At 30.1% G+C, this 141,710-nt stretch overlaps 17 protein-coding genes and 1 pseudogene across 21 annotated transcripts; 14 read left to right on the top strand and 4 right to left on the bottom strand.

Moving 5' to 3' along the window:
• The first annotated feature begins 4,317 nt into the window (after positions 1 to 4,317).
• LOC113853843 (peroxidase P7-like) lies at positions 4,318 to 6,808 on the top strand. The gene is made up of 3 exons (XM_027484511.1): positions 4,318 to 4,533; positions 5,129 to 5,320; positions 6,257 to 6,808. The coding sequence occupies exons 1-3, from the start codon at positions 4,318 to 4,320 to the stop codon at positions 6,806 to 6,808; spliced, it is 960 nt and encodes a 319-aa protein (XP_027340312.1).
• Positions 6,809 to 15,515: 8,707 nt separating this feature from the next.
• Positions 15,516 to 20,602, top strand: LOC113856305 (shaggy-related protein kinase zeta). Of its 3 annotated transcripts, none has more exons than XM_027488075.1 (12): positions 15,516 to 15,771; positions 17,267 to 17,359; positions 17,744 to 17,803; positions 17,919 to 18,191; positions 18,295 to 18,369; positions 18,447 to 18,503; positions 18,844 to 18,984; positions 19,100 to 19,150; positions 19,230 to 19,325; positions 19,431 to 19,514; positions 19,805 to 19,906; positions 20,296 to 20,602. In XM_027488075.1, exons 1-12 carry the CDS (start codon positions 15,625 to 15,627, stop codon positions 20,395 to 20,397), a joined length of 1,281 nt encoding a protein of 426 aa, XP_027343876.1. In that variant the 5' UTR covers positions 15,516 to 15,624; the 3' UTR covers positions 20,398 to 20,602. The 3 variants fall into 3 exon arrangements, with proteins under 3 accessions (XP_027343876.1, XP_027343878.1, XP_027343877.1); XM_027488077.1 differs by lacking the exon at positions 15,516 to 15,771 and adding an exon at positions 16,246 to 16,260; XM_027488076.1 differs by lacking the exon at positions 15,516 to 15,771 and adding an exon at positions 16,304 to 16,550.
• A 2,215-nt stretch (positions 20,603 to 22,817) lies between these two features.
• Positions 22,818 to 24,328, top strand: LOC113855876 (annotated as a pseudogene).
• Positions 24,329 to 28,087: 3,759 nt separating this feature from the next.
• On the top strand, positions 28,088 to 33,189 carry LOC113854165 (chaperone protein dnaJ C76, chloroplastic-like). Of its 2 annotated transcripts, XM_027485048.1 has the most exons (10): positions 28,088 to 28,207; positions 28,370 to 28,607; positions 28,843 to 28,974; positions 29,072 to 29,201; positions 29,582 to 29,702; positions 30,692 to 30,773; positions 31,260 to 31,313; positions 31,638 to 31,676; positions 32,396 to 32,495; positions 32,786 to 33,189. In XM_027485048.1, exons 2-10 carry the CDS (start codon positions 28,374 to 28,376, stop codon positions 32,914 to 32,916), a joined length of 1,023 nt encoding a protein of 340 aa, XP_027340849.1. In that variant the 5' UTR covers positions 28,088 to 28,207; positions 28,370 to 28,373; the 3' UTR covers positions 32,917 to 33,189. The 2 variants fall into 2 exon arrangements, with proteins under 2 accessions (XP_027340849.1, XP_027340850.1); XM_027485049.1 differs by lacking the exon at positions 28,088 to 28,207 and having other exon boundaries at positions 28,313 to 28,607.
• A 3,155-nt stretch (positions 33,190 to 36,344) lies between these two features.
• LOC113856527 lies at positions 36,345 to 37,082 on the bottom strand. Its single transcript, XM_027488371.1, has one exon. It carries the CDS (start codon positions 37,080 to 37,082, stop codon positions 36,345 to 36,347), a length of 738 nt encoding a protein of 245 aa, XP_027344172.1.
• Positions 37,083 to 45,383: 8,301 nt separating this feature from the next.
• LOC113856655 (probable WRKY transcription factor 69) lies at positions 45,384 to 47,778 on the top strand. The gene is made up of 3 exons (XM_027488597.1): positions 45,384 to 45,785; positions 45,891 to 46,034; positions 47,075 to 47,778. Exons 1-3 carry the CDS (start codon positions 45,649 to 45,651, stop codon positions 47,574 to 47,576), a joined length of 783 nt encoding a protein of 260 aa, XP_027344398.1. The 5' UTR covers positions 45,384 to 45,648; the 3' UTR covers positions 47,577 to 47,778.
• Positions 47,779 to 49,267: 1,489 nt separating this feature from the next.
• LOC113856656 (ras-related protein Rab11D) lies at positions 49,268 to 54,435 on the bottom strand. 2 transcript variants are annotated; one of them, XM_027488599.1, is made up of 3 exons: positions 54,138 to 54,296; positions 53,809 to 54,101; positions 49,268 to 50,054 (listed from the first exon to the last, which is right to left on the bottom strand). In XM_027488599.1, exons 2-3 carry the CDS (start codon positions 54,027 to 54,029, stop codon positions 49,619 to 49,621), a joined length of 657 nt encoding a protein of 218 aa, XP_027344400.1. In that variant the 5' UTR covers positions 54,030 to 54,101; positions 54,138 to 54,296; the 3' UTR covers positions 49,268 to 49,618. The 2 variants fall into 2 exon arrangements, with proteins under 2 accessions (XP_027344400.1, XP_027344399.1); XM_027488598.1 differs by having other exon boundaries at positions 53,809 to 54,435.
• A 1,139-nt stretch (positions 54,436 to 55,574) lies between these two features.
• LOC113855875 (TMV resistance protein N-like) lies at positions 55,575 to 60,650 on the top strand. The gene is made up of 5 exons (XM_027487506.1): positions 55,575 to 56,161; positions 56,424 to 57,522; positions 57,715 to 57,996; positions 58,837 to 59,724; positions 59,967 to 60,650. Exons 1-5 carry the CDS (start codon positions 55,575 to 55,577, stop codon positions 60,648 to 60,650), a joined length of 3,540 nt encoding a protein of 1,179 aa, XP_027343307.1.
• A 3,780-nt stretch (positions 60,651 to 64,430) lies between these two features.
• LOC113855874 (TMV resistance protein N-like) lies at positions 64,431 to 69,942 on the top strand. Its single transcript, XM_027487505.1, has 5 exons — positions 64,431 to 64,888; positions 65,199 to 66,294; positions 66,430 to 66,702; positions 67,704 to 68,636; positions 69,247 to 69,942. Exons 1-5 carry the CDS (start codon positions 64,431 to 64,433, stop codon positions 69,940 to 69,942), a joined length of 3,456 nt encoding a protein of 1,151 aa, XP_027343306.1.
• Positions 69,943 to 72,428: 2,486 nt separating this feature from the next.
• On the top strand, positions 72,429 to 74,009 carry LOC113853877 (UDP-glycosyltransferase 79B30-like). Its single transcript, XM_027484562.1, has one exon. The coding sequence runs from the start codon at positions 72,481 to 72,483 to the stop codon at positions 73,858 to 73,860; it is 1,380 nt and encodes a 459-aa protein (XP_027340363.1). The 5' UTR covers positions 72,429 to 72,480; the 3' UTR covers positions 73,861 to 74,009.
• A 2,520-nt stretch (positions 74,010 to 76,529) lies between these two features.
• On the top strand, positions 76,530 to 77,920 carry LOC113853878 (UDP-glycosyltransferase 79B30-like). The gene has a single exon (XM_027484563.1). The coding sequence runs from the start codon at positions 76,543 to 76,545 to the stop codon at positions 77,917 to 77,919; it is 1,377 nt and encodes a 458-aa protein (XP_027340364.1). The 5' UTR covers positions 76,530 to 76,542; the 3' UTR covers position 77,920.
• Positions 77,921 to 79,931: 2,011 nt separating this feature from the next.
• LOC113853874 (TMV resistance protein N-like) lies at positions 79,932 to 87,190 on the top strand. Its single transcript, XM_027484560.1, has 7 exons — positions 79,932 to 80,571; positions 80,860 to 81,955; positions 82,186 to 82,464; positions 83,332 to 84,231; positions 84,877 to 85,041; positions 85,421 to 85,598; positions 86,907 to 87,190. Exons 1-7 carry the CDS (start codon positions 79,985 to 79,987, stop codon positions 86,927 to 86,929), a joined length of 3,228 nt encoding a protein of 1,075 aa, XP_027340361.1. The 5' UTR covers positions 79,932 to 79,984; the 3' UTR covers positions 86,930 to 87,190.
• Positions 87,191 to 88,518: 1,328 nt separating this feature from the next.
• Positions 88,519 to 91,213, top strand: LOC113853875 (anthocyanidin 3-O-glucoside 2''-O-glucosyltransferase-like). Its single transcript, XM_027484561.1, has one exon. It carries the CDS (start codon positions 89,755 to 89,757, stop codon positions 91,153 to 91,155), a length of 1,401 nt encoding a protein of 466 aa, XP_027340362.1. The 5' UTR covers positions 88,519 to 89,754; the 3' UTR covers positions 91,156 to 91,213.
• Positions 91,214 to 94,470: 3,257 nt separating this feature from the next.
• On the top strand, positions 94,471 to 95,850 carry LOC113856368 (anthocyanidin 3-O-glucoside 2''-O-glucosyltransferase-like). Its single transcript, XM_027488160.1, has one exon. The coding sequence runs from the start codon at positions 94,477 to 94,479 to the stop codon at positions 95,848 to 95,850; it is 1,374 nt and encodes a 457-aa protein (XP_027343961.1). The 5' UTR covers positions 94,471 to 94,476.
• Positions 95,851 to 97,364: 1,514 nt separating this feature from the next.
• LOC113854136 (UDP-glycosyltransferase 79B30-like) lies at positions 97,365 to 99,120 on the bottom strand. The gene has a single exon (XM_027485004.1). It carries the CDS (start codon positions 98,907 to 98,909, stop codon positions 97,530 to 97,532), a length of 1,380 nt encoding a protein of 459 aa, XP_027340805.1. The 5' UTR covers positions 98,910 to 99,120; the 3' UTR covers positions 97,365 to 97,529.
• Positions 99,121 to 102,231: 3,111 nt separating this feature from the next.
• Positions 102,232 to 103,712, top strand: LOC113854681 (UDP-glycosyltransferase 79B30-like). Its single transcript, XM_027485830.1, has one exon. It carries the CDS (start codon positions 102,233 to 102,235, stop codon positions 103,619 to 103,621), a length of 1,389 nt encoding a protein of 462 aa, XP_027341631.1. The 5' UTR covers position 102,232; the 3' UTR covers positions 103,622 to 103,712.
• Positions 103,713 to 124,129: 20,417 nt separating this feature from the next.
• Positions 124,130 to 125,646, top strand: LOC113854472 (UDP-glycosyltransferase 79B30-like). The gene has a single exon (XM_027485470.1). The coding sequence runs from the start codon at positions 124,178 to 124,180 to the stop codon at positions 125,549 to 125,551; it is 1,374 nt and encodes a 457-aa protein (XP_027341271.1). The 5' UTR covers positions 124,130 to 124,177; the 3' UTR covers positions 125,552 to 125,646.
• Positions 125,647 to 134,316: 8,670 nt separating this feature from the next.
• LOC113855873 (homeobox-leucine zipper protein MERISTEM L1-like) lies at positions 134,317 to 139,328 on the bottom strand. Its single transcript, XM_027487504.1, has 7 exons — positions 138,930 to 139,328; positions 138,554 to 138,655; positions 136,419 to 136,619; positions 136,131 to 136,302; positions 135,498 to 135,772; positions 134,885 to 134,980; positions 134,317 to 134,673 (listed from the first exon to the last, which is right to left on the bottom strand). Exons 1-7 carry the CDS (start codon positions 139,326 to 139,328, stop codon positions 134,317 to 134,319), a joined length of 1,602 nt encoding a protein of 533 aa, XP_027343305.1.
• Between the last annotated feature and the right edge of the window lie 2,382 nt (positions 139,329 to 141,710).

Raw genomic sequence — 141,710 nt, 5'->3', positions numbered from 1 at the left:
ATTTCGTTCGCATGTCGCTTTTACAAATGCAATCTATACAATATTGTTTATCTATTCACGAAAAAAGAAGAAAAGAAAAAAGGTTTGCTAAAAGAATAAGCGATGATACACTTTCAGGTGAGGACCGTAGGGTATATCTAAAGTTTAAAGGACAATCTATTACAGTACAATTAATTACCTTAACACTAGCGTGATAAATGGGAAAATAAAAAAGATATAATAAATTAAAATAAATAAATATTAATAGCTTTAGAAACCTTGTATCGTTGTAAAAGATTTATCTATCTTACAATCATGTACATCGTTCTTAAATTTATTTTTATATGAAGTTCAGAAAATTTTACTGTTAGGTGTATATTTCCCTCAATAATATCATAGTATGACCTATCAGTCCTGTCAGAAGTAGATTTGAGGAAACAATTATTATTATTATATGAAATAATATATGAATTTAATTGAAATGCAATAAAAATTGTCATTTATTAACGATGTATTATACTAATAAAAATTATCAATTTTTTCATAATTGATTTAAAAGTCATATCTACTATATTTTTGAATTGATTGATAGAATAAAATGTTTTATATTGATAATGCATTAAAATTAAATTCATAATATATTATTTTTTTAATATATCACAAATTAAGATATTTGTAATTACTAACATAATGAGGAAAGGAACTCACACAAAAAGAGCATTTTTTAATTTGAATTATGATTTTATTAAACATTTATAGATTTTTTTTAGATGAATATTGATTTGCATGTTATATACAAAACAATTTGTGTACCTCATTTTTGCCATACTATTCACCCCTATAATATAGCATGCCAATTTTGAATTTTAAAAAATAAAGTAATCAATAGACTTGTATTAAAAGAAATGTAAAGGAAAGACTATATTAATTCGAATTTGAATTTATATTGTCAAGAGAAAAAAATATATTCAAAGAAATATTTTATCACTTATGTTATGTGAAATCTACTATTAAATGAAAACTTAATTAAATACTTATTCTCTTTTTTGTTCAAACTCAATATATGGTAATTATAATATATATATATAGAAATACAGTAGGAAAGTAAATGATTGATTGAAATATATAGTAATTATAATGGATGTTTGAATAAATTTGATAAAAATTTGAAAAGTGAGACCGCTTAATATTCTAATTAAAATAAGAGATATTTGTTATTTAAAATTAAAGTAGGTGTTAAAAAGTAAAAGATTATTTTAGTTTGATTTGTAATTTTAAATTTTAATTCCAATAAATATAATTTTTTAAAATATTGAAAATGAAAAATTTGTTATTGATGAATCAATCCAGATTGAATCATGTAAAGGATACATGTAACTTAAAAAAAGATAAGCCCAAAATATTGAAATAAAATTTATTTTAAAATAAAAATACATTAAAAAAACAAAGCTATATTAAGTTCGATTATAATTAAAAGAAAACTAAAATACCTGACATATTATAGTATCTCAGCAATATTTAACTTTTCTTATTTTTATAATTTAGAAAAATTACTAAGTATATTGTGGATTACATGAGTATTTATAAAGTTACATAAAATCTGAAAAACTTAATCTTAAAGTATTTTAGAAAATATTTTTATAAATTAGAAAACATAAATTAAAATATAAAAATACAAACAAGTGAAAATTTTTAATTTATATATAGATTTTTTTATAAATTACATTATTATGACTTATTAATACAATATTTTATGTCAAAGTTTATGAATAAAAAATATTTTATATCGAGAGAAGTTAGTCCAGTTAGCAAACAACTTAAGTTCAAGTTTTTATATATATAAAATAAATTTTAATAATAAATTCACTCATACATTCGAGTGCGTAATACAGATTAGATCTGGATTAAAATGAATTAAAATAGATGAAAATTAAATAAAAAAATCATATTTTTTTTCTTCAAAATTACGCCACTGATCAATTTGGTCACTAATATTAAAATAAAGAATTGGTTACGACTTTGACAATCGTAAAACTGGTGTGAACGATTAATTTGCTTCCTTATACGCATTAATATGGGGACTATCTTGATTTACATGCATTAATGTTAAGGATTAAAATGATTTATCACAGGATACTTTTATATTAATTTTGGAGATCAAATCAATAGTAAACCCTGAAATTTATTCACTTTTAGCCTTTTCATACTTTCTTTGGTTTGGTTTCTGAATACATCCATGCTCAGAGACGTGTGTTGTAAAGCGAAAATGAAAATTTGAATTCATAATTTAAGGATTTTAAAATCAAATTATAATTCAAACTCACATTAATAACGAAAATTATATGCCTTATTCGACTGTCTACAACCTAAAACTCAGTTGACTATTTAGGTGATATCTCTTTAATTTCACGATAACACATAGTTCTGACTTTGAGATGGTTTTTTAGTTCTTATGAAGCTAAGTTTTCAAAGGTCTTAATTGCAATTGAACACACCCCCTGGCCGAACCATCACAACTAGCATGAGATGTGAGTTTCGATCATTATCTATCCTTATCCAATTAAGACATTTCTGTATAATTATTGACCACTAAATGTGGACTAAGATTTATTTGTCAAATCAAATAGATGATGTATAAATTAAATAATTGAATTTTCATCCATGTATACCTTTGTCAACCTTTTTTAAACGTTTTAAAAAATATTTTCCATATGAATGACACACTTGAAAAGTGGTGGCAACAAACTCTTTATTTTTAAGAAAAGTGGAAGCTACTCAAGTTTTTAATTTCATTTATCTTGTTAATTTTGATTTGACAAAATAACTGATTAAGACAAAGATGTGTTTGACTTAACCAAATCTAATTCAAGTTAGATCCAGAGCTGCTTTATAAACTAGTAAAAACTGGTCAAACTGATCACTGCTTTTTTTCATCTAAAAAGGATATGGTTATGATTAGAATCACTTTTATGCAGAGGGGATGATTGGAGTTCCCTTTTGCTACATTATTTGCGTTCAGTAGAATATGTGTTTTCATTATTTTGAATAGTACTGACGTGTAAAGCAACAGCAATCATCTCCTTCCATTAAGAAAAAAAAAAATAAATGAATATAAAGATAGAAAAGTAGGTAGAGGCACAAATTATATGTACAAAAAAGTTATCCAATTTGTATTAAAATATTGTTAATCAGCAAAATTAATAGTTAAAGTTTTTTTATTAAAAATTGCTCTATAAAATTATAATTTATCAATAATTTAATGTAAATTATTCTTTGTTAATAATTTTTTAACAAAAACTAAACCATTAATATAGATATTATGAATATATACTAACAAAATGATATCATGCCAACAAATAATCTTGTTAATAAAAATGTTAAATATATATTATCAATACATTAAATATTAGTATAAGGTATTGTTTATTGGTATAAATTAAAATTTCTACTATTAACTTATTTTATGTTAAACAAATATTCTACTAAGAAAAATTATTCTTAATAACCTAATTTTTTTCATTTATATATTAATAAATGACATTTTTTTTATCGTGTCATAATAAAAGTATATCAATAATACTTAAAAGATATTCATCAGTATTTTATTATTATTATTATTATTAACATTTAAACATTGATCACCTCTGGCCATGAAAGAATTACGTTGTATAGTAGATCTTTGTGACATCTTCACCCATATTCTTCAAAATTCAAAACTATGGAATTGAAAAAAATAAAATCATATACATTTCAAAGTATAGTACTCTTGGTTAATTGCTACAAGAGGTGGGTAATAAACAAGATTAAATTAAAACCTGGTTAGGCTAACAGAATAAATTAAATTAATTATCACAAAATAGCTGGGCACATTCTCCAAGTCGTCTCAAGCTGAAATCTAGCACTGTGAAATATGTTTTTCCACTTGAAATATGATCCAGCCAGAAGGACTATATAGTTTCATACTTAACCTTTTTTTTCTCCCTTTGTTTGTGTTTCACCATCTTCAATAATGCAATTTTTTCCTTTGGAATTAAGTCAAACTTCTCTAATGGTGAACCATCTTCATCTTTTATCTCACAAGTTCTCTTCCCACTGTAGTTCCCAAGAACTTTAATAAGTAAAACGCGTATGGAGCAGTCAAGTTTGAAAGTTGGGGACACTATTTTCCACATTTCTTAGATTTATCTCCATCATCACTACCTTGCTCTTTTTGCATGCACTACAATTCCTCTATATATATTGCATACCCTCTTCCATACCCTTCTTCATCATTTCAACACACAAGACAAAGGGCTGGCTTCTTCACTATTTGTGGTTGAAAGCTTTATAGCTACGTAGATGACACCCTTATTACGTACCCACTTCTTTGTTGCACTCTCCATTCTTTCTCTTCTTACTTGTTCTAACAATGCACAACTTTCTACCAATTTCTATGATAAAACTTGTCCTGATCTTCAAACCATTGTGAGAAATGCAATGACACAAGCCATCAACGGAGAAGTCCGGCTTGGGGCCTCTCTACTTCGCTTGTTCTTTCATGACTGCTTCGTAAATGTAAGATCACATTCTCTTTCCCACTTCTATATCTATATTTATATGGAGTGTTTATGAATATAAATAAGATTATATTTAAGTAAAATCAATAAGTATTCATATATGATTTTTGGTGATCATGATTAGTTCTTCTAAAGTTCTTGCTTTAAAACATAAATGACACATTTTAGGTTTAAGTTTGATAATCTCTTAGTAATTTTGAAATTATGTTTAAAGGGGTATGAATTCGCATTTATTTAAATGTTACAAATTTTAATTTTTACTTATAATTTTTTTAATGTTTTAGATTTGTTAAAAAATATGTATATAATTCTGAAACTACTTGAGGAGAATGTTCTATTTTTGTTTGTTTTTTAAAAGCACAGGACTTGCACATAATGAATAATTTGTAATTTTGTATATGAATTGGACCCCAGTCAATTGATGCACACCGTACAAAAGAGAAAGAAAGTAATAAGTAGCATGAAAGTATCATTTCTTTTTCCTTTTTTTAATGGAGTGTCACGTGCTAGAATATAGTTAGAACTTGACATTATGGAGATGGAGATGGAGATAGGTAACATTAACATAGTTTTATTTCTTTGTAAATTTTCAGGGTTGTGATGCATCGATATTATTGGATGACACTGCCAATTTTGTCGGTGAGAAAAATGCATTACCTAACCAAAATTCAGCCAGGGGTTACGAAGTGATTGATACCATTAAAACCAATGTTGAAGCTGTTTGCAATGGCACAGTTTCTTGTGCAGATATTCTTGCACTTGCAGCAAGAGATGGAGTAGCTCTTGTAAGTCATTTCTATATTTCTTTTTTTTTTTCTTTTGCATGACCCATTTCTTTTTTTATTTGTTGGCACTAAATCTATTATTATGTTGTGCAGGCATGTTTGTAAATTTTTATTTTGAATACAAAACTCAACAAATTTACTTTCTTATCACAAACAGTTTAAACAATATATTAAAAAATAAATAAAATTCCTTGACTGGGAAATATGACTTCAGGCCTGAAATTAAAGGAGACGGGCCAAAAATTGTAAAATAATATAATTTACACGTGTTTACCTTTAATGTTCAATTTTTACATCAATTTTCAAATAATGAACTTAGTTTTTTTTAATAAACAATCTATAATGTTTTCACGCTCAATGTAAAGTACCAATTATATTTATATGTGCAAAAAGGTAAATGTATAAGGAATTATTTAAGAAAAAAATTGCGAATGTAGTAATTTTAGGTTTTTCCTGTTGCTATTGATAATGCATTGAAATCTTACGAGATTCCAACTGCAGTCATTCTCACAAGTTGCTAGCTAAGTTGATGTTTGTTTTTATCCTAACATTGCCTTTTGGCATGGGCTTATTTTCAAACCATGTTCCCCACTTTCGGGTTTTACTTTTCCTCCCACACCTAATTGATCACCATGTCAACTCTAGGTAATTTAGTGGGGTCATCCAAATATATATCTTGCATAAAATTACATCACAAAAGATAAATTATAATCAAGAGAGAAAATAAAAACTATGGTTCATTTAATCAAAGTCTTGTGTCAACCTTGTCTCATTCTCAAGAAAAATCACTAATTATTATCCCTTTCAAAAACCTGAAAAATACAAGTACCAATAAACTTTGTCTTGTGGTGCATGTTTTTTCCAATTTTATTTTGAACTCATTGATCCCTTGCTGACCCAATAATTCATTATGATCATTGATCAATTGCTACATAGCTTGGAGGACCCTCATGGGAAGTAGCTCTTGGTAGAAGAGATGCAAGAACAGCGAGCCAGAGTGATGCCAACAACCAAATCCCTTCACCATTCTCTGACCTTGCAACACTCACTTTCATGTTCGCCGCCAAAGGCCTAAGTGCACGTGACCTCACTGTGCTCTCTGGTAGCCACACAATAGGCAAAGCACAGTGCCAATTTTTCAGAACCCGCATATACAATGAGACCAATATTGACACAAACTTTGCCACATCCAAAAGGGCCACTTGCCCTGCATCTGGTGGGGACACCAATTTGTCCCCTCTTGAGTCCCTCACTCCTAATAGTTTTGACAACAATTACTACACAGAGCTTGTGGCTAACCGTGGCCTTCTCCACTCAGATCAAGTGCTTTTCAATGGTGGGTCTCAAGATGCTTTGGTTAGGACTTACAGTACCAATAATGCTGCTTTTTTCAGTGACTTTGCAGCTGCTATGGTTAAGATGAGCAATATCAGTCCTCTCACTGGGACTAGTGGAGAAATCAGAAAGAATTGCAGGGTTGTGAATTGATCATTGGATTTTTTTTAAAAATAAATTAGTTATATTAATTAATAATTAGTTTCATCTTTTTGGGTTGGGGCTAACAAGAGAGCATATTTATTAGCAATTGAATAAATGAAGTGTATGAGGATCGAAAACTTTTTTTAATCTTAATTATCAGTATAAAATTGTACGATTTAAATTTGTTTGGTTTATTCGTGTATTAAAAAATCATTCTCATTACATAGATCCCCTGTCTGAGTGGTTGATTTAATTACAGAGTCTTACTCATAAAGCATAATCTTGGACACTTTGGCAATCATGTAATGTAGTTAGTGCTTTATTCCTTTTGGTAATTTGAATGTTCTTAATCACCGTTCATAAAATGTTCATACGAGTTGCGACTTGCTTGTCTTAGTTTAAATGATTATAATGAATGAATCGAAATAATTTTGAATTGGATTCGAAATCTCTGTCACCCTCAGATTAAAGGTAAAAAGGAAAGGATATGAGCAATGATTTGGCTTGCTACAAGTTTATGCTTTGCAAGGTCGTTATCTAGTATGGTACTGCTGCAGTATTTTATACCGCAGAGCAATTTTAAAATATTGATACGACAAAAGTTGTAACTTACAAATACTTTCCAATTCGTACTTTGTTAACTTCATATCATTTCAATGCGAATTGTATTTCTTTTCTGTTGTCGTCCTGTGCTAAGTAAAAAAAAATCATTTGTTACTTATAATTTTACTTTTCTTAATTTTAATTGTTTAAAAGTTCTGAAAATTGAAAAATTTTGAGTACAAATGAAGGTCTTAATTATATAATAATTAGCAAATTAATAAACCAAAATTGTAAATTGACAAGTGGCAAAAAAAAATATAATTAAGTTAAAATTATAAAATTTTGAGGCAACAGAAAAAAAAACAAAAATAAAAACAAAAACAAAAACAAAAACAAAGGTCTTTTTAAGTGGATTTAAAGGGCACGTGATATTATTTTATTTTATAATTTTTTTAAAATATATATACTAGTAGTTTGATTGTTCAATATTCATTTTTACATAGGTTAGTTTAGATGTTCATCATTTTTATTTTTTTTATCAAATTTTATAATTTGGTTCATGAGAGATGTACTTGAGGAAGAAAAAGAAAACAAAGTGATGAAATTAACTATTATAGTAAATAATAGTGTGTGGACACTAATAAATTGTTGTGCCCACACTATAGTAGAGCCAGTTTATAGTTGTAGCCTCTATCATACTACTAAATACACAATGTTTACTTGTGTACATGCTCTAAGTAATCAAATGTAATTTGATATTTTCATATATTCACCGTTTTCTTTATATGTCACATCAGTCATTAATTAAGAGTTTTAGTTAATGTTAAATTTTTTTCGATTCTTTCTATAAAAAAATAAAATAGAGAATTTTCTTAATCTTTATTATAAAAAAATAAATAATAAATTCAAGATGTATTTTTAAATTTCTTTCTATATTTTTATTATTATAATTAAATATATAAATTATTAACTACATCATTTAATATTATAGATATTTTAGAATAAAATTTATATTTATGAAAAATATAATTATTTTTCTTAATCTGATAATTTACTCTTTTACTTTTTATAAAAAAAATCAGAGAAAGTATTACACAGCCAATTTTCATCATGTACCCACCAATAGTTTAAAAATAAGTGTTTTAATTAATATTTTTAAAAGATTCAATATATTTTTTGAGTTGCTATGAAAATAAGATATTTTATCTTAATCTTATAATATTTTTTTTCTCCTCCTTTTATTATGATTTGTTGAATTCTCAACTTAGAACAAGATTTCTAATTTGAACTCACGTGATTCAATCTGTACAATCTTAATTCACAATTTTTTAAATCTAATTTGATTGCCTGCTTTGTTTTTCAATGCCTCTATTATTGATCATTCATACAGTAGCTTTATGATTGGTCTTGTAATTGAAAAATTAGTGAATAATCCAAGCGTAAAATAAGTAACATAATAATTGATTGCTCAAGAATAAGAATTGATTATGTGTAACCTTGAATTCTTAAACTCAACACATTTCTCAAGTTAAGTCTCCTGCTAGAAATCGAGTTTAATTAATTACTAAGGAATGGAAATTGAACTAATTTTGTGAATTTGATCATTGATTTGATTTTAAAACCTAAATTGGGAGATTTACCTTATTTACCTAACCTTACTCTAATTGTTAATCATACTCACATTTTAGTGGATACTTGTCCATGTTTTTCTAATTTTGTAGCTCAAATAACAGTTGGACTGTAAATTTGGTGAATGGAGAATGGAGAATGAATCGATGGATGAGAACATTGACCTATGTGTAAGACTTTAATACACTTTTTCATTTTTAAAATTGAATTATTAGTAGGAAAATATTTTAAAATATAATATGCGTGGATAATTATTCAGAATAAATGTGTGATTTGTATTATACGGGCATACATTATAAGAATAGAATCCTCATCTTGAACATGATTCAAGAGATCTTTCTTTCTTTCATTCTCGTCCTCAAATGGAGCTGCAGGTATCTTAAAACATATAGGATATCATCCTTACCTAGACCTCATTTTTGTCGGGACTGCCATTGATGTTTTCCTTTGTTGAGTTTTTTGGGGTTTGTTTAAAGTTACCCATTTCTAGTTTGCAAATGTGTTGAAGTATCTGTTCAACAAATTCGGAAAGAACTTTGTTTGGAAGCAAACCAATGTACTTTATTTTCATTCCATAAACTAGAGTGAAAATTCGTTGTGTTTTTTTTTTGCAAGATTTATTGTGAACTCAAGGCAAGGGATGAGTTATTGAATCAAATGCGTTGTGTCTATCTTTTTTCCCTTTTCAGTCTCTGATGAATGCCAAATCATGTGGAACCAAATCCCTTAAAGTATAATTCAACATCTCTATTTGTTGATATATCTTTTTCATTTTCGATCTATGTTGGTATATCATTTTCATTCTTATGAATTTGTACATTTTGAATGAGAGGGCTTTTGTATATTGATACTGAATCTTTGACTATTAATACAAATGCTTTTCTTTTAGCTATATGCCTGAAATAGCATAATAAATAATAAATGATAAATATGTAACTATGAGATATGGTTGAATTAGCGTTAAGATATATGTGAACAAACTTCATTTTAAAAAATAATTAAAATGAGACACTTTCAGAGGCAGGCCAAGACTATGAGGGGCCAATTTTAATATATGAATTTTATTAAAATTATATTTATTGTTATATTTAATTTATTTTCTATTTTTATATTTTTAATAAATTTTTAAATCACAAATATCGTCTACAAAATAAAATCTTTTGCAGACAGTTATGTTGAAAGGTTTTAAATTCTTAATGTATTTTAATCTCTTGAAATAATAATGTTCGTAATTTTTATTTATTTTTAATTAATACAATGCTATTTATTAGTTATAAAAGCCGTGAATTTTCTGGTTTTAGGTCATCAAGAGACTTGCAGGTTCTGGTAAATTATTAAAGTTAAAATTTTTCTTTTAAAAATAATATAAATAAAATTTAATGAATGTCTAATTCATTTAAAATTTAATAAATATAATCAACATGTTAATATTATATTATTCAACAGCTAAATTAATTAAAGTTTACTATTTTTAAAAAATTATTGAATTGAGTAATTTTAACAATAGTTACTTTAAAAAACATTGATCTCTATATTAATATCATGCGTCAAATTTAAATACTTATATAATTTAATAATTTTTTAATATGAAATTATTTAATTTAATCATTAATTTAAAAATTCTTCTCAAATATATCAGTCTTACAAAATTTTATATAAAATAAAATAAATAAATACTTAATTGTATTACTTTATTTTAATGTATAATATATTTTTAAAATATAAAAAAATTATTGAATTTTTAAATTACTTACAAATGTGCAGATTATATAAAATTTAATATAAATTACAATAAAGATAATTTAACAGTTTAATTTGTCAATTTTACATGTTATGAAAAGTTAATAATGATGTAACTCTAGAGAAAAATTAATTAAACAATTTTAGAATATAAAATTATTTTTTTAATTTCAAGATTTTTAATTCTTTTTTACTTATAAAGAGGACTAAAAGTCCAAAAACTATCAAAGAACTACGTTACAATTTAGGCACTAGAAAATTTAAACAATCTAGATTTAAAAAAGACAATAAAGAAGAATGTGCTTCCTCAAAATAAGTATAAGGTAACCTATAGTCAGACCTAATTTTTGTCGGCTAGTTGATTAACTTTTTTAAAAATATGACAAAAATGGATAAACTTAATCCCTCTAAGTAATCTTCTAATTTTATTAATAATAAAAAATAGAAAGTGATTACAGTTCTAAAGATTAACTATAAGAGAAATAACCTTATTAGAGTCACATTCAACTCATATAAGTTGAATCTTTTTTGTCACAACAAGTTATAGTCCTCAAAACACGCCCTAGAGCTCAGCAATAATGGAGAACAATGGTCTAAAAAATTGTGAAAAACTACAATGAGCCTATTTTGAGTCCATCATATCCGGTAATTCCATCAGCTTGGGATGAAGTTTAATCAATGTTTAACTTAAGTTGCATTTTTTATAGGAGGTTGCTATTTGGTTAAAGCTTCAATTCCTACCAATTAGATCTCACCTTATAGTTATTCCTGCCACAGAAGATAAGGAAATCAAAATCAAATTTAAGTTTCTAGAGAAAAAATTTATTATTAAAGAAAAATCTCTTTGTTTCTGTTATTCCACAAATTTCAAATAATAAATTTCAACTAGAATATGAAGGAAAAGTGGATTTCAAAATTATAAATGATTATAAATTTATATATAATATTTAGAGTCTTTTTTATATATTAAATGAGAGATTAAATTTATCTTTTTTGTAGTATAAATTATTATATTTTAAATAAAATATAAGTACAGTCATTAATTAAAAAATAATTAAAATTATGATAAATTATTTATACATTTATAAAAAATTATAAAATTATTATAATTTTAATTAATAACTATAATTAAACTAAGTACAAACTCATTTTATTATTATTATTATTATTATAACCTCTTTATTTTAAAGAAATCAAATTTAAGAAATCAATCACTTGAGATTTTGAAGTGTTTTAAAGTGAGACCCTTTCAATACGATTCTTCTAAAATTTTATAAAGATTAAATATAATAAAATCACATTACTACTAAATAAATATATATTTATTAAGAAGAAAATAATAAACACATCAACTTAATAAAATAAATAAATCAGATAAAAATAAAATAAATAATTTTATAATATCATTAATTAACTTTTAAAATAAATAATTAAAATATATTATATAAGTATTTCTAGATTTTATAAAATTTTAAAGAGTTAATGTTGTAAATATTAATAATAAATATTTAATAAAGAAATAAAAAGATTATTTTGTAAAAATATGTATTTTGATCTTTCTCGAATATGTAAGAGATTAGATGTGAGTGTAAAAGAGGTGCAACATTGTAGTGGCTATAGACAACATAAGTAAAAAAAGATAAAATATGATGTGAGATTGAAAGGTGTCATTCTCTGTCAGATTGGACACTGACAACATAAATTTTTAAAACTCATTTTTAATTAAATTTAATTATTTTAAATTGTTTTTTTTTATCAAATAATCTCGATAATCGATCTAACTCATCCATCATGATATGTTATTGCTTTGGATAAGCTAATTTTAATCGAGTCAATATTTTTTATTCGCCTCTAGAAAAATATTAATAACAAGAAAGATGCGACTTGTAGTAATTAAAGGTAAAGAAAATGTTAAAAATGACATAACTTATGATGAATGAGGGTAACTCAGTAATTCAGTAACTCAGTAACAACTTTAATAAAGACACCATAACTCAAAAGGACAAAAAAAAAAGATTAGTTAAAGTTTGAATATTCTTTTTTTCTTGGTTCATGATCTTTATTATTTTATTATATTTCAAAGGTTAATTTAGGAAAAATAATTATGTTATTTGGCAAATTTAGTTTCATATATACTTGGACAATGTAACTATTGCATAAAAAATACATAAATGAGTCCAAACACTAGTTAATGAAAATCAAAAACAAATTTTATTTGATTTGATACAAGAGAAGAACTTACTTAAATTTTTAGGCTTTAAGATAATGTTATATACTCTCTTTTTATTTTTTTTCTATTCTTTGACTCAATTTTTGCTTCTGAGGTTCTCTTATTAGAGGTCAAATTTTTTAATCTTTTCCTTTTTGGTGTAAAAAACTTGGTACTTTAATCTGATTTTATTCTCATAATACTTAATTTCTCATTTTTGAAAAGATAAATTTATTTTTTAAAATTTTCTAAGACCAATTTTTTATTTTATTAAAAATAAATTATTACTTTTCATTTTTGGTAAAACAAAATTATATTACCTTTTTAAAAAAATATTTAGACAAAAAATTAGTATTTACAATTGATTCTTTTACTTAGTTTTTATTAAATAATATATATAAAGATGTATATAATGATAAGAATTGAGTAAAGAAGTGAATTGATTTTTGTCTAAAACGGATAAAATACATAAAATATCAAAAATAAATATGGTGAGTGCTCAATTATGAGAAAAACAGCATAAGAAAAAAAAGGAAAAAAATAAAGTGTAAAAGATTGTCAAATATGTGATGATTTTTGAACAAAATATTTAAAAATAATGTAAAATAAACATTAGAACTATGTAATAGATTGTGTTAGACAAATAATAAAAAATATTAAGTAGAAACCAAACTTTGATTAAAATAAAGGTTGTCATGTAAATATTGGACTTAGATTTAAAATAAAGATGCTAGATAAATACTTGCCTTACACTAAAAATGAAAGACATCAAACAAAATGGAGATTGAAAATAAAAATTGAGACAAATACTAGACTTTAATAAAAATATAAAAAGGTCAATTAAATTGTAGATTTTAACCTACAAGTAAAGTAAAGAGAATTGGCAGTGTTATAAACTTTTGACAAAAATTGTAAAAGAGTTAATTAACTTCTAAAATATGATTAAAATAAAAAAGAAAAAAAAAGTCAATCAAATTCTAAACTTTAACCAAATATAAAATAATAAGTTAGCTTATAAATTTTGATGTAAAAATAAAAAAAATTAGTTAAGTTTTATACTTTTTGAAAAACGATAAAAATGTTATCAGCTAAAGGTAAAGATGTTATTAAAAGTTAAATAAATAAATAAATTTTTAAATTTTAATAATATAAATAAATAAATAAACTACTAAATTTTGAACTCTTGACATAAATATATAAACGACACAAATTCAAAACTTAGAAAAAAGTAAAAAGAATTAGTTAAATTTTAGATTTTGACAAAAAAAATAAAAATAAAAATACTAGTCAAAATTTAAATTTTAATAAAAATAAATAACAGTCAAATAGGTCGTAGACTTAAATAAAGAAAATAAAACTTGGTATTTATCTAAAATAAAAAATAAAATTTAGTATTTATTTAATCATAGTAACGTTTAATTTCTCATTTTTTAAGTTAAATATAATTTTTAAAATTTGTTAATACTAACTATTTTATTTTATTTTATTAAAAATAAATAATCACTTTTTAAAAAAATAAAATTAATTAATATAATTTTTCTTTTAAAATTATGTTAATGACATTCACAACATGCTTTTATGCTTCCTATGTTTTTGGTCATTTTATTCGTGCATTTACATTTTCATTCTCCCAAATTGTTAACATGCATTTACTAAAAATTTTTTACTTTTTTTTTTTCGTGCCTTAAATATGAGTAGTTTATGCCGCAATACCGCTAGCTTTCTTCATCTTGAATCTTCTATTGGCGGTTATGCATTTAAATTATTCAAGTTTTTGATTTGTTTGTTACATTTTGGCCTTTATTTATATTTTTTATTTATTATCTTTACACTTATTTTCATCCATAAATGCATCTACTGTTACATTATTGTTATTCTAAAAAATAAACTCATATTTAATAGTTTTTTTACTACTCAGAATAGTTATATTATTTTATCATTTATGAGAATAATAGCTATTTTTTCTAAAAAATAAGTAATAAATTATTTTTAAAATTAAATTAAATCAAATACACACTTATACATAAAACTTGAATATGAAATTTTATAAAATTAATTATTAAAATTATTATTATTATTATAACTCCAACTCAATAAACCAAGCTGAGTCACCATGTAGAACACTGACTTAGTGTACGATTAGAAACTTCACAAAATCCTGTAAAATTATATTTTACTATGAAAATTATACTTATAATGTTGAAACAGGTACACATTTGAAGAGATTTAATGTCAATGAAGCACGCTGTTAACAAAGGAGTAGAGTATTGAACTTGAGTATTATATGTTACCCTTACGTCAACGTTACTATTTTCGAATACGTATTTCCCGTAAATGCAACATTGGATGTTCCATGTGATCCTTGTCGCCCTGCCACGTAAGCCAATGGAGTATATTTCCCCGTACACCCTGTCACACCAGATCACACATCTCGTCGTCGGTTACCAACACAAGACAACCATCCAACGGCTATGATCCAGACGTGCAAATCAATCTTTGAAATAGGTGTGATGAGAATACAAGTAGAAACACCTTCTCTCTCACTACATCCCCTACCCTTTATCTAGTACAAAGCCTGGACCCGGACCCAAGCCACTATTCCCTTGAAACACAAAGGAGAGAGAAACTAGAGAGAGGAAAGAGTGTGTGTGTTAGAGAGAGAGAGAGAGAGAGAGGGAGTGTGTTTGTGTGTGTAGTTTCTCACATGGCCTCTATGCCGTTGGGGCCGCACCACCTTCAACCACCGCAAGTAGCAGCTCCGCCGCATCAGCAACAGCAACAACTGCCGCAAGCAGAGAATGACCCGATGAAGGTGGACGGTCGCCGTGGCTCCGACTCGACCACAGATAAGGTGATTTCCGCACTCAGCTGTTCTCTCATTGCACCCAAAGCACTGTTCTCAACCACCGTTCACCGTGCTCGGATCGTCGTTGATCCACCGAACAGGCCTTGGTTTGAGCCTAGCCTGGGGCGATCTGTGAATTTCCGGCATTTTTTTCCTTGTTCGGTGACCCGGCTTTCCTCTCTGGAGATTTCTCCGGTGAAGGTCATGGTGGTTTTACCTTTGTCCTGAAGGAATGATGCTTCTTTTTTTTCTTTTTTCTTCTTGTGGAATTGTAAATTTTGGAAGCTTAGACAACATGTTTTTGTTTTATTTTATTTTATTTGTGGGTTTATGGTTGAGATCTTTAGTGTTGAAAAATTGAAGTATGTGGAGCTTTCGGTTTGGTGGTCCAGAAAAGAGAAAGGGAATCCAGTGAAGTGAAAATGTGGAATCCTGTTCTTTAATTTGGGCTTTTCATTCCTTCAAACACACTAGAGAGAGAAAGAATCTGGCTAAGTACTTAGCTGAACTTCAAATTGGCTTAGTCTTCAGTTTGTGTTCACCTGTTTCTCATCCCTCAGATTCTTTCTCTTGCTGGGTTTTTTCTTTTCCCAGTTCCACTGACACTTTATGGGGGTTGGAATATTTCAAAATTTATCTCCCATATTTGTTTCTATTTTTTATTATTCATAAGAGTCCTGGTTGCTTGCACTTAATATGTCATTTACTGTGAAATTAAAATAACTTTAGCGAAATTGGGGATTTTGTTTTAAAGTTGGCTCTATTTATTTGCCGTATGATTTTTGGTAGAGTTTCTATTTTAAGCTTGCGTTCCTTGCTTAAAATGGGGATTCCTTTATTTGTTGGTGGATTGTTGTCAAAACGGTTTTAGCTTGCTTCTGGGAATTATTGTCCTCAGATTCTCTGTCTGTATTGTCTCCTAATTGATTTTATAGCTTTTCTTTGGCATGTGATGCTTTCTTGTGGACCGTGGTAACCTGATTTAGCTTTGTCTGTGCATATACCATATGTCTTTGAGCTCTTTACACTTCACCTATCCTCAACTTCGCATATTGTTTGGTGGCTATCTATCCGTGTCTGCTGTTTATGTTTCATTGCTGTGTGTTTCTCATATCATATAAAACTTCTAATCAATGAAGGATTCAGAGATACTACAGGTTTTTTCGCCCTTAAACTTGCAACATATCATCTTAACATGCAGCATAGGAGTAGGTGTCCAAAGTATTGGGTGCTGAATTGCGGTTTATGTAACTTTGTATGCATGTCCATTAGTATCACGGCCGAGTTGTGCATCTGATACCTGAATGGCATATGACGTTGCCATGATAATTAAACGTTTTTAGACCAAATTAATGATGATACTTGCTATTAAGATAAAGTTAATTGAAATAACACTATAAGCAGTCCAAGATATTGTATAAAGCAGAGTCTGACGTTCTCTTTCTGTACTCGGAGAGTTGGTTTACCACATTAAGTATCTATTTATTGCTAAAAATTGCAGGAAATGTCCGCTCCTGTTGCTGATGGTAATGATGCAGTCACTGGTCACATAATCTCAACCACAATTGGAGGCAAAAATGGCGAACCTAAACGAGTGCGGGCGTGTTCTAACCTTTCTCAACTTTAATTTTAAGGGGAAAAAACATTTTATGCCATAGATTATTTCCTTTTTGGTATAGTAAACTTTTTTATTAAGATACATCAAACGATATAATCGTAGTATTTGCCAAATTGTTGGCTTATTTCCTCACTTAATCCAACTTAATTGTTTTTTTTTTCAAATTATTTTCTCTCCCCCTTCTGCCAATTGAATTTTTTTGGTTTCCCACTTTTGGGCCTTAAAAGGTACAGTTTTGAAGAATTTTGATATATTACAATGATGGTTCAATAAACTTGAATTCTTGAGTTTGATGATACATCCATGGGTTTTTCCATTTCTTTTATTCTTCATAAATTTGTGCTCTAATAACACTTGCAGACCATCAGTTACATGGCCGAACGTGTTGTTGGTACTGGATCATTTGGAATTGTTTTCCAGGTAAGAATAAGTGTAGTAATAAACTCTTGAGGTGATAACTGTTCCCACTCAGCTTTCCCTGCTGTCAAGTATCTCATATTGCTTCTCACCCCTGGGTTTTGACCTTAAAAAAAAGGCAAAGTGCTTGGAAACTGGAGAAGCAGTGGCTATAAAGAAGGTCTTGCAGGACAGGCGGTACAAAAATCGTGAACTGCAGTTAATGCGCTTGATGGATCACCCAAATGTAATTTCTCTGAAGCATTGTTTCTTCTCTACAACAAGCAGAGATGAACTTTTTCTGAACTTGGTAATGGAATATGTCCCCGAGACGATGTACCGAGTTATAAAGCACTACAGTAGTATGAACCAGAGAATTCCCCTAATCTATGTGAAATTATATACATATCAAGTATGAGGTTTTCTTTGTTTACAATTTGGTTTGATTTATTGTTCCTTTTCCTCACTTTTTCTTTTGAGATCTTGTAATGATTGAGTTGGGATGTGATGTTCAGATCTTTAGGGGACTAGCATATATCCATTCTGTACCCGGAGTTTGCCATAGGGATGTGAAGCCTCAAAATCTTTTGGTAAGTTATTCATTTGCTATTTTTCCACTGGGAGTTGCATTCATTTATCCTAAGCCTACTGTATATTTGTTCTGTAGGTTGATCCTCTCACTCACCAAGTCAAGCTTTGTGATTTTGGGAGTGCCAAAGTTCTGGTATGTTGGGCTGCATTCTTTTTGTGCATTTCATTACTTTATACATGTATGTTACTATGTTAATGGTAGGCTACTTAAGTCATATGCTACCTACTCAGATCATAGAATTGGATAAGCTCATTTAAGATCACTTCACAAGTTTAATTTTAATGTTGTATAGTGATGATAACATTTTTAGTAAATAGCCATTAAAATGTTAAATGTTGCTATAATTTGGACCTCAGTCTATTCTTTATTCAATAAATTAAAGAATGGTTATTGATTGAAATCACATGCTAATTTGGTTACAGTTATTTGATCATAAAAATAAGGTATATTTTAATAATTCATTTCATATCAGGTCCAGGGTGAATCAAACATTTCTTACATATGTTCGCGGTACTATCGAGCCCCAGAACTAATATTTGGTGCGACAGAATACACAACATCTATTGATATCTGGTCAGCTGGTTGTGTCCTTGCAGAACTACTTCTAGGCCAGGTTGTTAAAATTTTAGATAATCTATGCACTAATGTTGCTCATACATGACAAATTTTTCTTTTCGTTTATGACAAATGTTATCTTGATTTCTCATAGTTTCAAAATGTTTCTTTAGCCATTGTTCCCAGGAGAAAATCAGGTTGACCAACTTGTGGAAATTATCAAGGTGATGCATTGTCTTCATTGATGTCACCCTGGGTTCATTAATCTAGTTACAGAGAGATAATTATGGTCTTTTCTTGTAGGTTCTTGGTACCCCTACTCGAGAAGAAATTCGCTGCATGAATCCTAATTATACAGATTTCAGATTCCCCCAAATCAAAGCTCATCCTTGGCATAAGGTAGCTGCATTCCTCATCAGTTCTTTTGCTTTATATCAACGGTTTTTCTGGGTGCCTTCTTTTCATGGGTGATTAATGCATTTGACGCAATGATCCATGGTTCAGGTTTTTCACAAGCGAATGCCTCCTGAAGCTATTGACCTTGCATCAAGGCTTCTCCAATATTCACCAAGTCTTCGTTGCAGTGCAGTAAGTGGGGCAAACCCTTGTACCTCCTTCACTGTCTTCCTTTTAAGGCACATATTTGGCAGAAGCATTAGTTTATTAAAAGTTAAAACATCGAGCCTTGATATGAAAACTACTTACATTAACCTAAGAAGTGCCTTTATTTCTTGCTGAGTGTTTTTTTAGTACGATTGCTGTCAATTTCTATGATTAAGTATTTTTCCAACAATGTTTCATTATGCTCATTGTTTACATACTATTATAAAATATTTTCTTAATCAGCATAGTTTTCACTAGTGGCTTCTATTTTTCAGCTGGAAGCATTGGCACATCCTTTCTTTGATGATCTCCGAGAGCCCAATGTCCGGCTACCTAATGGTCGTCCACTGCCTCCACTTTTCAACTTTAAACAGGAAGTATGTATCTAATTGGTTTCTTATATTTAGATCTGATATGTAAGACTTTTGCATTGTTTCTTGGTCAACATGGGTTTTTATCAATGCACCATGTCTTTTGAATGGTGTGTAGTACATTTAGTGTAAAAAATCCTATAAATAAAAATTGTGAACTGTATCTAACACTAGAATTGGTGGACAATACATACATATGGTATAGCACAAAACAGAAATTGCACTGCTCGATGTTCATACTCATGAGTGTACTGAACATCAGTTAATAATGGTAAAATGGATTCTGTAATTCTTTGTTGTCCTCGATGTAGTTATTTAGTTGTGGCTTATTTTTACTGTAATCTATGGGATATACATATATGTTAATAATTATGTATTGAAAACTTTGACTGCAGTTAGCTGGAGCACCTCCTGAACTGATCTATAGACTCATCCCGGAGCACGTGAGGCGGCAAACTGGTCTTGGCTTACCATATCCGGCTGGCACTCAAATGTAAAGAGATAGTGAAACATAGAGTCAACCGTTCTAGTGATTAGTATGAAACACATGATGGCCTGCTTGTGGTCAATAGAACAGGATTCAGGCCTAAATATGCAGTTTTTCTCCCCTTGTGAAGATATATACATGTACTGGATACACTGTAACCCGGAAATGTTGATGATGTCTAATATTTCATTCTAGTTAAAGCATAATTGTTCCTTGCATCTGACGTTTTTTCTTTAGTCAAATTTTAGAATGCTAGAGTTTTTTCCTCTTTTTGGTTCCAAGGAAGGAGGGAGACCGGGTGTGGATTTTGCACGCGAGTCAGTTTTGAATCTTGTTCCTTTTAATGCTAGAGTTCGAAATGATAGGAGCTAGATTGGCTTGCTTGGCTTGCTTTTTTGTAATCATATTGACGTAGTTAAGTTTATGATCATCTCGTTCCAAACCAAAATTTCCTTTTGATTGTTCAATCCTCTAGACTCTAGAAGCTCTTGCATTTCCCTCCCCCACCCAAAAAAGGAAAAATTGGACATTACCTACGATACGATATTGACCCTGCAAATCTTTAGGCGAAAGGATCACAAGATTTTGGACACGAGGAAAAGAATCAGTCCAAGAAGTTCGTAAGACGCAAGGCAACGATGAGAATAGGAATGATTTATTCTCAGTTAAACTGTATTTTTGAATTCTTTTGTTTAAATTATACGTAATATCCTTTTAATATTTATAGGTTTTTACTTTTAAAATTGAGTAAATTTTATGTTTCATTTCAAATCTTTAAAAGCTGAATTGATTTAAAATTTTCAACATTCTTTTATTAAAAAATAATCGATCAATTTCACATAAAATATCAAAGCCGCTTATCTTATCTTTAAACTCAAATCTCATTCAATAATTTTTTAAAATATTTTACCAAATTATAACTGAATTTTTATTTAAAAGTTTTTTATATCCCAATTTTTACCATAAATCCTTACATTTTTAGATAGAAAATGAGAATTTAAATTTTTTGATAAAAATCAAATTTACTTAATAGAAAAATAAAAATAAATAAATAAAATATTAAATACAGAATTTAAATTAATCAGATGAAAAACACAATCAAGCCTTTTAGACTAGGTTTATATTAAATGACTAACATATTTGTGTACACAATTTTTCTGTTTTCTATTGAGACATACGTTGTACGGAGGTAGATATTGTGGTCAGTTGGAGGAAATGGATTGGGCCAAGGGTCCAATAAGTGCTGGCTGAAAATTATATAAGCGCACGTTTTTTTATTTGTAGTACGTACTTCTTCACAGTTAATTTTTTTAGATTGTAACTCTTATTTTTAATTTTAAAAAGTGTAAGTCAGGAAAAATCTAATCATTTATAATTATTGTTATTAAGAGGAGTATATGTATTTGTGAAGAATTAATTATATATATATATATACACACCCACAACACAATAATCTATCTAGTTGGATGTAGAAAAAGGGGAGTGGTAATAATTTATATTTTTTATTACACATTTATATATTTATTAAAATTTATTTAATATTATAAAAATATGAGAATTAATTATTAAATTTAAAATAAAATTATTAAATAAAGAGTGCAATCAAGATAAATTTACAATTTCTAATAAATTTTAGATTATTGAGTAAAATTAAGAATTAGGGTTAATCACCTAATTGACATTGCCAACGTGGAAATTAAGGCTTCCCCTAATGGATTAGAGAGGTCACACGAGCTGAGAAAGACTACAACAATAACATCATTTCAATATGAAAACGTTACTATCATTCCTGCAAGCATGGACTGGAGGAAGACCAAGGCCAATGTGCTACGATGGAGACAATTTCAATGTTTATCTAAATCTAAAACAAATTTTAAAATGTGCTATTTTTAAATTAACAAAATTTATCTATGAAAATTCAGTGAGTCTATTATTACTACAAAATGTTTAGTGTCACTCATTTTTAAATAGTTTTTATATGAAATATCCTTTTTTCAATTAAATGAATATTAATGATACTTAAATATAAATTTCTTCAATGAAGAATGACAACCGATATTTTGGAGTCATAATATACACTTTCATGAAAATTACTATAATTTGTTTGAATTTTTATTTATTTATTTTGTATAGCTGGAAACTTAAAGTAGAGGAAGACTCAAACTCCACTTGAAGTTCGCCTCTCTTTTGTTCCCATCGTAAAAAGGGTCAGAGAGAAAATGATAAAAACTTGCATGATTGGTTTTGATTTCAAATCACAGCAACGCATACTGCACGAAAAGTGCAATTAACCAAAACAATGCTCCTCCTCAATCAGAAAAGCAATTATATATACAAATATAAACTAGCCATGCATATCCAAGTTCATGGCATTACCTTTGGATGAAAAGTTCATTATATTCTATTTTATTAACACTAAGAAATTAGAAGATGGCATGTAGAGGTAGAAACCAGTGCATTTTAGTGCTCTTGCTCGTTGTCACGGTTTGGTCTTCCCAAGTAATGCCCCTCAAACTAAATGCTTCATATTTGTCAGGAACAGAAAGGTATGAACAATGGATGGAAAAATATGGTAAAACGTATAAGGATGCTGCAGAGAAGGAAAAACGTTTTCAGATATTTAGGAACAATGTGGAGTTTATCGAATCATTTAATGCTGCTGGGAACAAACAATACAAGCTTAGGATCAATCAATTCGCTGATCAAACTAACGAGGAATTCAAGGCTTCACGTAATGGGTATAAGAGGATTCATGATCTGGGACGAAGCAGTGAAACATTATTTAGGTATGGGAGTGTTACTGCTGTTCCTGCTGCCATAGACTAGAGGAAAAGAGGAGCTGTTACCCCAATCAAGAGTGAAGACCCATGTGGTGAGCCAAAAATAATAATATATATATATATATATATATATATATACAAATTTATTTTGTAAAATTATTTAATATTCAGTTCTTCAATAGTTTTAAAATATATAGTGTTTGTAAATATGGCTAAATTTGTTGTTAATAAAATTTTAAAATAATAATAATTGTTATGCATGCCACATGCCACGTCACCAGACTTGTCATAAAATGATAATGAAAATTATTTTTAAAACTAAAATTAATAAAAAAATTACACGACTAAAATCAAATTTAATAATAGTTATAAAAATTTAAACTATATTTAAGTATTTTAAAAGCTAGAAACAAATCACATTTAAATAATTAGGGATTACAATAAAATTTACCATACTTTAAAATAAAAATATATTTAATTTATACAATTATTTACCAATAAAATAAACTAACCCAAATGTAAAAAATAAAGATATAGCGACAACCTGGGTTATGTTTGATGAATTTGTATGTAAAATCAGGTAGTAGCTGGGCATTTTCATCTGTGGCAGCGACGGAAGGTATTCACGAAATCAGAACAGGTAAATTAGTGTCACTCTCAGAGCAAGAATTAGTGGATTGTGGTAGAAAAGGTTGTGAGGGTGGTGGCACCATAGAAGATGGATTTGAATTCATAATAAAACATGGAATCACCAGTGAAGCAAACTATCCGGCCACAGCAAGTAATGGGACTTGTAACACAGAAAAGGAAGATTCCCCTGTAGCTCATATCATTGGCTACGAGAAAGTTCCTCCTAATAAGGAAGAGTCACTATTGTTAGCTGTTGCCCATCAACCAGTTTCTGTTGTCATTGATGCAGGATCAGTTGACTTCCAATTTTATTCAAGTGGGGTTCTTACAGGCGATTGTGGAACTGTTTTGAATCATGCTGTTGCCGTCGTTGGTTATGGGGTTACTAACGATGGCACTAAGTATTGGATAGTGAAGAATTCGTGGGGTGATAAATGGGGTGAAAAAGGGTACATAAGGATCCAGAGAGCCATCCATGCCAAGGAAGGTTTATGTGGCATAGCCATGGATGCCTCTTATCCCATTGTTTAATATACTTGTATCATGTAATTAATACTTTATGGATGCTAATTAATATATAGATGAGAGAGATGCACTAACACAAGAAAGATTATACAAAAATATTATTACTACCCTCTAAAAACCTGCATATGAACAGCAAGCTAGTGAAGATATACGGGTTCGTTTCCAGAGATCATGCAACTAATTGCATTTTCAACTCATTAATTTGTTTCAGTTCGCGATTCATCCTTCAGTACAGAAACAATTTAAAGTTTAAACAAGGTTAAAGAAAAGTATAAACATTTATATAAGCAGTGATGGAAGTTGGATAAGAAATTTGGTAGAGTAAAAATTTCAGAATATTATTCTAGCTAGGTTGGATTGACGTGGACGTTTTCTTTTTATTAGTATAATTGATGTGGACTCGTGAAGCATGTTCGTGTGAGTCCTTCTTTTATGATATGAAATAGGACCAAAAAGTAATAATGGATGTGGACTTGTGAAGCATGTTCCACTGAACAAAGACTTGCCATCTACATCAAAAAGTAATGTCAGATTACAAAAATTCTCTCTTAAATTCCTCTTTCCTCCGTCTAATCCAAACATTAACTTTGACGATGATATAAAATAATTGAAAACATATTTACATATCTTCCATATGATATAAAACAAGACAGGAAGTATTAATAATTGATGTGTACTTACGAAGCATCTTCCACAAATCAACGACGTCTTGCCATGTAAGTAAAAAAGGTAATTTGTTGGATTAAAAATTCCATCATAAATTAATGTACCAATCTGCTTTCTCATATTTGCCATAATTAGATATCGTTTCAAACTTGGTCTACCAATCTGCTGAAAGTGAACATTCTCAATTTCCAACGATCATCTAACTGGTCCAACAAACGAGATACGTCTAAAATTGTTTGGTTTGTTTCTTTATTTTGTCTATTTACAATTCTAGGATTGTGCCAACGGGGGTTCACTCATAACCTGATTTATTTCCAGTTGTGATAATTAGATGGTTGAAGAATCATGGGTTGTCAATGACAACCACTTTATTAGGAATATATCTTTATTAGTAGTTCATTATAGTGAACTTACCATTGTAAGGAGTCTAAATGGTCATCCAAATTTGAATCTCAGTTAATTATACAAGTGGTTATTGTTTAATTAAGAACATGAGCCCACTTATCCTTACATAATGCATTTCACGGAATGTAGTGGTTTCGCTAGTCTTGGATACATGACAAGACAATTAAATAATGAACTTAGCTCTGTTGTTTGCCATTAATCACTAAAAAGTGGTTAACATACTTTAAAAATACAAGTTCAGATGAGTAATTCATTATGTTCAATGATTCGTTTTGTTGTGGGAATAGATCAGTTTCATAAGTTCTTCAAAAATAAATTATGGATTTGAGTGTTGTAAATTAGGCGGGTTAACTTTGAAGTTAACCCTCTTGACATAAAAAAGTGATTTGACAATATGATCTATTTGTTCTGATACATATCTCTGTTAAAGTATGAAGCTTGAACATTGAATTTTGAGGTTGAATTAATTTAAATATTTTAGCCTAATTTATTCAAATGTTCTTTGATTGGCTTTAATTTAAGTTAATATGTTCATTTCTTTATTGCGATGTCAGAAAATGATGCATCCTATTGCGTCAAATGGGAAAGAAAAGGATCAATCTGCTCAGTGAAATAAATGTGATAAGTTTCATTTTTGTTTTTAGTTAAAAATAAAAACAACAAACGGTAAATGATGCCAAACTAAAACTTTCAAGCATTAATGTTGTCTTTATCGATATAACTTTTATCTAAAAAAATAAATTATTAGCATAAATATTATTATTTTTTATTAACAACATAGTATATTATATTAATCAATAATTTTATTAATATATAGTTTAATTTTTATTAGATACAATTTAACAAACAAAGATAATTTTAACGTTGAATAATTTATTTATGAATAAATGGGATTATTTTATAATATAATAACTTGGACTTTGTATCAAAATCTCGCAGAATGAATAACAAGGAATGATGAAGACAACTAAAAGTACGGTCAATCACGGCACATAAACAAAATCCAACATTTATTTATTTATTTAATACAAATTTAAAAAAATTCCTAAATTAAAATAATAAAAAATAGTTTTCTGTCTAAAACCTTTTTCTACCATGTCAGCAATAGTTTTATTTTTAGTCTAAATGAAATTATTTTTTTAATTAACTAATTTCATCTAAAAAAAGATAAAATTCTGATAATATGACACGTGTAAATAGTTTTGTCCACATATAAAACAAAAGAAAATAATTAAAAAATTATACTGTCTTTAAACTTCATGTCACACATGGATCAATCAAATGATTTCGTTTGACATAACACAAAATTAAAAGCACGTTAAGCAAAACAAAATATATTGTGTAAGACGAAATCATCTCATTGAATCACATGTCACTTTGAAGCTTAAAGGCAATGTAATTTAGGAGAATTTTGTTTACTTTTTAAATGAAATTGATTAATTAAAAATAAAACAATAATTTTATCTAGAATAGAGATGAAACTGTCACTAATGTGACAAAAAAAGCTATGAATTAAAAGTAAAATGCAGCACAAAATATATTTTAAATATTTTTATATTTAAATTTAATCAATAAAATATTTCTTTTATAAAAAAATATGGAGTAAAATCAAATAAATTAAAATAAAATAGAGTAAAGTAAAATATAATGAAATAAAAATTTTATTTCATTGTTTAGTTATATTACGATGGAACGGAATAAAATTTTTATTTTATGTTTGAATAATACATAAAGTAAATTGAATTCTAAGATTTTTATTTAACATATTATCATATAATATAAACAAGTTAAAAAAAATTATAATTTTAAATTTATAAATTAAAACATAAATCCATCTCCAACAGGCATCAATGCTATATAATATTGTCATAAGTCACGTTAACTTCTTAAATGTCATTAATGCGACAATAAAATAATTTACAATTGATAGATAAGAAAGAACGAACCATTTCAAAATTTAAAGGGTGAAATTGCACAAACTATACGATGGCTCTAGGACAGCAAATTTTCCTCATAATTGAACAATGAAATAGCTTTCTAGCAAACAAGTTTCCACTTCAAATAAGAAATCTGTGCTGTTGTCTTGTGCAAAATTCCAATGCTGCAGTCAAATATCGGTTGCAAGCTACCGTTTGCTTGAAGCAATAAAACAGGTGTGGAATCTAGAAGAAGAGCAAACACCAAGCGTGCACGATATCACTGGTGTTAAAATGGGCTAGCTCCATGGTTGGCATGAATAATTAGACAAAATATTTGGACTAAATTAATAAACTTCAAATAATAAAATTGATTTTTGTCGAATTTAACATTTAACTGCGCCGTGATTTGATCCAACTTGATGCAGACCAATATAATAATTAATAATTATAATTATTAATTTTTAAAATTTATTACTATTTTTATTTAATATAATATTTATTTTAAGTATCAATTAATTAGTGTTTATTTATCGACTTAAGCTTTATGTAACAGATTACAAATTAAATTTGTAATTGGACCTACCTGAAATGGATTATCCAAATGCGCTGGCCGACCCAAATTAAAAAAGCCCATTGCCTCCTATTTCGTACTTGCGAGTCTGCTAGATTCATCTAAGGTTCCTTCAGATTCTAAGGGTGTCTTGTGGCTGTGAGAGTGCCATGTCAGCATCCACAATTTTCCCTTCTCACCAAAATTTCTTTCTCCTCAAAAATTCTAAATACACAATTTTCCAATAAACTGTATTAGTAATTTTTTCATATAAGAAATAATTTTCTGCTCAATTTCAGCATCCTGTGGAAAAGGATCAGCAGCTGTACCAAATTAATTGCCAAGGTGCAGTTTTTGCATTAATGGTCCTTGTTTAATTTTTATTTTTACAACAATATTATTATTATTATTATTATGGTTGAGATTGTGTCCAGTATTTTACAACTGCAACAACCCAAATTCCCATAGTGTTTGTAACGAGATTCTTTTCACTGGAATTGGTTTCAGAACTATGGCTCAGTTATTGTCTCCAGTGTGCATGGAGGCTCTCAAAATCCATAACCCGTCATTGAATTTGTGTTCAAGAAACTCATGGCGTATCCTGGTGAAGTCTGCAAGTCCTCCTTGTACCTTTGTGACACACAGTGGTAAGCGAAGAAGCTGTGGCAGAGTTAGAGTTACAGCTGAAGATTCGGTTTCTCCTACTGAGACAGTTGCGGATGACTATTATTCAGTTCTGGGACTGGTGATGCATCAAACTCTGATTTCCTTTTGTTTACTTTGTGCTAAAAATATTCACACATGTAAGTCGGAAAATTTTGTGAGTTGAGAGAATCTCAAATTTTTGAGCTTTCAGCAATCATTTTTTGCCTATAGGGAAATATAGTTTTTAGACCCTTTAAGTTCAATGAATCTTATGAATGATTATAAGATTTATGTTAATAGTATATGTATAATAATTAGTTGGTCCATTTTACTAGCTTCCAGATGCCACACCTGAGCAGATCAAGAAGGCATACTATAATTGCATGAAAGCATGCCACCCGGACTTGAGTGGAAACAATGATCCCGAGACTACAAATTTCTGCATGTTCATCAATGAAATCTACACGGTTGGTTCCATTGAATTTTTTATATTTTAAGCTTCGGAGAAAGTGTTATTGAAGTTTTGTTCTGTGCTTTTATTGGAAATTGACTATTACAGTGCAGGTGCTCAGTGATCCCATCCAGCGTAGGATTTATGATGAAATTCATGGGTACGCTTTGACTTCAATGAATCCTTTCGTGGATGATTCTAGCCTCAAGGATCACACTTTTGTTGATGAATTTAGCTGCATAGGTACTTTACTCACTCATGCAATGTTACCTTAACTATATTTTTGCCAGCACCAAACACATTTCATAAGCACATCACATGATGTCTCCATCTTTCACCTCTTTTAATAATAATAATAATAATAATAATTAAAAAGAATTATGGTTTGCTCAGTAATGTCTTTATACAGAAATGGTTTTTTAAACTACTAGGATTCAGTCAAATTATGGAATTGAGACAAATACTGACATCTAAGTTCCAGGGTGCAAAGTACTTAAAATAATATTCTTTATCTTTGGGTATGACATGATGCTTCATTGTAGACACCAATGATACATCTACAAAGTTTTGCAATGAGAAATTACAAAGCATATCATATAACTATGGTGCACATCCTTCTACAGGCTGCAAAAATTGTGCCAATGTAGCCCCTGATGTGTTTGCAATTGAGGAAGACTTTGGAAGAGCCAGGGTATACAACCAATGCGGCAACCGTGAATTAGTTCAGCAGGCAATTGATAGTTGGTATGTTTATGTGTATCACTCTAATTACCTGTATTTATCAGTTATATCTGGTTATATAGTACTATAATTTATTTGATTATAATAAAGGTCTAACATCTAATTTGCTTCATCTCTGACTGTTACCGGGCCCCTCTATGAATAGATTTAAATTTTACATTTACTGCCAGTATCTATTCAAGGTGTATTTTTCTGATGGTAATGATGGCTTTCATACTATTTAGGTAAAAAAGAATATTTCTAAATGATTATAAGGAACCATAAAGCATTGTATGCTGGTTAACATAATTTGGCATGTCTTAAAATTGTCATTATTGTTTATATGAAGCCCTTTCATGCAATTTTCTCATCTATATAGACAATAATCAAGCTAATTATATTTTATGATATTCTCACTTTACCAACTGCATGTCTGAATTCAGCCAAGGGTTAACTCTATAGATATTAGTTCCTTCCAAGTTCAGAAGCCAATGAAATAGTTCATGCTTCTGTAACTGTTGTGGTTATAGTTTGAAGCCTTCGACTTTGACTTGGAGCATTCTGAGACTTAGTGTTCAGATCAATGGTGATGAGACATCAAATATCGTAGTAACTGAAAACATAGTTGAAAACCATTTTGGGCAATGCAATCGTATTAAGAAGTTTTCAGAAAAATGATACTCTCACATATTGTAGCCTTTTAGGCTTAAATCAATAAGAAAAGGCTAGCCACTTAATAATGACTTAGTTCATAACTACCAAACTTAACAAATAGCAGTTACACTAAACTTAACTTGCCTGAGGCAAGTTGATTTCTCAGTAAGTAGCATGACTAAAAGAGGAATCAGCCTTCTTCTATCTCAACTTCTATGGTATATAAATTTAATTTCTCATTGCTGATGTTAGATACTTGAGTTGTAGAACCTTTGGTATCACAATGATATTGCTTCTGAAGTAATTAAGCTAATGAAGATTTCTGTAACTAATTTAACTTTTCCTTTTCACAATTTTAGCCCTGTTAGCTGCATTCATTGGACATCTGCTGCACAACTATCATTACTTGAAGATGAGATGCGACGTGTAGAAAGAGTCAATGTAAGGCTCAATATAGCATACATTTCTTCCAGATTTCATTTTGACACAATCTCTATCTTCCCAAGTGAATTTCATAGCCTCCTCAGGGAAAAAGAAATATATCACTTCTTTTTTGTTACATGCTTTTGAAGTTTCCAAATTTGAGTTTCTTTAAGATTTCTTGATAGTCTAGCGTGTAACCAAACATGATCTTGAAATTCCTCCTTATTTATTTTAAGTCTCGAGGGATCATGAAGCTTTACTTTCCTGTTATGTTTTTTTTAATGAAAAAATAGATACTCAACTTCCATAGCAAATTTTAATAAACCAATTGTGATTCGGAGGGGAAAATTGTAGCCCATAGGTATTCCCACTATCTAGAGTAAGTTGCTTCTTTATATGCTCTAAATAACATAATCCCCAAATTGTTTCTGGACATGCAAATGTTTATGATCTTGTTTATTGTTTTGTACTATTTATTTATCTACTGTCTCATAATACAACCAGGTTGCCTTTATGCTATCAGGAATGGGATCAGCATCAATTGATGTTTTCAGAATGGTAAGAATACTGCAATGACTACTCGTTTTTCTAATTTTTGAAATGTTTTCAGCATCAATGAAATGTTGACAGGTTTTGTTCTAATTTTTTATCTACATTTGGTGGATAATTGTGGGGTGATGGGGATTTCTTGGGTTGCAATAATCATATACTGCATAACCTATGACCTGATTGAAAGACTGAATGGAAAATTCCTTGCTCTGACTTTCAAAATCCGTAATATCATTTCATTTTTCAACCTGTAATCATAGATTTGATGCCTCCTACATTTCAAGCATACTAAGTGCTGTTCTGCTCTAACACAATCTGCTGTGTTATTGACAGGCAAGTTCCAGATGGGAAAAAAGGCAGTCAAAAGTCTTGGTTAGAACTCTTATATTCAATAATTTCTCTTTTTGTTTAATATGTGAAGAGTTACATATTTACATATTTCCAGATTGTGTTTATTTCTTCTCTCTGGATTGTATTATTTTTATTTCTTGTTTGACTCTGAATCATATTGTTCATTTAATAAAAACAGATTCCGTGCTATTCTTCAGAGTTGATGGATTCTTAAGCAGTTTTAAATTACAAAATTTAAAGATAGTGTGCACAAATTTTCTTCTTTTAAATATTTGAGTATTCTGAGTTCATTGGGCCATATTGTGGTGATATGATTAACTTTCTAATAGGTCACTGTAACTAATTACTCCAAGCTTAAATGCTAACGAGTGAAGATTAATCTGTATCTGAATAGACTTTTGTTAATGTTAATATAAGTGAAGAGTAATTCAAGCATTCCAGTGATGCAATTCATAGTGGTCCACGCAAATGACAGAAAGATTTACATGTGACAAGCTATTCTGTAAGATAAATAGATTTTTTAGTTTAAGATTATCTAATAATTGCTGAACAGTGCAGAACTCATGAAATTTGTGATGTTAAATGTTGGACCAAGCTCTTAGTTACAGACTAAAGGAACTATAAAATCTTATAATTTTCAGTGTGAAACTCCATCAACTCATGCTTCTTTGTTCTAAAACTTGTAATGCACTTGATTTATACGGTTTCAAGCACAATCAAAATTCACGAATTTCTCGCAGGAAAAAGCAAAATGGAGAATGATGAAGCAGCAAGGTTCTGGTAAGAAAGATTCCTACTGGGACAATCTGTGGGGCAAAGCAAAAGACTATCAAAGTTCAGGTATGGCAGGTGTGGAAGTACAAAAGGGATATAGTCATAAAAACATTAAATTGTTGGAAATAATAAAACTTGATTTTCCAATAGTCTATGTTTTAGTCATTTAGGTGTTTGGATTGTTTCAGTAATTCTTGATTATGTAGGATTTGTATTTGTAATTTCTAAATTCTGAAGTTTCTATTGAGAAAATTTGACCCTATGTTGTAAGTATACAGTGACAAATGAAAATTACTGTAATATGAGGATAGTATTGTTTATCCTACTTAGTCTTTCAAATGGTAATCATTTTGCAGATGAGGAAGTTGAAGAAAGAGCAAAAAAAGCCGCTGCAGCAGCACGGAGATGGAGGGAATACTCAAGGAGGGGTGTTGATAAGCCTCCCACATTTAAACTTCCAGAGGCTGCCCCTGACAAAGACAAATGATCAGTACTTTTTTTTATACCTTCTATAACATTCAGTCCCTTGTAATTAATTCATTTATAGCCTCTCAGTGAAACCAATGAGATCTTTCTTTCTCAATTACCCATGATTGTTTATGAAGCAACTGTGATTAAGGTAAATTTATACACTTAGATGAACTATAGTAATACAAAAGAAACTAGTTTATAATTATGATTGCAGTTGTAGTGTGCTCTATTTTAACTCTTGGAAAAATTGCAAACACTGAATTTTATGTTTAAATATTTATAGTTCAAGAACAAATCGACTATACATAGTTAACCACTTGAGTGGTTAATTAGTCCTTAATTGCAAATTAATTACTTTGTTTAAGTTGAAGCAGGGATGGAATTCCTATTTCCATCTGTTTCCAGTTAATTTTGAGAGTTCAGCATAACAAATTTGTAACAAAGCCGTGTAGTGACTTGTCACTTCACAGTGTACTGATGCTAATGGTTTTTGAATGATATATCTCGGGTCCTTAGTCCTAGTCCTTAAAAGTTTGATTGCGTACAAAATGGTTATTAAATTTCATCTTCAAAAAGCCTAACACAAATTTGTTATGGAAGTACTTAATATGATTTTGGAGGTTATTATACACAACCAAATTTTCTAAAGCCAAAAGTGGGTAGGATATATCTTTCGTGACTATATTGTAATGTGAAGTATTTGTGTAAACCTAGTTTACTTTAGTTTAGTGTATTGAGTTAGTTACATCATTAATGATTAACTTATTGTCATAATTAATTAGCTATTAACTATGATAATCTAATATATTTAGTTGTGTGATTGAGCTAGAGTACCCAATTTGGATATGTTGGATTTATAGTATTTCTCATTTGCTATTGGCTGATTGGTAAATCCAATAATGCACAATTCGTAACTCCCCACTGTGCATGTAACATTTTCTTGCTTAATTGAAGACGTGGTTCAGATGGTAAATAACATTAATATCCCAACAAAATATATCTTGAACCAAAGTGTGAGAAAATCTTGCAACATGTAACCATTAGAATTGCATAAATGATAAGCACTACACTACATGGAATAGAGAATTCTTCTATTAATAGTCTAATGCAGATAAGTGGATGAAAACCAGAGCAGGTTTGGTCTCATAAATTGAAAGCTCATACCCTTATAATCACTGTGGATCAAGCAAAACAATGCAGATTCTTTCCTGATAAATTTAAACACATCTTTTTTATTTTTAAATAATAGCTTCATCTTGAATCAAGGTAGCAGAATATTCTTTCAAAAGTATCGTGGCATACACAGTTTTTAAGTTCACAAACAATATCAAATGGGTCTTCTCTTAGGTTTCTTTGCAAATTGACAATGCAACACAATGGACAAACACGGAAAGGGGAAAGAAAATTTTGATATTTTATTTCTAAAAGTTAATTTTTCAGTTTTTTCTTTTTCTTCTCTTCAACCTAATAAATAATTAAGTCTAGTTTACTTCTAAAAGCTAACTCACAGAGAAAGTTTATTTATGTTTTATAAAATGTGTTATGTTCTTAACTAATATGAAACATTTTAACACAACAAAACAAAACAAAAATGTGCACAGATACCGAAATTTGCGACTAAATCATCATCTTTATAGTACCATATAAGACCATAATTAGTATTATTATATACATAAACCCTCCCAAGAGCCCTGAGAATTCTAGCATATATCAATACTTAAGAGATATTCTTACGTCTCAATCAAAGACGTTCATAATTGATTATAAATGGAGCTTCTCAAATATAGAGAGTTAATTTGAAGAATAATTTAAAACCAATTTGGTTCATTATTGTCTAACTTCAACTTAATTAGAGATACTTTATTACGTTAAGTTGGCCGTAGCAGGTATATGCATCCTTTAGCAGACACTGTTCGTTGTCTAATAACATATTAATATTTCGTATTAATAGTTCGTATTTCATAATATTAACTAATGTATGTACCCATAAAACTATGATAACCTTTCGTTGTCTAATAACAAATGCAGACACTTCTAGATTTTTTATTTTTTTGTGTGGGGGTGGGGGAGGGTAATTTTCAAATAGAAACTCATTAAAAATGTTTCTTAAAAATATAATCATATAAACATAATGTGATTACTCTATACAATATATTAATTTCAATAATAATTAAAAACTGCATATAATATGATGAGAATTTTTAATGGTAAATTTTTTTTTATTTATTCTTAAAACATTTCCCAGTAACTTGTCTTTCACATTCCATGCTATTTTTTATTTTCGTAATAACTCTACATAAGTAAAAAAAAAAAGATTAATCTTCTTTAAAGTGTGAGATGCATTTTATATAGTACGAAAAAATTAATAAACATTGATGACAAAATAATTATTTAAAGTATAAATAATGTGGTAACAAACTGTATTCATAAATTTTATTTTACTTTTGATGAGTATATATCCTTATAAATTGTATACTATACCCTACATTTTTAAAGAAGGGAATCCAAACACCCCAAAAAAATTGATAACGATTTTAGGGTTAAAAAGATATATTCTTTTTAATTATTTCCTTAAGCCAAAATACTTATCCATTTTATAATTTTACAAATTTGGCAAAAATACCAAAAAGTCAAATTGATCTAAAAATTGAGAAACATAATCATTATAAAGTTTGAATTAACCTCTTTAAAATTGTTTTTTCAGCGTTGGCTGATGCAATCATCAGACCCCATTTGCCGGTGGAATTGCATAAATGGATGGAAAGTGGGGATATCCCAACTTCCCATCTTTTCTTTATCTTTGATTTAAAGTGCGATTTCAATGGGTCTTAACTTTTGCTAATTGAACACTATGCAAAAAGTAACGGCATCCACTCAAGTGTAAATAATTACTAGTGGTCCTCCTTATCTTCTTGTCTCTACCACTATGGCCCAACCATTCTCGTTATTCACTAAACAATACTTATTTTAGCAATTTGGGTTGGTATGATATATGAACCTGTGTGTCAACTGTCAACCACATCATTAAAACCCTAATAATGTTCACCCTATTGAATTGTTCAATTATCTAACACAGTGAATACAAAATTTTGAAGAAGCGTTAAGAGTGTCCAAATGCACCTACATTAAACAAATGAAAATTCTATGAATGAAATTTTTTTTATCCCAACAAGATGGCAAATGGACCAATTCAAGAACAATTATCAAGGCTTATTATCCCACTGTTCAGATGTATCTTCTCTACATTTCATAAGCTAGATTGTAAAGAGATTGACAAAAATGCACCAGGGGAAATTGGGAAAAAATCTTGGGTACAAAAAACAACATGGGCATTGTACATCTATGATTATAGATAGAATCAAATATATACAACTAAGGACTTTCCAAACAAAAGCAACGAGATTGTATTCAAAACATCCACCAGAAAAGGAACCTCATTCAATGTTATCTTACAATGGATGCAACTGTTTGAGCCCAGAACTTAAGATTGTCCTTCATGTCCATTTCATTGCCTAGAACTGGTACCCTCCAATTTAACAATGGATTTAAAACCTTCCTTTGGTCTAAAACACCCCATGCTTCAGACAAATAAGGCCTACAAATCACAGTTTCATCAATTTTCTGTTCTGATGAGTTCACAGCTGCATCCTCTCTTCCAAGCCTTTGCAACCCTGGTATCAAAGAAACCAATCTTGAATCCTTGTCTTCTTCAGAAAACACAAAACCCAAATCCATAAACCCTTTTAGCTCCTTAAACTCAAGGTCTGAAAGACTCCTAGAGGTTTTTCCTTTCCTGAATCTTCTTCTATGACTATGACTTAACTTTTTCTTTGTTACTTCTTCCTCTTCATTTTCATGGTTTTGATGAGCTTCTTCTAGTGGAAATTCTCCCACCTCCTTCCCAGAAAGAATTGGCCTCAGCTTCTGTGGTGTGAGGACAGAATTTGGTGATGGAAAATCAGAGAAAGCAGCTACTGTTGAGCCCAAGTTTTGATCACTAAGAGACCTCACTTGAAGTGTTGGAATTCTAAGAAGCTTTGTGTGTAAAGGAAGCCCTTCTATAACCTTGGACTGAGGGATTGAATCCAGCGTAGAATGAAAATGTGAAGGGGTTTTGTTGGTGAAAATTGTCGCCTCAAACCAGTAGGTATCAAACAATTTCAGAACTTGTTCTGCATCCATTGCTTTGCTATACAAATTAATGATATGGATGCGAGAATTTATGCAGATCAGTGTATCCTATGCACTTATTGCTCCCATTTTATTGCAATGTGCAGTTGTGCACTACTCAATATTTAATGCTTGTTAGTCACTAAATTAGTGGGTCACCCCAAAGGGTGCTCATGATGCGAGCTGCTTATCCACTGTTTCAGCTCCGCCATTTCAAGTTAAATCCCATTATATAAATAGTTAACCTCAAACTTTATAAATTTGAAATTAATAATTCGTAATAAATTCATATATATATATATATATATATATATAATTTTATTTATTACTATTATTTAATATGTATATTATTTATCTACTTTTAATTTTTAATTTTATTATGCATGTTACTAAAATAAAATTTTAATTTATTTTTTATCTATTATTCAATTACTTATTAATTTTACTAAATAAATATTAATTATTAAAATAAGGATATAAAAAATATTGATTATTCATTAATTTTATAAAATGATAATAAAAAATAAAATAAACTTATTAGTCTATTTTATTTCTGCGTGCTACTACTAATACTATTCCTAGATAAAATTTAAGATAATAGTTCATGCATGTTGTTCATAGTTTGGTCTTTTAAGTATAAATTTTGCTTTGCTTTTCATTCAATTAATATTGGCAATGATATGTTTAGCTGTTGCTTCTTCATTTATGGACATACTTTAAAATTATTTAGGAATAAAAGTTAAGGGATACGTGAACTGTTAATTTCTTTATATACCTTTTACTTTATTTTCGGGTGATTTTGATTAAGGAATTAATTAAGTTGTGTGGGAATCAAATTATTCTCATGTTAAGTTGAGTGTGAACTCACACGTACTTCTCATACGTGTCATAAAACATAAAAATGTTTTATTTGGAGAAAATTGGTATAACAAAAGTAGTTGTTCTAAACAAAATAAATTATAATTCACATTTAATTGAAAGAAATAATATTTTATTATTTATTTAACGTTTACTAATATTATTGTTTGTATTTAACCATATGCTTTTATTTTTATTTTGAAAAACGTGAATATTGAATACGATTTAAAAAAAATATATTAATTTTTGATAAACATTTATATTAAATTAATGTAATTGATTTATCTCATGCATCTTCTATTCATTCACGATAATACATAAATTGAGTTTGAGTTGATCATAATATTCTAGATTATTAATTTCAAAAAGTTACCATTATATGAACTCGAACGAGAAGCAAAGACCTTTCGGCAATAACTAAGAATGCTCGTCCACTAACTTCACGTGTTGCCTATGCATTGCACAAATAGACAAAAGATTGAACAATAATTGCGATGATAAAATGAGATAATATATATCTCACATATCAATTTACTTTTGTCTGATCCTAACATTTTATATCACGTGCATATTATAATATTAAATGGATACATAAAGAAAGAGATAATTTGACTAATATATTTAAGGTTACTTTTGTTATTTTTTAAGGTATGTTTAGACGAAATGTTTTGAATTAAGAAAAAATCACATTTCTTTTAATAATCCAATGAGATATCATATAAATTTTTAATACTTGCTCATTTATTTTTATAAAAATTTAATAACTCTAAATAAATGACATTACTTTTGTCAAACCTTTTATCGGGAAATACTTGTTGAATGTATAGAGTTATGGAGAGTGCATGTGACAAAATGTATTAGTTTAACCAATTTATAAAACATTTATTTTAAAATTGAGAAAAATCATTTTTAATATAACTAATTTTGCATCATTAAATATAGTGTGTATTAAAATTTAAGCACAATTTTTAATTTTTAAAATAATTTAAAGTATTTAATAATATATTTAATGTTTTCAAACCATGCATTTATAGGTACACGATAAGATATTCCTAATTTTAAATTCTTTATTTAACTAGTACTTTTGTTTAGTGGTTATCATTTTTTCTATAAAACTTTTTAAGTTTCTCATGCTTGACAACTATGGTCTCTTTTAGTATTGCTTCTACTTTATTCAAGTGTATTGAGGCAACTTATGTGTATTGAAAAAAAGACATAAACTATAAAGTATCCTTTTTTTCACAAGCTTTCAACAATTCAACAGTAGAACCGATCTTTATATATGTAAAAAAAGGTAGTTTTTTGTTTTTTCTGTTCTGAAATTAAAAAGAGAAAAACTAATTTTCTTATGAGCTATGATGATGGTTGTAAGAAAATAATGACAAACCAAGGCTTGAAGCCCACAAATTAGCATATAGGTGGAAATGGGCCTGAGCTCACAAGTAAACTAGCTGCATGATATGAAGGAAGAATCCAGAAAATCATAGGTTGACAATTAATTAAAAGTAGTAGTATTAATGAGTGTATATATATATATATATTGTAACTTAAGGATTGTTGTGTTACTTTAATGATAGAATTAGAAAAGTAGAGCTTTACTGAAAAGAAAAAGCAATGCAAACAGTTTATAATACATTACTTCACATATCTTAAGATATGATTCTCTTAAAGGCCAATAGAGACAGAGGGTTTGCCTAAGGAATTGTTGCACGTGAGAGCTGGCACGGCCGCCACTCCACAATAAATGCAAATTTTAATAAGAAAAAAGAAAAAACTTATATTTGTTAGACAGCTTTGTCTGTGATGTTTAATAATGTGATTTGCATTTTTCCCTCTCCCTCTCTCTCTCTCTCTTATCAGATCTCTAATATTAAATCATGCATGATAAAGGGCACGTGATATATATATAAAATCAATTTCTTTACTTAAATTTATGTTTTAGTATTTATAAGAATTTTTTATTATATTTTAATTTCTATTGTTATAATAACAGGTACTAAAATAATAAAATGCTAAAGTAAAGGCTAATTTGAATTGATATTTTTTTTTTCATAAATTTGATGCAAAATATTTTTTATTAAATAATTATGTATGATATTTTTTTATTTTTTAGAATATTTAATATATGATTACCTTGTGTTAATTCAAATTTTACCTAATTTGATTTTTTTAAAATCTTGATTATATTTTTTATTTATCTAATTTCTTTTGTCTAATTTTGATTTCTTAAAATTTTAAGCATATTATGCTTTTTTTTTATTTTTAAATAGTAATTTGATTTTCTATAATATTATCAATGTATTAAATAACATTAAATTTTATAATTTTTAACAATAACTTACTACATATAATTTTTTTATCTTTTACAGTATTGCACATATTAATAATCCTTTACTTAATAATATTACATGAAACAAGACCTAAACCCAAAAGGTTTCACGTAACCCCCACAAAATCCACAATTAAGAATACACATACACAAATCATGTTTGCATTCCGTGCTTCAAACTTCTGTGTGTGCGTGTGTGTTAAAATTTGAAAGACCCTCTCTATGTTTCATTTAGATTAAAGATTAGACTTGACTTGCCCTCAATAATTTTTTGAACAAATTCCCCAATTTAATTTTTTTAAACTTATATTTTACTAGTTAAAAAAAAATCAAAGTTTACTAAAATAAGTATTCCAATTTTTCTTTCTCTACAAATCAAAATATCATATTTTATTATATATTTTAAAAGATATCCAAAATTTTACTAAACTTTTAACTGATAACTATACTTTTAAAATTATTTTGCATCCAAAATCCATCATAAGTTTTGAACTATTAAATAAAAGAAAGAAAAATAAATTTTAGAGTGTATTTTGACAGAAAAATATTTGGAAGATAAAATATTTAAATAATGTTATTAATGGTAAATGATAGATAAGTGATTTGTGAAGGGAGCTATAGAGCGTAATGAATAAAGTAGTGTAACAGTGAAACAAATATACAATGTAGTGTTTGTATAAAGTGAGAGATAAAGGTGATAAATATGCAAGAAAAAGGAGTGACAATGTTAAGTTGCTAGATTTAATGCTTAAAGATAAATTGGGAAAGATGATACAGCAAACAAGTGCTGCATTATAGACAACTTTTTGTTTAAATTTGTTGTAATGGAATCATGTAACGTTTTTTTTTCAATCATAGAAGCCTCATTTATTGCTTCTACATATTAATCAAACCATAAACAAAAATAACCTTGATTTCATAATAATTAACACAAATTCAAGCAACCTATCTAATATGTTACTCACATAGATAATTTTGTTTAACAATAACGTAGATATTATAACAATAAAGAGTAATTTAAAAGAGATTACGTCATACTTCAGTTATATATATATATATATATATATATATATATATATATATATATATTTCAAAATTTAATTAATAAATGCGCAAAATATTAAAGACAAAATTAGTAATTTTTTCATTAAATTAAATACTTTCTAATGTATATTGGCACGTAGCTGACTCTTGATGATCTCAAAAAAAATAAAAAATAAAAAAATCGTGGTTGACTGTTTCTGACGAGGGCCGGCTAGACATTAAATAAGAACAGCAAATGAAGGACTGAAAGGTTTTAGTCTCCAATTTTTAGTAGGCCATACAATTTTATAATGACACGAATAACTACATCACAGTTAAGATGATTAATTAAGTGTTAACAAATATTATTTCGTTTTTAAAGTAAAATGTTGTATTTTTTTAGTTTATATATGTTTTTACATTGTTATTATATTTTTTTTCAGCAAAAGAATAATTCAAAGAGGATGCAAGGTGTATATATTATAACCCAAATATATAGTTCAAACATACAAATTACAATATTTTCAAGCATAACATAGGTTTTTACATCGTTATTAACTCTTAACTTAATATCGCATTAAAAATATTCTTTCCACTTTTATTTCTTCTGTTTACATGCAAAATAAATTTATATTTTCCATATCTAATTCTGAAATTTCAAAATATAATTCCCAATCATTTCTGTTTTTTTTTTTTTTTATCAATTTTGTTAACATATATTAATTTATTGAACACCAACAACTACATTTTTTCAAACTTTTCTCGAATTTATAATGGCTATTTTATTTTCTTTACTCATCTATTCTGACCACTTATATTAGATTGTTTTCAAAAGCAAAACGAACTTAGCTTTACATTTTAAATTTAAGTGAAATGAAAAAGCCTTCATTTTATGTTTAGCTTTAGCTTTCTGATAATATCGACTCACTCTTACTTCTAGCAATTCTAATTTATAAATACTTTAACTGTATTATTATTTATTTGACACCCATAATTTCTCTTCCTATTGTATCATATCACATATAATATTTATCACTTGTCTCTCATATTTTTATTTTCTTCAAGTGTATATACCTAGAGAAGTGTCTAAGTAACAATTTTCTATTTCTAATGATTATGTTGAACTAATTAAAGTAGTCTTAAAATTAAACCTGACATATTTTTTTATTTCAAATAATTATTTTACACTTATATACTTTAATTTTGGGTGCCCTTTATATATAAACATTTTATAGTAAACATTATATATGTGTGTGAATCAAAATTATGATATATAAAAAGCTCCATCCAAAATATTAATGTTTTGTTTGGGAGACAAATAATTTAATCTCATAACTTTAATTCTTATTTTGTTCCAATATTCAGAGTAAATTTTTGTAGAACACATACAAGATATTTTTTTCCTCTAAATAAAAAAATAAAAAGGACAAAAAGATAACCCTTAATTTGAAGGGTCATAAATTATTGAGCTTTTTTCAAATTGTTTGATGTCATTCTTATCCAGATGTGATGCAATGCAAAGGAAAAGGGAAATGGAATGTAAAATTAATATAATGCTTTAATTCATCTCTAACTTCTCCGGACTTTCCATTGTCCTGCGATCTTTGCCCAAAGTCCAAACAGAATTAGGTGGATTTCAAACCCTTTGAATTTAAAATGAACTATTTTCTTATTAAAATTTTCCCAACCACCCCGTCCAAGGAAGAAAACAAATGCGTTCTTGCTTAATCAAATCGCTATTCGAATCCAAATTACAAGGTTACTAAAATCAATATATGTCTTCATGTCAGACCTAGCATTTTAATAATCCCTCATTATCACAATGCTATTATTATTATTATTTGAGCAGATATCACAACGTTATTATTATTATATAGTACCTAAGAAAAATAATGGTATGATCATATACAACCAGCTGGCACAGTAATAGGATGTGATTGCAACTGTTTAATGATTAATTATACATAAGTTAGACCAAAGGATAATGAAATCCAAGCGAAAGAATCGGAGCAATAATTAGTCATTTACAAATTAAAATGTCTTCATTCATGTATACGTAAAAAGACTTCATTTACTATTGCCTCATATATGGATTGGTTTTAAAACTAAAATAACGCCTTTTCAATGTAAACGGGTAAACCGACATGTTTTCCTTTGATTGAACTTGTTAAATATCTCATGACTAAACATTGATTACAGTTTATATTACTCTTAGTTAGTTTTCTTTTTTTTCTAAAGTATCTTTTACAAAAGATAATTATATATGTATGTAGAATACTAAATGTGAATGTCTCTCCCAGAATTTCAAACCTTGATTTATCGCTTCTCTTAAACAGTTTTTGTCCCCTGTTTAGCATGACATAATAACAAAACAGGAGTTTCAGCACACAGTTTACTTAAATTAACAAAGGCATTATAATACCCGAGTTATTGTGTAGTCGATCAGACAATTTATATTTTTCATAGGGCTGAGTGACATTGATTTTTGTTAATTTAAAACTTCAGATATTTTTCTTTGGATTTATTAGACTATTATATTAAAGGAAACTTATGAGTTTATTATTTCATAAGCCTATGATAAATAGACTACACAATAAGTGAGGAAACTCTTCTCTTTTTGAATAATCTCTTCACACGTAGAAATACAATTTAATTTTTCACATACGTAAAAAAAATTATGTTTTATGGATTACTGTAAAATATTTATAATTTATTGAATAAAAATGATTTTTTACACAAAAAAACTGTATCTATAATTAATGTTTCATTTACTTGCTGTTTTGTAAGTGGTGGTCAGTGTGCAAGGTACGTACCATGCACAAGGAGATCCCACGACGCCATGGCCTATATGTTAGCTTTGCTAGTAGAATTTAGCTTCTTCCTGCCAGTAAGAGTGAGGGACACCTTTCCTTACTATCACATCCCTCCAAACAATTGTTAATTAGCACGATTTTAGTCTTCTGTGATAGAAAAAAATATTTAGTGTATTACTAAAAATAGATATTTAAATGTGTTTTTAAATTAAAGTATATTTTTATAATATATCTATATAAAAATTAATAAATATATGATATTAAATTTTAATAACTTTAAAAAAAGAACTATAATAGATAAAAGTTAACTTGTAATAGTTAATGGATATTTTATCTTAGAAAAAGAGTGAAAGTCAATTTTCTTCACAACTTGATAATATACTGGGGGAGTTATATACAGGCAAAGAGAAAGCGCACACGCATGTATAAGCTAACATATTTAACTATATAGAATTAATTATTTTTACCAAATTTTACAATGCAAACATAGTGGAAGAAGATAAATTACATCAATCAAAGAATGAAGGCCAGTCCAATTTTTTATTCGAAAATCTTATAAACAAGCTAACGATAATTGTTGTCAACCTTGTCACTGAAACATCTCAGAAATTTTACTTGTTAATTAATTTTAATAGCAAAACCAATTTACCCTGTATTCTACCAAGTATCACCAGCCGTATAAATCCTAGAAGCTCTAAAAAGCTCGCATATATTTTGATATCATTGTATCTAACAAGAAAAATGTTTGATGGACACTTTCTAGTATGAACCTTAGAAATATATAACAAGATGAAGAGAGAAAAATAATAAATATAATAAACAATATAATATGACAAAGGAGAAATAAAACAAAGATAAAATGTATTAAATAGACGTTGACATTATTAAGGTGTTTTTAAATTAAAATTAATCAATCATAATTATGTACATAATACTTTTACTTTTTTTTCTATCATTTTTTAATTTTTTATTATATATATATATATATATTTCACTACATATATATAATTAGTGAATGCATGAAAAACATTTTCATATGTATCACTTGTTCTCTCAGCTTGGATGCCATGCCACCGAACACAACCTAGACGAATTGAAAATATGACAATATTGTAGCATTGCATAGTCTACTAACCCTAATCATACATATACATATACATAGACTCATAGCATCATGACAGACCAACCAATGAATGAAGCCAAAACATTGTTTATCATGAACCTAACTCCATCAAATAAAACCCGCCCCCCCTTCCATGTTATATGTTTATTAATTGGGTATTTGCTCGCACGTCCACAATAAACTACACCGTTGCCAATCTGTCACCATGGCGGCTCATATTAAACACCAACCCCAACCCCAACCCCAACCCCTTCTTCTCTCTCACTCTCACTCTTACCTTTCTTCCCTCATCACCACCACTCCTCCGCCCAATCCCCACTTCATTTTCCGGTGAAGCCCACTCACCTAGCTAATCACTATTTCTAGCACAACACATACCAAATTATATTATAATATATTGACCACCCAGATTTAATTTCACTCCAACTCATCATGTATAACCGGAGATTCAACAGCCAACCATTATATGTGGCTGACCCAGATGAGCTCGAGCCCACCTCAGAAACTGGGCCTACTTCTCCCTCTTCCGGTGAAGACACTAAAACTGAAGCACCATCGCCAAAGAAAAGGTTTTTAATTTTCTTTTCTTTTCTTTTTCTTTTTTTATGTTTTATTTTTATGTGAATTGGGAAGTTAATCGTTTGAGAGTTTCATGTTCATGATACTATACGTAGGAGGGAGATGAAGAAGAGGGTGGTAACAATACCGATCGGTGACGTGGATGGATCTAAGAACAAAGGAGAGACATATCCACCGTCTGACTCATGGGCCTGGAGGAAGTACGGTCAGAAGCCCATCAAAGGCTCCCCTTATCCAAGGTATATACTATTATATTTACCTTAATTACTTTAATTAACCATTATTTTTTAGCTTAGGTTTAAGGGATCAAGATGGGAAGTTAATAGGAAAGAAGAATAATGGTAAATATCTTTTGGAATAAGAACCAAATTTAGAAATTAATTATATAGAAGGTGTTTGCTTGAATTTGAAATGCACGGCGGAATGATGGGCCGGTGCCGGCGTAGAAAAACTGGTTGAAGGCGGCTGTGCTAAAATGCGCATGTGGATTGCGGTGGTAGTTAGGAACGTAGGTTGTTGTGATAGCACACGCGGGCACTGAACCGCGTTGGCTTCACGCCACAATTATTAGATAATATAAAAATCTGGAGCCGGAAGCCGTCATTATCTAAGTATGATATTTTTTTTTAGCCTTTCAGTTTCTCCCGTTTTAGAAATTTCATTTATATAATTGTGTTTAATGAGCTTCACACAGATAAACTAGTTTATCTGTTGTTCTTATGAATTATATATACTGTGACTAGAATAAGAGCATATGAGATTGTGCATGTATATATGTTTTTCATGCAACATTGCGTTTCCAACACAGACAACTGTATATGTTACTGTGTCAACTCCACTATCAATCAATTTAGGATTGGATAACTTGGCAACTAAATTAAAATCAGTTTTGAATTAACCGATGTTAAATTTTTGTATTTTTGTCACTTTAATTGTGTAGATATTTAACATTGAAAATAATCCAAGTGTTAAATCATTAAAAATAAATAAACATAGAGTAGATGACAGCTTATAATAAAGAAAGGGGGTATTTGAGTTTCTAATTATTATTATTTTGGAATTGCATAATGATTAACGGGAGAGGGATTGAGAAACACGCGCCTAAAGAAATGGCAAAATCTACAAAAGTGCCATTTCCCCTAGTTTTGGAGTATCATCCCAATCCACATCACCTTTTGTCCCTTAACATTTTCCATTACCAAATTTTATTTTTATATATTATAATTTTTAATTAATTAGTTGATAAAATAATTAATTAAAATGAACCTTGGAAATGCAGGGGATATTACCGATGCAGCAGTTCGAAGGGGTGTCCCGCAAGGAAGCAAGTTGAGAGAAGCCGCGTGGACCCCACAAAGCTCATTGTAACCTACGCTTACGAACACAACCATTCACTTCCACATCCAAAATCCCATTCCTCCGCCGCTTCCGCTGCCCCACGCGACGGCGCTGTTGCCTCCCCCGCCGAATCCGCCGCCAGGCTTCCGCCGGAGGATCTCACGGTGTTCGTTACCCATTCCGACCTCGAACTCGCCGGCGACTCTGCGGTTCTGCTTAGCCACCACCACCACGCCGAGTTCGGATGGTTCGATGACGTGACCTCCACTGGCGTCCTTGAAAGCCCGATCTGCGGGGAGGTGGAGGACATGGCGATGACGATGAGGGAGGAGGACGAGTCGCTCTTCGCCGATCTCGGCGAGTTGCCGGAGTGTTCGGCGGTTTTCCGGCGAAAGAATATTCCGAGAGACAGCGCGATTCGGTGCGGCGGCATCACAGGATAACGTTGCTGGACCTTTTTCATTTGTCCAGCGTTGCATAGTGATATTGTATTCACGGCCTGAAAATCGTGCGCTGTTAAAATATTTGAAAGTAAAGAGATAATTTAAAAATAAATTAATTTACAATTCATGAATTTCGTTTTCTTGCTTTGTACATTTGAATAAACGATTAATTATACAAGGTTATCGCTTTTGCAGATTTGATCCATCTTTTTTCATTTTTCTCTTTTACAAATTTGAATGATTGAATCCATCACTTGAACCGAGTTATGAAAATCCACCATCATTTTTCTAAGATTCTCTGCAGAACAAATAAGGATCTTATCCATTTCTTACAAGTCTCAATACTTGCTGTGGCCGGATAGTTTGCTTCACTGGTGATTCCATGTTTTATTATGAATTCAAATACATCATCTATGGTGCCACCACCCTCACAACCTTTTCTACCACAATCCACTAATTCTGGCTCTGAGAGGGACACTAATTTACCTGTTCTGATTTCGTTAATACCTTCTGTTGCTGCCGCAGATGAAAATGCCCGGCTGCTACCTGATTTTACACGCAAATTCATCACAAACATAGCCCAAATTGTCATTATATCATTATATTCCGCGGAACGTTTGGAGTGAATGGAAGTTAAACCTTTTATTTTATACCATGCATTTCCAAGGAATCTACTAAAGATCGTTTGAAAATCCAACTCGTGTAGTATGCTAGGCTTAGTATTTGCTCCATTGCTGGTCTAGGGAACACTTTTAACTTTTCCTTTCATGGTTCATAATGAGTACAACGGTTCGCTGTCACTATCCTCTAAATAGGAAAAAAATTTGTATAGTTTAGGGACATGTCAGTTCCAACCAATTATATATATGAACTTTATAATAAAAAAGTAATATGCAGTGCGATGTGAGTAATAAGACCATATAATCTTAAACTACCCAACAATTTCTCCTAAACAAGATAATATGTTTGTATTTTTAAAGCTTGAATGTTTAAAACAAAAAAAGAATTTAATAGATGGGAAAAAATTATGATCATCCAACATGTTTCATAAAATATATTTATTATATCATCATTGTCAAATTTGCATACAATAGAGAGTCACGATAGTTAAACATTAAATAAACAAATACTTAACAAGTGATAAGTACACGAATTTAAATTAATAAAAAAAAAACTATTCTTATTGTCTATTCTTTCAAGCTATACAAATCAAGTATTTTATCTTCACCTCAAGTTATTTACAAAAAAAATTAGTTTATTTCTTTCTTAGAATTTATTCAAATTGTTTTGTAAGCTAGATTTTACAGTAAAAAAGAGTTTATTTTGATGTTTAAATCGAATGAGAATTTAAATAAAGGATTATATTTTTCATATAATTTGTTTACGATACTTTTTTATCACCTTTTTATTCTTTTTTATTCTATTCTTCGCTTGCTTTCCTCTATTCTCTTAATATTTCATTGTTTATTATACAAATTTAGTTTATAAACGCCTCTAAAGTTCGATATATAAATACATTTTTCTTATTTTTTGCTACAATTCAAAACACGAAATAATCACCTGGGGAAACCAAGTAAAAACTATTTAAACATACAAATAATTTCTTTTGCCAATATATTGATTTCGGAAACATGTGAATTTAAATCTTTATATTAAGTCATCTTCAAAGTGGCCAACTCCGTCCGTGGTCAATGGCCAAGTACATACGGTATATAAACACAAGGGCTTCGAAATTTAATTTCTAAAACACAGTCAAGCTGTTACTAGCGGCACCAGAATTGAAGCATGGCAAATATCAAATCCTGCAAATAAACTTTGACCTATATGAACTTTGGTGTAGGTCTATTTGTTTCAAACACGTTTTTAGAATGACTGTTATACGAAACATAAATCCTGCGTATAGATGATGGTTTTAAAGAGTAAACGTAGTCCAAAACAATATGCAAGACTAACCTTATTCTACAAGATGATATCATGATTCACATGTAGGCATATACAAAGATAAAACAGGCTATAAAAACCAAACGCCATTGATGAATCATCTAATTTGAGCAGCATCCAATTTTCTTCAAAACTGAAGAATCCTCTCTTACGTTTATTGTCTGTCCTTTAGATGGGACAGCAGAAGAACTGCCATTGTCGCCAGCCTCAACTGCTCTCTTGCTCACTATGCGGTATATCTGACTAAGAACCTCAGTAAATGCATTTTCAACATTGGTTGCTTCTAAGGCAGAAGTCTCCATGAAGTAAAGAGACTCCCTCTCTGCAAAAGATTTTCCATCTTCTGTTGGGACAGCAACAAGGTGCCGAAGATCTGACTTATTTCCAATAAGCATGACCACAATGTTGGGGTCTGTGTGATCTCTCAACTCTTTCAACCACCTTGCAGCATTCTCAAATGTAGCACGGCGTGTGACATCATATACAAGTAAGGCACCAACAGCTCCGCGATAGTAAGCACTAGTAATGGCACGGTACCTAATACAGAATACAATTCAAGTGAGTGGATGTAATATCTAGCACAGCAATAAAGAAATTCTCCTCCCATTAATAAAGGTATCACTAAATGCTTTAGTGCTACTTTGCCAGAAATTTGCACACCAACTGCGTTTCTTCCTTAGAAAAATTCTGACAAACTCTTAATCACCAGCATTAGAGAATAGAATCTGATTTTAAGAATTAGAACAACCTCGGCAGAACATATTTTGGTTGAAACAATGTTTTCTTTGTACAATATCATTAAGTAGATTTGACAGAATATCATCAGATCCATATAGAAAGTTAGTGAAGAAAACTGATTTAAGAGGAGCACGGATTCATACTAAGCAAAACCTCTTCTTTGATTAATAAGAATCAATTCACCATACACACACACACACACACACACATATATATAGGTTGACAAATTAGTTAAGCTCTTCTCAAATGAGAACTTCTCCATGAAGCTGAATAAAATAAGCTAAAAAGTACTTTGAAATAAAGGCCATAACCACTTCCATAGAGCCCAAATAAGCTCGTACAAATGCTCCCACTATCACTGTCTATAATAAAAGTTAAGCACTAACTAGGTATTAAACATAAGTTCACCAGGGGGAACATATATTTGTAAGGATAACATTTAGAAGATACAGAGGTACACTCAGTGCCAACCAGACTGTTGTCCAAATAAGGGAATATGAAATAAATATGAGATATATTCCTTGCACACATTCAGGTTCTAGATGGTTGCATGTACATGTTTGCTAGAAACAATAAATTATGAGAAAAAAACAAAATGCAAGGTAAGCCATAACATGAATTGCAACTTCATGTTATCTTATTTTATTAAATAACTTGCCTTCAAACAAATATTAAATTAGAAGGTCCTTAAGGCTCAGCCTCAGCTATGCTAAGGATAATGCCTCATAGGAGTGACACTGTACATTGTACAACTTGTTACACACTGTGACACTGAAAACAATATTGTGAAAACCATGCTAAAACAGCTAGCGAACTTGCTTGAGATATTAAAATCATTATAAAGCTGAAAACACTTATATGTGGTTGAAAAAATACTTGTGTACTCTAATCACCAAAATTATAACCTGAGCAGAACATATTTTGATTCAGTGTTTTTGAGACCAGACTGGTCATTAAACCAAAAGAATAGTGGTACTAATTTATGATTCATTGGTCTAACTGTACTCATAACAGTGATTATATATATAGATACCTTCCTATTAATTACTGTGAGCCAATGCAACTAGATTGAGTAGCTCCATACCTAGCTTTATCTTACATATATCTAGGAAGTGCATTACATAGATAAATATTATAGTAGGCAAGTAATCAGCAGAATCCTCAACATGAGCACCATTAGATATTAACTATTAAGCATAAGTTCATCAGGGGTTACATGAATGCATAGTAAGGATAAGGTTTGCAAGAAGTTGATGCATATTCAGAACTACATGAATTAAATATTTAAATTCTGTTCATTTGATACATGCACAAAACAATGGCATGCAGGTTCAGGTTCTTGGTGATAGCATGTAGATATGAGCATGTCATGTCTAAAAACACAAAAATTATAAGAAAATTGAAAGCCATAATATGAATTGTAATTTCATGTTATCCTGCACAATTATATAATTTTCTATGCTGTTAGGGATCAATCTTCCATATGATATGAAAATAAAAGCTCCTTAAGGCCTAGTCTCAACCATGCAGATAATAATACCTCATAAAAGTTCCAGTTTGCAACTTCTTACAAACTACTAATTTATTATCAAGAGAAAGTATCACTTTTGCAATTGTTGCTTAATCAATTCAGGAAATTTAAATATTAAACTCATTTTTAAGCTCAGAACACTTATATAGAGTAAAAAATATGCAGAAAGAAAGCACTTTCTAATTTACAGATAAATCAATCAATGGGGATCACCAGTTATGAAATATGAAAACCCCCCTTGCTTGAGGTGTAAGAGTATTGGACATTTGGACGTGTCAAGCATTTTTATATGGTTCAAACACTTGAGCTGACACCTCTATATAGATGAACACTTCAAGATCACTAATATATTAATTAAAACAATATTTATATTTTTTACCAAATATTCAGCTTCATATGTAATACAAAATATTAAGAAATAATCTCTGAAATGCTTTTTGTGAGACTCATTATGATTAGAAAGAGAAACAAATAAGAATATACAAATTAGTTATCATTTTAGATCTTTTGTTATGGTGCATACATACAACCATCCATCCACACACACACACATACACATTATAGTAGTGCCCTGGCATCCTATATCATTTACATTAGCTGGTACTGTTGTGTCTGGTATCCATGCTTCACAGATCACCTGATCTAGGGCATAAAGTGGGTTAGATAAGCTGAATGGAAAGGTTCAGTTAGTAAGGGAGTTTTACTAGTTTAAGTTAATGAGAATCAGTTGAGAAATTGACAATAACAGATCAGGTAGTTGAGAATATGACAGATTTGAGGGGGATTGAATATAGAGGGGGAATAGAGAGTTGTGAGGCAGATTGGGAATAATCAGGAAAAGGGAGGGTGAGTCCACGTCTCTCAAATACCTAGGGATAGAGACAGAGAAAGATAGAAAGGGGTTCCTTGTATCATTCATTTCACTGCTTCAGTATCCAGCTACTTATTAGAACTGTTTTGGTAATTAAAATGAATATCCTTTGTTTTGGTAATTAAAATGAATATCCTTTGTTCATCTTCATTTTGATCCAGACTTATCAAAATAATTATTTCATCTGTGGATTTTATGCAAATGGAATTAAGGATGATAAACCTGAGAATAAAGCTAACGTTCCTTGGTGGAAATTTCCATCAGAAAGGGCATGCATAGCTGGTAGGTTCAATTTAGCATGAATAATTGTCAACTGCTTTGCAATAACCACGAATACTAGATAGTATTTTTGGCATTAGAGTACTGGCATACTGTTTACAAAATCAACCAAGAAAAAGTAGAATTATATAAGATTTATCTCGTCACCCAGAAGGCCCTAGTAATGGCGGCATATTTTTATAAATAAGCACGTTTAAACTGTCAGTCTGAGTTTTCCTTCACAAACTGTCAAGGATGGTTATAGTAGTAGAATTTGCATGACATGATAACAGATGAAAAAGTGTAAATATTGTGATGTAGGGAGGATCCTATGTCCTTAAGAACCCATCAGTATCATCACTTTTCTAGCAACAATATGAAATGATACACACGCACACAGACACCCTAATATTTCCTTGAATCCTTAAATCATTAACTTGACTTATCTTCAGCCTTTCACTAGCTCCTAAAGTTGGCATGAAACCAATGGAAGATGAAGTTTCAAACTAATATCAGGAGGGTTACTTGAAAAAAAATTGATGCTACAATGACCTTCTGAATGTGTTGACACGAGCGACCAATGAATTATGGTGTGTATGTAGTTATCTCATTTTTTAATAAGGAAAAAAAAACACTTATCTCTAATACGAGAGCAACAAAACATTAAGCCTTAGACATAACATCATAAATCATAATAAGGCAATATAGACGTGTAATCGGAGAACAAGACAAGAGAGGGCAATAGCATAGAGTTGGTATTCGATAGTCCAATCCAATTCACTAGAATTTCACACATCACTTAAAACAATAAGCAAAAAAAAAAGAAAGAAAAACAGAAGCAACAATAATAGTTGAGAGTAGCAAAAGCAATAAAAAAGTGAAAAGAAATAGACCTTTCCTGGCCAGCGGTGTCCCAAATCTGAGCCTTGATGACCTTGGAGTCGATGTTCAAACTCTTGGTAGCGAACTCAACCCCAATAGTAGACTTGGACTCCAAATTGAACTCGTTTCTGGTGAATCGAGAGAGCAAGTTGGACTTGCCCACACCAGAATCACCAATCAGAACCAATTTGAACAGGTAATCGTACTCATCATCAGCTCGGTAACCAGCCATATCTCACCAACTCACTCTCCAATTATCTATCTTTAAACTATTCCACGTTAGCGTTGTGCTATGTTACACACACACACACACAGAGAGAGAGAGAGAGAGAGAGAGAGGGAGAGAGGAGGGAATTTCGGGTTTGATAAATTGGAAATTATATTTTCAGTTATAAAAGAAAAAGAAGGGATAGGTTGCGAAATTAAATGGCTTGGATTGTGGGGATCGTGTGCAGCTCTGAGAATCAAACTCAAACAAACCCTTCTCTTCCCTCGTTTTACTTTTACGCGCTTTTTCCTTCGCACCACCTCCGCGATGCACGCTATCATAATATATAATAAAATATTATTATTATTTGGTCATTTCCGTTTCTTCTGCATCTCGTTCCTAACTCCTAATACATCTCAAAAGTAACGTACGTACGGACCCTCCATTTTTTTTTCATAAATTAATAATCATCACATTTCTACCCCTTTTAAACTTCAATTTATGGACTATTTATCCATTTTTTTATTTTTTTTATAAGCATATACTAAGTATTACAAGAGTATGAGACCGGCATGGAGATTCAAATATAATAATTAAAAAAATTAAAACTCGTTCATGATAATTTTTTTAAAAATTAAAAAATTTAAATACCAATGTCAAAAATTGCTGTGGGCAATTTTTAAAATTTTTTATATTTTTATATGAAAAAATTATTTAAATATAAGAAAAGGGTAAGCAATATAATATTTTTTTAATACACTCATCAAATATTTTTATTAGTAATGATTAATTATAAATCTAAAAACTTATTTGAATATTATTTCTAATATATTTATAATTTTAGTAAATTTTAATTAATACTAAAAAATATATTGGAAAAAATGTTTTTGTAATAATGTAAGAGTTTATAAAGTTTTGAATAATTGTATATTTAGTCACTTTTTGGTAAATTGATTGCAATACTTCCTCGCATGCTAGTAAATTTCATGAGTTGGGTTGCGGATTCTAACGTTTTTTAATTTTTATGTTCATCCTTTATTTTCTTGAATTTTCTTAACCTTAGTTTTTAACTATCAAAAGTAATAAAATTTTATTAAAAAAATTCACTATATTAGAGATATAAAAAATATTTAATTTTTAATAAAATTTTATTATTAGTAAATATTTAAATTCAATTATTAAAGCTGAGATTTGTATTTTATTTGATAATTGGATACAAGTCTCGTGATTTCTATTATTATTAAATAGTTAAATTCAATCCTCTGGAAGAATAAGCTATGAATGTTGTCTCTCTTCTAACAGATTACTTGACAATATCTTATCTATGACAGTGAAATATTTAGGGGAAGCATTGCCTTTGGAAATAGCTTTAATATTTTTTTGGAGGATACATTGCAGAACTGTATTCTACATTTTCTATCTGTCGTAATCGTAATGCATCTTTTTGACTAATAGGAAGGGGAAGATGCTAAGCGTTGTATATGTCTCCTTGTGCACCTTCCCCTTTCCTCCTCTGTTTCAACTCTCTTCTCTTCTATTTTGCTTCAAATTCACTCATTCATTCACGACATGCCTTTTCATATCACTGCTAAGTTACTCTCTTGGAGATCATTCCTCCTGCTACCGTTTAGGGCCCTGCTGGGTCGTCGCTCTTCGTCCCATTTCACCCCATTGGGCGACAGTGAAACAGCTGAAACTCAGGGGATATGTAAATACGATGTGTTTATCAGTTTCAGAGGTTCCGACACACGCAACACTTTTGTTGATCATCTTTACCATCATCTCATCAGAAAGGGCATTTTCGTCTTCAAGGATGACACACAGCTCCACAAAGGACAACTCATTTCACCGCAGCTTGTACAAGCAATTAAAAACTCAAGAGTTTCTATTGTTGTTTTTTCTAAAGATTATGCTTCCTCGTCATGGTGTTTGGATGAAATGGCTACTATTGCTGAATGCCATCAACAATTCAAACAAATTGTTTTCCCTGTTTTCTATGATGTCGATCCATCTCACGTGCGAAACCAGAGTGGGGTGTACGAGGATGCCTTTGTTCTACACACAGAGAAGTACAACCATGATCCAGCCAAGGTTGGTCTATGGAAGAGAGCTATGACGGGCTTTGGTAGATCAGTTGGTTGGGATGTCAGGAATAAGTAAGCTATTCTCTTTGTCGTTTTCCGTTCTTAACAATTAACATGAATTTGTGGTTGAAATTCTTATCTATTTTGCAAATTGAGACTGTTTAAACAAACTATACTTTCTTTTTCTAGTTAGAAACTGGATAGTAAATTTCACATTTTTATCGACAGAAGTTATGTCCATTTCATATGTTATCCTAATGCAAATTTCTATTTGGTTTTTCCCTTGTTTTCTGAGTCGATAATTTAGTGATTTTATTTTCCTCCTCGCTTCTAGGCCGGAGTTTGGAGAGATTAAAAAACTTGTTCAAGCGGTGATAGAATCATTGGGTCATAAATTCTCAGGGTTCGCTGATGACCTTATTGGGATACAAACTCGCGTCGAAGCATTAGAAAGAATTTTAAAATTACACTCAAAGAATGATGATTTTCGAGTTTTAGGAATTTGGGGGATGGGTGGAATTGGAAAGACAACTCATGCTACTGTCTTATATGATAAAATTTCTTATCAATTTGACGCCTGTTGTTTTATTGAGGATGTAAGGCAAATTTATAAAGATGGTGGTGCTATTGCTGTACAGAAACAAATTCTTTATCAAACTCTAGACGAAGTAAATCTAGAGGAATACAGTCCTTCCGAAATATCTGGAATCATACGAAATAGGCTACACAACATAAAGGTTCTTCTAGTTCTTGACAATGTTGATCAATTAGAACAACTGCAAGAAATGGCTATAGATCCTAAATTGCTTCACACAGGAAGTAGAATGGTCATTACCACTAGAGATGAGCATATTCTAAAAGTGTATGGAGCGAATGTAGTGTACAATGTTCCACTATTGAATGATAGTGATGCTTGCCAACTCTTTTATAAGAAAGCCTTCAAAATTGATGATCCCACCAACAGGCATATGGAGATGATTCCGAAGGTACTCAAGTATACTGAACGTCTTCCGTTAGCAATTAGAGTAGTGGGTTCTTTCTTGTGTACCCGAGATGCTATCCAATGGAGAGATGCCTTGGATAGGCTGAGGAGTAATCCAGACAACAAAATTATGAATGTGCTTCAAATGAGTTTTGAGGGATTACAGCCAGAGGAAAAAGAAATATTTCTGCACATTGCTTGTTTCTTTAATGGGGAGAAGAAGGATTATGTAAAGCGAATTCTACATGCTTGTGGATTACACCCTCACATTGGAATTCCAGTTATCACTGAGAAATCACTCATAAACATTAGAAACCGGGAAATTCATATGCATGAAATGTTGCAAGAATTGGGAAAGGAAATTGTTCGGCAACAATTTCCCAAAGATCCAGGGTCGTGGAGTAGGCTTTGGCTTTACCAAGATTTTCAAGATGTCTTGATGACAGGAACGGTAATAAGTTATCTTCCAAATCTAAATTCTATGATCTTCCTTTCATTCATTAGAAAGGTTTAGCATTTTATTTATTGAATAAAGATATATAGATATTTTTATTTCTATTAAAAAGAAGTCCAGTTGATTACTTGATTCAAGTAATTTGTTTTCTTTTCCCAATCGTAAACATGTTTGTTCTTATTTTTCTAGGGAACAAACAAGGTTAAAGCCATAGTTGTAGATAAAAAAAAGGATATCCCTGAGTACTATCAGTTGAGGGCTGAAGGATTGTCTATAATGAGGGGCCTTATAATTCTTATACTATATGATAAGAATTTTTCTGGAAGCCTTAATTTTCTTTCTAACAGTCTGAAGTATCTTCTGTGGCATGGTTACCCTTTTACTTCTTTGCCTTTAAATTTTGAGCCCTATCATCTTGTTGAACTGAATTTGCCCAATAGCAACATCCGGCAACTATGGCAAGGCTTCAAGGTACTTTAATGGTGTATTTCTTTTATTTATTATTGTGTTTTCTCTTTAATCGATTACCATTATGAGCGCAACTGTGAGACTAATGAAATATCTCTATTACTCTCACAATTTTCGTGCCGACTGAAGTCCTTATCTTTATTTTTCTTATCAAATTCCAATTATATGATTGTGTAGGCTTATATTATACTGTTATCGACTGGTGTGTTACTTTATTATTTAATGAATTAAACTTACAAAATAATAACAACACTTTCATTTGATGCATTGTACCAAATGAATGCATTCCTTTTTTTTAAAACCCACATACAATGATGAATACTGAATAATCATTCAATACCATTTGATAAAAGAAAAGAATCCACGAGATAAGAGTTTCACCAACATTGTTTTTTTGTGTGTCTGTTATCACTCTAATTTAAGTAATTTTTGTCTAAAATAAACTTTTTTCTTCCTCTTGTAACTATATTAATACTAGGGGTATTTTATATAAAAATTTCTTAAACATGAGTGACAATAGATACTTGAGAATTGCAATACATATTCTCCTTTTTATGTTATAATACTTTTTATTCATATAGATTACTCTGTGTATATTTTCTTAATAGTATAGAGATATAATTAATTAATAAACACACAATACCATTTTTCAATTATTTGGTTTTTGTTTATTGAACTCTCTATCACATAACAAGTGAAAAATATTAAGAATAAATTCTATATGAAAACTGCATAGAAGATTTAATTTTAAAGTTTTCACTCCATTCTCGAAGGCATACCAAAGTGAATTAATGACATTTAATACAGCGTGTTAACCGTTAGTAGCTAACTCTATTTTTGCAGTATCTCCCCTGTTTGAAAAGGTTGGATCTAAGCAAGTCCAAATATCTTTTTGAGACGCCAAATTTTGAAGGATGCCGAAGACTTGAATGGCTAGATCTCACTGGATGCACAAATCTACTGCGGGTCCATCCATCAATTGGACTTCTTGAAAAACTTGATTTTTTGAGTTTGGAAGGGTGTAGCAATCTGGCCAGCCTGAACATTGGCACTGAATTTAATTTATGTTCTCTGAGAGTTCTACACCTCTCTGGCTGCGTAGCACTTGAAAGCACGCCAGATTTTACAGAATTCTCAAATCTCGAGTACCTTGACATTGATCAATGTATGAGTTTAGCATTGATTGATCAATCTATTGGGAATCTTACAAAACTTAAATTCTTGAGTTTGAGAGACTGCATAAATGTTTTTAGTATACCCCAAAGCGTGAATAGTATGACATCGCTTATAACTCTAGATTTATGCGGCTGCTTAAAACTTGAGAAGCTTCCCTTGTTGGGACAGATATCTGTGTCTGCAGAACTCATGCCTTCTCAATGTCTGGAATACTTGATTTTTTTGGACCTAGGCTTCTGCAACCTAAATATAGTCTCCAATGGTATTGGAGACTTAATGTGTCTAGAAAGGCTAAATCTAGAGGGTAACAACTTTGTTACATTACCACATATGGGTAGGCTTTCGCGTCTGGCATATTTAAACATAGCGCACTGCAACAATCTTCAAGTTTTACCTGCGCTTCCTCATGCTACTTCATTAGGGGGAAGGTATTTTAAAACGGTATCTGGATCTCATAATCATAGGTCAGGCTTATATATTTTTGATTGTCCCTTTTTCGACTATCTAAAACAAAGTCAAGACTTGGGTTTTTGGTGGCTACAAAGACTTGTTAAGGTGCATACTCCTCATGCCTCCTCTCTCTCTCTTCCCCTCTTGTTATGCTGTGGAAAAGGGTGTTGTTTGGTGCAGTCGAATGTAGAGTTCCAGTATTTCTTAATTTGTACAAATTATATAGTTAAAAATGCAAATTAGTACCAGTACTCTGCACTCGACTGCACTAATAGCACCATTTTCGGTTGCACCGATTCCCTATCCTCTACTTCTAATATATCTGTTATTTTTTGCACTGGTACCAGAATCCTTGTCATTTCCGATGCGGCTTTGACATTGTCATACCTGGGAATGAAGTTCCACCGTGGTTTTCCCATCAATATATGGGAGGTTTAAGCGTAAGGGTAGCAAACATTATGAACGATCAGTGGCTTGGCGTTGCCTTTTGTGCAGCTTTTGAAAAATATGATCATCCCATAATGGGTTCTTCACCTCTTTTTTATCTTTCTTTTGAAAGTGAACACGTGGAAGAAAGCCTTTACATGCCACTTCGTTTAGACCTGAACAAGGTAGATGGCTTACATTCAAAACATCTTTGGCTAATCTATATATCTCGGCCACACTGCCACTTTGTGACAACAGGAGCATCCATCTCATTTAAAGCTCAACCAGGTTTGAAGATAAAAGAATGGGGCTTACGCATGGTATTCGAGCAAGATGTCTTTGATCCAAATTTTATTGATCCAGTAGATGGTTTTTGTTATGATTATGCACATGAAAGTAGCAGCAGCACTGGGCCTAAAATCCAGCTTCCCTATAATTGGTTGCTTACTGAGGATGTGCATGGAAGCAGCAGCAACTCTGAGTCTAAATTACAGCTTCCCTATAATTGGTTTGTTACTGAGGAAGAAGAAAATGAGACTATTGAAGTGAATGCAAAAGAAAATAATCTCTCTAGTATGGGCCTTTCCACACGCCAATCACTGTGAAAGTACATCACACGTCTTGCTTGAGGTAATTATGCTTCTTTTACTCGTGCACGATGATTATGGTTTAATATGATGACACCTATTTAATAATTTAATTTAATTCTTATTTAGTTCTTCTACTCCCCTCTCCGCTCACATGAAGTTAGAGAGGAAATTACAAAGAGATTGACTAGTTATCACAAGGATAGGTAATTCTTTTGTCTAATTAATCATCATATATGCTCTATGATGTTGCTAGGTGTGCACGTATCCCCTCTCTTTGGAACACATAAATTTAGTAGATCTCATTTTCACACACGTGTTGTCAATGTTTCTATAACCTGTTTGTCAGTTTTGACTTGAAAATAACAAGAAGGGTAGATGAAGTAGAATCAATTTGATTACGACTATCTTAGATATGAAATTTAGAACTTGTTAATCTTTACTGCTTTGGAACACCAAAAGAATAATAATTCCAAACACTATCTGTTAGACCAGTTTGGCCTAGCACTTGCAACTTGTAAGGGTGACTTCTTATTAGATAGAATTAATAATAGGTGTTTTTTGTAAACGAAATGCTAGTTTCTTTTATGTGAAGGGAATATTTTCCAAATGCTGGAATTCTGGTAACTTATTCTGACTGGGTATGCAATTAAAGTTACTCTTTAAGACATCTACATTAGCTGTTTTGTGACTCACTAGAAATGAAATAAAAAGAAGCAAATAGTTTGTTTCTATTGGTACGTGAATTGTTGCTTACTCTGGAATGACTTATAAGACCATACTAAACTTTTTCTTAAAGTTGGGAACATTAGACTTCTTATCTCCCCCTTCATCCATATGCCCTGTCTCTTGATGTGTTTGGATGTGTATGAACTAAGAGGGAGGAAATTATTTTTATGTGGGGCTGGACGGCTGGGAGGATTTTTTTAAAATATTAATATAAATATTAAAAATTATAAAAACAAATAAAATAACTTTTATTAATAAAAAATTAGATTAATATTAATTTTCTATAAATTTTAAATGCAATACAATTATTTCTTTTCACTCTCTTTTATATTTATCTAAATAAGTGGAATTTTTTTATCATTTTTTTCTCTTATCGGAAACCATTAAATATTCTTCACTCTATTTTTATTTTATTTCTCGTCTTTTTTTTTTTCATCTATTTTTTTCTTCTGTATTTCATTTCGCATCCAAACGTAAGTTCTCCGTGACCTTTTGTAATGTGGCAATTTCAACTTTTCTTTTCAGATGGTTCCTGAATGTTGAGCCTATGTGAAAGTATGCAGAGGTAAGCTGATGGTTGTAGCGTTGAATAGAAGGAAAAATGCTTTGGCGTGGCAATTCTAGGATGCAGACCATTGCTTTAAATCATTGAAAAGATTTTGATTGTGTTTTAAAATGTGGTCACGAATATGATCGTGTCAAGATTTTAAAAATTGCAAATAAATGTGGATGATGTAGTTGCAATGGGATATGCGGTTACAAAAATCAGAGTTTCCTTTCCTTGATGCAATGGCCGCAATTGCGATTGCATCAGCAATTTAAAACAATTGTATATCAAGACTTGGGTAGTGTTGTTGTAAAGGTACTTTTAGTACCATATTTTAGTAAAAGAACAGTAAGTATAATAACTGGCAATGAAGCAAAATAAGTGTAATTACAGCAGAGCTTATGTTCATAAGAAATTATACATACAGCGAAGCCAGGTGGGGATACGGGTGTAAAAATAGGCTGGTCGGTGAAAAGCTTGTCATAAAATGTGCTAACCCTGTTCTTTCGGTTGTTAAAAGCTTTTCATAAACTAGGCCAGTCCGTGCTTTAACTGTTTAGAAAAATGAACTAGATTTCTAAATTTATCTGTTTAGGGGTAGGTTTGGAAGGAAATTTTCAAAAGGGAAGGGAAGCGATGGTATTCTTTTAATTTTAAATTAAAAGAATTATATATTATTTACAATGATAACTATATTATTAATATATTAATTTTTTGTTAATATATTAATTTATATCTTTTATTTTTTAAAAATATTAAATTTAAAATATAAATTTATGTCATTTTTTTCCTTCTCTTTCAAAATCTCCATTTCCAAACAACCCTTAAAGATAAATTGACAAAATAAAGGATCAATTCACCAAAAATCATAAAATAAAAAAAATGTTAGTGGGTCCAAAAATTAATGAGTTAATTCACTTAAAATTAACACACTAGAAAAAATTAATAAAAACTCAATTAATATTTCAAAATATTTTTATATTAATAAAAATTTATGTTTAATTGATAAATATTTATTTTTTATTTTAAAAAATAAAAAATGACTATGATGTGCAATTTTATTTAACCTGTCATTAGCTTGCATTTTAGCAGGTTAAAATGAGATAGGTTAAGCAGACTGAGAAATACAAAAATATCCATTCTAACTATCTTTTAGATATTCATATATTTGATAAAGATTTATAAATATCTATACCTATTATATATTAAAAAAAAGTAATTTATTCTTCTAACATACAACATTATATTTTGTTTAACATTCTTTTTTCTTACTCTCTCCTTTTTTTCATTATCCTCTGCTTCTTTCTTTCGTTGAAAATTGATTTTATTTAAAAGATTACGTAACTATTTTAAAATATCAATATAACTTGATATTAATTGTGATCAAAATGCACCTCTCTCAGTCTCATTTTTACATTAGTTACTAGATTAGTTTAATTAATAGTTAATGTTATCAGACACTTTAACTTATCAGCTTTTACTTCTAACTTTTTACTCTCAACTTTTAATTATTTTTGAAAATTTAAGCTAATTTATTCGGATTATGCCAAATATACCCTTTCATGTATGGTCTGTACTTCTGAATTCAAGTCAAAGTCGTTCAAGATTATAAATTTAAAAATATAATTTTTATCCTAAACAAATGATCAAGATATCAAAGAATGTCTATGGAAAGAGCGGTTCCCGGCTAACCCATTACGAAGTTACCTCCATTCACAGCAAAATATTATTAAAATAAATTTATACAACATTTTTTATAATATTAATTTTAATTTATTGTCAGTATAAAAATTTATACGTTATTAACTGATTGAAATATACCGTAAATATAATTTTATATTAAATATTATAAAAACTAACAATTCTCATTAATATAATAAATCAAATGACAGTATAATTCTTTTACATTATTAATATATTTTAATTAATTTGTTGTACATCTCTTTTCATGAAGGTTCAGGTAGCCCTTTAAGATATTTGAAAGACAACCGGCGTGAAATAAGTTTAGGTTGCATTTTATTATATTTACGTTTAATGTAAGAAAGAATTGAGAAAGGTGCCTTTCAGAATAAAACTATTGCAAAGAAGATGCTCAATTGCGTATGTGGAACAACGTTGAATAACATTTTTCTAGCCGGCAGGATGCATGTGAATATATGAATTTGTCATCATCTATATAAACAGACCCAATGGCGATCATGAAGTCCATTCAGATTCAACTCTCACGAATCAGTACTACAACACTTGTGCGGTGAATTTTGGACGTTCGAAGGACTTGTTGAGAGAAGATGAACTCTAACGATTCAGGCAAGAGCTTATGCCCATATAGGGAACAACCTAGGATCCTTACTTCTTGTTTTTTCTCTTTTTAATACTTACGCACACTCTTGAAGAGATTCAGCCCTTTGAAAATCTATTAATTTACAAATAAACTGTTTTATTCATTTAATATTTGGGCTACTAATGTTGGGTATTGTTGCATAGGTTACTCTCATGGAGATTCGACATGCAGTAATGAAGACATGAAAAGCTATAGATACGATGTGTTCATCAGTTTCAGAGGCATTGACACTCGCAACACTTTTGTGGATCATCTCTATTCTCATCTCATTAGAAAAGGCATTTTTGCCTTCAAAGATGACCAAAGGCTCCAAAAAGGAGAACTCATTTCACCACAGCTTGAACAAGCAATTCGAGACTCTCGAGTCTCTGTAATTGTGTTCTCTCAACATTATGCTTCCTCATCGTGGTGCTTGGATGAAATGGCTGCTATTGCTCATTGCCATCAACAATTCAAACAAACCGTTTTCCCTGTTTTCTATGACGTGGATCTATCTCACGTACGAAAACAGAATGGAGTGTACGAGGATGCCTTTGCTTTACACACTCTGAAATTCAAACAAGATCCGGATAAGGTTGATCGATGGAAGAGAGCTATGACGAATTTGGGTAATTCGGTTGGTTGGGATGTGAGAGATAAGTAAGTATTAAGGTTATTATTCTCTTTCTATGCTTCAGATTATTATCATGAATTTGTGGTGTTCGATTGTGTATATCGTATGCAAGTTTTGACTATTATCATCACTATTATTTTACAAATCAAGCTTATTTAACAAAATTATGCTTATTCTATTATTGCTTGAATGCAAATTGTGTTTTTATCAGCAAAAGTTTTGTCTTTTACAATATTTAAGTGTCTGTAGTGATTCTTATTTAAGTGATTTTTATCTAAAATAGTCTCCCTTGATTTCTAAGTAGATAATTTAGCCGTCATAAATTTCCTCTTTCAGGCCAGAGTTTAAAGAGATTGATAATATTGCTAAAGCAATAATTAGAGCATTGGGTCATAAATTCTCAGGGTTTGCTGATGACCTTGTTGGAATACAACCTCGTGTAAAAACATTGGAAAACCTTTTGAAACTAACCTCAAAGGACGATGGTATTCAAGTGTTAGGAATATGGGGAATGAACGGAATAGGAAAGACGACTCATGCTACTGTCTTATATAATAGAATCTCTCATCAATTTAATGCTTGTTGCTTTATTGAGAACGTAAGCAAAATTTATAAAGATGGAGATGCTGTTGCTGTACAAAGACAAATTCTTCGTCAAACTCTAGACGAAAAAAATCTAGACGCATACGGTCCTTTAGAAATATGTGGAATTATAAGAAATAGACTACATCACATAAAGGTGCTTATAGTTCTTGATAATGTTGAGGACGTACATCAACTTGAGAAATTAGCTATAAATCCTAAATTGTTACATACTGAAAGTAGAATGATCATTACTACAAGGGATAAGCATATTTTGAAAGTGTACGGAGCTCAAGCAATATATGAAGTTCCACTATTAAGTGAGAAAGATGCTCGTGAATTGTTCTGTGAAAAAGCCTTCAAAAGTCCCCCAAGTAGCAGCTGTATGGAGATGATTCCAGAAATATTAACATATGCTCAATCTCTTCCATTAGCATTAAAAGTATTGGGTTCTTTCTTGTGTACTCGTGATGCTGACCAATGGAGAGGTGCCTTGAATAGATTGAAAGAAAATCCAGATGACAGAATTATGGAGGTGCTTAAAATAAGTTTTGACGGATTAAGTCGTAAGGAAAAAGATATATTTTTACACATTGCTTGTTTCTTTAAAGGGGAGAGGAAAGATTATGTAAAACGAATTCTAGATAGCTGTGGATTATTATATAATATTGGAATTTTAATTATGGTTGAGAAATCAATGATAACCATTAAAAATGAAGAAATTCATATGCATCAAATGTTACAAGAACTCGGGAAGAAAATTGTTGATGATCAATGTGTGGACAATCCAGCAGAGCGGAGTAGATTGTGGCGTTACATGGATCTCGATGATGTTTTTGAGAGAAACACGGTAAGAAGCTCGATTTCAAAAGTATTCAGTGTTGATTAATGCTTGTTTTGTGAACTGTAACATGTTCAGATTTGCATATTTATGTGTGTGTGTGTAATCTGGTTAATTTAAGTAGCTTTTTTTTTATTTTTTCAGGAAAGAAACAAAGTTGAGGCTATAGTTTTACATCAAGAAGAAAATGTGTCCATGTGGGACGCGGAAGGATTGTCGAAAATGAAGAATCTAAAACTTCTGATATTATATGATAATAGATTTGGTGGAACTCTGAATTTTCTTTCAAAGAGACTGCATTATCTATTTTGGCATGGATACCCCTTTGCTTCACTGCCATCAACTTTTAATCCCTTCTGTCTTGTGGAATTAAACATGCCTGACAGTGCCATTGAACGACTGTGGGAAGGCCCTAAGGTACTTTCTTTCTTTGGAGCTCAAGAAATTAACAAGAAAGAAATAATGAAAAGAGATATAATAAGAGATTATGTTTTTAATAATTTGCTTGGAATAAAAATAGTAAAGAAAAAAGAAATCAAGTGCATTGCATTTTGTGCTTACATTTCTCATCTCAGAGCCAAAAAAATTAGACAGTAAAAAAGAGACAAGATTTTTTATATGAATATTAAATAAAATAAATTTTATGCATAATATATATATATATATATATATATATCATTAAACATAATTACTTTTTTTTTTATACTTTTGGACACAACTAAGTATAGATCGAGGTTTTCACTTTTGTTTCTTTCCAATTTCTTTTTTTAACTAAATAACTTTAATTCTTTTATCTTTCTTTTGCATTTTTTCTTATTTTTTTCATTATCTAAACACAGTGTAATAATTTTTTTCCCGTTTTACTGGTTTGAAGAAAATAATGGAATGAAAAATTATTTTTTTTAAGTGACATCACAATTATTTTTAAATTTTTAGTAGAAAACTAATTTAAAAATTAGAAAATTAAATATAGTTGACTTAGGATATGTTTGATTAGTGTTTTAAAAATAATTTTTTATTTTTAAAAAGAGAAAATTGTTTTTAAGAAAGAAAACAAACACTCTCTCAGAAATTAAAATATATTAAAAAAAGTTAAACGAAGCTAATGAGAAAATAAACTCGATCCCAATAAAAATAGGTAGGTTTGAGTTTTAATTTTCCACTCCTACTTTTTAAATACTAGTATACGTGATGTAATTTTAAAGGGGGCATTTTAAAATATCTTTTACATAATAAACCAAAATTAAACTATATTTCTGTGATGTAATTTTTTATGTTCAATTTGGATGAAATATTTCACTTTTTCTTTTTCTTTTTTTTATGTTTTGATTTCAGTTTTGAAAGCATATCAAGATGGATTAATGAACATGAAGTTTTAATGTAACATGCTAACAACTGGTTGGTGATTCTCTTCACAGAATATGCCACTTCTGAAAAGGGTGGATTTGAGCAACTCCAAGTGTCTTATTGAGACACCAAATTTTGAAGGAAGCCTTAACATTAAGCGGCTAGATCTTACTGGTTGCACAAAGCTCTCACGACTCCATCAATCAATTGGACTTCTTGGAAACCTCACCTTCTTGAGTTTGCGAAACTGTACCAATCTGACTAGCCTAGATTTTGGTGATGATAGAGTATCTAATTTAGGGTCTTTGAGAGTCCTACATCTCTCTGGTTGCACAAAACTTGAAAGCACTCCAAATTTTAAGGTGGCCTCAAAGCTTGAGTACCTTAACATGGATGGATGTACAAGTTTATCCACTGTTCATGTATCTATTGGGGCTCTTACAAGACTTAGATTCTTGAGTTTGAGAGAGTGCACAAAACTTAAGTGTGTACCCAGCGAAATTAATACCATGGTATTTCTTACAACTCTAGATTTGTTTGGCTGCTCAGATCTTATGACATTCAACTTGAAACAAGAAAGAGATGCTGAACTAACCAATAAGGCCCAGATTCTTCCCCCCAGATCCAAGACTCGCAACTCTTCTTCCCATATGAAAGCTTTGATTTTTCTGGACTTGAGCTTTTGCAATCTAATGAAATTTCCCGATGCCATTGGAGAGTTAATGTGTTTGGAAAGACTAAATCTACAAGGAAACAAATTTTGTTCAATACCTAATACCATAAGCAAGCTATCATGTCTAGCATATTTAAACTTAGCACATTGCCGTCTTCTAGAATATCTTCCTGTGTTGCCAACAAAAAGCGCTTCATCAGTGGGAAGGTATTTCCTAACTGCATCAGGATCTCGTGATCATAGGTCAGGATTCTATGTTTTTGACTGCTTGACTGTGTTTCATTCCACGTTCAAAAGATATCAACTTCCTTGGCTGAGAAGACTACTTAAGGTGCTCACTCTCCATACCCCTTTCTTTTCTCAATTTTTCACTGTCTCTTTTTCTTCTACTCTAATACATAGGAAGCTTGATAATCTAATATATTTAAACTTGTGCCATTGCCATGAGCTTAAATAATTTCTTAACTACTCCCATAATTAAATGTTGTTTCGTAAATGAAAAGTAAAAAGGAATTTTAGAACAGTATATTCATCAAGTTATCATTATTCAGGACTCGAGATAATTATCTTACGGGCTAGACAGTATTAATATTTTTTTTCTTAATTATAAAACATAAATACTTAAATTATATGCATTAATTTTTTAATTTGTTTATATTTTTATTTATTCTTAAAGTTATATTAACAAGACAGTCATCCATTATATTTATATAAATTAATATATTTATTATTTAATATATAACTCACTAATTTAACTATTTTATTTTATAAATATTTTTAAAATACACTTAAAAAATTTATAATATATAATTACTTTGTCTAATTTTATAGATATCTTATTTGTGTCTATAGCCAAACTCAAGGGAGTACTTCTTACTGCAATTTATCTTTCTGTTGTTCTGATATACATACGGATTTGTGTTTTCTTTGATCCGGTACAGGAACCCCGTCATTTTCGGTGTGGCTTTGACATTATTTCACGTTGTGTTGATACTAAATTTGGTAAGATTCCACCGTGGTTCAATCATAGATTTGGAGGGGATTCAATCATAAGGATAGGGCACTGTAACGAGGATGACGATTGGATTGGATTTGCCTTTTGTGTGGCATTTCAAAAAAACAATCGTTCTACTAGTTCTTCACATCATTCCACATCCTTCCCATTGCCACATCCCTTTTATCTGTCTTTTGAAAGTGAATGCACAGAAGAGCGCTTTGATATGCCACTTAATTTAGAATTGGCTAAGATCAATGGCTCAGAACATCTTTGGATAATCTTTATCTCTAGGAAGCACTGTCATTTTGTAAAAACAGAAGCACTTATCACATTTAAAGCCTGTCCAGGTTTAGTGGTGAAAGAGTGGGGGTTACGGAGGGTAGTGAAGAAAGATATAGAGAAGAATGAAGATGTAGAGGAGAATGAAATGAGGCAAGAGATACATGAAGGACGATGCTCTTCATCATCCCTTCCAGTACTTATCATTGGTAATGTAAAAAAAGATAGCAGCTTTGGACCCAAAATCCAGCTCCCCTACAATTGGTTGGTTACTGAGGAAGATGAAATTGAGAATTTTGAAGCCAAGGCAAAAGAAAATACTCTCTCTATTATGGGCCTTGAGATAGGCCAATCACAGTGAAGGCTCACAACATCATCCTTAAACATTGAGGTGATTTTTTTTCTAAAGCAATGACACTTCAATTAGTTGACCTGCAAGTTTATATCAAACAATTTTTATTTAATAATCTATTTATTTGTTCGGTTCTGTGAATCCTTGCGCACGTGAAGAAGTAAAATGAGAAATTACAGTAAAGATTGGCTAGTTTGCATCATCTTCATTGTCACAATTCAAAAGGGTTGGCGATTATTTTATCTTTCGGACCACCTCCTGCACACACACAGTCATATGAACTTGAATTGAAGATTGGCTAGCTTGCATCGTCTGCTATCACAATTCACAGGAGTCGGTGATTCTTTTCTCTTTGGGACCAATTTCTATTGGGATATGCATGATTTCTGATCTTTGGTTTGGATTGACATTAATTCTAATACGTTTCCTTTATTAGGTGTTTGTATTGGCGTTGACAACTATGTCCCCTGGCTTATTTATGTGAAATAAAGTTTGTATAATTAATGGTAATTGTTTTAATAATTATAAGTTTTATCTAATTAATTATATTTAGGACTGGTGATTCGTTTTCTTTGAGACCACTTGTTCTGATATGATTTTCTTAGCCTGTTTCCTTCCTTAGTGTTTGTATTAGCATTGCACCCTCCCAAACTTGTATGAAATAAAGTTTGTCCCGATCATGGACAAAAGCAAAAGATTGCGATGTATTGATAACTTAGTTAAAATTATTTTAATAACATGTCAATTTGCCACTCTCTGAATCATTGTTCCCATTCATTTTTTAAATATTCAATGTCAAATTACTTACTTATTATGTTTTTTTTATTATATGCCTTTTAATAAATGATATACTGACCAATCCAACTAAATAAGTATAATTTTTGTGAACTAGTTTATGTTTACACAGAATAAAAAACAGAAGAATTTAAAATATAATTAACTCAATAATATTTGAAAATTTTGGTAAAAATTACATTAAGAATGTTTATAAATATAAAATATATTTTTAAAAAGTCAGATCAAATTGCTTTGGAGTAATTTTTGTGAAAATTAATTTGTTCAAACACTGAATTTTTTTAATTTTTACTAGTTAAAAAATTTTAATTTTAAAATTTATTAAAAATAGCTTATAAAAATTTATATAAAATAATTTATGACTCGTAAATTATTTTATTTTAATAAACTTGTTAGTATAACTTATTAAAATAAATTATTTCTAACTTATTTAAATAAATTTTATCATTAAATTTAAAATATAAATTATCATTTTAAAAAATTATTAATTTTATAATTTAAAAATTTTACTAAATAAATCACGTAAGCTGTTTCATTTCATATGTAATTAATATTTATTTTTTTAATGATATAAAAACAGTGATTTTTACTAATTTTTAATTTAAATAATAGCCACTTAAATAAAAAATTATTTAAAATTACACGTTATATCTTACTATTAATAAATTAACATTGTTTATATAAAAAATAACATAAGCATCTTCTTTAATGATACCATTTGACATGAGCCAAAAACAAATTACACCTGTCCAGATTCTTTCGTAATTAAATACTAAAATATTGTCGCTATTGGACAAAATGACAAATCCGCGTACCAAACCACCAAACCACGGTTATTTCTTAAAGCATTGCCAAATTATAAATATTTTCTCAAGTTGTTTAAATTTTATCTTTTTATATTTTACGTAACTTTTATAATAATATGTTATTTCTTAGTTTTATATTTAATTAAATTTTAACTTTAATTATGTAAATTTAAAAATCATATAAAATAAGTTATATTACATAGTATTTTATACTTATATATATATATATATATTATTAAATGTATTATGTTGAAATTTTAATGTGTGTTTAAGAATATATATTAAAAAATATTAAATATAATTTATCAAAGTTTTAAATTATGACAAAAATATAAATTAATTATTTTTATTTTTAATAAAACATTTAAATTTTTAACTTCTTAACGAAAATTTTTAATACACTTTAAAAATTTATTAATATAAAATTATGTGATATTTAACAATTTTATATGCAAATATAATTATATATTAAAATTTAATTTTATTTCTATTGTTAATATAATTTTTTATACTATTAATCTATTAAAATATATTATAAATGTAAATTATTAATTGATTATTTTAACTGGTATCACAATACAAAATTAAATCATATATACAGTTTATATATTTCAATTAAATTTATATTATATTATGTACGGTAGAAAAATATTAAAAAGATTGATTGATAAATAATAAATTTTATTAAAATTATAATATTTAATATTATTAATAAATTAAATTTGGTAATATTTTATAATTGTCAATGAAAATTTATAATATATAAATTTAGGCAGTCGTTATCACTTTATAAATTATAGTCAATAAAAAATAATAAAATATGTAATGTGGCTGAAAAAAAGTTATTGTAAACTTTATTTTAAAAGAATAATATATCTCTTGCTTTTTAGCTTTGATATAGTTGAAGAGTGAGAGACGCTGCAAAGTGCAAATAGGTCAAGCAGCCATGGATGCACCACCTCCTTTGCACATAGCCATGTTTCCATGGTTTGCTATGGGACACCTAACCCCATTTCTTCATCTATCTAACAAATTTGCAAAGAGAGGACACAAAATCTCTTTTTTCATCCCCAAAAGAACACAATCCAAGTTAGAGCAATTCAATCTCTACCCACATCTCATTACCTTTTACCCTATCAATGTTCCGCATGTTGATGGCCTTCCGCATGGTGCAGAAACCACTTCTGATGTGTCTTTTGCTCTAGGTCCACTCGTTATGACAGCTATGGATCGCACTGAGAAGGATATTGAAGCTCTCCTCATTCAGCTGAAGCCTCAAATTGTGTTCTTTGATTTGGCATATTGGCTACCAAACTTGACTCAACGTTTGGGAATCAAATCTTTTCAATACTTGATTGTTAACCCAGCAACAGTAGCTTACACTACAACCCCAACAAGGATGCGCCACAATGCTAACTTGACTGAGTTTGACCTTATGCAACCCCCTGTTGGGTATCCTGTTTCATCCATAAAGCTTCATTCCCATGAAGCAAAGTTCTTTGCTTCCAAAAGGACATGGGAATTTGGTGGTGGTGTTCTTTTTTATGATCGTCTCTATGGTGGTTTAAGCCTATCAAATGCAATTGGGTTCAAAGGGTGTAGAGAAATTGAGGGGCCTTATGTCGACTACCTTGAAGACCAGTTTGGGAAGCCTGTTTTGCTTTCAGGGCCTGTCATACCTGAGCCACCCAACGCTGTTTTAGAGGAAAAGTGGGCTTCATGGCTCGGAGGGTTCAAGGATGGTTCGGTTATTTACTGTGCACTTGGGAGTGAATGGAAATTACCACATGATCAATTCCAAGAATTGTTGTTGGGTCTTGAGCTAACAGGCTTGCCTTTTTTCGCTGTTATTAAAACTCCTATCGGATTTGAGACAATTGAAGCTGCTTTCCCACAAGGTTTCAATGAAAGGGTTGAAGGGAGAGGGATTGTGCTGAGTGGATGGATACAACAGCAACTGATTTTGGAACACCCATCTGTGGGTTGCTTCATAACGCATTGTGGGGCGGGTTCATTAACCGAGGCACTGGTAAATAAGTGTCAAATAGTGTTACTACCGCATCTAGATACTGATCATGTTGTTAATGCAAGGATGATGGGTACAAACTTGAAGGTTGGGATTGAAGTGGAGAAGGGTGAGGAAGATGGGTTATTCACAAAGGAAAGTGTACGCAAAGCTGTGAAAATTGTGATGGATGATGAGAATGGGCTTGGGAGAGAAGTCAGGGAAAATCATACTAGAGTGAGGAACTTGTTACTTAGTCCCAAGTTGGAGGCCGCATCTGTTGATAGTTTTTCTCAAAAGCTTCGAGATTTACTCGGCTGATTTTTAAACTTGCAGAAACTAAATATCCCGTTGTAATCTTTCCCTATAGTTCATGGTCAAGCTATTCTAGCAAAACAGTTATGCGAATAACCATAGTTCTTGTAAACTGCTACCTTGTACCATGTCGAGTAACTAAAATTAATAGAAGTTTGTCTCAGACGGTGTATGGTAGTTTTTTTAACCTTTTTAATCTCTACATAATAATCACTGAGAAATCACTCATAAACATTAGAAACCAGGAAATTCATATGCATGAAATGTTGCAAGAATTGGGAAGAGAAATTGTTCGGCAACAATTTGTTAAGGTTATTAATGGAGAATATTAATGAATTCTAGGGTTACTACGGAAGAGCACTAAGAGAACTAGGGTTTACAATCCTAAACTAAATTTTACTAAAATATTTCCTTCTTTTTCATTTTCAAACATAAAAATAACAATATATAGTAGCATGAGTGAGCATGGGCCTTTCTATTGGGGCCAGCTGAGAATTAGTGAGCATGGGCCTTTCTATTGGGACTGTGGCAGCGTGCACACTACGCGAGGTAGCCGTGAACGGTCCAGAGGAAATGGTGGCATGAGCTGGCGCATCACAAATTATTAAAATAATTTTTTTGTCTAGTTATTACCAATTTTGTTTACACAAGAAACATAATTTAATTTTTTAAAAATATATGTTATATGCAGAAGATACAAAATTTAGAGATTAATACACAGATCCAAATTTTATTAAATTTTGCTTATACTAAGAACAAAATAATAATTTAAAAAAAATTAAATTTAAACAGTTAGAGACAAATGTGACACATGACACAATCGCAATAACTTTTATCTAAACAAAACTCAGTGTCATCTATGTCAAAAACAATACTTGTTATGATTATCGAGAGAATTTCATATAGGAACAAAACTTGTGCAAATTATTCTGTGTGTCATTATTTAGAATGTTCAAATGAAACTTAACGAGGTCGTGCCAATACCAAGTGCTAATACTCCTCAAGTAAAATGAAGAAAGTACACTTTTTTATATAAAATATTAGTATATAAATAGTGACTAAAAGTATTTGTGCGATATTAGTTTGGGATATCTAAAATATTAAGTTTGAGAAGTGTGAAAGTACTCGATTAGTAATATTTTTATATTAATATTTTTAGTATTTATTAGTTTAAAACATGAATAAATTAAATTTAATTATTTTAATAATAATATCAAATAAATATTTAGTTAATTTATTTAAGATCGTTTGAATAAGTTTAATTGGTTTATATATCACAATTAAATTGTGCTTTATTTTTATATTGTTACTTTGAGAATATTGTTAGATTAAATTTGATGAATAAATTGAATACAAGTGAAAATTTACTTAGTGATATTTACTATAAAATAATAGATTAAATTATTTATGAAATATTTATTATATTATTTAAAAAATGATATGTTGAGTAATATTATGTTAAATTTTATTTTATTTTATTTTTTTATAAATGTAGAATGAGTGGAATTATTATCGTTGTATATTAGAATGAAAGAATATTTGAAAGAAATATAAAGTAAAAAAAATAATTAAAATAAAAAGAGGGATAAGTTTTGAGATTTTAAAAAAAAAAATTTATGAGAAATTAAATATTTCTCATATTTATGTTATATCTAGATTAATTTTATTTTTTTATTGATTTAAGTGCTAGATAATATATTGTATTGAATATATGTGATGATAAAAATATCAATTATATAATTAGTGCATATCAATAACAAAATAGTATAATAATTATTGAGTTATATGTTATTGTTACATTTGATTAGAGTTCAACATTTGATTATTTTTTTATTTTTTATACCTTCAAGACATTGATTGAAAAAATCTTAAACAACTTTTTTTATATAAATAATAAACATAAATGAAGTCTTAAAAATTATTTGAAAAAAAATATTTAGTGATTTCATACCTGACTCTTTGTTTAGCTAGGAAAAAGAAGTAAATAAAAGATAAGAAAAATTTTTTAATTTTTTTATTTTGGAAATTATTTTATTTTAATTAAATAAAAATTATTTTTATTTTTATTCAAATTAATTATAAAAGAAAGTGTTAAGAAATGTTTTAAATAATTAGATAAAGAAATTAACAGTTTTTATTCAAATAAATCAAAACTTTTGTTTATAAAATTTTTCAGTCCTCTATTTGAAGAAGATAAAAATAAATTTAAGGCAAATAATATTTTAGTCCATTTTTTTACTTTAAAATGAAAAAAAAAGATAGACCTCTATTATTTAATTTATTATAAAATTTAAAAATATTAATAAAATATATTAAAAAAATGAACCATTAAGTGATGAATGGAGAAATGAATGCAGAAATTTTGAGGGTAGAAGATTTGGATCCTAAAATATCTGTACCAAAAAAATAAGCCATTCACCGTACCATTAGAATCAAATCATCTCAAACTAAATTCCAAAGCATATGGCAAAGGATCTGCAAAAGATCATGTGTTCACATTCAATAATTGATATAATAAATCAGGGGTAAAATGATCTAGAAAAAAAGAAGGGAAAAAAATGATATAATAAATTTTGGAATAAAATATAAATGTAAAAACAAGTGGCGGTAAAGATATAAAAGTTGTTTCTTCAAAACGTATGCTTTTACTTCATTCGGCAGAGAAATTGCAAATAGTTCCAAGCAGCCATGGATTCATCTTCTTTGCACATAACCATGTTTCCGTGGTTCGCTATGGGACACATAACTCCATATCTCCACCTCTCCAACAAATTAGCAAAGAGGGGTCACAAAATCTCCTTCATCATCCCCAAAAGAACACAATCCAAATTAGACCAATTCAACCTTTACCCAAATCTCATTACTTTTTTCCCTATCAATGTTCCTCGCGTTGAAGGCCTTCCACAAGATGCAGAAACCACTTCGGATGTGTCTTTCTCCTTAGCTCCACTCATTATGACAGCTATGGACCTTACTGAGAGAGATATAGAACTTCTTCTCATTCAGCTAAGGCCACAAATTGTTTTCTTTGACTTCACACATTGGCTACCAAAATTGACTCAACGTTTGGGGATCAAGTCTTTTCAATACTTAATTACTAGCCCCATAACAGTATCTTACGTTAGATCCCCAGCAAGGTTGCGTCAAAGTGCAAACATGGCTGAAACTGATCTCATGCAACCTCCATATGGGTATCCTGTATCATCCATCAAGCTTCATGCCCATGAAGCAAAGTTCCTTGCTTCTAAAAGGAATTGGGAGTTTGGTAGTGGTGTTCTCTTCTATGATCGTCTCAACAATGGTTTGATTCTATCAGATGCAATTGGATTCAAAGGTTGTAGAGAAATTGAGGGGCCTTATGCTGACTACCTTGAAGAGCAATTTGGGAAGGCTGTTTTGCTTTCAGGACCTGTCATACCTGAGCCACCCAACGCTGTTTTGGAGGAAAAATGGGGTTCATGGCTTGGAGGGTTCAAGGATGGTTCAGTGATTTATTGTGCACTTGGGAGTGAATGGAAATTACCACATGATCAATTTCAAGAATTGTTGTTGGGTCTTGAGCTAACGGGCTTGCCATTTTTGGCTGTTCTCAAAACTCCTATTGGGTTTGACACAATTGAATCTGCTTTCCCAGAAGGGTTTAAAGAAAGGGTTGAAGGGAGAGGGATTGTTCATAGTGGATGGATACAGCAGCAACTGATTTTGGAACATCCATCTGTGGGTTGCTTCATAACGCATTGTGGTGCTGGTTCATTAACTGAGGCACTAGTAAATAAGTGTCAAATAGTGTCACTGCCACAGATAGACGCTGATCATATCTTTAATGCAAGGATGATGGGTACAAACTTAAAGGTTGGGCTTGAAGTGGAGAAGGGTGAAGAAGATGGTTTGTTCACAAAAGAAAGTGTAAGCAAAGCTGTGAAAATTGTGATGGATGATGAGAATGAGTTTGGAATAGAAACAAGGACAAATCATACCAAAGTGAGGAACTTTTTCCTAAGCCACAATTTGGAATCAGCCTGTGTTGATAGCTTTTGTCAGAAGCTCCAAGATTTAATTAGGTGATTTCCATGCTTTCAGAAATTGTCCAACTGTAATATTTATTTAGTTGAATTTATTCACCCGTTTCCAAGCTATTCTAGCAAGAACCATTCTGGTTGGCTAAAACTGTCCAAAATTCACAGATTGGGTTCAAAATAATTGCAACTAAGGTATCACACAGTCACCAATCATGTCATTATCTTTGACATATTTTGTCAGTTGTTCAAAATCTTTATCCTCAAGAAACTATTGCAGGAATTAGCATATTATTTCCAATGTTTCTTGCCAGTCTATATTAGATTGTACACTTAGTGATTTCCTTTGTGACGAGATGATATGCGCTAAAATTACTCTCTTTCGGCCAAGCCTATATGCAGCAGTAATTAGCTTCCATTCTATTGAGATATTCTAAATAACGTCAAGAAAATAACCTTTGAACTTAGAAATTGTTAGCTATAATTTGGAAGTTGTCATTAGTTACTGGAAGCTAGATATAAAGCTGGACTCTCTCTTGTATGTAAATAACTTTGTGGCTTTAATGGTATGTTCTGTTCTTCAGTTCTTTTAGGTTTCTCACCATGGTATCATCCTCACTCACTATGATTATAATGAAAAAAAAAGATTATATTTTACTAAATTAACTTATTACCGACTTAGTTAACTAATACTATTTGTCCAAATAAAAATGTACCTTAAATAAAATGGAATTAAAGTATTTGATTTAAATGGATAAATATAATAATGACAAATATGCTGAAATATAGACTTACTATTTACTTGGCCAATCCCAAATGTCAACAGAACATTGAAATGGTGTTCCCCAAATGGGACCACTCTGTTAGAGGATGGACAACACACTGCACCCAATGCAGTAGATGACCATCACATTTTACCTAACCGAAACAGCTATAGTACGTTCTCTTTCTATTTTTCATACACAGAGCCGCTGCAAAACGATCAGGCAGCCATGGATACACCTTCTTTGAACATAGCAACGTTAATTACACAGCCTGGTTTGCCATGGGACAGATATCCTCCTATCTCCACCTCTTCAACAAATTTTTATTAAACTTAGAGTAATTTGTAATTTGAATAATGGTGGTTAACTCAGCAGCCGCAGTATCTTACAAAGCATTCCCAGCAAGGATGCGGCAGTGGCAGGCACAGTGGTAAGTGTTTCGTTATCAGGCTTTCAAAGCATGGTTCTACAAAGGGAATTTGGGGTTTGGTATGCAATAGGATTCAAAAGTTGTAGAAAATTTGATGGCCGATGACTACTTTTAAGAGCACTTTGAAAAGCTTGTTCTGCTACCTGATCCTCCAAATAAAGTGAAACCGATTGGACTATGGTAGCCTGATAATGAAACATATGAAAGTTTCAGCAGTAAAAATATAATTTTGATGGAGGATATTAGTCTTTCACATACAATTCCAATTTCTACTGAAATATATGTTTATATTTCATACTCTATACCTAATAGAAAAATTAGGGGAAATAAATAAATATTATTGACAATAACCATAAATCTTACAAGACAAGAAAAATAACAGATTGATCTAAGAGTAATTGATGACAATTTCTTCTAATTTTTATAAAATAATTATATTTTAATAAAAATATTAATTTTCAATTTTTTACAAACAATCAAAATAATATCAATGAAATGGAACATAAAAACAATTTAATGTATTTTTTACACATAATTAAACATTATATTGTAAAGAAATATTTGAAGGATATAAAATTATACGTGGACAACTGGCAGGACATTGAACCCATCGCAAAACTATTGTGACCAATTGACTTTTGCATAGTTTTGTCCTTATCTGAAATTTAAAATGCAGAATAGGAAAATAGGAAGAGATCATACCCTTATTTAAGGCATGAGAAAAGTCATGCATATTTTTAAATGAAGAATTTTCCAAGGAGGAACCACATAGATGACTATCCTTTGGATATTCTTCAAGATAAGGCATTCGATCACTCCATTTCTCATCTCTTATATTTACCAAATCCCAATTTTAAGCTTATCTTCATTCTTCAACAATCCCATTTCATCCTTCCCAACACTTCGAATCGTTCACTGATATGTTTGTCTCTTGGATATCCTCGTTCTTGAAGCTATTTTGGGCCCTATTGGGTCGTCGATCATCCTCCAATCTTAGCCCGTTGGGCCCGGGAAGTACAGCATCAAGTTCTTCCAAGTTTTCCAATAGCTTTCAAAACTATAGACACGATGTATTCATCAATTTCCGAGGGGTTGACACCCGCAACACTTTTGTCGATCATTTGTATGCTCATTTCATTAGAAAAGGTATTTTTGTCTTTAAAGATGACAAAAAGCTCCAAAAAGGAAAATCCACTTTACCACAGCTTATAAAAGCAATTACAGAATCACGGGTTTCTATCATTATCTTTTCAAAAGATTATGCTGCCTCAACATGGTGTTTGGATGAAATGGCTGCTATTGCTGATTGCCAACAACATTTAAAGCAAATCGTTTACCCTATTTTCTATGATGTGGATCCATCTGATGTAAGATATCAAAATGGGGTGTACGAGGATGCTTTTGTTTCACACAGACGCAAGTTCAAACATGATCCGGACAAGGTTCACCGATGGGAGAGAGCTATGACGGGTTTGGCCAGTTCAGTTGGTTGGGATGTCAGGAATAAGTACGTATTAATGTTATTTTCTTTGTTGTCTTACATTCCTAGCATTTTCTATGTTCAATTAAGCTTTTCGTGTTGAAAAATATACTTCTTTTCTTGGGTAGATGATATAGCATAGAATGGGTTTGTTTATGTTACAACATGTGTCAAATAAATCTATTTTATGTGAATTAATGAGATTTGTAATAAAACAATAATAGAATTTTTAACATAATGTCCTAATTTTATTAATTTATCTATGAAAATGTTTATCTTATAGTGGTTTTTATTGTACTTGGTTTATTTTTCCAGGCCAGAGTTCGAAGAGATTGAAAAAATTGTTCAAGCGGTAATAAAAATATTGGGTCATAAATTCTCAGGATTTGCTGATGACCTTATTGGCATGCAACCGCGTGTACAAACATTAGAAAGCATTTTAAAGTTAAGCTCAGAGAAGGACGATATTCGAGTTCTAGGAATTTGGGGAATGGGTGGAATAGGGAAGACAACTCATGTTACTGTTCTATATGATAAAATCTCTTATAAGTTTGATGCTTGCTGTTTCATTGAGAATGTGAGCAAAATTTATAAGGATGGTGGAATTGTTGCTATACAAAAACAAATTCTTCGTCAAACATTAGATGAGAAAAATTTAGAAATTAGCCCTAGTGAAATATCAGGAATGGTAAAATACAGGCTTCATAACATAAAAGTTCTTATAGTTCTTGACAATGTTGACCAATTAGAGCAATTGCAAGAATTGGCCATAAATCCTAAATTGCTTTTCCTAGGAAGTAGAATGATTGTTACCACCAGGGATAAGCATATTCTAAATGTCTATGGAGCCAATGTAATCCACGAGATCTCGTTATTAAATGATAATGATGCTCGTGAACTATTTTATAAAAAAGCCTTCAAAAATGAGGACCAAAGCAGTAGTTGTGTAGAGTTGATCCCTGAGGTATTAAAATATGCCCAATGTCTTCCACTAGCAATTAGGGTAGTGGGTTCTTTCTTGTGTACTCGAGATGCTACCCAATGGAGAGATGCCTTGGATAGACTCGAGAATAATCCACATAATAAAGTTATGAATGTACTTCAAATAAGTGTTGATGGACTACAATATGAAGAAAGAGAAATATTTATACACATTGCTTGTTTCTTTAAAGGGGAGAGGGAGGACTATGTCAAGCGAATTCTTGATTGTTGTGGATTATATCCTCACATTGGAATTTCAAGAATCATTGAAAAATCACTCATAACTATTAGAGATCAAGAAATTCATATGCATGAAATGTTACAAGAATTGGGGAAGAAAATTGTTCGTGATCAACATCCTGATGAGCCAGGACTATGGAGTAGATTATGGCTTTATCAAGATTTCTTTCACGTCTTAATGACAGAAACGGTAAGGAGTTATATCTTCAAAATTATCAAGTGTTGAGTAATGCTTTTTGAAATAGATTGCAACCTTTGTATTTTTTAAAAGTTTACTTTTTACATTTATAAATCATTTTTATTTTAATTTAAAATAAAAACGTATAAGAGATCTTGAATTTCTAAATGAATAAAAAAAGAAGAAGTGCTGCTAATTTGAGTAATTATTTTCTTAAAATATGTATATTCTTTGTTTTTCAGGGAACAGATAATGTTAAAGCCATAGTTGTAGATCAGAAAGAAGATGACTCCGAGTCCGAATGTAGGGTGGATGGACTGTCAAAAATGAAGAACCTTAGATTACTGATATTATATCATAAAAAATTTTCAGGAAGCCTCAATTTTCTTTCTCAAAAGCTGCGATATCTTATGTGGCATGGTTATCCCTTTCCTTCTTTGCCATCATTTTTTACAGCCTTTGGTCTTGTGGAGTTGAATATGCCTGATAGTAACATCGAACGTGTTTGGGAAGGTTGCAAGGTATGTTAATGTTTTTTTTTCCCACTTTTATTGGTTAAAATAAATACTGGAAAAAACAATTATCTCAATTATTTTTCAAAAGAAGTGGCACTGCACTCGTACATTTTTTCTTTTTTAGTTCTACACAGTAGCATTATAATTTTAAATGTGCAAAAATTAAATATAATTAACTTGCTTAAATATTGTAACATGTTTAAAAAGTTTAAAAGAACCTCTTAAGTATATTTTTAATTCAAAATAAATTGCGTTCTCCGTTATTGAAGGATGTAGCGCATGTTATGCAGGTATAAACACAATTTAATCTTTATACTAAAATTTCATACTGTTTCAGTGCAATATTTCTACTACCATTTAATTATTTAATTGCAAGTTATTATAATGTTTCATTTTTAGTAATTATTATCGTAGTCCATCTATTTTAATATACATACCATTTGGGTGACGTTTTAAAGTTATTTAATAATTACCCAAAATTGAACTTAACTTTTTTTTTCATTTCATATTTTTGGGGGTTCATGTGAGGATGCTTACAAAAGTTTTCTTTTTGTTCTTTCCGTATGTCTTTAATTTTGAAGCCTTACCAAAATAAAGTGAAATTAATGAAATTATTAGGCAATCGGCAATGGATTTCAATTAGTGTGTAGTTACCTCTGTTATTATTAATTAAATTTTTTTGCTATTATTATTATTAATTAATTTAGATTGGCTGGGGGTAGTTGTAACATAATCTATTCTTTCAGCTATTGATATAAATACATTTAACTATCAGTATATAAGTGTAATCTCTCTCAATTTTGAAATTTCTTCTTATCTAAATTTAAGTTTTAGAATGCTAATAATAGATGATTATTACTTCTCTCTTCACAGAATTTCCCCTGTTTGAAAAGGATGGATTTGAGCAACTCCAAATATCTTATAGAGGGTCCAAATTTTTCTGGGGTCCCCAAACTTGAGCGGCTAGATCTTTCAGGATGCACAGATTTATTACAGCTCCATCCATCAATTGGACTTCTTGAAAAACTTGCTTTCTTGAGTTTACGAAATTGTAGCAATCTAGAAAGCGTCAATTTTGGCAGTGTATCTAATCTATGTTCTTTGAGAGTTCTACACCTCTCTGGTTGCACTAAACTTGAAAACACGCCAGATTTTGCAAGTGCAATAAATCTTGAGTACCTTGATATTGATGGATGTACAAGTTTGTCCATGGTTCATGAATCTATTGGAGCTCTTGCAAAGCTTACATTTTTGAGTTTGAGAGAATGCAAAAATCTTGTTAATGTAACTAACAACATTGATACCATGATATCTCTTAAAACTCTAGATTTATATGGCTGTTTGAAACTTATGAATCTGCCCCTGGGACAAACTTTCAATTCTTCATCCCATTTGGAATTCTTGATATTTTTGGACATTGGGTTTTGCAGTCTACTTGAAGTACCTGATGCTATTGGAGAATTAAGGTGTTTAGAAAGATTGAATCTAGAAGGAAACAATTTTGTTTCACTGCCTTATTCTATCAAGGGGCTACATTGTCTAGCATATTTAAATTTGTCTCATTGCCATGAGCTTAATGTTTTGCCTGAGCTTCCATCAAGTAGTGCTTCATCAGTGGGAAGGTATTTTAAAACGGTATCTGGATCACATGATCATAGGTCAGGGTTATATGTTTTTGATTGTCCCAAGGTGGCCAATATGTTGTCCAAGAATTGGAATTGGATGTCACCATGCAAAGACTTAGAACTTATATGGCTAGTGAGACTAATTGAGGTTCGTACTCTACAATCTTTTTCCTTCTGTCTTTGGATGAAATATTTGCCTAATCATTAGGAGTGTCATTAGATTAGTTGTAAAAATTAATTTGAATCAAAATTAATTTTTGTTATAGTTTATTATTGCAAAACTTGTTTTTGTTTGGATATGTTAGATGAAAAGCCGTGTTATTATAACATATTTTGTTTGAAATGCATTTTAAATCACTTTTTATATAGGAAAATATAAACAAGAGGTAGTGAAGTCATTTATTTATAGTAATAATTGTTGTAGTAGAAAAAAATTGAGCAGAAGAGATTTGGGAGAAGGTATATAATCAAAATATTCCATCATAATTGATGCTCAAAATCTAGCATGGCAAGAAACATCATCTTTTTTTTTTTCTAATTATAAATAGTTTTTTATATTTTTATTATGATTTTCTAAACACGCTAACTTAGCTATAAAACTATTGGTTTCTCCTAAACAGTTTAAATTTGAAATAATCCAGCTATCTCAAACAAGCACTAGATAGTGCTTTATTAATTTGGAAAGCTTAGTAGCATTTTTCATGACTAACATAAACATTAGTTGAGCTATGGACTCTTTTTGCTCTTTCTCTCCAACTCTGATATACTTACATTATTATATTTGTGGTGACAGGAACCCTTTCATTTTCGGTGTGGCTTTGACATTGTTGTTCCGTGGGGTTGGAAAAATATTCCACGGTGGTTCGACAAAGGATTTAAGGGTGGTTCAGTTATAAGGATAAAGCACTTTAATATGGTTGACAATTGGATTGGCTTTACCTTTTGTGTTGTATTTGAGGTAAACAATCGTCGTACGGATTCTAGTTCTCCAAGTTGTTCCTCTTCTTCATCAATGCCACATCCATTTTATCTTTCTTTTGAAAGTGAACACACGGAAGAATGCTTTGATATGGCACATAATTTGGAATTGGACAAGGTTGATGGATCAAGACATCTTTGGATCATTTATGTCTCTCGACAACACTGCCATTTTGTGAAAACCGGGGCATATGTCACATTTAAAGCCCACCCATGTTTTAAGATTCATAAATGGGCTCTAAGCAGTGTATTCAAGCAAGACATAGATTACTTAAAAAGGATGCAACTTGGAGAACCTCTTCCACCCCATACAAATTTGGATCATAATGATGTTCACTACATTGACTTTGATTATGTAGAAAATAGCTGCAATAACTCTGGGCCCAAAATCCACCTTCCTTACAATTGGTTGGTCACAGAGGAAGATGAAGTTGAGAATACTGAAGCAAAGGCAAAAGAAAATAATCTCTCCAATGCTGGGCTTTAAATACTCTACCCGCAATATGGAAGCTCATAATCATCTTTTTCTCACCCAAGGTAAATTATCTCCCTCTAACGTTTTCTCTCATGTGTGTATGAAAATACATAATAAAAATTTATATATAATATTTTTTTGCTAAAAATTGCAGATCTAATGCATTATAATACTGAATATCATAATATTTTATTATTTATTAATTTCATATGCATGTCATTAATTCGATATATTAGAAAAATCATTTTTCTGAAACACTGATTCATTATTAATTGTCAATAAAATTAATAATGTGTCAATACATTATTAGAGTAATGGATTTAGGGTAGGCAATGAACCAAACTAACTAAAATTAATTTGAGAAACAACTTGTCAATTAACTTGATAAGCTTACTTCATAAACTAAAAGTTAAAAATTATTTTAATTAAATGATTTGAACTTGAGTCAAATTGGGTCCCATATGTTTATTTCATGAACTAACTCCATATGTGTTCTTGTGTGTATACACAGAACACATGCTCAAAGTTCACAAATTCTTGTATAAAATATATTAAAAAATGTAAAAGTATGATTAATGATATTTATCATTAGTCCAATATTTAGTTAGGCCTATAACATACTTTAAGGTAGGACTTTTAAAATTAATAAAAACAACTTTTACTTGAAAGAATAAAAACAATTTATTACATTATTATAATTTTATGTAAAATTTATCTTTTTAATCTTTTGAGAAATTTAATATGATGTGATTAGCTTTTTCAACAGAGGTTTGTTCATGCACAAGGCTTAAATTCACGTTTTTTTTACGAAAAGAGAAAAGGTGACAGTAAAATGAGTGACTTATTAATTTCAAGAAAGAAAATGTATTTAGTTATTTTTAATAAATTAATATTTTTTTAAAAATAGTATTAATGAATAAAAGATATATTTCGGAAGTTAAAAGCGAAGACTTTTCTCTTTTAAGCTGAAGCTAGCCTTATAATGATGTTCATATAGTTGTCTTATGTTTGACTTTTAGTTTTTCTACGTCACTGGAATTCATAAATTAAACCCAACAATTCGTCTTTTTTCTTTAAAACAGCTCAACCATACACTTCATGAACATAAATTGAGCCGAACTTAATCCGAATAAAATTGCTTTACATGTCAAACTCGACGATAATTCGAATCGAATCAATTATTATCAAGTGAGTTGAGTTGAGTCAATTGGACTCATTTCTGATCCTAATGACTTGCAGCTTTTCTGAACCAAGTTTATCAATGAATTCATCTTAGTATGTCAATGCATCTTCAATAATTTAATCACTGCTGATATTTAATTTGGATTGATTCTAACTTATGTTTCTTTTGTGTGTTCATGGCATTGCAGCTAAGTCCCACAGGCTTATGTGAACTAAAGTTTCCCAAACAGTACCTTACGGATGAAGGTAACAAAGCGCAACGTGTTGAGAACTTGAAAGTGTTTTGATTTAACGATATGTTCCAATTGCACACTTCATAGGTATTTATGTTTATACACCTTTTCCCTTTAATTTGGATATAATCCTTAACATATGTTCCCTCCACCCCTTTCTTTTCGAATCAGAGCCTATTTATGTTGAGAAAAAATTTAGTTAATTACTTTTTATTTCATGATTCTAACAATATTACTTTTACTTTTCTTTCTAAAAATTTATATGAGAAATTAAAAAAATATTATTTAATATATATACACGCGCGCAATAAAAAAAGTTATAGAAACAGGTGTAATCCGTAGAAGCCAGAAAATGTTTGATATGCTGCAACAACTTGACAAATGATAAGACACCCAGAAAATGATTGCCATAATAGAAAAAGCAGAAGAGACATAAGCGACAAGAAAGCCCATGGTTTCGGGTTGGAAGACCTTTAGCGGAGAAGAGCAAAAATTTGATACTACTAAAGTTTTAGTTTTTCCATGCCATTTACCTTTTTCACAAGAAATAACTCTGTTCAGGTAAAAAATATTTATTATTTAATAAGATTATTTTTTAAAATAATTTTTTATTTACAAAGTTTAAACTCAGGATCTTATTTAAGAAAACTAAATATGTATTACTTAAACCAATTTATTGATGGTTAATGTTTTATTTAAAATTTATTAATTTTTTCTAGAAAAACTCATAATAAATTTCATATTTTCTGTTTTGTTTTGTTGTCTTTTTCAATGCCAATATAATTCAATGATATTTCAATAGAAGACATGCCTCTCTTTTTACATAATATTCAACTGAAAAACAGCAGAAAAGACACAAGAAAATGGATGGACAGATCTGATTTCTATATCGTAAAAATACTTAGAATTTCTGTTTTGAATTTATTCAGCTGATATTTGATCATTTTTTTTTGTCTTTTGCATGAGCATACTCAAAAATTTGAGATTAAGTGATTGTTTATTTTTATTTTAAAAGAGTTAGATTTAAATGATATTTATGTGTGTAATTTAGTAAATTGATAAATTAATAAATTTTTAATCAAAATAAATTTTATATTTATTAATGATATATTATTTAAAATATAATTAAATAGCTATTCTAAAATTATATATTTACAAATATTTAAATTTATAAAATTTATTTTTAAGAAAAAATTATTTAAGATATTATTTTACTAAATGTGGTGTTTATTATCACTTGATTTTAACTCATTTTTAAATTATATTTAATTTTTTTCTAACTAAGAAAACTTGTAAGAGATAAACAATTATTTTACTAAAATTAAACTGTAGCAAACGTACCATAATTCTCGATTCAAAGGTGGGTGTCATAGTATACCAGTCAAATTTACTATTTATTTTTTTATCATATCATTCGTAAATTTTTGTTAAGAATTACGTTGAGTCGTATAAAAACTGATAAGAGTGAACATATCTTTATATTTTCTAATTAAGTATTTTAATTCTTTAACTAAGTAAATCAAGGCGTTATTAGTTAGTAATTTTCTTTTTTATAGTAATATAAACAATCAATATCAATTAATTTAGTATTTTATATTTTAAAAATATTACTTTAATTTTCTAAATTATTAAGCGTTAATCAAATAAACTTTTAAAATATATTCCCTATCCGTAAAATTAGCAAATAGTGATAATTTTGATTCCTTACATTCTTAAAATAATAATTAGTCCTTAAAATTATAAAAAAATTGATATTGATAATTTTAAAAAACAGTTATTTCTAATATAATTTTAGAAATTAATTTAGTGTGATATTAATTTATTTTTCCTGTCTTCTTCTGTGCCCATATAATCCAATGATAATTTAAAGACTCCTTCTTTTTCAAATAATAATGTGTTTTTCTCCATAGTTGTCATACTTTTTTTTTTTTATTAAATTAACATTATTTAAGTGAAAAGGAAGAAAAGAAATAAATTTGATCTCTGTGCTTGAATTTTCTGTGGAAGGGGCAGCTTTAATTGGTATTATCGATTTGAGGCTGATTTTAAGTTTGGCAAACTGACTTGCCAACATTACATTTCTGAGATTGCAGAAAATATATAAATAAAAAATAAAGAAATAATTTTCTGAGATTCTAAGGTTTTAAAAATGATTTTCTATTTAAGAAATATTCCATTTTAAACCAAATAATACTTTTGGTAACGAGAATACTAAGGTTAACTAATATTTTAATTGAAAAATTAATATTAATTTTTTTTATTAAAGTTATAGTAACAGTATACTAAAAACTACATAAAAATATTTTTATAATATATTTTAATAAAAACTATTTTTAATTGCTTAATCAATATTCTAAAGATGCCAATTAGCATCTATCTTTTTTAAAATACAAACACTATGTAAGTTACAAACACAGTGCATAGAGTAAAATATAAATTATTAAATTCATTTTTTTAAAATAATTCACAATATTGTAAAGATGTATTAGGAAGATTAAAAAAAAATTGAAATAATAATTAGAAGGCTGGGACAAAGGGGAAGACACTTAGACACGGGACACAACTCCTAATTTTGTATTTTCCAAATAGGAACGCAAATCGGGAAGAGTGGAACAGAGAATCCGTGACTACAAGACTCCAAATTATCAAAGCACAATGGAAAAGTTGTATATCCAAATTATCAAATCGGCGATACATGCAACGTGTTCTGCAAGATAACCCTCATGACCACCTATATACTTCGTGTGTGTGTATATATATATGCTTCACTTGAATCGCAAAACAGCAAATAATTGAAGCAGCCATGGATACCACAAGTGCTACTACTCTGCACATAGCAATGTTTCCATGGTTTGCTATGGGACACCTAGTCCCACATCTTCGCCTCTCTAACAAGTTAGCACAGAGAGGGCACAAAATCTCCTTCATCATACCCAAAGGAACACAAACCAAACTACAACATTCCAATCTTCACCCACACCTTATCACTTTTGTTCCCATAACCGTTCCACACGTTGATGGTCTTCCACACAATGCTGAACTCACTTCAGACTTGCCCTTTTCTTTATATCCACTCCTTGCCACAGCTTTGGATCGTACAGAGAAGGACATTGAACTTCTCCTAAGAGAGATTAAGCCACAAATTGTTTTCTTTGATTTTCAGTATTGGCTACCGAACCTAACTTGCAGCCTAGGCATCAAGAGTGTCCTATATGCTATATCTTCTCCATTAACATCAGCTTACCTTGGATATGGATCGAGAAAAAGCCAAGGAATAGATTTAACTGAAGAAGATATCATGAAACCGCCTCCGGGGTTCCCTGATTCATCATTCATCAAGTTTCATGCACATGAACTTCGATTTATCGCTGGTGCTAGGAAAATTGTGTTTGGAAGTGGTGTCTTACTGTACAAACGGTTTTATACTGGTTTAACTTCATCAGATGCAATTGCATACAAAGGTTGTAGAGAAATTGATGGGCCATATGCTGATTATAATGAAACTGTGTATGGGAAGCCTGTTCTACTTTCAGGGCCTCTTTTACCTGAGCCACTAAAGTCTACTTTAGAGGATAAATGGGTTGCATGGTTTGGAGGATTCAAAGCTGGTTCTGTAATTTTTTGTGCTTATGGAAGTGAAAGCCCGTTACCACAAAATGAATTTCAAGAATTGTTGCTTGGTCTTGAACTAACTGGTTTTCCATTTCTTGCAGCACTTAAGCCCCCTGAAGGATTTGAGTCTATTGAAGAAGCTTTGCCCAAGGGGTTCAAAGAAAGGGTTGAAGGAAGAGGGATTGCATATGGAGGTTGGGTGCAACAACAACTGATTCTAGGACACCCTTCTGTTGGGTGCTTTATAACACACTGTGGGTCTGCTTCTACCACTGAGGGACTGGTGAGTGAGTGCCAGTTAGTGCTATTGCCACGCTTAGGTACTGATCATATCATGAATGCACGAATGATGAGTGCAAAGTTGAAGGTTGGGGTGGAAGTGGAGAAAGGTGAAGAAGATGGTTTGTTCACTAAAGAAAGTGTGTGCAAAGCTGTGAAAATTGTGATGGATGAAGGGAGTGAACTCGGGAAAGAAGTGAGAGCAAATCATGCAAAATTTAGAAATTTCTTGCTTAGAGACAATTTAGAGTCCTCTTGTGTTGATGTTTTATGTCAAAAGCTTCACGATTTGGTGCAAGTTCCGAGTGCCTAAGTCGATCGATGACAACAAATGTATTTCAGTTGTTTTTAAATAAATGAACCGAATGAGTTTCGTTTAGAAACTGCATGTCTTTTTTTTTATTTTTTTATTTCGATACATATTTTATTTCATTTGTATGTATATATATTCAGACTCGCACGGCTGATGAAAATAAAATAAAAAATATTCTCAAGGAGAATGGTTTACATCCTGAGTTTTTAAATGAACATAATGAAGTGGTAGAATAGTAAATCACATGTTGATGTTGAAGGTTGGAGTTTTAAACTTGCGTTTAAGAAATATAGATGAAACAGATGGTTTATGCATTGAAATTAAATTAGTTGATAATGAACTGTGAGCAAATATAAAAAATAGCAGCAAACTGCATTGATAGGATGAAATATTGAAGATAAAATGTTCATGCCAATTCAACTTTGCTTCAAGAAAAGTATTACATGAAAGCGGTAGTTGCCCATCTCAGTATAACATTGAAGTAAATATTAGATAAAGTTAATTTTAAAAAGTTGAGAAAAAATGTGTGTTAAAAAATATATTAAAATTTATTCATATACTTACGTAAAAAATGAATACTCACGGGTGGTATGGGATTGAGGTGGGGCACTGCTTGCGCGACAAATTGAGTAATCTGAATAGTGTGAGAGAGGGGTAGCTTTTGGCTATTTGTTAGAAAACAAAAACGGAGAGAGGAACAGTGTTTGTGCTTCTGCTTCCATGCACCACTGTTTCTCCATTCATTATAGACTTAATATATCAATGATAAATACACAGATAATTTCAGGACAATAGATACAAATCTTCTAAATTCGAGGAGTAATATCAGAAGTTCAAATGAGTAAATTTACTCCATTCATTATATTTTTAAAATATCAACAGTAAAAATTAAAATTAATATAAAATTTATTTTTCATTTTTCCTATTCTGCTTTTTTCTTTGGTCGCGTTCAGCAAGTTATCTATCACCATCTCAGTTAATCCCATATGAGAGCAATAAAAAGAATTGATTATGAATGCGCTTAGAGTTCTTATTTTACTTATAATTTTCTCTTTATTATTATCTCAAATAATCAAGCAAGATAGCTAATAGAGAAAAACATAAAAATTCTATCAGCTTGTTAATTAAAAAATTTAATTAAAAACCTAATTTTGATTAATCTTCTTAATTTTAATGTATCTTATAAATTCATTAACTAAAGATAAAGGTTGATGTTATCTTATAATCTTATTAAATATAAATTAACTATAGAAATCTCCCGAAATTGAGATTGGATAATTGTCTCTCTGGTGTTATCACACGTGAGAGTGATTCCTGCATGACGCTCGGCATTGACTTAATTATGATTTAACTAGGGTTGCTTAGCCAGTAATCTTCTTTTTATTTATTTACTTCAGGTTCCAAAAAAAAGGACACGGGTTTAAACATTTAAGAATGGATTTTGATGCATTGATTACTACTCAGAAAAATTGAATCATTTAACCTACTATCATATAAAGAGTAATAATTAAAAATTCCTGGGGTCCAACTTTTGATTGATTAATTAATGGGGATCATTATTAAGTACATACTTATTCACCTAACCAAATGAAAATCCCAATAACATAAATCTCAACACGACAATGGCAAATTAAAAATTTGGTCATGCATTCCATGACTTACTTGCTCCTAAGAAATAATAATATTAAATTTCAAAAATTAAATAATATACTAAGCAACGGAACCAAATTATTGACTTTGACTATTCGATATTTATCCTTTCAATAATCTCCCAGTCCATATTTCCTTACAATTTAAATAGTAACATCTATCTTTGTATAATTATTTTTTATTTAAATTTTTAAATTAAAAAATGTTAACCATGAAGTAAATTTACAATAGTATAAAAAAATATTTTCAACTTCAATTAATCTTTATCTCTCTTTTTTATTATATGTAGAACGTATTATATATACATTATAAATTAAAAAATATTAACAATAAAGTAAGTATTACGAGCGTAAAAACATAAGTATTTTGAACTTACTTTAACTTTTATCTCTTTTTTCTATCATACGTATCACTTATTATATCTATTTTTTTTATTTCTCTTTTCAGATGTATATATCTATGGAACATAAAATGTGGATTGACTTAATTTTATTTTTTATTTTTTAATTTATTTTATGTTTAATTTAAGTTTTTATATTATTTTTTGAATCAATTAAGTTTTTTTACTTCTAAAATTATGTAAATTTAAATTTTTTATTGATTTTATTATATTTAAACCTAAATTTAATTTTCTTATAAATATTTGAAAAATGAAAGATATAAAATAATTTTAAATATTTAAAAGTAAAAAAAGCATAAAATTTTGATAAGATTTGAAAAAGAAATTAAAGATGTTTGATTAAAATTTGAAAAAGGAAATTTTTGAATTTTTTTTTTATTTTGATTGAAATTTGATTTTTGTATTAATGATTTTTAGGAACAATATAATTAATTTAATTTATTAAAATTCTGAGTGAAAAATACAAATTTGAATCTTTGGTGCAAAAGAAGATCATCCAAAAAGTTACATTTGCACTATTTTGAAAATAGGAAAATTATTCAACTAAAAAAAATAAAAGGACAGAAATAGTATATATTTTAAACTGATAGACTACCCAAAATCATGTTCATTGTTCATTGATGTTTTCCTTTAACGCTATTCTAACTTTAGTCTTAAGGAGTATCCAATGATGAATATTCTAACACATAGAAAATGAAAATAATTTAATCAAGATAATGACTTATAACTAATGATGACATTTTCATACTTTATCTCTTTGTTTTCCTAAAGCAAACCACTAATAATGGTGTCAAGAATCAAGAGTGCCAACTGCACACCTAACATAGCCACTAATCGTTTGTCTCTAGCCATGAACTACAAAAAATTCTGCACATCAACATATGAGGAGAGAGAGAAAGCGGAAGCAATCAGGACATTCTGAAGCTTTCCTTTTTATTTCCCTTTCCTTGCTGAGAATAACTGAATTCAAAAGTGAAATTATTTTTTACAACAGGTTTTTTTTCTACAAACCCCGAGAGAGATAAGAAAATATGTAAAATAAAATGACTAATGTAATAAAGAAAATACAGAGAAAAGTAATAATATAAAAAAGTAATATTATATGGATGGTTTTTTCTATATTATTTAGTATGATACACTAAAGATATTCACTTCAATTACTTTTAGTTTTGCATATAAATAAAACACACACATACCACAGGCTGAACTGGTTTTGTAGGGTGACTCAAATTGCTTTAAGTAGTTGAACCTGCAACAAGGTCCTTGCAGCCATGGATGCATCATCTTTGCACATAGTGATGTTTCCATGGTTTGCCATGGGACACCTAACTCCATATCTTCACCTCTCCAACAAGTTAGCAAATAGAGGACATAGAATCTCCTTCTTCATCCCCAAGAGAACACAAACTAAGCTACAACATCTCAACCTTCACCCACACCTCATCACTTTTGTTCCCATCACTGTTCCTCATGTTGATGGCCTTCCTCATGATGCTGAAACTTCTTCGGAAGTGCCCTTCTCCTTATTCCCACTTATTGCCAAAGCTATGGATTTCACAGAGAAGGACATTGAACTTCTCCTAAGGGAATTGAAGCCACAAATTGTTTTCTTCGATTTCCAACATTGGATACCAAACTTGACACGAAGATTAGGCATCAAGTGCATCCAACATTGGATAGTTAATCCATTATCAATAGCTTACCTATGGAACGGACCGAGACGATGCCAAGGAGGAGAATTAACTGAAGATGATCTTATGAAACCGCCTCGAGGGTTTCCTGATTCATCCATCATGCTTCATCCACATGAACGGAGATTCCTAGCTGCCACAAGGAAAATAGAGTTTGGTAATGGTGTTTTGTTGTACGATCGTCTCGATATAGGTTCAAGCTCTTCAGATGCACTTGGATTCAAAGGTTGTAGAGAGATTGATGGGCCATATGCAGACTATCTTGAAACTGTGTATGGAAAACCTGTTCTACTTTCAGGACCTTTGTTACCTGACCCACCAAAAACTACTTTGGAGGAAAAATGGGTTGCATGGCTTGGAGGATTCAAGGATGGTTCTGCTATTTTCTGTGCTTATGGAAGTGAAAGCCCGTTACAGCAAAATCAATTTCAAGAGTTGTTGCTTGGTCTTGAACTAACTGGTTTTCCATTTCTTGCAGCACTTAAGCCCCCTAACGGATTTGAGTCTATTGAAGAAGCTTTGCCAGAAGGGTTCAAAGAAAGGGTTCAAGGAAGAGGGATTGCATATGGAAGTTGGGTGCCACAGCAACTGATTTTAGGTCATCCTTCTGTTGGGTGCTTCATAACACATTGTGGAGCAGCTTCTATAACAGAGGCACTTGTGAATAAGTGTCAGTTAGTGTTCTTACCACGATTAGGTGCTGACCATGTCATAAATGCACGAATGTTAAGTGGAAAGTTAAAGGTAGGAGTGGAAGTGGAGAAAGGTGAAGAAGATGGCCTGTTCACCAAAGAAAACATTTGTAGAGCTGTGAAAATTGTAATGGATGATGAGAATGAGTTTGGAAGAGAAGTGAGAGCAAATCATACGAAAATGAGGAACTTCTTACTAAGCGACAAATTAGAATCATCATGTGTTGAGAGTTTTTGTCGCAAGCTTCAAGATTTACTTTAAACTATAAGCAGCATGCAAGTTGCACTGTTCAATAAATAAAATGTTTAATTGTTTATTGAATAATTCATCAATGCTTCCTCGATTATACTCCTCCCCAGTCGACACTTGATAGCAAAATAATATTCTCAAATACTTTCTCATAGTATTTTCTTCAGTTAATTATAAAAAAAATTATTTTTAACGTTACCATGTCTTTTACTTTTCTTTTCATATCTATCACAATATCATGCATTTACAATATATGTTTTCTAACTCAATATTATACATGTAAAATATATTTTTGTTAAAATACACATATAATTAATATAATATTTAGTAGTGTATTATATGTGATTATTTTTATAATTATGCAAATTTTTTAAATTTCATGTCTTTGATATTATAATATATTTTAATATTTCATGATACATGTGCATTGCAAAGACTATTAAACTAGTATATTTTAAAAGAATAGTTGAATAAAAAGTGTTAAATACGAAATCAGAGAAAGAAAATATAAAATTAAAAAAAATAAAAAACAAAATTAGTTTATGTCAAAAAATTTTACTTAAATAAAAAAATTTTATTTAAATAAATTTTGCCGTAATTTTTTATTTTTTTTTTAATTTTACTTAATGCTTTTGAATAAGTAAAATGAAACTATTCATTCAATTCCTACCTGGGAGAATCTAGATCGCATGTGTAACATGTCATGTCAATTCTAGAAAAAGCATCCACCACTGTGTTTAAGCTTTTCTACGCTGCTTCATTGTCATGTGAGTAATCTCTGCAGAAATTTGTGTCATGTGAGTAATCTCCGCAGAATTTTGTGAACCACACAACAATTTTTCGTTCTTTAGCCATCACATGCAAAGCCCCCATGTCTTGATAATCAACTCCAACCTCTTACAATAGTGAGAAGAAATGGTTATATAAATATATAAGTTATATGCTTTTTTTTTTAAGTCATATAATATTCTTAAGACTTTTAATTTTTAAATTTTGATGATTTATATATAATTTTTATAGAATTTATCTGTGGATATGCTTAGTAAAATAAAATAAAATAAATAAAAACATAATAATTATTATAAAGTAATAAAAAGAAAGAAGTAAATGAAAAGGCGGAAAATGATTGAAAAAAAAGACGAAGAAATAGAGTTGTAATTAATACAGTGCGATAAATAAAATAAAAATAATATAAAAAAAGTAGCTGTAAAAATATATGGGACTGTTTATTTTTAAAAAAACATTTTTTATTAATATTTTGTCATTTTTAATTATAAGATCGTTACTTTACTTTTATTTTGTTAATATTTTTAAATTTTTATACATTTTTTTATTATTTTTCGTATAAACCTTTAAAACAAGAAAATAAAGAAAAAAAAATGACAGTAACTTTGTAACTAACAGTAAAAATAAAAACGTTTTTTTTAAAACTAAACAATCCTTTAAATTATTAAATATATAAACCAATTATTATATTTTCAAACTCACAATTGTTAATATTCATTTTCATCGTCCCTTTTTCTCTATGCTCTTTTAATTATAACGCATCTGATATTTTCTTTCTCTCTTTCTCTTCTTCCTTTCTCGCTTTCGTCTGTCGTTAAATTTCCATTTTAATGTGATTATCTAGCCAACATAATTGATTAAGTAAAATTATTCCATAAAAATCTTAATCTCATTCGCAATAAAACTCAGAATTCAAGTAAATCTTGAAGCTTGAGACAGAAACTATCAATACAGGTGGACTCTAAGTCGTTGCTTTGAAAGAAGTTCCTCACTCTTGCATGGTTTTCCCTCACTTCTCTTCCAAGCTCATTTCCTTCTTCCATCACAATTTTCACAGCTTTGCATACACTTTCTTTTGTGAACAAACCATCTTCTTCACCTTTCTCCACTTCCACCCCAACCTTCAACTTTGTACTCATCATTCGTGCATTCATGATGTGATCATTACCCAGGCGTGGCAACAACACCAATTGACACTCACTCAAAAGTCCCTCAGTCATAGAAGCAGCCCCACAATGTGTTATAAAGCACCCAACAGAAGGGTGTCCTAAAATCAATTGTTGTTGTACCCAACCTCCATATGCAATCCCTCTTCCTTCAACCCTTTCTTTGAACCCTTCAGGAAGAGCTTCTTCAATAGACTCAAATCCTTCAGGGGGCTTAAGTGCTGCAAGAAATGGAAAACCAGTTAGTTCAAGACCAAGCAACAACTCTTTAAATTCATTTTGCTGTAATGGGCTTTCACTTCCATAAGCACAAAAAATAACAGAACCAGCTTTGAATCCTCCAAGCCATGCAACCCATTTTTCCTCTAAGGTAGAGTTTGGTGGCTCAGGTAAAAGAGGCCCTGAAAGTAGAACAGGTTTCCCATACACAGTTTCAAGATAATCAGCATATCGCCCATCAAATTCTCTGCAACCCTTGAATCCAATTGCATCTGAAGAGCTTGCACCTAAATGGAAACGATCGTACAACAAAACACCACTACCAAACTCTAATTTCCTTGTGACAACTAGGAATCGTAGTTCATGTGCATGAAGCTTGATGGCTGAATCAGGAAACCCCTGAGGCGGTTTCATGAGATCAACTTCAGTTAATTCTCTTCCTTGACTCTTTCTTGGTCCGTGCCACATGTAAGCTACTGATAACGGATTAACAATCCAGTATTGTATGGACTTGATGCCCAAGCTTCGTGTCACGTTTGGTAACCAATATTGGAAATCAAAGAAAACAATTTGTGGGTTTAGTTTCTTTAGGAGAAATTCGATGTCTTTTTGTGTGAGATCCATGGCTGTGGCAATAAGTGGGAATAAAGAGAAGGGTACATCTGCAGTGGTCTCAGCATCGTGGGGAAGGCCATCAACGTGAGGAACAGTGATAGGGACAAAAGTAATGAGGTGTGGGTGAAGGTTGAGATGTTGTAGCTTTGTTTGTGCTCTTTTGGGTATGATGAAGGAGATTTTGTGCCCTCTCTTTGCTAACTTGTTTGAAAGGTGAATATTCGGTGCTATGTGTCCCATGGCAAACCATGGAAACATCACTATGTGAAGAGGAGTTGCTTCCATGGTTAATATTAATGTAGAAATGAAGTATAGAATCACAACGCCTTCTGATTTATAATAAGAAGATGATTGGTTGACACATGATAGTTTTTAGTGTGGGTGAGATGAGTAAGATAGTTGAAATGTGTTAGTAGGAATAGTTGAAAATAGTAGTTGAAGAAGTTTTAGTAAGAGACTCAAGAGATGGAGAATTGATGTCTTAATTACTTCTTCTTCATTTGCATTTACAATGAGGTAGCATGCCTATTTATAGGTATTATCCACCATTTGGTTCAATATATTAGAACTATCTAGAAACTTGAAGATTTACAATATTCTAGAACTTTCTCTAGAAGCATCTACATACTAGAAGATACAATTAGTTTTTCTTAAATTATTTTTAGTATTTTTTCTAGACTATTCTAGAAATTTGTATCAATTTCTAATAACACATTAAAATAGAAATTTAATAATAGAAGAAAGAGAGATAAGAGGAAAAAAGAGAGAAAGAAAATATAAGATGCGTTAGATTTTTTTATAATTAAGAAACACATAAAAAAAAAGGAAAATAGCGTGATAAAGTAATTAATATTATAAAAAGGTAAAAAATATACATCCACTTCACCATTGATGCACCTCCTTTGCGCTTAGCAGTGTATCCTTTACTTCATTGTTTCATCTCTCCGACGAGTTGGCAAAGAGGACAAGTAAGAGTAATATCCTAATATATTTTTTTAAACACACTTATTAAAGTATTTATTGTAATTAATATTTTTTTAAAATATTTTTTATTTTGTATTAAAAAGATACTTTAGATTTTAAAAAATTTGCTCTCAAGCCATTCTCAAAGAGAGATAAAATACAATTTCTAAAAGTTATAACTGATTCCTCCCGTTTATCCTCCAGAAAACTAGATTCCTCTTTAACTTCTACAATTACCTTCAACTGCTTTGGTCTTGAATCCTGGTCCAAGAAACTTTCAAACTCAACAATCTCAATTCTCATAGCACCACTAAATTTTCAACTGCTGAAATTAAGAGTCTGTTTGATTTATTTTTAAAAGTATTTTTTAATTTTTAAAAATAAATCAAACATATTCCACAAGTGGAGATGAATCATGTAAACCAACAACTCTCACTATATCACCCAAACGGCAGCGATAGAATCCTCTGAGTTGTAACAAACGAATACAAAATGGAAGGTAAGAAAAAGAGTGCGTAAAATTGTATATTTTTTTCTTTACTTTTATTTTTAATAAAATAAACATTGATATGAAATAAATAGAACGAAGAGACATGAAATAGTTATAAATAAAAATAATAATAAATAACAAATGACATTATAAATAAAAAAAAGTATTAGAGAAGAATGGGAAAAAAAAATCCTTACATTGTCCAATCATTGACACGTTGACGCTGGTCCTGCTCACGATGCTGACCACAATAAAGTGGTGTGGCCCTGAACTGATAAGATCCTCTCATGTCTTAATCTTACTCCAGAGATGTCCATTGTGTAATTTAATTATTCAAATTTATTCATATATTATTTAATACAATTTAATATTATAATATATTTCTAATGATCAAGATTAGGATTATTTTTATCTATATAATTTTTCTTTAAAATTTAAAAAAATGAATTTTTTTTATAAAATTACGAAAATATAATTTTTTCAAAAGTCACAGGCGACTTTTAGGACGATTTTTTTATATACTTTTTAAATATTTATTTATTTTTGAAAAATTATAATTGATGACTTTTGAATTTTTTTATTTTTAATATTTTTTTTAGAAATTGCTGTTAACAACTTTTAAAATTTTATTATTCTTTAAATTTTTTATCTCTAAATTTCTATAGCTACACTAAAAAATGTCATTGATAATTTTTAAAGTTTATATATTTGTAATTTTATAAAAAATCTTATATTTTTTAAATTTTGAAAAAAAATCATATATAAAAAAAACTTCAAGATTACTTGTGAATAAAGTAATAGCATTAAATCTATTTTTCACGGGCCACACTGATATGAAATTTCTACAACTTCTCTTTTATGGATTCAAATTTTCTTTAAGAACAAAACATTTAATTTTATTTTTATTTAAATAAAAGTAAATTCACTTAAATAAATTTTTTAAAATTAATTTAAAAACTTGTAAAATTTATTTAAACAAATTTATATCACTATTTTTCTTTCACACACATTTTTTTTTCGTAACCTATTTCTTCATTTTCATTTTCATTTTTTTTTATTTTTGTCACTTTACCACTTTTATCTAAATCGTCTCTCCTATTAAAAAAAAAATACCACGGGTATAAGATTGGGAAGAGAGCAGGTGAGAGAAGGAATTGGGCCAAGATTATTAGGACAGGAGAGCAGCACCAGAGGGTTAAGTGAAAGAGAAGAGGGAGGGGTGGTCTTAGAAAACGGAAGAAGGGAAGGGGTAGGGTGAAGGAAGGGAGCAAAAGTGAAATGAATATGACATGGATCAAAAAAGAGATAAAGAAATAGAAAATAGATATGTTTTTAATTATTAAAATGAAAACATTAATAATTATTAAAGCATTGATAATTTAAACTAAAATTTGTACTATAATAATTTTAATGATTAAATAAGAAGATAAAAAAAACTAGAGAGAATCTAAACTCTGAAGATTAGGCCATTACTATCAAAAGAGCAAAATGGATTTTCTACAATTTTTTTAGTGCATATGCTTAGTATAAAATAGAAGAGAAAAATATATAATAAATAATATAAAATAATAAAAAGAGAAAAGTAAATAAAAACATTAAAAAATATATTAAGTACGGGAAAATTTTATTTTATGTCGTATGAGAGAAAAGATAAATCAAAATAAACTAAAAGAGGATGAAAGTAAGATTGAATTATGATGTAATACAAAAGAAAGAAAAAAATTAAAAAAAAAATGTAAGAAAAAGTGATTATTAGAAATTAAAAATATGAGTTGCTTAATGTATAAAATAATTATTATATACATATATTTATTTTTTTCTCCCGTGTAATTTTAATTGTGTCTTTCTCTTTATCTCTTTTTATTTGTTTTCTTTATCACGTTATATTCTTTTCTTTTACGATCTCCTTTTCTTCCACCAGTTCAACACCCATTTATTGAATGGGACCCCATCATTTATAACCCTAAAATAAGATATGAAATGGGTGTAAGAAGAAAGACTTACGGTAATAAAGAAAACACGTATAGATGATAAAACAGAAAGAAAGATAATCAGAAAGAAAAGATAATTAAAAATAAACACAAAGAAATGTGTACCAAAAAATATAATTAAGTACTCTTTATACTTGCATTAACGTGTGCAAATACACAGTTCAATGTTCACCATGGAGGCAACTCCTCTTCACATCGCCATGTTTCCATGGTTTGCCATGGGACACCTAACCCCATATCTTCACCTCTCCAACAAGTTAGCAAAAAGAGGGCACAGAATCTCCTTCATCATACCCAAAAGAACAAAAACAAAGTTACAACATCTCAACCTTCACCCACACCTGATCACTTTTGTCCCCATCACTGTTCCTCACGTTGATGGCCTTCCCCACGATGCTGAGACTACCGCAGATGTACCCTTCTCTTTATTCCCATTTATTGCCACAGCTATGGATCATACAAAGAAGGACATTGAACTTTTTCTAGAAAAACTAAAGCCACAAATTGTTTTCTTCGATTTCCAACACTGGTTACCAAACGTGACACGAAGCTTGGGCATCAAATCCATACAATACTGGATAAGTAATCCATTATTACTATCTTACCTATGGCATGGACCAAGACAGAGCCAAGGAAGAGAATTAACTGAAGTTGATCTCATGAAACCACCTCAGGGGTTTCCTGATTCAGCCATCAAGCTTCATGCACATGAACTACGATTCCTAGTTGTCACAAGGAAACTAGAGTTTGGTAGTGGTGTTTTGTTGTACGACCGTTTGCATTTAGGTTCATGCTTTTCAGATGCAATTGGATTCAAAGGTTGCAGAGAATTTGATGGGCTATATGCTGATTATGTTGAAACTGTATATAAGAAGCCTGTTCTACTTTCAGGGCCATTGTTACCTGAACCACCAAATTCTACTTTAGAGGAAAAATGGGTTGCATGGCTTGGGGGATTCAAGGCTGGTTCTGTTATTTTTTGTGCTTATGGAAGTGAAAGTCGGTTACAACAAAATCAATTTGAAGAGTTGTTGCTTGGTCTTGAACTAGCTGGTTTTCCATTTCTTGCAGCACTTAAGCCCCCTGAAGGATTTGAGTCTATTGAAGAAGCTCTTCCTGAAGGGTTCAAAGAAAGGGTTGAAGGAAGAGGGATTGCATATGGAGGTTGGGTACAACAACAATTGATTTTAGGACACCCTTCTGTTGGGTGCTTTATAACACATTGTGGGGCTGCTTCTATGACTGAGGGACTTTTGAGTGAGTGTCAATTGGTGTTGTTGCCCCGCCTGGGTAATGATCATATCATGAATGCACGAATGATGAGTACAAAGTTGAAGGTTGGGGTGGAAGTGGAGAAAGGTGAAGAAGATGGTTTGTTCACAAAAGAAAGTGTATGCAAAGCTGTGAAAATTGTGATGGACGAAGGAAATGAGCTTGGAAGAGAAGTGAGGGAAAACCATGCAAGAGTGAGGAACTTCTTTCAAAGCAACGACTTAGAGTCCACCTGTATTGATAGTTTCTGTCGCAAGCTTCAAGATTTACTTGAATTCTGAGTTTCAACGATTGGAAATCTAATTAAGATTTGTATGCAGTAAATTTACTTAATAATTATGTTGGTCATATAATCAATCCAACGAGGCTGCTTTTTCTCCTTGTTTTTGCGTAGAATCTTTTAGATAAAATATTATTCGGTGGAAACAGTAATAACATCTTACATTTTTCTTTCTAAAAGAGAGGAGAGGAGCCAGCACTGGGGATAGAAATAAAGATGTAATTTATCACTGAGCTATTGACACATATGCTGCATGTGGGCCTATGACAAGTACATTTATTGGCCACTATATGTGGCAGTACTTGTGAATCACATTACTACCTACCGTAATTGGATCCGGATCCTCTCATGTTCTGGCGCAAACATGAGTATCCTGTCCAAATTTGCTTAAGCGAATTTCCAATGACTTAACTGAATTTGAGTGAATTTTAGCTTAAGTCAAAGTTTTTAGTTTAAGCGACGCATTTATGAAATCTTGGCTTTAAAGCGAGGCCAAGCGAGAGGTTGAGAATATCCGCTTAAGCAATAAATAACCGCTTAAGCGAATATGGAATCGCTCCATTTAGCTCAAGCGAATCTTGTTTCATATTAAGCGAATTTGGAACAGAGAGCCATGTATTTCAGGATAGGTACTCGCTTAAGCTATTATGTATTCGCTTAAGTGAAGATGTTATTGGCTTAAGCGGATGCAAGCGAATTTATTTAAAATGAAGTGAATTTGGGACAGAGAGCACTGATACACAAACTCATAAATCGCTTAAGCTAATTTGGATTAGCTTAAGCAAATTAATATATAGCTTAAGCGATTTATGTGAGATTGGAGCGAATTTAACGGCTTAAACGAATTATGCAGAAATTGAAAAGATTATGAAGAAACTGACAGCATGTCAAAATTTTACAAAATTGCTTATCAAAGTCAAATTCACTCATCCAAAAATAGTTAATTGTGGCAAAAAATAATATGGATAACGAGTTCATTCCATTAATGGTCCACAATTGTTCATAATAAAATATACACAAAAAGGATTCATTACTACATAGGCAATTCAAAAACAAAAGAAGCAGAGCCATTCCATTCCATTCCAGAACAACAGAATCAAATATTTCTGGATGAGTGAATTTGACATGGATAACGAGTTGTTGAAAACAAGCGTTACAATGAGTTGAAACATGAGTACGACTCTCACCATAAACTACCCATGTTGCGGTATGAGGTTTCACCAATCTTAATACAAATGGCCAAGGTTTACACACATACAATATTTAACTTATTCCAACATCAGTTTGCTCAATTCTTAGCTTGTAGCATATTACAAAGGATTGAAACTCCTCCTTTGATTGAATATGTGATTATTAGAGTCCATCAACAAAGATCATGGACAATTACGTTTGAACCTTCCTCAAGCACTATATATTGCTCTTGTAAGAAGTTTGAAACATTTGGCATACTTTGTTGTCATGCATTGAAAGTGTTTGAAGCCAATGATGTGAAAGTTATCCCTGATAAATACATACTTAAGAGATGGACAACACATGGTCGTAGTGGGATTATTCATAATGTCAAAGGAACAGAGGTAGAAGGAGATCCTAAACTTAGTACCACACGTCGATACTGTCACCTAGCAGGTAAAATGATTAGGTTGGCCTGTGACGTTTCTACTTCAGAAGAATATTGTCAGCTAGTTGATGACAATATTAACAACTTAATCAGCAAAATCACAAAGCTTCGACTGCAAACAAACAGTCTTACGGATAAAGATAAAGATGATACACAAATGTTGGCCAATAATAATGGTACACAACCTAAGGGATTTAAGCTCCGACCAAGCACTAAGAGGAAAGGGAATAAACGTTTCAAAAGTTGGGTTAAGCTACAAGCAAATAGAAAGAAGAGCAGAACTTCAATTTTAGATCAATCAACATCTCAGGTTCTTTTATATAATGATTTTGAATACCAAATATATACAATTCAGTTAACTTCCATATTATAACCATATGATATAATAATATGGGTGTTAATATGTTATAGGAATATCAATCAATGGTTTGTGATCCAGTTGAAGTACATTGTTCGGTACCTCCAACTTATGATCCCCCTCACACATTACTTACTCAATTAAGTTTCACAGATTTGTTGAGAGTAATAATTTTTAGCTTAACTTTACATTGTCTAATCATTAATGCTGGTTTCTAATATCTCTTCTTATCTTATAGGGACCACTTCATGATATCAATGATTCTAGCCTGGATGATATTTGATTCTGTTGTTCTGGAATGGAATGGAATGGCTCTGCTTCTTTTGTTTTTGAATTGCCTATGTAGTAATGAATCCTTTTTGTGTATATTTCATTATGAACAATTGTGGACCATTAATGGAATGGACTCTTTATCCATATTATTTTTTGCCACAATTAACTATATCTGGATGAGTGAATTTGACTTTGATAAGCAATTTTGTAAAATTTTGACATGCTGTCAGTTTCTGCATAATCTTTCTAATTTCTGCATAATTCGCTTAAGCTGTTAAATTCGCTTAAGCGATTATAAATTCGCTCCAATCTCACATAAATCGCTTAAGCTAATCCAAATTAGCTTAAGCGATTTATGGGTCTGTGTATTAGTGCTCTCTGTCCCAAATTCGCTTCATTTTAAATAAATTCACTTGCATCCGCTTAAGCTAATAACGTCTTCGCTTAAGCGAATACATAATAGCTTAAGCGAGTACCTATCCTGAAATACATGGCTCTCTGTTCCAAATTTGCTTAATATGAAACAAGATTTGCTTGAGCTAAATGGAGCGATTCTATATTCGCTTAAGCAGTTATTTGTCGCTTAAGCGGATATTCTCGACCTCTCGCTTGGCCTCGCTTTAAAGCCAGGATTTCATAAATGCGTTGCTTAAGCTAAAAACTTTGGCTTAAACGAAAATTCACTCAAATTCACTTAAGCTGTTGGAAATTCGCTTAAGCGAATTTGGACAGGACGCTCATGTTCTGGAACATGAGAGGATCCGAATCTACCATAGTCAGTGAGGATAAGGTGAGGGTGAAACAATTCTTACCACTTACTTCTTAACATTTGTTTTATCTTTTTTATAAAAGAATAAAAATAAAAAAAATAATTATTTCAGTTTATCTTTTCCTATATTTTATATCCGATAAAAATGAACATAAATTAAGGAAAATTAATAAAATGAAAACAGAAATATATGTCTACAATGTTAATTGTTTAATATTCAAATAACGAAACCTTCTCATAGTTTTTCTTTAAAATAAGTTATTGAGTAGGAGAGTATTGACAATGCCTTACGATGCTAACGTGCATTTCCTTTTATTTTGTCTTGTTGCGACAACCGAATGGATCGCACAGAAGAGGGATTTTTTTTTGCTTAAGTATGATAATTTTAAAAATAAATTACCACAATAAGATTTTGGCAAAATATTTTTTTGTTTAGTTTCTGTGAGTGTATTTTTTATAGGATTAATATTTTCTTAATAATAAAAAATAAGTGTCAATTGCGTAAAATTTACATTTATTTTTTAATTCATATAAAGATTGACTCGTATTTCATTTTATTATTAAAAAATAATATTGATAAATTAAAAATGGACATAACTATGCAGAGGTTTAAGTCTCTTATAGGGTTAATATTTACTTTTTTAATAATAAAAAAATAAGTGTCAATTATGTAAAAGTTGATATTTATTATTTTAATAATAAAAAATCAAGTATTATCTACGTGTAGAGATTGTCACTTTTTTATATATTAAAAACTAATGTTGATGAATAGGGAATTCACATGACAATGCAGAGGTCTAAGTTTTGGGACAGTGTTTTACCAACATCAAATATCCATTATCTCGAGATTGAGTGTAAAGCTACGATTTATGTAGTTAGAGGCATGTCTGAGATTGAAGAGAGAGAGCAAGAAAGAGACCAAAGATACCATTGGGAAGAGAGGGGAGGACTTATTTTTTAGTTTTATATTAAAAGAAATATATATTATTTAAGATGATAAATATATTATTAATATATTAAGTTTTTGTTATTATATTAATTTATATTTTTTATTTTTAAGAATTATTAATTTTAAATATATTTATTTAAAATATAAAAATAAGCTCTTCCTTCTCTCTTTCCCCTTCAAAAACTCTCTCCCAAATATACTTTAAAAAAAAGAGAAAGTTATGTAGGCTATCTATGTACGAAAATTTTCAGTTTGAAACATGTTTGAATTCATAACACCAAAAGGTCATAATGAACTTGGTGTAATTATAATATCTCATATTCTTTCTTACTTTATAAATAATTATTAAATTATATTAATATTATTAAATTAGAAGTAAGTGATACAAATTTTGAGAATTAAAAATTTTTTTATCGAAGTTTATTGAAATGGATTCGATCAATAAAGAATTAGGTACATAAAAAAGAAATAAAAATCTAAAATTTTATTTAACAATTTAAACTATTTTAAAAAGTTGTATATAAATCTTAAGTGGTTTATAAAGATTTAAAAATAAAAAATAAATAAAATTATAAAATTTGATTAAAATGACCAAAATTCTCTTAAGAACACTTAGAATGAAGTTTCATTTTGAATAAGCAAATGAAAAAGATAAATTCTAAAATTTTTATAGTGGATAGCTTATATGTAAAAGTTATGAATATGCAAGCATGAGTCCAAAGAGCAAGTATAAAAATTACCTAAAAATAGACCTAAAAACAATTGTAAATGAAGAAAAATGAGTTAGAAATAATAGTAAGGAGACATGTGATTCATTAGAACCCATGTGAAATTAATCATGATTAAGAGATAAGGTCAATTATGGCTAACTTAATCCCAGTTGAATGAATATATTCCACAAGGACCAATGAAATCAAGCTAAGTCAACAAAGTAATCATTAAGAAGACAAGACTAATGATGAGTAAATTGCGTAATGATTGAATTAATTCTTACCTAATTGATCTAATTGAATCATGATCATGACCATTGAATTTGAACTAAATAGGTTTCAAAAAATAATTAAAATGATTAGAATGAAGCTAAGAAGGTTAAAATCTAACTAGAAGTACAAAAGTCATCAGGAAAGAACAATTTAGACTTTTACAAATGTGCACGTATGTAGGCTTATGGAATAAGCTAAAAAGAGACCAAAATCAAATCTCAACACTTGTGATAGAGGGAGTACAATCGTGTAATGCCTTGGGAAAGGGCCAACAATAAGCCAAAATTTATATTTAAAGGCATGCATGCAAAAGAAAAGAACTTTCACCCAGCCTAAGGTGTTCTTAATTCTTTTTCATCTCAATTCTCTCTAAACTTATCCAAGTTCATCTCAAACACTTCACTTGAACTTCACAAAGTTAGATCATCCAATACTCCACCATAAAAGTACTGAATCAAACCTTGAACCCCAACAAAAACACCAAGATACCCCACAAATCCACGAAGTTTCTAACTTATCTTCTTGGAGATCATTGTCAAGTGAGCAAGGAGGAGACCAAGAGAGAAGGAGAATCACTTATTGTTGAGACTTTTTCTTTAAATATGGCAAGTATACCAGCTTTGTTGCAAGTAGTAACTAATAGAATATCGGAGTATCGTCCTCATAGAGTAATTCAAATATATTAATTAATAAGATACAAATTAATTGAACTTATATATAATAGAATTGATAGGTGATTTTTATGAAATGTTGAATAACAATTAAAATGTAAAACAACAATGTAAAATATGGTAAAATTCAAGTTAAAAAAGACGGGATTGATTTTCATCTATCTTCCTCTCTGTATTCTAGTAATTTAGCAATAAATATAGCAACTATTTTCAATAAATTTGATGCAAAATATGAAAGTCCTATATTTCAATTCCTTGAAAATATAGTTATAACTTGAAATCAAGATTAAAATCAGGATTTAAAAGCAATCATTAACTTGAAATCTATTCCTAAAGCAACTAGTTATTGAGTAATCTCAATCAGATCTAGATTTAAATAATATTTTTCTAAATATAACTCAGATCTGAGCTCCAGAAACTATCAAATAGACAAATTCAACCATTAACACAGATTGGAAACACCAAAACAATAAAAATGAAGAAAAACAACTATATTTATATAAAATACTGAGAATATATCAAGTTTGAAGATTTACATTCAATCTCATGCAAGATTTAGCTGCTCATGATAACCATAATAACAAGAATTGAGATACAAAATGAGTAGAACATCAAAAACTGAGTATTCGTACTCTTTTCCTATGCTTTGCACCGCTCTCCCTCTCTGAAAATCTATATGGAACGTAACCTCCTTTATAAACATAAAAGTTGGCTTTTATACTGGTTTGCTTGAACTTCTCTCGCTACAGCGATAACTCTTCACTGTAGCGAGACATAGAAATAAAAATTAGGTCATTCTGTTTGTCTATCGCTACAGCGATATTTCTCACTACAGTGACACAAGGATTCTCGCTACAGCAACACATTCTCATTGTAGTAAGAGGAACACAGATTCACCCTCTTCTCAATGAAGCATTCTCGCTGCAACGAGGATGTCTCACTACAGCGAGAAACCTCCAAAAGCTCACTTTTTTGCAACTTCATGCTTTATCTGTTCTTTTTTTAACTTTTTCCAATCTTCTTCAACTTTAAATGATGTCTCCTGTAACACCTTATGTTTAATTTTAATAAATCATAATTTCATAAATTTAGAATAAAATAAATTTCATTTCAAATAAGGTTCTCAATCCTTGGTTTCATCAAATATTTTAAAATAAGGAAAGCGGTTGCAATTTCTATCAAGTAACTACTATAGGACCCATTCAAATACATTAGTTTTAAATTAAAATCCTAGTCCCATAGCAGTTTCATCCGCCCCCTTCACTGAGTCTGGTGCTGATTGTCTTGACTACCTAAAAAATGAATGTAAGGGTGAGTATTCTACACTACTAAAACATACAATTAAGCATATAGTCTTACCTCCAGCACATTTCTAATACATTAAACAAATACAAGCACATGCATCATTATCACATCTATAAGCACAATTCATGAACCCATGCTTACTTACGCCAGCCATACTCACATTGACACTGTGATCACAGATTTACACCATGAATGGTCGCCGATTACCCCCGCCTCACAGATATCACATGAGCAGTCACAGGTTGCTCAGCAAAGGTAATGGTCAGAGGTCTAGTCAGGAAGAGAGTGTATGGCCTGTGGTGCACCCGTTCCACAGTGGGTGTCACCACCACTCCCTCTTCTCCAAGGTATTTCTACCGTCCTCATCTCTCACACCCTCAGTGTATCACTGAACCATTCACAGCACATTACAACGGCGTTACACGCCCCAATCACACATATTTTAGTATACGACACATAGCCCACATTTAACAGTTACGGCACTAGGCCCACATTTGATTTTCACAGCACACACAGCCCCTAGCCTATTTCTATTCATATTACACGGCCCTCGGGCCCACATTTTCATAATGTTCATTCAGATATACACACATGTATAAACGACACAAGTGCCCACATCACATATCTCAGCAATTTCCTACTCTCTACTCAGCCACATCAGAATATCACACAAAATATCAGCAAATCACACACAAAGGAGTAAGGTAGAGTCTCCCCTTACTTTGGATTAAAGACCCACGCTCAAACTCAACAACGGAAATGCTCCCCATACGGTTTTGGCCCTAAACACATGGAAGAATTCCATGAGAACCCCAAAAATTACCAAGAACAGAGAAAGGGAAGGAAAAACGAAAATCCTAACCATTTAAAACTCACCTTCAAGTGTTCCCCACACAAACCTGAGCTCCAATCTCGCTCCTGAAAAGCTTTGGAGGCAATTAATCGGTGGAATAGGGTTTGAGAGTGAGAGAATCGAACAGATTTCGAAGGGAGAGGGAGAAAATAACTCTCCCTGAACCCCAACCCCTTTTAAATCCTTTTCTGGTCACGACACTCTCGCTACAGCGAGATATTCTCACTGCAGCAATACGCCCTCTCGCTACAGCGAAAAAAAAGAGAAAACTGCACTCTGATTTCTGCAGAATCTCGCTACAGCGAGGCCCTCTCGCTACAACAAGACTACACCCAGAAATGCACCCAAAACTGTCGCTCTCTCGCTACAGCGAGAAGGTGACAGTTTAAGTCCTTCCTCCTAGGGCCCACTCGCTGCAGCGAGAACAACCTAGTATTTTGCCCTGCACTTAAGCACTTAGCCCATTTCAACCTCACCAGTCATGCATACACATAAATACACATACCCATGTACTTAATACACATAAACATCATTATCAAATAAATCAATACACGTGTGAATATATCTACATATATATAATAATATTATTACCAAAATTCGGGGCGTTACATCTCCTATTTAATTCCAACTACAAAATAGATCAAAAAGGAATTAAAACACTGCAATTGTATTCTTTTCTTGAAATATACAAGTATTTGTAAAAGTTCCAAGTTTAAAGGAAATTTAACAAAATAATCCAACTTTTAACATAAAAAGTGTTCAAGTCACCATCTCAAATCACTTATTTTATACAATTATCAACTCCCCCAACCTAGAATCTTTCTTGTCCTCGAGCAAAGTAATTGAATGCACAAAATTTTTTCACAAGAAACCTTTGAAATTAGTTTGAGATAAAATCAATCATCTTTGCTTCCATGTTCATCATCTAAGATTTTTCAAAACTTTTCAACTAAAGGGAATTGTTCATGATCAAGGATTTTGGTTATCCATTTAAAAGAATTAGGATGCTAGTGCACTTCACTTTCAAAGAAATAAGAGCAACACCATTCAATAATCAAAAGAAAAATCCTCTCATTCTCCCAAAATCTAGTGTTTATCTCACTTTCCTCAATGAATTCCTTAAGTTTAGCTTTGCTCTTTGCTTACAAATCATAGGGTCTTTCAGAAAAAGTTGTAATGTGGCTAGGCTTACAAATAAATCATTATTTTTCTAGAATTCAAAGTGAGTTAGAGCATTAGTGCAATCAAGATCACCATCTATTTATTGGTTTCCATCTCTAATTAACACCACATTTTTGTTAATCTTTAGATGTCTCCTTCTAATTTCAATATTTTCTTTTCTTTTGTCATATTAATTTTCATTCTTTTTTATTTGTTTCTTTTCTTTTTCTAGAAGAAAACTCCAATTATTCATTCATTTACCATGTACAACCAACTCATATTTTTGCAAAAATAATATTCAAGACCTATCATGCCCTGATGCTCTTCCTCAAAGGTATGGGACATAATAATTCTCATATAAAGGCTTGAGGTACATACATTTTCCAAAAGAAATTTGCTTTTAGGCTCAAGGACTTCCAAAAAAAAAAATTGGATAAATCTTGAATATGGGTTGGCTTTTTGGCTCTAGCTATAAAACTAAATTTACAAACTATGTCCCAATCATCTCCATGACTAATTTTGCTTTATAGCAATTAGAAACTCCAGCAAAGTTAACCGCCAAAATTCAGTAAAGTTTATTTACTTATTTACAGCACTCATACTTTCACTCCTTTGTCTGAAATCATTTTCTTTGATTAAGATAAATGAATTGCTCAAATATCCTAATTGATTGTTTCCATGCACAAAACATCATAACTCTCTTTCACCTACACCTCAACTTTTCGCATTCACAAAAACTCTTTTTCTTTGATTTTTCAAAACAATTACTAGATTCATAACATGGCCCATTTAAGTATCTCCAACCACTTTCTACAAAATAAATGGTACTATCTCCAAAAATCGAAAAAGAGTTTTTCAAATCATTTTCTAACAATAAAAATTTTCAATAACTCCACCAAGTAGAACTCATCATCTAATTCCATACCATATAACCACCAATGCACTTATAACTTGCCAAAATATGCTTCAACCACTGATGATGCCATATATTCACATTATCCAAAATAGAAATGCAACCCAAAACTAAAACACTTAGTCAATTACCACATAAACAACAAAAATAACAAAGCAAAATTATAACCATAATTATAAACTAAATATAAACAAGTCCCTTAATTCTTTTCCTTCCTTCGAAAAAAATAAATTCTTTTTTATCCTCCTCTTCTATCTCTGCACCAACATCTTCATCATCATCTCCATCTTCATCAGCTGCTCCAGATGAACCTGCCCTTCCGTGGAAATGTGGCATGTCCCCAGGCCACTGCTGATAGGCTGCAAATTCCTCTAAGCTCATCCATATGTGATGGCCTGGATATTGTAACTGAGCCTGATTGTGGTAAGCGTGCTGCTGATGCATCTAGGCCCTGTGGATGGCAGAATTCTAGAGAGCCAAATGATCTAATCGGAGCTCTAGACGGTGGATGCAGTCTGCAAATGCGAAGTCATCCGGTCTGCTAGGTGTTTCTTGGACTGGTGGCTCTTCAGGTTTAGGCTGAGGCTGAGGTTATAGTGGTGGAGCTCCAGGCTAATCCTCTATACAATGGTTCTGAATATAGGCTAGCGTGATAAGAAGCTTAATATGTTCTGCAAATTGAAAACCCCTCACTCCCTGAACCTGACATAATGCAGTGATCAATGTCGAATACTCCAGTGAGCCACTCTCTCCTTTCTTGATCACAAATCTATAAATTTCATCTGTGATGATGCGGGCTACATCCACAAATCCTTCCCTCAATATGCTATATAAGAGGTAGCAGTACCTCATGGTCATAGATGAAGTGTGGACTCTTGGGGACTATGTTGTGGCATATGAAGGTGGTCCACACTTAAGCTGGGGTGGTCATGTTCTTCCTGTAAATTCTTAAAGCCTTTCCTTTTGGATTTGTAGTGTAACTCTTATTTGCAATGCATAAGGCTTGAACAGTGGCATTGTTACTAAAGGGCTGGGTGCATGAATTGAGCTTGGTGTGGAAGAAATCTGTCTCATTCTCCTCCAGCTGCGATGGGTTCCCCAAAAAATTATTGATGGCATCCCTAGAGTAGTCAACCCAAACTTCTCTCACCCTAGACCTTGTATCAAGCCTTCTTGAATTAAAATCTGGTTTAGCATTGGCATAAAACTCTTTAACAATTTTTAGGTCATAATATCCTCTCAGTTCAGCCAATATTCTCCATCTTTGCCTTTCAATCTCATTGTTGAATTCATCAAACTCCCATTCCTTCAAGTCTACTCTCCTTTCCTCAATAATTAATCAATCCTGAATCTCTTTGAATCTGTCCTTGTCTCTGAATTTTCTTGGATCAGATGGTGGTGGTTGTAAAGAAGAGGCTCCTTTATGTTTCTTGGATAGAGGAGCTGGGTCCTTGTGAGCTCTAACTTTGATTCTCCCGAAACATCAAGATAGCAGCCACACAACTCAATAAATTGTCACAGAATAGTCAATTACATGTGAAAAACAATTCTATTATTAGCAAATTCACTCAATAATTTCATCCAAAAATTAAAACAACATGCTTCAATCAAAGTATCTCAGGCTGTAATCAATTATACATATTTAGCTACACCTAATACAAAGAAAATTCAATTCACAATATCATGACCCTTTTCATTGCAACATAAACACCACAATTCAAGTTCTAATTTTCAAAACACATGGTAAATCAAACAACTCTAATTTGAAAATTAAGAACTAAATTATATGCACCCACATTGCTGAAATTCCAAATCCAAAATATATCCCTTTTCAAGTAGTAATTCATATTTTAGGGTTCACAGAATCAGGAAAATTAGGAAAATTGATACCTAAGAAACTGTTATTCTCAATTATCCACAAAACCCTAGCAACATTCCTTCTAAATGACCTTATCTCCACATTTCAAAATCCTAATTTTCAAAATAACCCAATTAAAAACCTAGGTTTCATGGAGAATTGATGCCTTTATACCCAAAATGCCATTGTAATCAAGTTCCTTCCAATTTCACAATCACATTATGACCCTAAGTATCAATATTCAACGTTTCAAGGTTTTAGGGTTTAAGAACCCTAGCTTCATATTCTAAAAATCAACACAACACCCTGAATCGTCACACTCACAACAACAATTTCTACTTTCAAACATCATTTTCTAGAAATCCTACACAGAAATACCTAGGGTTCACAAAATGAGAAGAACTTGAAGAGAAAGACCAAATTTACATGAAATAAGAAGAGAAACCACTTAACCTTGACTCATCGTGCAAATTTCTTGAGTGAAAAAGAGTGAGGATTGAGTGATTTGTGGTTAAAGAGAGACTTGGGGAGCAATGGGGGAAGAGGGCACGTTTATTAATTCAAAAATGGCCCTCTTCTCTATAATTTAATAATTGTGTCACGACACTTTCGCTACAGCGACCATATCTCGCTGTAACAAAAATATCAGAAACTTTTGTGCAGTTTTGTCTAAATTTTCAGCTGTAGCACGAGGGGTCTCGCTATAGCGACAGTATCCTCACTACAACGAGAGACTCCTCGATGTAGCGACAAGCTCAAAGTTTCACTCCTTTTTTTCGCTCCCTTCTTGCTACAGCAAAAATTCTCTTGCTATAGCGAGAAGCACACATAATGCCTCCCATACTTGTTTTAACACTCTTCTAACCTTATCATTCTCCTTTCTTTTTCCACCTCGTAATCAGTCTATCATTCAAAATCACTTCATTTAACCTTCAGCACTAATTCATAACAAAATAAGAATATATACCTTAAATCATACACAGAGTCACAAAATACTAAGTTAACATCCTAAACAACTAATAAACACTTAAAAACAAACAACATAAAAGATAGAATTTCACAAACAAACACTGGGTTGCCTCCTAGGAAGCGCTTGTTTAATGTCTTATAGCTTAACGCCTGTTTCTTTAAGGACCATGCAGTGAAATAATGGTGGTGAGTCTCTCCACTTCACCACCTAGGTATGGCTTGAGCCTTTGTCCATTGAATATCCAACTTCTCTGAGTAGCTGGATCTTATAATTTCACAGCTCCAAAAGGCTTCACCTCCTTCACAAGAAATGGTCCTGACCATTTTGATTTCAATTTTCCAGGGAACAACTTCAACCTAGAATTAAACAAGAGTACAGATTGGCCAGGCCTGAATTCTCTCTTGAGGATCTTTTTGTCGTGATAATCCTTCATCTTTTTCTTGTAAAGCTTTGAGGACTCATATGCAGTGAGTTTGATTTCTTCTAGTTCTTGCAATTGAAGCTTCCTTTTTTCACTTGAAGCTTTTGGATCAAAATTGAAGAACTTTAAAGCCCAAAATGTTTTGTGCTCAAGTTCCACTGGTAGGTGACATGCTTTCCCATAAACAAGCTAAAATGAAGAAATACCTGTAGGAGCTTTATATGCAGTCTTATAAGCCCAAAGTGCATCATCCAGCTTAAGAGACCATTCTTTTCTTGAGGATGTTACAATTTTCTTCAAAATGCATTTAATTTCCCTGTTTGATACATTTACTTGTTCATTAGTCTGTGGATGATAAAGTGATGCTACTTTATGTCTTATCCCATAATGCTCTAGGACCTTCTGCATTTGAGAATTACAAAAATGAGATCCTCCATCACTAATTAATATCCTTGGTGTGTCAAATCTGCAAAAGGTGATTTTCTTCAGGAATTTTATTACAGTTTTGGCATCCGCCTTCTGAGATGCAATAGCTTTGACCCATTTTGAGACATAGTCTACTGCCACCAAGATGTACTCATTTGAATATAAAGCTGGAAGTGGTCCTACAAAATCTATTTCCTAACAGTCAAAGAGTTCAACCTCTAGAATGCTTGAAAGAGGCATTTCATGCCTTCTTGAGATTCCACCTTATTTTTGACAGTTATTGTATTGCTGGACATAATTATGTGCATCCTTGAATAAAGTGGACCAATAAAATTCAGATTAGAGGACTTTTGCAGTAGTCTTCTCTCTATTGAAGTGCCTACCATAGGAAGAACTGTGACAATGCCACAATATACTTTGAATTTCATCTAATTCAACACATCTTCTTAATAATCCATCAGCTCCCAGCTTATAAAGACGAGGATCATCCTAGACATAGTATCAAACATCCCTTAAAAATTTCTTCTTCTGATGCCAATTAAAATCTTCAGGTATAACACCTGCGGCTTTGTAATTAGCCATCTCTACAAACCATGGCTTTTCTTGCACCAAGAGAAGTTTTTCATTTGGAAACTCTTCTATCACTTCTATTTCTTTGCTGGTCACCTCCTGATTCACTAATCTTGATAAATGATCAGTAACAAAATTTTCACTACCTTTTTTTGTCTTTAATAACTAAATAAAATTCCTGCAATAACAAAATCCATTGAATTAATCTTGGTTTTGAATCAAATTTAGTTAACAAATATTTAATTGCAGCATGATCAGTATAAATTACAACTTTAGAACCAATCAACTAAGATCTAAATTTTTTCAATGCATACACTATTGCTAGTAATTCTTTTTCAGTGGTAACATAATTCACTTGTGCTTCATTTAAAATTTTACTAGCATAGTGAATGGCATGGAAAACTTTAGATTTTCTCTGTCCTAGTATAGCCCCTACAGCATAATCACTTGCATCACACATTAATTCAAAAAAGTTCAGTCAGGGGCGACTATGACAGGAACTGAAATCAATTTTTGTTTAAGTAATTCAAAAGCATGCAGGTATTCAGCGTCAAAATTAAAAGGAGTATCCTTATTGAGTAAATTGTTGAGTGGCTTTACAATCTTTGAAAAGTTTTTAATGAACTGCTTGTTGAACCCAGCATGCCTAAGGAAATTTCTGATTCCTTTTACATTTATTGGTGGTGATAGCTTCTCAATTATCTCAACTTTTGCTTTATCAACTTCAATACTCTTGGAAGAGATCTTGTGACCCAGCACCACACCTTCAATCACCATAAAATAACATTTTTTTCTAGTTGAGTGCCAAATTTGTTTTAACACATTATTTCAGTACGGTGTCTAAGTTTGCTAGGTAATCTTCAAATGATGATCCAAAAACTGAGAAGTCATCCATGAATACTTCTATCCATTTCTCCATCAAATCTAAGAAGATAACTAACATGCATCTTTAGAAAGTAGGTGGTGCATTGCACAATCCAAATAGCATCTTCATATAAGCAAAAATACCGAATAAACATGTAAAAGCAGTTTTATCCTGATCTTCTGGATCTACAGTAATATGATTGTAACTGGAATATCCATTCAAAAAGCAGTAGAAGGCTTGTCCAGCTAGTCTCTCCAACATTTGATCCATAAATGGCAAAGGACTGATATTTGAGGTTGAGCCACTAGTTTGAAATCTGCTCCCATATGAATCTTATGCATGCAATAAGAAGGACTGATATCTTTAAGATATGATAAAGTCCATCTTATATCTCCTTCATTTGCTTTCAATACTGAAATTAATTTTTCTTCATCTCCTTTTAATAATGCACTGCTAATTACTACTGACTTCTTCCCTCCATTTTCAAGAAATACATACTTAAGATGTGATGGTAACATTTTTAGCTCTAATTTCTATTCATGTATCTTCTCTTCCTGAGGCAAGTTTTCATGGTAAGCTTCATGTAGAGATAGTTCTTTAGAGGATTCAAGATTCTTTAAACAATCTTCAATCTCTTTTTCCTCTTCTTCATTTAAATCATGATAAGTTTCAATTAAAGCTTTCTCCAACGGACTGAACTTATGCAATTGTATCTTTTCCATCATGCAAAGTTCATCAATCATATTCATCCTAAAGCATTGTTGTTTATCTTTAGGATGATTCATAGCTTCAAAGATATTAAAATTAACTTCTTCATCACGGACTCTCACTGTGAGTTTGCCATCATCTACATCAATAATCACCTTAGCAGTCTTTATGCACGGCCTTCTCAAAATTAGAGGAACTTCCACATCTTCTTCCATATTCATGATTACAAAATCAACTAGAAATACAAATTTATCTACCTTCACCAAGACATCCTTTGTTACACCATAAGAAAAGTTCATAGATCTATCTGTCAGTTGCAAAGTCATTGTTGTAGGTTTGATCTCCATGTCCTTAATCCTTTTCAGCATAGATAGTGGCATCAGGTTGATACTTGCTCTCAAATCCAACAAAGTCTTTCCCACAGGTAATGCACATATGGTTACTGGAATTGTGAATCTACTTGGATCCTTTGTTTTCTGAGGTAAAGATTTCTGAATTATTGAACTACAACCTGCCTCTAACTTAACTGTCTCCTATGAGAATCTTCTTTTCTTTGTAAGCAATTCTTTCATGCATCTAACATAAGTTGGCATTTGCTCCATAGCCTCCATGAAAGGAATGTTAATTTGCAATCTTTTAAAAATGTCCATGAATCTAGCAAATTGTCTCTCCTTATCTTTCTTAGAAGGAATCTTAGGATATAGTAGGTCTTTCAATTGTGGGAGCTCACTTTATCCTTCTTTTTATCACTCTCATTTTTTTCTTTTTCTTTCTTTTTCTCACTATTAACACTTCACTCATTATTCTGTTCAACTCCTTCCTCACTTCCACTCTTTTCTTTTCGACTCTCTTTTCTCTCATTCTCTTCTCTCTCCTTCACCTCCTCTTCATTTGCCAAATGATCACCAATCTCTCTTCCAATCTCCTTACCATTTCTTGTGGTAATTAATTTGCAATGCTCTTTTAAGTTGGTTTATGTGTTGGCAGAGAAGTGTCCTGATGTTTACTGCTCTGACAGCTGTTTTGCCAACTATCCAACTTGTGTCTCTAAATTTTTTATGGATGCCTCAGTATTCTTTTGATTGGTCATTGACATCTGTATGAATTTTTCTAAGGTACTCTAGTTTGGATTGTCTCTCATGAAGTGCAAAATACGAAAGTCCTATATTTCAATTCCTTGAAAATACAGTTATAAAATAATTCCTCAAATGCTGATTCATCAAACAATTAACAAATTATCCAGCATTAAAATCAGGATTTAAAAGCAATCAATAACTTGAAATCTATTCTTAGAGTACTAGTTATTGAGTAATCTCAATCAAATCTAGATCTAAATAATATTTTTCATATATAACTCAGATCTGAGCTCCAGAAACCATCAAATAGACAGATTCAACCATTGACACGGATTGAAATAACCAAAACAATAGAAATGAAGAAGAAACAATTATGTTTATATAAACTACTGAGAATACATCAAGTTTGAAGATGTACATTCAATCTCATACAAGATTTAACTGCTCATAGCAACCATAGTAACAAGAATAAAGATACAAACGGAGTAGAACATAAAAAATGAGTATTCGTACTCTTTTCCTCTGCTTTGCGCCGCTCTCCCTCTCTGAAAATCTATATGAAACAGTAATCTTCCTTCTAAACATAAAAGTCACCTTTTACACAGGTCTGCTTAAACTTCTCTCGCTACAGCGGCAACTCCTCGCTGTAGCGAGACACAGAGATAAAAATTAGTTCATTATGTTTGTTTCTTGTTGCAGCGGCATTTCTCGCTACAATGACACAAGGGACTCTCGCTACGGCGGCACATCCTCGCTGCAGCAAGAAACCTCTAGAAGCTCACTTTTTCTGCAACTTTATGTTTTATCGGCTCTTTTTCTTACTTTTTTCAATCTTATTCAACTTTAAATGATGTCTCTCATTTGATTCCAGCTACAAAATAGATCAAAAAGGAATCAAAACACTACAATTGCATTCTTTTCTAGAAATATACAAGTATTTATAAAAGTTCCAAGTTTAAAGGAAATTTAACAAAATAATCTAACTTTTAACATGAAAAGTGGTCAAGTCACCATCTTAAATCACTTATTTTATACAATTATCACTTACAATAGAAGAAGAAGAGCAAAAAGGAAAGAGGAGAAGGATCATCTAAAGATCAAACCAAGATCAACCTAAAAATACCAAGTAGGAGGTACATTTCATAATTAAGGAGAATACTTTATTTAAATAGTTGAGTCAAAGGGAAACCTTAAACCTTTTTGGTTGTGTTAAATTTGTATTTATTGATGAATCTATGATTAAAAGTTTGATTGAAATAAGTAAATATATGAAAATCACTAAGAACGATAAAGTGTATTGTATTTGATGATAACTTTACTTGTTATGTCGTAGGTTGCATAAAAATCTTGCATGTATCATGTGAATCTATGATTTTGTGACTTTTTTCTATGTTATCTAAGGTGGATTCATGATTTTCTTTTGAATTGAAATTATTTTGGAGTCAAAATGATTTTCTAAACTATTTTTGAAGATTTATAAAAATTTTTTAAAAAAAGAAATGGATTAAAAATGAAAATTGACTTTGATGAAGACCCCAAAACTCATGGACTACGTGGACATATGATGAAAACTTTGAAAGATAAATTTCAAAGATTGAACCTAAAAGTGGAAAAAATATCATGGACTTAGACTAAAACTACCTTGAAAGTGCAAGACACTTGACCACATGTGTGGTAGGACTATGAAAATAATTTGGACCATATTTGGACATGAATTAATGACGTTGAACACATGGGAGACATACTGAATAATTTAAGACTTACCAAATTTAGAGACAAGGATCTTTTTACAATTAATATAAAATATAAGGATTTAAGTGTAAACAATGTAAAATATGAGAAGATATTTACAAATAATTGTTTATTATTTTATTCATAAATATAGTTAAATTTTAAGAATTTCTCCATTGAATTTACTTTACTGTGATTTATATTGAATTAGTTATGCTTTTTGTAGTTTTTGTTGCATTAAAATAGTATTCTCGAGGCAAGCAGTGTACTTTGATTTATTTTTCTCTTAATATCAATTGATAGCATTATTTTATTGATATTTGTTTATGAAAATAGACTTTTTAATAGAACTATGCTTACTTGTTTCACTTGATTTGAAATTCAAATAAAATAGTTATAAATTTTTTAATATTCTATTATCTGTAAATATTTTTCTAAGAACATCATACTTTAAATTATTTTCATCTTAAAATTCAAGTATGATTTTATTTTTTTATAAAATTAGACTTCATAAGAAAAATATAATTACTAAGTTTGATTAATTTGGAGTTAAAATGAATTACTTATGATTTTCTCAAAATATTATTGTATAACAACGTTTTTGTGCATGTTATTGAGAAATCTATTTTCATTATAAAGGGTATAAGTCATGTTATTTTATTAGTATTTTGGCATGAAAATAAATATTATAAGAAAAATTTCTTTTTACTAGTTTTATGAATTTTAGATTTAAAATAAAATATTTATAATTTTTCTATTTAACTAATTCTAAGAAGTAAGTTATTGTAAGTAACATATGATGTTTAGGACTAATTCTGAAATTTAAATGTAATAAATTTTTACTTATATTTAAAAAAAAAACTAGATATCCAAAGTGAAATAATGTCACAGGTCTTATGAATTTTGATAGTGATTTGAATGGTTTATAATTTTTTTAATGTATTATTTTTAAATTATGTTATTATGTGACATGTACTAAAGAATTAAAGCATGAATTGATGTTTATAAATAGTTTGATTTTGAAAGTATTTTTACATAAAATAGACATATTAAGGAGAATAACTTTATTAGTCTAATATGTTTTGAACAAGAAATGAATTTATTATGAATTTTCTAATGTACTAACTATTTAATAAATTAATATGAAAACAGTAGAGATGAATTGAGACTTAATAAATTTTTTAAATATGTTTCAATTTTGATTGTAATTTTATATTATAATAAATATTTAAAGGAAGAAAACTTTGATGATTTCACGATGTTTGAACTTGTATTAAATTAGTTATAAATTTTATAATTTTTTTAATAAAATCTAAAAAATTCTAATCATTAATCCTATTCACATGGTGATAGATTGTTTTCTTAAAATAGAAATGTTATAATATATCTGTTGGACAATTAATGGTTATGAAAATTTTTTGTTTGTATTTGTAAAAAAGGTTAAATACGTTATTATACACGCATTGAAAATTTTTATATCCTTAATTTAAACATATTTTTTGAAAAAAAATACATTTTTAAAAATATAATTATAGTTAATAACACAAAATTTTAAAAACATTTATTTATTAATTTTAAAATGATAATTAAATGAATATAATAGAATTGTTAAATGTAAAAAGTAGAGAGTATATAAATTAAATACTTCACTTATTTTGTTAATAATATAAAATATATATTCTTAATCTTTTATTGGTTAATATGTGTTTTTTTTTATATTTCAATTAGTTAACTAGTATAAACATTTTATTTATTATACATAATATTGTTATATAGACAAAAATATATTAATAAAAAATAATTAGTGTTATTGTAAATTTATCAAAGAACCCTACCCTTTCTTTATCAAAGAACAGATGTAATTCCACTAGTAGTTTGTTGGAATTAGTGAAAATAATAATAATAAAATTACCTGCATTTACTTCACGCCTTTATATAAAATATAAAAATATTATTACTTTTTATCATTTCAACCAACTCAAGGAATTTATTATTTTTTTCTCACCTACTCCCGCATTTCTCGCCTCCTAAATGCAGTGATTACCAGAACCTTTCAACATCGCAAACACCCATTGCGCCATGGATGCCCCTCCTTTGCACATAGCAATGTATCCATGGTTTGCCATGGGGCATTTCACTCCATTTCTTCACCTCTCCAACAAGTTGGCAAAGAGAGGGCACAAAATCTCCTTCATCATACCGAAAAGAGCACAAACCAAGATACAACATCTCAACCTTCATCCACACCTTATAACCTTTGTTCCAATCACAGTTCCTCACGTTGAAGGCCTTCCTCATGATGCTGACACCACTGCAGACATACCCTTTTCTTTGTTTCCACTTCTTGCCACGGCCATGGACCGAACAGAGAAACACATGGAGCATCTCTTAAGGGAAATAAAGCCACAAATTATTTTCTTTGATTTTTCATTTTGGTTACCAAACTTGGCTCAAAGCTTAGGCATAAAGTGTTTCCAATACTTAGTAATTAGTCCTGTAACTGTCGCTTACCTTCAATCACATGAAAGACAAAACGAAGGAAGAGACTTTACAGAGTTTGATCTCATTGAACCACCTTCGGGTTTCCCTGATTCTTCCATCAAGCTTTATGCCCATGAAGCTCGATTCCTTGCTGCCTTTAGGAAAGTGGAGTTTGGAAGTGGTGTTCTATTCCATCATCGTTTTGCAATAGGTGCAAAAAATTCACATGCAATTGGGTTCAAAGGTTGTAGGGAAATAGAAGGGCCTTATGTGGATTATCTTGAGGATATATCTGAGAAGCCTGTTTTTCTCTCAGGACCTCTTTTACCTGAGACACCACACTCTACTTTAGAGGAAAAATGGATCGAATGGCTTGGGGGATTTAAGGCTGGTTCTGTTGTTTTCTGTGAATATGGAAGTGAAAGCACTTTGCAACATAATCAGTTTCATGAGTTGTTGCTTGGTCTTGAACTAACTGGTTTTCCATTTCTTGCAGCACTTAAGCCTCCTAATGGATTTGAGTCTATTGAAGAAGCTTTGCCAGAAGGGTTCAAAGAAAGGGTTCAAGGAAGAGGGGTTGTATATGATGGTTGGGTGCAGCAACAATTGATTTTAGGGCACCCTTCTGTTGGGTGCTTTATAACACACTGCGGGTCAGGTTCTCTGACAGAATCACTTATAAGTGAGTGTCAATTGGTGTTCTTACCGCGCCTAGGTTCTGATTATGTCTTCAATGCACGATTGTTGAGTAGATCGTTGAAGGTTGGGGTGGAAGTGGAGAAAGGTGAAGAAGATGGTTTGTCCACAAAAGAAAGTGTATGCAAAGCTGTGAAGAGTGTGATGGATGATGGTAATGAACTTGGACAAGAAGTCAGAGCAAATCATGCAAAAGTGAGGAACTTGTTACTGGACGACAATTTAGAGTCCTTCTATATTGATAGTCTTTGTAATAAGCTTCAAGCCTTAATCTAAATTCTGGGTTTCTTTGGCTGCAAATGTTAGGAATAAATTAACTCAAAAGAGTCATATACGTAGGCTTATCAAGCATAAGCTAATTTTATTTCGTATCAGCATTGATTGATTAGTTTTACAACTCCTAACCATATTTTCTATATTGATAGTCTTTGTAATAAGCTTCAAGCTTTAATCTAAATTCTGTGTTTCATTGGCTGCAAATGTTAGGAATAAATTAAGTCATATACGTAGGCTTATCAAGCATAAGCTAATTTTAATTCGTATCAGAACTGATTGATTAGTTTTACAACTGTTAACCATATCTTCTCAACTTCAATTTCTCCTTTTGATTTTTAGACACTACTTCATGTTTTATCAATTTTCTGGGCATATTTTCCTTTTAGGCCAACTATTTTGGTCCAATTCACAGTTTATAACCATGGTTAGACAATCCTAGGTTAGAGTTAGTGGCCACAACTACATTTTAGTAAAGACTCGAGTTCAACGAGGTTGTATATTGTGTTTTTGTTCAGAAATAGTGATCCATCCCAAAATAAAGGCGTAATGAATAATACTATTTTTTTATTTTTTTCAAAACAGTATCACATGTTTCAGATCGATTTAAATGCGATTATCTCCTAAGTAAAATGTTGACACGTGATATTAAATTAAAAATTTTAAGAATTTAAAAAAATATTTAAGATTATGAATTTTAAAAAATAAAATTAAGAATTGTAAGAATTTAATTTTAATTGTAGTATTAACTGTTAATAAAAAAAATAAGTTGTGATTAGTTTAGTAAAAAAATATAAATTAAATTTATAATTGATTGAGTTATAAAATTAAAAATAAAATTATGAATTTTAAAATAAAATTTGGAATAATAAAAATTTATTTTAATTATAGTATTAATTTTTAGTAAAAAATTAGTTAAAATAATTTAGTTGAGATAACATGCATACAAATAAAATTAAATTTATAATTATCTGAGTTGTTAAAATTAAAAAATTTCTATAAAGTTATTATTAGAAACTGTAAAATATTTATTTTAATTTTAGTGTTAATTATTACTAAAGATAATATTATTATACTCATAATTTTAAATATCTTAAAAAATTTATAATCTTAAATATTTTAAATTTAAATCTTAAATATTTTTAAATTTTATAATCTTAAATTTATAAATTTAAATATATTTAAATTAATATCGTGTGTCTACAGGAGAAGATATACTTTCTATGCATGCTAAGTGAATGAGGATCGATTTAAAATATGCGATATTATTTGATGCTCACGAAGGTCCAATACACTGAGAGATGTGAGAAAAAGAAAAAACTAAAAAAAATAATTTTTAATTAACCTTATTTTCAGAAATAGCTTTTAAAACTGTATTATTTAAATAGAAAAACTCAAAATAAATTCTTACTTCATATTTTTACAATAAATTGTATAGCAACGAAAGAGATAAAAAAAAACAAAAACAAAAGAACAAGTGATCTAATAAAAGAAGTACTGTAAAATAGTACTATACAAAAATATATAAAATAAATTTTGTGCTACTCTTGAAAACTTTTAGGATATAAGCTACAAGAAAGGAACATACACTAATCCATCGATTAGAGATCCCATCCCCTTCTCTTCTATGGATCGCAGAACCAGGCAAGAAGCATGTAGCCTACTATTAAGAATCTCAGGTTGGGAAGGATTTCTTCTCTCAATCTAAGACGACTCTCTTAGTGAGATCTGAGGTGAGGAATTCAGGGAAACCACAGTAGGTAGCCGGAGCCAGAGAATGAGTGTCAGCGAAATCGGATTTCCTTTTCGTGCCATATACGCACAATATTTACTTTTCCCCCTTTTTTCTTTCCACTTCTCGAAAGTCTTTGTTACCATGACTGATAGGATGATCAAGCAAGGCAGAACATAGACACCAGAAAGGATAGCGACCGACGAAAGGGGTGAAATAAATAAAATGAAGAAGTGTCTTCATGCTTTGTTTTTGGAAATTTGGAGTTAGAAGAAAGGAAAGGGAAAGAAGAAGGTTAAATTATGTTTAATATTGGAAAGGAAAAGTGATAAGGAGATTTAATTATATAAATAATTTTAAAATTAATATTTTTATTTTTTAATTTTTTAAAATATTATTATTTGAAAATTAATATTTTTTTAAAAAAATTAAAAATTTTATTTATGAAATAATATAAAAGAATGAGAGGAAAAAAAATCTTAAATGAAGAATTTAGAAAATAAGTTCACATTAGTATATTTTTATAATTTATTATATTTTTTAATTAATATAATTTTTTAAGTATAATATTTATAAAAAATTTAAAGTATTACACCTCACACTAATAAATAATGAAAATAACATTTTTTTATGCCTAAACTTTACGCTCTTCTTCCACATAATTGTCAGTCTCTCACGAGTGACAAATATTTATGAACGTTTAAAAATTTTAAATATATATCATATTATAATATATTACATAAAAGTTTTATCATATAATATAGTTTGTTTGATAATTTAAGTTCTTACAAAATATTAATTACAAATAATATATTTATAGATGAAGTTTGTTTATACTTTTTGAATAATCACTTTATATAAACTATTTTTATTGAAAAAGTATTAATAATAATATAATTTTATTTCATATTAAAATAATAAAAAATTTAAAAATATATAATACATTTAATAAAAAGTAAATTTAAAAAATAAATTCAAATCACTATGACAAATATTACATAAAAATACTTTTAAATATAAAATATAGAATTTTAGAAAGTCAGATCAAGTTATTTTGGGAGTAAGTTTTGTTAAAATTAATTTGTTTAGTAACTTGTTATAAATATTAAATTTTATTATTTAAATTTTTTTTAAGTTTGTTAAGAAGAGTTTATAAAAAATTTATATAAAATAATTTATAACTTTTATAAATTATTTTTAATTTATTCTAATAAATTTGTTGGCATAACTTATTAAAATAAATTATTTTTAAATTCACAAATTTTATCATTAAATTTAAAGTTGGAGCACGTGCAACGCGCTGCAACAAACCACTGAATAATGGTTATTTCTCAGAGCATCGCCGAATTATAAATAATTTTTCAAGTTTTTTAAATTTCATCTTATTATATTTTATGTAAGTTTTATAATAACATGCTATTTCTTGTTTCTTTTCGTTTAAGTAATTATTAACTTTAATTATATAATTTAAAAACCATATAAGATAAATCATAAAAATATAAATTAAATATTTTTATGATTTTTAGATATTAAATATTTTTTATTTTTAATAAAACATTTAAACTTTTAACTTAATAATTATTTTTAATACACTTTAAAAAATTATTAATATTAAATTATGTGATATATAACAAGTTTATATACAAATATATATTAGAATTTAGTTTTATTGTATTCTTAATATAATATTTAGTATTATTAATAAATTAAATTTTGTAATGTTTTATAATTATCAATGAAATTTTATAATATATAAATTTAGACACTTGTGATTTCATAAATTATAGTCGACAAGAAAAAATAAAACATGTAATGTGGCTGAAAAAAATTATTGTAAATTTTATTTTAAAAGAATAATATATTTCTTTGTTTTTAGCTTTGATATATTTAAAGAGTGAGAGGACACTTAATCCCATTTCTTCACCTCTCCAACAAATTTGCAAAAGAGGACACAAAATCTCTTTCTTCATCCCCAAAAGAACACAGTCCAAGTTAGAGCAATTCAACCTCTGCCCACATCTCATTACCCTTTACTCTATCAATGTTCCACATGTTGATGGCCTTTTCCATGTTATCTTTTATTCAAATTAATTATAAAAGAAAGTGTTAAGAAATATTTTAAATAATTAGATATAAGAAATTAAGAGTTTTTATTCAAATATGTAAAAAATTGTTGTTTATAAATTTTTGTAGTTCTCTTTTTAAAGTAAGATAAACATAAATTTTAACTAAATATTTTTTAGTCCATTTTTTTTACTTTAAAATGACAAAAAAAGAGATAAACATATATTATTTATTTTATATATATTTTTAAAAATTAATAAAATATAAAAAGGAAAAAATCAACCATTAAGTTATGAATGCAGAAATTTTGAGGGTAAAAGATTTTGATCCTAAAATATTTGTACCAAGAAATATAAGCCATCCACCGCACCATTAGCATCGAATCACCTCAAATAAAATTCCAAAGCAGATGGCAAACAACTGCACAGTACCAAAACGTAAAATCAAAGTTTTTACAATTGAAAAATTATATTGTTCACATTCAATAGTTGACGGTTAAAATGGTGTAGAAAAACAGATAAGGAAAAAAATGATATAATAAATCATGGAATAAAAAATAAATGTAAAAATAAGTGGCATAAACATATAATTTATTTATTTTTTAAACGCCAGTCGAAACACTGCTATTTCTTACGAAATAGATCAAGATAACGTTCAATTTAAAGGTTCATATTTTATAAAATTTTAATTCTTAGTTAAAAAATTAAAAAGATTCATCTAAAAATCTTTGCTTATTTCTTTTTTTGATATAATGTTGGCTTATTTTTATACATACACATTCTCTTATTTTTATTTCATATAAAGTTTTTTTACTATACATTATGTAGCAATTTTGGAACTTTTACAAAAATAAAAGAATAAATTATATATTAGGCATATTTTCCAAATTAAATATATTTATATAAATGTTCTGATTTTAATAAAATAAAAGTTGACGATTTTTATAAAAAGTCAATTATGATTAACTTTTAAATTATTGCATTATAATTTAATAATAAAACAGAAAATAATTATAGTATATTTTTTAAAATTATTATTTTAATTAACTTTTAAAAATATTAATTTTTTTCAATACTCAAATAATTTTATTTATAAATATTGTATATTTTATTTCATTCATAAATATATTTTCTGTTTTATTAATTTTAGTCTTAATTAAAATACTAAATTTTACTGTTAATATAATATAATTTGAATATATCACATACTAATTTGTTATAATAGATTTTAGTTTAATAAAAGTCAATTATAGTATATTTCAATACAAATTAATGTGTTTGAATATTTAATACAGCTATATTTATTAGAACTTAATTTAAAATCAATTTAATTTAATAATATATAAATAAGGTTTAAAATAAATTAAATTTTTTTAATTTAGCACACGGATAATTATTCTTTTTTTTTTTGTTAAGCACAAAAAATTCTATTGATGTTAGGTATAAAGGGTATTCATCTCAAAATTATAATAGGAGCAATTATGAGGATTACAAATTACTAAAAATCATAAAATAAACATAAACTCATTACAAAGCATCCATGTAATAATTTTTGGGAAAATATCAATTTGAGGCTTTCTAATGGTTTTAAGTACCATACATTATAGGAGAAATAACTTGTTGAAGAGTGTTGTAATTGTGAGCCATGTTTTGTGTTTAAAGTTCTCCACCACCAAATTTGGATCCACACTAGCTTGTGAAAAAATGATTGCATTCATATACTTCAAAATACTCCATGATGCCATCATTCATACCACAAAAATAGTTTTTTCACATTTTATTACACAAAGTTACATGTAGAAAAATCAAGTGCTTGTACATTTAAAAAATAAGTTGACGGAGGTGGCAAGTGAAACTAAAAGTATAGTTATTGTCACACATGAATCGCAAATGGACATGAGAAAAAGAGGTGATGAAGGTCTTTATGTCATGACTTCAAAATACACAATATTCCTTGTCCAATTTATCCCTAAAATCTCTTTGAATTAAATTTTTCTTTAAAAAAAAACAGTTCAAAATAACTTGTTAACTAAATACCATAACCTTATTAGGTGCCGAAGACTTCCACACTTTTGCTAAGAGATATAGGGAGATAGAAGGTAATATTTCTACTGTAAAAAATCGTAACATAGTCTACTTGTAGGCAAATTTAACTAAAAAAACTAAAAATATGATTCTCCACCCAAACTCACTTAAAATAATCTCATTTGGTAAGAGATTATTTCACTTTAACTCAATCATAAGTTCGAATCTTACATTGCAATAAAATCAACTATAATAATTGTTAAAGACCTACTATAAGTTCGAATCATTAAAGCTTCTTACATGCAAAACTTTGAATGATTTTGTTTTGCATAAAAGTTAATTTTAGTAGACATTTATGTAATATGTAATTTATTTCTTTTATTTTTATAAAACTATCTAACAATTTTACGTTTACTTATTTTCTTTATTTTACACCTAAAAAAAATATATATCACACTTCTTTTTATTTTCAACTTTACGTATTTAATATGACTTTATTTATTTAACATAAGATGTTTTTATATAAATAAAATATTTCTAAGAAAAAAGAAAATTAAATTTTTTATTATTTTTAATAATATAAAAATTTTATAGTTTGTACTTAAATAATATTTAAAAAATAAAATTATTACAATTATTTAATAATTATTAATAATATAAATAAAATTAAAAATTTTATAAAATAATTTAATAATAAATAATTATATTTTTATTAATGTTATTTAATAACAATAATTATTATAAATATTTAATATTATACAAATTTAAATTTTTTAATTTTTTTGTTAAGTAATTTTATTGGTCTATAAATTTATAATAAAAATATTACATAAAATAAATATTTTTAATAAATTACTTTAAAAGATAACATACAGTAATTCTATAAAAAAAAAAGTGAGTTAAAATTTTAAAAAATAATTATTCCATGAGTGAGTCTAACTCATTTAATTTTGTGAACTTTTTAATTTAATAAACTTTTTGTAATACAGGCTTTTTAACCTTAAATCATGACAATTTGAACTAAATCAATTAAAACTGGTCCATTTAACCGTTCTACTAATATGCAAAATAGTTAGCTTCCCTTTTATTGAGGTATTATAAATAACGTGAAGAAAATAACCCTAAACTCAAAAAATTGTTGGAGATAATTAGGAAGTTGTGATTAGATACAGGAAGCTAGATATAAAGCTGGACTTTTTCTTGCATGTAAAAAACTAAGGAGCTTTAATGGTATTTTCTGTTCTCTCAGTTATTTCAGGTTTCTCACCATAGTATTTCATTACACGCTTATTCAATAAATTATTTTTAAATTTTGTTAAAAGCTGAGTTTAAGTATTTATAAATAAATTTTTTTATAAAAATATACACAATTATTATATTAAAGTTATAAAAATATAATAAATATTTTTTTAATAAATTTTTACTATTATTAACTGATTATTTTTGTCGTTAATATTTATTATTTTTAAAGGATAATATATATATATATATATATATAACTTTAATAATAAACTTTATTAAAGGATAACATTTACTTGGCCAATCCCAAATGTCAACAAAATTGAAAGGTGTGCCCCAAATGGGACGACTCTGTTAGAGAATGGACAACGCACTGCACCCAATGCATCAGATGGTCATTACATTTTACCTATCAGGCAGCCTGGATACACGTTTGCTGTCTTACGTTCCTACCATTTTCTACGTTCAATTAAGCTTTTCGTGTTGAAAATATACTTCTTTTCTTGGGTAGATGATATAGCATAGAATGGGTTTGTTTATGTTACAACATGTGTCAAATAAATCTATTTTATGTGAATTAATGAGATTTGTAATAAAACAATAATAGAATTTTTAACATAATGTCCTAATTTTATTAATTTATCTATGAAAATGTTTATCTTATAGTGGGTTTTATTGTACTTGGTTTATTTTTCCAGGCCAGAGTTCGAAGAGATTGAAAAAATTGTTCAAGCGGTAATAAAAATATTGGGTCATAAATTCTCAGGATTTGCTGATGACCTTATTGGCATGCAACCGCGTGTACAAACATTAGAAAGCATTTTAAAGTTAAGCTCAGAGAAGGACGATATTCGAGTTCTAGGAATTTGGGGAATGGGTGGAATAGGGAAGACAACTCATGTTACTGTTCTATATGATAAAATCTCTTATAAGTTTGATGCTTGCTGTTTCATTGAGAATGTGAGCAAAATTTATAAGGATGGTGGAATTGTTGCTATACAAAAACAAATTCTTCGTCAAACATTAGATGAGAAAAATTTAGAAATTAGCCCTAGTGAAATATCAGGAATGGTAAAATACAGGCTTCATAACATAAAAGTTCTTATAGTTCTTGACAATGTTGACCAATTAGAGCAATTGCAAGAATTGGCCATAAATCCTAAATTGCTTTTCCTGGGAAGTAGAATGATTGTTACCACCAGGGATAAGCATATTCTAAATGTCTATGGAGCCAATGTAATCCACGAGGCGATCAATAATCCATATTCCCTACTTCTCCCATTAACACAATCCACCTTGATCGGATCCCCAGCAAAGCCCCAACGAAGATATTTAACCAACCCGTCTCGATACATTGCAGGAAGCCTGTTATGCTTTCATAGTTTGCTAATAATGTTGCTAAATTTTTGTCAACAACAATTCATAATCTAATTAAATGATTCATCAAGGTATCAATACTAAATAGAAAAAAAAAAAGAAAAAAAGAAAAATCAACATGATCCAATTTCATTTCATATTTTAAACAAATACAAAGAACACAATAAACAGTTGTCACAGTGACAAGAAGTAAACCAACTTCCACTGTCTAAAATACATATTCTACCGGTTCTTCTACACGGAAACATGAAATACAATGTAGTCTATACGCCCTACATTGTATTTTGCACATATCCAAGACTGAAGCCAATAACCCTTTAAATATGGAAATTTCAATCATCCATCCAATTGTTGTGTAGATTATGGTACCGCACCCCATCTTTTATGGAGGTAACAGTATCTGTAATAACTTTATAGATGGTTTCAATTGATTCAGGAGGGATAAAAGCCCTATTAATGGCATTTTCAACTATGTTGAATGCAATAGTTAGGAAACTTCCAGTGCCTCCTTCTAGCCCTCCAGGAAGGATAGAAAACCCTGATGGCAAGATAACCACTTTCCCAGGGTCGCATCCACTTGCAAGAGCGGATAGAGTTAACTCATCTAGTGGAGCATAAATCACGTAGGAACCTGTTGAGTTTGTGCAACTCTCTTGCAGATAAAAAATTTCAATCTTGCCCTTTGTAGTCTAAGAATATGGAAAATAAGCCAAGTTAATTTAGGATTTTAGATTCATTTTAAAGAAAAGTAAGGATGTGTTTAGAAACATGTTAAAAAATATATAAACATAAATTTGACACATTATAACGGATAACATTGAAATAAACATAATTTTATGATTATTTAAATATAAAATCAAACACCCTCAAAAAAGAGTATTGCTGAAAAAAGATGCTTACATTTGCACTCATCAAGGAAACACGATTTCTGGAATTTTCGCCCTTAATAATTGCCGCGAATTCTCGAATACAAAGTCTACGTGAAAGCACATCCCACTATAATTATTCAAGAAAAGAAAAGAACGTAAGATGTAAGAACATATATGGCACTACATCGAGCTTAACTCGTTCCATCATAATTAATTGGTCATGTTGAAAAAGAAACAGAATCAGCATTCAAAATCACAAACATGCTTGATCCATTAAATGACACGAAACTTTTCTTGGTTATTTTTTAACCAATCTAGCATGATCGGTTTTAAAATTAAGTGATCCTAATGGAACATTTACACTGTTTACCAGAAAAATAAATCTACCACTTGCAGTATAGCAGAAAAATGGTATATTACATGTATGAGCTATTAAATTATAATTATCTTAAAAGAAGTTAATTACTTATGAACTGGGTGCTTAATTAAGTATTCATTTTTTTTTCGAACTCTAGCATTAAATGTTGCACAACTAATGTCTCCTCCCACAAGGTACCCAAAAGACCAAAAAAGGGAACATGCATCCATCCCATTCCACAAATTACCATATCAATATTCATACCTAGTTAAGATAAGGTGCATACCTTGGATCTGGAATTCACGTGACGAAGGTAGTTGAATAATCGATCAGGGGAGACTTGCAGCCAAAGAGTAGTAGTGAAAACCACCGTTGTACCAAGAGACTTCTCAGGATCTGCCGCATCATTCATAATCATGACTCTCACGTCTGTGGAACCTGGAAAAGTAGCTATTTGCATCCATGGATTGCTTGGGCTAGCACTGATATTAGCACAAAAGCTTCTCATCATTCTATCCGCCAGTTTCAAGAAACTTGTCCTCCCAGTTTGAGGTATATGAACTGTTCGTATCAAAAGGAACAAGGTTATATAATTATTAAAGCACCCAAGCATAAAACAAACAATGAATAAACAAATAAACTATTTTAAAAGCTTTAACTGCTGTATAAATGGTCATTGTCTCGTATCTTCAAATTTAGTTTCTTTAAAGAAGAAGGGCGTATAAAGTAAGAAAATATATAAATAGATATAAGTTTTAATTAATATGAACTATTTGAAATAAACTTAATAATAAATATAATTTACTTTCTATTTTACATGTCTCGCTTTTAAAAAATCAAATCAGCCTTTCTTGTTAAAATTTCGCTACTTAAAAAGCTTGTTTTATAGATGATTTCGAAGAAAGTGCAGTAGATTTACCTCCATCATCTGCTATAAATGCTGATGCATTCAGAACTTGACGCCATTCACTGTACCGAACTAAAGAAGCAAGCCAACGCGTTGCACCAAAAGCCAAACCAGAAGTGACTAGCTGCTTAAAACGATCATCCAATTGGCTATGGTCTGCTTCCACATGCTCCACCCATATAACCTAATTAAGATAAGAATGTTAAGCAAATCAGAACTACACAGCCTGTATATATATATATATGAAGAACAAAAATTAACTTCATGCAATCAATTTAACACCATATACAACAAAACAACCTCAGAGCATCCATTAGGCATTGCTGTAATCAAACAACCAGATGGTCTCTTCAGAAAATTACTTGTTGGAGAAGGAAAAAACTTCTCCAATGAAACATCAACGATCCCCCACTTGTCATGAGACAATTGCTTGCAGTACCTTCCAAAATAACACTCCCTCGTCGGTATAACAGCAGTAGGCAAATGAAGTTCAGCGCTCATCTATGATAAGGAAAGAATATATATACAATGAAATGAGAACAGTCACATTAATTTTGAAATTCTAATGACAAGCTATGTATATTCTTTATTCGTTTACAGAAACATGTTGCTGAAATTGTCTGAAAAATGGTAATACCGGATGCATGTAGCTTATAGAACATAAATTGAGAATTCCATATAAAATATGTACGAAACAGAAGAACTTAACAAATACATAACAGAAACGAAACAATGAAACAAGATTTATTATATGATATATATCCTACGTATAGGTACTCGAGCAGGACCCTGTACTGCACCTAACGATGAAATATATAAAGAAAAAGCTTTTTTATAACTGAAAATATTTCTCTTCATCAGTTTCTCTATTCTTTTACACAGTGTCGCAATAATAGAGAGAGAAAATAATGAAAAGATATATTACAATGAGTGTACAGTAAATGTGAAAGTAGATGTAAAAATATAATATTCTTTTATGCCCGGTGGCATGACATCACAATTTTTTTTTTCTAACTTATTTTTATTTTATCAGAAGTTACAGCACAAAAGTAATACCTAAAAAGCATCCGTCATTTACAAACTTAAAAAAACCATGGATTGAAAGTATCCACAGCCCATTTTCAAAATGAAAAACGATACAACTCATTGTACATGATAAGGAGACTGAATTTTCACGTTTTATTTTTACATGACCTTACTCTGTCAAAATTTTGCTTGTAGTTTTTTTATTCTTCTTTATAGGCACTAAGCAGGTTTAAATTTATCTATCAATTATAAAGTAATAGGATTCTCTCTAGCATTTATTTGTAAAACAATTTTATATATAACTATTATCTAAAGTTACTTCAAAAAGTAATTATATATCAACTGATCTTATAAAATAAAATTTTAAAAATGATTATAATATTTTTTAATTTTGAAATAACGATATAAGGGTGAGTTATTGCTCAATTCACAATTAGGAGCAAGAAGACTATGATTACATTTTGACATAATGAAAGACTATAATGGCTATGAATTTCATTTTAGATACAATGATAAAGAATTAGTAATAATTCTAAATTCATGAAAAGTGATAATAATGATGGTTGAAATATTGTTGATAATAAAACAAGATTAGTAACATAATGATTTACACTGTGGTTTGAAAGTCAAATAGTGATAATTTAGGTCATCACAAAAATATTGATGTGCTTAGAGAGTGATAATGGATTCCACTTTGCATAATAACATTTATTAGAAATGTTTGAAATACTTTCTAAAACGACACAAAAATACTCTAACAAATAAAAAATCATCTTGAAGAAATTTATTTACAAGAAGTTAATTTTATTCATAATTATTTTCAACTAAAGTTGCAATCTTTACAAATTCAAATAGATTCTGAAAATGAATTATTTCAACATATACTTAATCATCTTATACAGTAAAAATTTAATTTAAATTTATGAATATGACGGCTAAAACTATGTTTGGGAGTAAAATTTATGAGAGAAGAGATTAGAAGAAATTTAATTTTATTTGAAAGTTGCTTAATTAAAAAAGTTTTGAGAGTTTTTTTAAATCTTCAGCTTATTTTTTGAGTTCTCACATTTTAAAGTTTTCGCTATTCCATTTTTTTATATTATTTTACAAATAAAATTTTAACTTTTTTTTAAAAAAAAGTTATTTTTTCAAGTGATAAATTTTTAAAAAAATAAAAATATTAATTTTAAAATTATTTATATAATTAAACTCTTCTATCACACTCTTTTTTCAATATTAAACATTTAAGTAAAAAAGGAGTTTAACCTTCTCTCTTCCTTCTCTTCTTTTCTTTCTCCCTTCAATTCCTTCTTCATTCTCTCTTTCCAAACTCCCATATAAAGCCTAAGATACTAGTTAAAAACTCATACAACATAGTATTTAAAGAACGGATAACATACTGAACTTACCACGTGCAATTTTCCGTCATAGCCTCCTTCCATTCCATCAAACATGGTTCCCAGGATTTTTGCTTTTGAGACAATATTGTAAAAAGCACTCCACCATTGATTCTAGTTAAGAACCAACAACAAAAACATCCCAAAAACTCAGTGAGAGAAATCATGGTTACATGAAAGGAAAATGTTCTCTTAAAACTCCTAATTAAAATGATATGTGAAATGGGCGGAGGAAGAGAGAGAAAGTAAAAAAAGTGTGATAGAAAAAAAAAAGAAAAATTTCTCTTACCCTAAACTGCATTTACCCATCATTTAACAAATTGCAAGTGCGACTGTAACCGCAATTTAAGACATCGAAAATAATAATAACAATAATAATTTGACCTACCATATCCATAAGTAATTCAACAATGTTGGTTGGACTCATGTTAATAGTGGCCATATCTCGTGAAGCTTCAATTTGTAGAGCTGCTCTCGGAGTTGCCTTGGATGTTGGATGGTCAGTTTGATACAAGTCAAAGCTTGGCAATTCAATTTGAGGCTCTCCAATCTCAATCAGCTTAACAATCTCTCTTAGTGTTGTATCAGCCTGACCAAATTGCCTCAAATATTCAATATGATTTAAAGTGTCAAATCTATCGTTTGTTTGGGGCTGCCACAAAGGTTGCCCTGCAACACCTAGCTTTGACAACTCATCCATAGCTGAAAATGCTTTCTCAATTATTTTACCCTTAGTTGGCTCAGCATATATTGAGAATCCAAAAAGAAGGTCACTTGCTCGTTGCATGTTCATTCCACTACTCATGATTACGTTTCTTGAACTAGAATCTGATACAGCAGCATTGGCATTTGCAGACAGATCATCAGAAGAAAATGCCGGGGATCCACTGCCATTGTTATTTTGTGAGGTATCATTCTGAGAATGATAAATGAGATCCCCCGAAAAAGCAAAGAAAATCAAATTAGTACATTGGTTTAAACACAATATTCAAATGAACTCAAGATAATGCAATATATAACTGCAAGACTGGATTGGCATTTGACAATCCCGTAAAGTGAAAAATAAACCAACTTTTACGGTCATGTTTGACAAACAAAAATTGTCCCGGTTAAGCCTATCCAGATAGCTCACATTTTACAACCTTGATCCAACCAAAACAATAAACTAAAGGCTAGTCAGTGGTATCTACAAGGAGAAAAAAATTATGTAAAAAATTTAGGCAATTTTGGTATTGGTTTAAATTAAATTTAAAAAATTTCTATCTCAACGACTCGAAATAATTTTAAATGCGGCTATTTTATTAAATAATATTCTAATTTTGATTGAAAAATAGTAAATTAAAATTTTTAAAAAATTGCCTAAATTTTGTTAATATTTCCTTGAAAGAAAAAAAAAAAAAAAAACCCTTTTGTGTAACAAGAGAATAAAGGAATGTCACATATGAAGAATGAGTGGTGGCCATAGCTATGAGCAATAAGCGTTAAAGGGGAAAAAGGGGATGAGCTAAATTCAAATTTTGGTTTGTGCTTGTTGAACAACTAAATCACTTAATTTTAGGAATTTAGTAACCATAATTGCTAGGTAGAGGGAATGCATCCGCAAACATAGAACATTGAATGTAGGTTTCTGAATAACAAAATTCAATTTACCTTGTAAATCAAATCGGGATTATCTACTTCCATCTGATTATCGCGCATTCCTCCATCATCCATAGTCGTAACCTAAAATTTCAGTGCAAGTTAGATTATCTAGAAAACACATCCATAACAAACACACTTAAAAAAAGAGAGAGGAAAAGGTATATATATTCTTCATCTTAAACCATACTAGCTCAAAAAATATATTAGAATCTCATACTTACAATTTGAGATGATAAGAAACGAGTGTGCAAGTGAGGAATTCTGAATGGGAATCAAAAGTATGAAGGAGAGTGTGTGAAGTGTGACGAAAAGAATGGGCTTATTAAATTGAACTATAGATGGTAGGGTCAAATGACTAAACGTAACGTTGATAGCTGCTGATTACGTGGCATTGGAGAATATTACATATCGAAGAGGCAACGCCAACATTATTCAGTGTAAGTAAGTGCTTATTTTTATTTGCGTTTATAAACTATTTTCAAATTCAATAAAATATAAAAGGAAAATTTCCGTGGGACTTCATTTGAAAATTTTTGGGGTCCTTTCCTCTCAGATGGATAGATGAACCACGGCTGGCCCCAACCCATCCTAACATTATTTACCTGTATTTCATAATTCCGTTTTCCATTTTTTTAATTGATCATAAAAATATTTTTTTTATTTTTTTACCTAAATTGTATTAAGGCCTCAAATTTTAGTAAATTTTCATTTTAAAAAATAGTCTCTTTCACAATATCTCGTTCATATTAATTAAAAAAGAGAAAAGAAACAGCTTGAAAGAAGTAACTATGTTACACATGATTTTAATACTAGTATTTTTTTTTCTATAGATATTAAGAGTATTGATTTGTTACACACTTTTTTCTAATGAATGATTTTATTAATACAACCATGGATTAAAAAAAATTTAATAAGTAGATCAAGCTTACAAAATCTTATAATTAAAATTAAAATATTAGTCAATGCTTCATCAAAGAACTTCATCTAACATACAATATACTTTTCAAAATATTAAAAAAAAATGGTTATAAGATTACATATTTATGATTGGTTGATTATCTAAAATTTTGACATGCATAATCATAAAGATAAAATTACATAATTCAATGTTCACACTAATAAAATTCATCATCTACAAAATATTATTAAATGGAGTAAGTTAGCAAGACTTATGAAGTAATTGTACACCTTTCTCACAGGGTCCTAAAATTTAAGAAATTAAAAGTGAGATATATTGAAAATCACAAGAATGGGTGAACTGTGACCTTCCCAAAACAATAATAGAATTTTAAAAATTACTTATTAAAATAATATTATTTAAAAAATAATTATCAAAATAAAAAAGAATTCAAAAGCATCTTAAAGATGTGGAAAAAAAAACAAAATAGACAACACATGTCACCTTATGATGTGTGTGTTTTGACTATTGATTTTGATCAACACATACGTTATATATTCACTTTTGGTACTATGTTCCTCTACTTTTTGGGTCACAAATAAAAACTGACATGTGTCCATTGATACATCT

The sequence above is a fragment of the Abrus precatorius genome, unplaced genomic scaffold (assembly GCF_003935025.1).
Source record: "Abrus precatorius isolate BTA unplaced genomic scaffold, Abrus_2018 Scaffold11, whole genome shotgun sequence".
In the NCBI taxonomy this organism is placed as follows: domain Eukaryota; kingdom Viridiplantae; phylum Streptophyta; class Magnoliopsida; order Fabales; family Fabaceae; genus Abrus; species Abrus precatorius.
The sequence above is the reverse complement of the archived record's forward strand: the minus strand, read 5'-3'. Positions and strand labels throughout refer to the sequence as shown.

What these genes read in the sequence shown, in the direction of transcription:
- LOC113853878 (XM_027484563.1), top strand. Translation starts at nt 76,543, where the DNA reads ATGGATTCATCTTCTTTGCACATAACCATGTTTCCGTGGTTCGCTATG.
- LOC113855875 (XM_027487506.1), top strand. Translation starts at nt 55,575, where the DNA reads ATGCCTTTTCATATCACTGCTAAGTTACTCTCTTGGAGATCATTCCTC. An exon ending in ATGTCTTGATGACAGGAACG is followed by an intron (nt 57,523 to 57,714) that starts GTAATAAGTTAT and finishes TTATTTTTCTAG; the next exon opens with GGAACAAACAAGGTTAAAGC. An exon ending in AACTATGGCAAGGCTTCAAG is followed by an intron (nt 57,997 to 58,836) that starts GTACTTTAATGG and finishes CTATTTTTGCAG; the next exon opens with TATCTCCCCTGTTTGAAAAG.
- LOC113856368 (XM_027488160.1), top strand. Translation starts at nt 94,477, where the DNA reads ATGGATGCATCATCTTTGCACATAGTGATGTTTCCATGGTTTGCCATG.
- LOC113854136 (XM_027485004.1), bottom strand. Translation starts at nt 98,909, where the DNA reads ATGGAAGCAACTCCTCTTCACATAGTGATGTTTCCATGGTTTGCCATG.
- LOC113856527 (XM_027488371.1), bottom strand. Translation starts at nt 37,082, where the DNA reads ATGGATGCAGAACAAGTTCTGAAATTGTTTGATACCTACTGGTTTGAG.
- LOC113853843 (XM_027484511.1), top strand. Translation starts at nt 4,318, where the DNA reads ATGACACCCTTATTACGTACCCACTTCTTTGTTGCACTCTCCATTCTT. An exon ending in TTCATGACTGCTTCGTAAAT is followed by an intron (nt 4,534 to 5,128) that starts GTAAGATCACAT and finishes GTAAATTTTCAG; the next exon opens with GGTTGTGATGCATCGATATT. An exon ending in CAAGAGATGGAGTAGCTCTT is followed by an intron (nt 5,321 to 6,256) that starts GTAAGTCATTTC and finishes ATTGCTACATAG; the next exon opens with CTTGGAGGACCCTCATGGGA.
- LOC113855874 (XM_027487505.1), top strand. Translation starts at nt 64,431, where the DNA reads ATGAAAAGCTATAGATACGATGTGTTCATCAGTTTCAGAGGCATTGAC. An exon ending in GACTGTGGGAAGGCCCTAAG is followed by an intron (nt 66,703 to 67,703) that starts GTACTTTCTTTC and finishes TTCTCTTCACAG; the next exon opens with AATATGCCACTTCTGAAAAG. An exon ending in GGCTGAGAAGACTACTTAAG is followed by an intron (nt 68,637 to 69,246) that starts GTGCTCACTCTC and finishes GATCCGGTACAG; the next exon opens with GAACCCCGTCATTTTCGGTG.
- LOC113854681 (XM_027485830.1), top strand. Translation starts at nt 102,233, where the DNA reads ATGTTCACCATGGAGGCAACTCCTCTTCACATCGCCATGTTTCCATGG.
- LOC113854472 (XM_027485470.1), top strand. Translation starts at nt 124,178, where the DNA reads ATGGATGCCCCTCCTTTGCACATAGCAATGTATCCATGGTTTGCCATG.
- LOC113853874 (XM_027484560.1), top strand. Translation starts at nt 79,985, where the DNA reads ATGTTTGTCTCTTGGATATCCTCGTTCTTGAAGCTATTTTGGGCCCTA. An exon ending in GTGTTTGGGAAGGTTGCAAG is followed by an intron (nt 82,465 to 83,331) that starts GTATGTTAATGT and finishes CTCTCTTCACAG; the next exon opens with AATTTCCCCTGTTTGAAAAG. An exon ending in CCTTTTGTGTTGTATTTGAG is followed by an intron (nt 85,042 to 85,420) that starts GTAAACAATCGT and finishes TTGATTATGTAG; the next exon opens with AAAATAGCTGCAATAACTCT.
- LOC113855873 (XM_027487504.1), bottom strand. Translation starts at nt 139,328, where the DNA reads ATGCAACGAGCAAGTGACCTTCTTTTTGGATTCTCAATATATGCTGAG. An exon ending in ATGACGGAAAATTGCACGTG is followed by an intron (nt 136,620 to 138,553) that starts GTAAGTTCAGTA and finishes TCCTTATCATAG; the next exon opens with ATGAGCGCTGAACTTCATTT. An exon ending in TGCCTAATGGATGCTCTGAG is followed by an intron (nt 136,303 to 136,418) that starts GTTGTTTTGTTG and finishes TATCTTAATTAG; the next exon opens with GTTATATGGGTGGAGCATGT.
- LOC113856305 (XM_027488075.1), top strand. Translation starts at nt 15,625, where the DNA reads ATGGCCTCTATGCCGTTGGGGCCGCACCACCTTCAACCACCGCAAGTA. An exon ending in AACTTGTGGAAATTATCAAG is followed by an intron (nt 19,151 to 19,229) that starts GTGATGCATTGT and finishes CTTTTCTTGTAG; the next exon opens with GTTCTTGGTACCCCTACTCG. An exon ending in CAAGTCTTCGTTGCAGTGCA is followed by an intron (nt 19,515 to 19,804) that starts GTAAGTGGGGCA and finishes TCTATTTTTCAG; the next exon opens with CTGGAAGCATTGGCACATCC.
- LOC113856655 (XM_027488597.1), top strand. Translation starts at nt 45,649, where the DNA reads ATGTATAACCGGAGATTCAACAGCCAACCATTATATGTGGCTGACCCA. An exon ending in GCACCATCGCCAAAGAAAAG is followed by an intron (nt 45,786 to 45,890) that starts GTTTTTAATTTT and finishes TACTATACGTAG; the next exon opens with GAGGGAGATGAAGAAGAGGG. An exon ending in AAAGGCTCCCCTTATCCAAG is followed by an intron (nt 46,035 to 47,074) that starts GTATATACTATT and finishes TTGGAAATGCAG; the next exon opens with GGGATATTACCGATGCAGCA.
- LOC113853877 (XM_027484562.1), top strand. Translation starts at nt 72,481, where the DNA reads ATGGATGCACCACCTCCTTTGCACATAGCCATGTTTCCATGGTTTGCT.
- LOC113853875 (XM_027484561.1), top strand. Translation starts at nt 89,755, where the DNA reads ATGGATACCACAAGTGCTACTACTCTGCACATAGCAATGTTTCCATGG.
- LOC113856656 (XM_027488598.1), bottom strand. Translation starts at nt 54,029, where the DNA reads ATGGCTGGTTACCGAGCTGATGATGAGTACGATTACCTGTTCAAATTG. An exon ending in GACACCGCTGGCCAGGAAAG is followed by an intron (nt 50,055 to 53,808) that starts GTCTATTTCTTT and finishes ATTCTGTATTAG; the next exon opens with GTACCGTGCCATTACTAGTG.
- LOC113854165 (XM_027485048.1), top strand. Translation starts at nt 28,374, where the DNA reads ATGGCTCAGTTATTGTCTCCAGTGTGCATGGAGGCTCTCAAAATCCAT. An exon ending in TCATCAATGAAATCTACACG is followed by an intron (nt 28,975 to 29,071) that starts GTTGGTTCCATT and finishes ATTACAGTGCAG; the next exon opens with GTGCTCAGTGATCCCATCCA. An exon ending in GACGTGTAGAAAGAGTCAAT is followed by an intron (nt 30,774 to 31,259) that starts GTAAGGCTCAAT and finishes TAATACAACCAG; the next exon opens with GTTGCCTTTATGCTATCAGG.